The sequence below is a fragment of the Leptodactylus fuscus genome, chromosome 4 (assembly GCF_031893055.1).
Source record: "Leptodactylus fuscus isolate aLepFus1 chromosome 4, aLepFus1.hap2, whole genome shotgun sequence".
NCBI classification, from domain to species: Eukaryota; Metazoa; Chordata; class Amphibia; order Anura; family Leptodactylidae; genus Leptodactylus; species Leptodactylus fuscus.
Genome location: NC_134268.1, coordinates 199,919,236 through 200,063,414, shown reverse-complemented (window position 1 = coordinate 200,063,414; position 144,179 = coordinate 199,919,236). Strand labels below are relative to the sequence as shown.

Sequence of the window (144,179 nt, the reverse complement as noted above, 5' to 3'; positions counted from 1 at the left end):
AGGGCTCCTAGGAACCTATCTATAAAACATAGTGTAGAACACTGCCAGGGCTCCTAGGAACCTATCTATAAAACATAGTGTAGAACACTGTCAGGGCTCCTAGGAACCTATCTATAAAACATAGTGTAGAACACTGTCAGGGCTCCTAGGAACCTATCTATAAAACATAGTGTAGAACACTGTCAGGGCTCCTAGGAACCTATCTATAAAACATAGTGTAGAACACTGTCAGGGCTCCTAGGAACCTATCTATAAAACATAGTGTAGAACACTGTCAGGGCTCCTAGGAACCTATCTATAAAACATAGTGTAGAACACTGTCAGGACTCCTAGGAACCTATCTATAAAACATAGTGTAGAACACTGTCAGGGCTCCTAGGAACCTATCTATAAAACATAGTGTGTGACACTGTCAGGGCTCCTAGGAACCTATCTATAAAACATAGTGTAGAACACTGTCAGGGCTCCTAGGAACCTATCTATAAAACATAGTGTATAACACTGTCAGAGCTCCTAGGAACCTGTCTATAAAACATAGTGTAGGACACTGTCAAGGCTCCTAGGAACCTATCTATAAAACATAGTGTAGAACACTGTCAGGGCTCCTAGGAACCTATCTATAAAACATAGTGTATAACACTGTCAGGGCTCCTAGGAACCTGTCTATAAAACATAGTGTAGGACACTGTCAAGGCTCCTAGGAACCTATCTATAAAACATAGTGTAGAACACTGTCAGGGCTCCTAGGAACCTATCTATAAAACATAGTGTAGAACACTGTCAGGGCTCCTTGGAATCCTATTAATATTATAAATGTGAAAGTTTGTGAGTTTGGATGTTTGTGGGTTTGTGTGTTCGGATGTTTGTTAGTCAATCACGCAAAACCCGCTCGACCGATTTGGCTGAAATTTTCCACAAACATAGTTAATACACCCCATTGCGCAATAGGCTACTTTTCGTCACAATAGCGCACATACGTTTTTCCCAGGACCCCCACAAACCCCAAACTCACATCACCATCTCTGCAATCTCACACACTTTGGACCATAGCAAGCCACAAAATTCATATTGCCCTCTGCAGCCTCGCCCCTAACCACACACAATCTCATATACATATACTTTACCACTTTGCCCCTCACCTTAACGATACTCCAGGAGGCTCTCTTTAACGCTCCGGAGCAGCCATGTTTGCCGACCCCCACCGCTCTGACAATCCGCGACACCGCCCACCCATGTCAATACCCCTAGGCGGTCTAATAAATGCAAAAAAAAAATTTTAAAAAAAGTAAAAAAAATATTAAAACCAAAAAAAAAAGGATTAAAAATTCAAATCACCCCCCTTTCCCTAGAACACATATAAAAGTAGTTAAAACCTGTGAAACACATACATGTTAGGTATCCCTGCATCCAAAATCGCCCGCTCTACAAAGCTATACAAATATTTTTCCTGTTCGGTAAACACCGTAGCGGGAAAAATGGTCAAAAGTGCCAAACCGCCGTTTTTTCACTGTTTTGATTCTGATAAAAATTTGAATAAAAAGTGATCAAAGCAATAAAATTTCCTGAAGATGGTAGAAATACAAAGTGCACCCGGTTCCGCAAAAAAAGACACCCTATGCATCCCCGTAAACGCACGTATAAAAAAGTTACGGCTGTCGGAATATGGCGACTTTTCAAAAAAAAATTTTTTAACAGTTTTGGATTTGTTTTTAAGGAGTCAAAATGTAACTAAAACCATATAAATTTGGTATCCCCGGAATCGTAACGAAACACAGAGTACAGGGGACATGTCATTTAGGTTGCACAGTGAACGCCGTAAAACCAAAGCCCGTAAGAAAGTCGCAGAAATGCATTTTTTCTTGAAATCCACCCCATTTTGAATTTTTTCCCTGCTTCCCAGTACATTATATAGAATAATTAATGGTGGCATCATGAAGAAAAATTTGTCCCGCAAAAATTAAGACCTCATATGGCTCTGGGAGCGGAGAAATAAAAAAGTTATGGGGTTTAGAAGGAGGGGAGTCAAAAACGAAAATCAAAAAATGCCATCGGCAGGAAAGGGTTAACTTCAAATACTTCTGTCCCAAAGTCACTATGTAAAGTTTCTCACAACACCGTATATATAGCAGCTCTAATACAAAGTAACTTCAACACAAAAGTCTCACGTATTCTCTGAATTACAGAAACAACAAGATACAAACTTACATTTCATATCCCATACCTTATACACAGTACGAAAACCTTACCCACGCCTGTATATACCCACTGCTACAATTACCGCAGACGAAGTCGCGGGTACCAGCTAGTTTATCTATAAAACATACTGTGGTATAGTCTTAGGGCTCCTAGGGAGCTTATCTATCGAATTTCTAGCTCTCTAAGGCAAACACAGCCTAAGTTATGTAAAGGTAAACTTGACATTATTATACTCCAGAGTCTCAGACCCCAGAGTATAACAGGGGGAGGCCCAAGGGTAATGTAAAAAAAAACAAAAAAACACTCATACTCACCCTCTGTCTCCTTTTATGGGCCTCCTCAGTGACGTTTGGCGCTCTCCTGTGATATAATGCACCCCAGGCCACTGCTGAGTGCATGTGACCCTGCATTTATCCTAATACAACTCTGTGACCTTTTGACAGGTAGAGAGTGAAAAACAAAAATACAAAAATGAAAAATAGTTATGGCATGAAGAGCTTAATAAATGCCATTCCACAGATTCTAGGTAAATTGGAATTTCTTCTCTTTCCCCCACCGTTCCCGAGCAATCAAGGCAGTTATTCTTAGCGACTGATATGATTTGCCTCTCTACTGTCAGGTGGGCGGTCTTGCGCCAGAGTAGACAAAGGGGTGTGATTCTCAGCTCTGACACTGTCCACCTTGACATGCCAAATACTTGACAGTATCAGGGCCCCTTCACACGGCGTAAGCGCGCCGCTCATTTAGACCCATACACGCGAGCGCTTCAAAACACATCCCATTTATTTCAATGGGAGCGCGCGTGAAGCCGGTTTTACGCACGCTCCCATTGAAGTGAATGGGATGTGTTTTGAAGCGCTCGCGTGTACGGGTCTAAATGTGCAGCGCGCTTACGCCGTGTGAAGGGGCCATCAGGCACCAAGTCTAACTGAACTGATTGCTCAGGAATGGTGGGGGGTAGAGGAAAAATTCCAACAGTGTCTAGAATCAGGGGACCAGCACCTCCTAACCATTGCAGAAAGCTGGAGAAGATGCAAGTGATGATAGGTCCTCTTTAAGCAATGGCAGCTTAAACATATTACGTAAAATTCTTCTGGCAAGCTTTGCCTTCTCCCCGTGTATTTTTTAGCATGTGGTCGCCAACTGTTAAATGCAGGAATCTGTACAAGCAATATAGACTGTTTTCCATTTCTGCAAATGTGATGAAGAAGCTATAAAATATCTTAACATTGGCACGAAGACATTTCCATGAAGCCAACACCAGAAAAATTATAATAAAGACAAGAAATGAAATTGAGAAGTCATTTCATTATGTCGCGCTTCCAAAAATATCAAAAATACTGCATTTTAATTGAAGCGCATTACTTGTGTTGGCCTGTAGTTGGCGCTATTCATTTCCGCATTTAATGAAACGGTTCTGCCATATTTAATCCTAAAAAAAAATTCCTCTGCAATTCCAATTTTTTTTCCTTATTATAAAGCATGCATTTGTCTAATATAAGCACATTGATAATTTATGCAAAGATCCAGACGGATTCGTACTCGGAATACCCTTCATTTGTGTCCCAAGGACGTGTCATGGTAATTCTCTCAACACGCTCTATTTAATTAACATGACTTGTAAAAAGGTGATAATTCCCCTTTAGGGTTACTGCAAATAACCATCGCAACGTTTAATCCAAGATTACCTGCGTTTGTCCTTTCCTGGAAGGAAGCGAGGCCTGCGATCAACATAATCAGACCTGGCCTGGCGATTAATGAGAAAGGACCAGACGGCCCAGCAAACGCCGCCGCAGAAAAATGTCGCAAACGCACTTTTATAGGAGAGTGGATTATTTGTCTGAAAGTCATTTTCTAAGAGACAGAGACGAGACGAGAAATCGTTGCTTGTTTGCAAATTAGATTTACACTTAATACAATTATAGCTTAATGGAATGAAGTCGCAAAATGGCATTCGTGCCAGCGCTCCTTCGCCTCAGGAGTCGCCTGCAGGGGGAAGATGTGCATTTGTCAGCCATTAGGGTGTCTGGAAGCCATCTTTAAATTGTAACATCTAGGAAATAAAATAGAGGTATATAGAGAAGGTATATAGAGAAGGTCTTATAGGTGTGAGATACACAAGGACTTAAAGGAAAGCTCCACTTTTATCATCATATCTACTGTACATATATAATTGTGGGCTGATAAGAGAACATCGATATCTTCAGATTAGTTACAGCGCCAAATCCCCTACATAGACTGAAGAGCTAACATTCTAGCTGCCTGCGGTCACCACTAGGGGGAGAGTAGACCATGCCTGTATACTGGGTTATTAGCAGCTTCAGTGTATATATACAGTATATAGGGGGAGCCCTGTACTGGGAAACAAAGAAATATATATAGAAATACTTGGACATGTGAGGTCAGATACTCCGCCATGCCCGATTGCGGTTGGTCCGTTGTTTACAGACGTGAACTGTTTTGGGTTTTCTTTTACTTATTTAACTTTCTATACTTGACAGAAACGCCACAGGAAAAATTGCAGCGTTTTATAGTAATGGTAAAGTGGATGTGAATCCCATGCCAACCACGGCGTGGACACACTGCAATGTCTAAAACCAGTGTGGTTTTGGAAATCGCAGCATGGAAACACCAGCGGTTTCCCCATAGGTGTAATTGTAACCCTATAGTCGGCAGAGGAAAACTCTGTGAACTTTCTGTCTAAGGGCTCATTCACACGGGGCAAGAGGGGGGTCTATGTAGACCGCTAGCTTTCTCTTTTCCATGAGTGGTATGTTCCTGCTTACGGAAAAAAAGAAGCGAGCTGCCTTTTCTTCAGGCGGATTCCACGGCTGATTCAGCCCCCGCGTCCGCCTCGCAGCAGCACCCTCCAGCAGGCGCATTTTGGTCCTATTCTGACACGGCTTCCTGTGTCACAATCAGGACCAAAATCCGCCATTCTGTGCCTCGTGTGAACTAAAGCACTGCAGGAAGAGCCCCGTTGGTTGCTGCTGCAATTTTTCCCGCAGCATTTTATTGCTGTGGGACATCCCATGGGGCCTTAATCTTAAGGTCTCTGTGCGTTTTTCTATGCTTTACACCTCTATACGCCTTTCCATATTTTGCCTCTGTACATCTTCTTATACTTTGCGTCTCTGTAAGTCTTCCTATTCTTTACATCTTTGTTCTTCTTCCTATTCTTTACTAGAGATTAGAGTTGAGCGAGTACTGTTCGGATCAGCCGATCCGAACAGCACGCACGCATTGAAATCAATGCACACAGCCGGCACGCGGGGGGTTAAGCGGCCGGCTGCTGTCAAACCGGAAGCACCAGGTGCTTCCATTCATTTCAATGCGTGCGTGCTGTTCGGATTGGCTGATCCGAACAGTACTCGCTCATCTCTACTAGAGATGAGCGAACAGTAAAATGTTCGAGGTTCGATATTCGTTTGGAGTAGCCCCTCAATATTCGACTACTCGAATCGAATATCGAACCCTATTATACTCTATGGGGGGAAAATGCTCTTTTCAGGGGTAGGCAACATTCGATCAAATTATACTTACCAAGTCCACGAGTGAGGGTCGGGCTGGATCCTCTGACAAGTCTTCTCCGTGCAGCGTCCCCGCGCCATCTTCCGGGTCTGAATTCACTCTGCCAGGCATCGGGCCTGGGCAGAGCCGACTGCGCATGCCAGCACTACAAGCGGACATGCGCAGTCGGCTCTGCCCAGGCCCGATGCCTGGCAGAGTGAATGAAGAACCGGAAGACGCCGCGGGGAAGCTGCACGGAGAAGACTTCTAAAGGTAGGAGAAGAACCAGCGTTGATTGGCCGATTGTATAGCATTCGGCCAATCAATGCTGGTTCTGCATCAAACTTTTACATTCGAACAGCGAGTGGTACTCGATCGAGTACGAGTATTTCGAATACCATAGTATTCTATTGAATACCTACTCAAGTACTACTCGCTTATCTCTATTCTTTACGTCTTTGTCCGTCAGAAAACTATGGGAAGAATATGCAAATCTGCCTTCCATGATGTAATTAGGAAGACAGTTGCTGCCTCATTGTTGCAAACCAATAGAGGGCGCTCACTGGAATGTGCAAGCCTGTCTTAAGACAGGATTCCAGTGAAATAACCCAATAATGGCTGCTCCCTTTAGCCTCATGCCCGACCTTCCAAGAGGCCTTTGTTTAGCAATGACGCTGGGATTAATACCAGGTATAGTGAGCGCCCTCTATTGGTTTGCAACAATGAGGCAGCAACTGTCTTCCTAATTACATCATGGAAGGCAGATTTGCATATTCTTCCCATAGTTCCTTGCAAAGTGGAGTGCTAAAGGCTTAACAAGTCTCCGTCAGAAAACTGGCATAGAGGAAATGATAAATTCCCGTCCCCCATCCTTTTTTTTTCTCATGCACCCATAGACTTTCATTGCTGGGATTCTCAAGCCTCATAGTGAAAAAAAAAATACAGCAGTCTGAATAAACACATTGAAATGAATGGGTACATAAGGACTGTGCGAAAAACATGGACGCCAGAATATGTGTATATCTCCTTGTATGGAAGTTACACAAGTGGAGCCGGCTACTTTGTCTATCTCCATATCTCATATATAAGTGAAGGTAGACACGTGCGCTTGAACGATCCTAAGGCAGACTAGTTAAATAAATGTTAAAATTTTAGTTGAAAATAGTGGAATTTTAGGGAAAGTTTCTCAAACTGTCTAAGACGGCTAATAGCGACCAATCATAACGCAGCTTACATTCCTATTACTACGGGCAACAAGGACAGTTTCCTTCTAGATAACTCATCATTTTGCCTCCTTGTATACTTCTATGTAAATCTCGTCCTCCTTCAGTCTGATTCGGAGCAGACATGTCAGTCCCGTCGTTCCTTCTATCACTTGTATAATCACAATTAATCTTCATTCTCCAGCCTGGACAATGGAGTCCGTCATTTACATATAAATAGATCGAAGAGTCAACTTAGGAAATTTCTTCCAGGACAGACATGTGCGGCCTCGATAGGATCAGTAATAAGCCTCACTTAGAGATATCGGCAGCGTCTGATCGCCATTCATTACCGTTAGGTAAAGGTTGAGCATCAAGGGCAGATCCAGAGTTTCGAGGAACAATGAAGGATTTTTCAACAAAGTGGGAAAACCTTCATGTTATTTCCAGGTTTACACCTCTGCTTGGCGGCTAATAAAGCAAATATGGCAGTAATAAGATGCTGTACAACCTCTGAGTATACAGCATTAGATTTCTACAAGGTCTTTGGTGCACCTTGCCTCTTATTTTATAGCAATCGAAACCAGGAGTAGGGCCTGTCTCATGTTTGATGGCGCCCTAGGCTGATCCTTCTTTTGGCGCCCCCATGCCAATCTATGGTGAACTGTCATACAATGTACAGAAAAACCATAGCAAAAAAGGACGTATCTTGGCCAAACACTATAAAGGTCCTATTAGATGGCCCCATAATCAGGGCTATGACCTGGAACAAGCATTCGGAGATACATGATGCCATAACCCACTGACGTCAGGAGGTAATGGGGCAGACTGTTCAAGGGCTTGTCCCCGCACTTTAGGGAACAGTAAGGAGAGGATCTTGTTCAGTAGTCAGGAGAGGAACATTTTATTTATTTATTTATTTATTTATTCATTTATTTTACATTCTGCCCCCATAATGTCATAATAGACCTTGGGGGGGCATTTTAACTTTTTTTTTAATTTTACTAATTTCCATTTTACATGGGGCTGATACATTACAGAGAGAATACAGCCTCTTGAGCTACACTACAGATCTGGGTCCAGTAGCCCAAACAATTCCCGACCCAGGATGAATCATACACTGTCTACCAATAAGTATTTGCAATACATGCAAATGAAGATATCTGCAGTCGTGATGTACGTCACACCTTCCGTCATTATATAGGAAACAGCATTGGCATTAGTCACATGTAAGATGCCACGAAGTGCAGAGGAGTCTGATTTCGAGAAAGGGGTAATTGTGGGATACCACAGAAATGGTCGATCCTTAAGGGACATAGCAAGTGAACTGAATTACCCAAAATTGACAGTGGCCTATGTGATTGCGAAGTGGAAGGTGAACAGTGATTTTTGGAATGTCCCCGAGTCATCAGACCCCGAAACTGGGAGATAGAGAGCGACGAGTGCTGGCCAGAGAAACCGCACCCAACCGATGGCTCACATACACCAGGAGTGTCACCAGGTATCCGAGAGTATTGTGTCCATCAATATCACCCGTAAGGAGGCATTTGCTGGGGTCTACCAACTATTGGATAGGAAGAAATGTTGTTTTTCTATTCTAACGCAGGGGGCCAAATACTTATTGGTAGACAGTGTAAAACTGGTAGCCCAGAAGGGAAGCTGCATCATGGTGCCCCTATAGCTCATTGAATGCTGTATATACATCCATTGGGATGTCCCAACCTTCACATTGAGGGGTCCAGCTATTGTAGCAGCCCGCTTTCTGCTTCTGCATCTGTATAATGTTGCACAACTGCATAACTTTGCGAGGACGTGCAGGTATGTATTTGCAGGGTAAGAGTGGACCGCAGGAACATATCCCAGCCAACAGACGGTCTGGAAGCTGTTGAGATCCTTGGTGGACACAACAAGCCCCAGGTGGTAGGACATCCTCAGCAGATGTAGCTGAAATGCCCTGTGTACCCCCTAAGGCCATCCTGCTCAAGACAGTGAGAAGATGGAACTATTAATATGGAACTATTAAGAAAACAACATTTGAGGTGGATATCCATCTTATTTAAGACCTGATTGAAGGCATGCCAGTAGTAGACAGCTTTGTCCAACTTGGCACAGTTACTAAGAAATGATCCAGGCGTCAAGAACCACAACATAGACTGGCACCTGGCTAGCAGACCTTCAAATAACAATACCGCCATCATACAACATATTGCTGCAAGTCCAACAAACACAAGACATAACTTGGGGATGTCTCACCCTATGCTTTTGATGCATAAGAGAAATAGGTTTAGTGGAGAATTCCAATGTTATGAAATGATCCGCCATCGCCATTCGTCCAGTAATACGACCACAGGTAGCGGCGGTGACTTGTCGTGCGTTTGTTTTGCTTTATAGGTGCTTCATAGTCTGAATGAACTTCCAGCTCCATCCTGTTACCTGATTGCTATCCTGTTCGCTTAGACAGGTCTATGATCATTCCTGGCTATAGAAGGAAATGGTCAGAGACTTACATCAGGACAAACATCCTTCCTGAGCCCAAGCACCATTGTTAGGAGAGGTGAATGTCACTGTAAGTAAAGGTTCGACTATTATTCCTTGTCTAGCACGCGCTGCAGAATGCCTTATCTGCACAACCATTTCCTGACCTGCATTTTCATCCCACCCTGGATCTATTAAGCAATTTCCTGTTGTTTTTTTTCTCTTTCTGTTTCTAATTTTACATGTTTTATATGTGGCCGCTGCTGGTAATTTATGGATTATTACCATTTTCATCAGGGATTAGATTCCATTCCATTCAGACAGGTGGCATGTCCTAGGATAAATTCACATTTCAAGGTTTATGTGATGGATTTAAAGGGGCGGTCCATGATTCACCTTTTTTTGATGGCCTATCCTTAGCCAGCCCCTGCACTGATCAGCTGAATGAGGCCACTTCAGACACCTGAACTATACACCAGGCGTCCCCAACCTTTTTTTGTACCGAGGACCACTTTCATGCAGGCCAGTTTTGCCTTGGCTCAGTGGGGTTTCCGGGCACAGGGCAGGGTTGAGGCGATTGGGTGGCCCATAAAAAAAACACAATAAAGTGTATATTTAATTATTACATTTATATTTTTCCCTATAATTTATTATGAGAGATCTCGGCATATCAGTGCATAACATGGGTGGTATGGGTTCCCCCAGTGCTCTGAGCACACCAAAATGTGCCCTTCATTTTCTGCGGTTCTTCTTCGCTTTTCAGCGCGCATGTGCAGTCGGCCATTGTTCTTTCATTTCTTGCATAAGCATACTGCACAGAAGATGCAAGGGGAGTAAAGAAGAAGCAATGCTGGAAACAGCATTGTGGTGATGATAATGCTGTGCTCAGAGTACAAGGGGTATTTTCCCTGTGCTCCCTGAGCATCATTTGCATATGCAAATAAACTGCTTTTTTGGACAAACAGCAGCGAGGAGAAGGGAAGTAAAGGTAGGAGTAGAATAGCCTTTATAAAGGCTATTTCAATGTGGCTTCAGTTAAAAACATATTTCACTGATGATAGATTCCCCTTAAACTTCTCCACAACTTTATCTTTAACCTCTCTGGTGAGTTCCTTGGTCTTCATGATATTGTTTGTTCACTAGTGTTCTCTAACAAACCACTGAGGCCTTCACAGAACAGATGGATAGAGCTCAGCTTTTCTCCTCTATCATATAACCTATATATCACAGAGCTCAGCTTCTCTCCTCTATCAAATAACCCTATATATCACAGAGCTCAGCTTCTCTCCTCTATCGTATAACCCTATATATCACAGAGCTCAGCTTCTCTCCTCTATCCTATAACCCTATATATCACAGAGCTCAGCTTCTCTCCTCTATCATATAACCCTATATATCACAGAGCTCAGCTTCTCTCCTCTATAATATAACCCTATATATCACAGAGCTCAGCTTTTCTCCTCTATCATATAACCTATATATCACAGAGCTCAGTTTCTCTCCTCTATCATATAACCCTATATATCACAGAGCTCAGCTTCTTTCCCTCTATGATATAACCCTATATATCAAAAAGCTCAGCTTCTCTCCTCTATCATATAACCCTATATATCACAGAGCTCAGCTTCTCTCCTCTATTAAATAACCCTATATATCAAAAACCTCAGCTTCTCTCCCTCTATCATATAACCCTATATATCACAGAGCTCAGCTTCTTTCCTCTATCATATAACCCTATATATCACAGAGCTCAGCTTCTCTCCCTCTATCATATAACCTATATATCACAGAGCTCAGCTTCTCTCCTCTATCATATAACCCTATATATCATAGAGCTCAGCTTCTCTCCTCTATCATATAACCTTATATATCACAGAGTTCAGCTTCTCTCCTCTATCATATAACCTTATATATCACAGAGTTCAGCTTCTCTCCTCTATCATATAACCTTATATATCACAGAGTTCAGCTTCTCTCCTCTATCATATAACCTTATATATCACAGAGCTCAGCTTCTCTCATCTATCATATAACCCTATATATCACAGAGCTCAGCTTCTCTCCTCTATCATATAATCCTATATATCACAGAGCTCAGCTTCTCTCCTCTATCATATAACCCTATATATCACAGAGCTCAGCTTCTCTCCTCTATCGTATAACCTATATATCACAGAGCTCAGCTTCTCTCCTCTATCATATAACCCTATATATCACAGAGCTCAGTTTCTCTCCTCTATCCTATACCCCTATATATCACAGAGCTCAGCTTCTCTCCTCTATCATATAACCCTATATATCACAGAGCTCAGCTTCTCTCCCTCTCTGATATAACCCTATATATCAAAAAGCTCAGCTTCTCTCCCTCTATCATATAACCCTATATATCACAGAGCTCAGCTTCTTTCCTCTATCATATAACCCTATATATCACAGAGCTCAGCTTCTCTCCCTCTATCATATAACCCTATATATCACAGAGCTCAGCTTCTTTCCTCTATCATATAACCCTATATATCACAAAGCTCAGCTTCTCTCCTCTATCATATAACCCTATATATCACAGAGCTCAGCTTCTCCTCTATCATATAACCCTATATATCATAGAGCTCAGCTTCTCTCCTCTATCATATAACCCTATATATCACACAGCTCAGCTTCTCTCTTCTATCATATAACCCTATATATCATAGAGCTCAGCTTATCTCCTCTATCGTATAACCTATATATCACAGAGCTCAGCTTCTCTCCTCTATTATATAACCCTATATATCACAGAGCTCAGTTTCTCTCCTCTATCCTATACCCCTATATATCACAGAGCTCAGCTTCTCTCCTCTATCCTATAATCCTATATATCACAGAGCTCAGCTTCTCTCCTCTATCATATAACCCTATATATCACAGAGCTCAGCTTCTCTCCTCTATTATATAACCCTATATATCACAGAGCTCAGCTTCTCTCCTCTATCATATAACCCTATATATCACAGAGCTCAGCTTCTCTCCTCTATCCTATACCCCTATGTATCACAGAGCTCAGCTTCTCTCCTCTATCATATAACCCTATATATCACAGAGCTCAGCTTCTCACCTCTATCATATAACCCTATATATCACAGAGCTCAGCTTCTCTCCTCTATCATATAACCCTATATATCACAGAGCTCAGCTTCTCTCCTCTATCATATAACCCTATATATCACAGAGCTCAGTTTCTCTCCTCTATCCTATACCCCTATATATCACAGAGCTCAGCTTCTCTCCTCTATCATATAATCCTATATATCACAGAGCTCAGCTTCTCTCCTCTATCATATAACCCTATATATCACAGAGCTCAGCTTCTCTCCTCTATCATATACCCCTATATATCACAGAGCTCAGCTTCTCTCCTCTATCATATAATCCTATATATCACAGAGCTCAGCTTCTCTCCTCTATCATATAACCCTATATATCACAGAGCTCAGTTTCTCTCCTCTATCCTATACCCCTATATATCACACAGCTCAGCTTCTCTCTTCTATCCTATAACCCTATATATCATAGAGCTCAGCTTCTCTCCTCTATTGTATAACCTATATATCACAGAGCTCAGCTTCTCTCCTCTATCATATAACCCTATATATCACAGCTCAGCTTCTCCTCTATCATATAACCCTATATATCACAGAGCTCAGCTTCTCTCTTCTATCATATAACCCTATATATCACAGAGCTCAGCTTCTCTCCTCTATCATATAACATATATATCACAGAGCTTAGCTTCTCTCCTCTATCATATAACCCTATATATCACACGGCTCAGCTTCTCTCCTCTATCATATAACCCTATATATCACAGAGCTCAGCTTCTCTCCCCCCCCCCCATTATATACTGCACAAATCATCCGACAGGTTCCCTTTAAATGCTGCAGTTTTCTAGTATTTAATGAAGTTTTTTTTTTTTTATATAACATTAATCTTTTTTTGTAGATTTAGGACCTGTCTTAGTATGTTATTCTTGTCTTTGTGTGTAATCTGTATCTGTATTACTATAGAGAATTATGATGAAGAAACAATATCATTGACCCATAAATACATATCCAGCCAGGTATATATTTGTATATTGGAGTAATATTGGTATTGTATTATATATAGTACAGTGATATAAAGTAATGTTCATGTGTTTTATTTGTGATTAAAAGAAATAAACTTTACCAAGATACGAGATTGAAAGTTGCGATTAAAACTGAAAAATAGATAGTCTGACACCAATTCAGGATGGAAAACCACAACTGAAAATATAAACTACTGACATGAATCTGTATTTCTGACAACACAGCATATGTAGGTATTACATGTACCCATTGTTCAGTTCTACGTCAGCTCTTTGTAACCTTTTATTGATGTATATCTAATTATAGTTGACATATAAAAGCAGTGGTGTAACTAAAGTCTTGTGGGCCCGGTGCAGTCATTTATCTGGGCCCCCTACCTCATCCCTACAGTGAATTCTTGATAGTGATGGTTACGGGTGCTAAGGAGTTTAATTCACCTTAGTGTGGTTCGGGTAATCTGGGGGTCTCCTTGGCTTATGGGCCAGATGGAAGCTGCAATCTAAATACTGATGCCAGTGCTTATGGGTCCCCTAAGGCTCCTGGGCCCCAGTGTGACTGCACCCTCTGCACCACCTGAAGTTACGCTCATGTATAGATGCACATTTCTGGGTTTTCTTTTTGTTTTAGTACATTTGATCAATGATATATTGAGCTTTTGAAAATATATTAGTAAGCCATGGGCAAGGGCGTAGTTATAGTGGATGCAGTGGTAGCAGTCGCTACCGGTCCCTGGAATCTGAGGGTGCCCCCGAAGGTACCTCTGACACATAATATAGACCACTATTCTAAAGGGCACAAGGTAGGTAGGGGCCCCATCACAGACTTTGCATTGGGGCCCAGAATCCTTAAGTTACTTCTCTGACCGTAGAACAGATTTATTTTGCCCTATACGCTAATATCTGGCATACAAGGCGTAAAAAATTACAAAAATTATGACTTTTTTTTTTTAAAAAAAAAATTTCCGTGCCGTTTTTTTCCCGATAGATTTATTATCGTTTATGCCAGAAATCTACAACAGTTCGTAGACTACCCTGAAAAATATTTTTGGAGTGTAAAGTTTTTGAGCGTGCTTCTTGGTGGCGAAATGTACCTGTAAAGAGTAAATGATCCCTCCCCTCCCCCCCCCCCCATCCATCCTCATTTATGTCTTAGTCTTGCATAGGCCGCTACATCTGGACTGTATAGTTCACATTACACCTTGATATGGATATATGACGTACACGTCCGCCACATTTATTCTTCCACTGACATTAATGAGTTAATTCCTCAATCAGCCTCGATCCTTCCATAATATCTCATCCACCCTGCAGATAGGATCTGATAACAGTCCTATATAGAAACGTGGTCAGGAGAAGCAATTCTGGAGCACTGTGCCTTTAAAGTGACTTCTCATTGTGTATTGCTGCAGTGATGGCCCAATGGGCATGTAAATGGGAAGGATACACAGTCAGTAGTAGTTAGATACTGCCACCTAGTGGGAAGGTTCATGAAGCGACAACACAGCCATTGAAGTGTCACTAAACATTTGGGGCACTCGTGATTCTCTGGCGGTATTTGTATCATTAATACATTTTGTAACATACTTATTAAATTTTGTCTCCTTTCTGTGAAATCCTGCATTTCTTTATTCTCTCCCTAGATTCTCTATTGAGCTAGGTGTACAGGCTCAGTATACAGAGTTGTATCCAGGCTCAGTATACAGAGTTGTATCCAGGCTCAGTATACAGAGTTGTATCCAGGCTTTGCTTCACATGGGGCAAAGGTCCAGATCACTGCCCTTACTCTGTATGTAAACATCTTGTGGGCGCCCTCCCCGACACCCAGCACCCAGGGGAGACATGCCACAGTTGTCAACTCCTTCAGTTATATCTCTGACATTATACAACATAGAAGAGTGATCCTGGTGTTGTATGAAATAACAGATTTTTATCTTGCATATGACACTAAGAAGGGTGAGGTTCTACCTGTACTATTCCAGAGATATCACTGGGATGGAGAAACGTATATTTAGCTGCAGCTGCTCCCAGTCCTGTCTGTATTACCAACAAGTGATTTCTCTGGAAATAACAGAAGTAGAACTTTAGTGCCCTATTAAGGATGAGGATCTCCTTTCATACAACACCAGAAACAATCCCAGAGTATAATAATCGGGGACCGAGGGGGGAGATACCAACATGAAAAACACTGTTACTTACCTATCCCTGGCCCCACTGCACTCCTCGGTGGTGTCAGCCATCTTCAATGACGTCAGGGATGTCACATGACACGGGACGCAGGCCCTGGTCATGTGACAAGGGACGTCACACAAGTAGACACAAAGCATGTCTGGAGCACAGAGAGGCAAGTAAAAGTGTTTATTATTTACAAATCCCACCCCATGTATGGGACCCTGATGGGACTTGGCAGTACTGTAAGCGACTGTCTGCTTCACCCCAAGTGTGAGAAGGAGCGATATCGCAGGTCCTTCCTTCCAACCGCGACCAGGCTGTATAATCTACATCAGACCAAACGAAGAGCACTCCGCACAGAGAACTAATGATTATGACGATGACCATGAGGTCTTCCTCTTTCTCTTCTGTTTTTCCTTAGCTGCCATGGACTCCTAGTATATCTTCTCTTCTCAGCATATGTGTGTCTACGTCTGTAATATATTACTCTGTATTATCCTGTATCTGTATTACTATGCTGCTGTAACACGCTGAAAACTTAATCTGCTTAAAAAAAGTGGTTACCTGCTGAAACCCGTGTACTCCTTGGACTATAATGGGGTCTGCGAGGTTTCTGCCTGAAATGGGCAGAAAAATTAAAGTGGAATGGGGAATGGAATCCCTCAGCGGAAACCCAGCGCAGGTGTGAACCTAGCCTTAGCCTCAGCCATCATTAAAGGTGCTCTATCAGCAAAATTTTGCTGTATGAGCCCCACATATGCGTGAATAGCCTTTAAAAAGACTAATCAGGCACCGCTAATCTTATTTTAAACCCGCGCTCCAGTTTTAAAATAAAACTATAAAAACATATAGGTAAATCATACCTGAACGTGCACCTTGGGCGGTGATGCACGATCCGACTTCATCTTCTGTCACGCCTACCTCTTCTTTCGGTAACGCCCTCCGGTCCGGGCTCTTCCCCGGCTTCATCTTCATCTTCTTCTGGAGGTTCATATCCGATTAGTTGAAATCCGACACGTGGCACTGCCATTGAGAAAAATGGCGCTGGAGTGTGCGCAGTAGCTCCGGAGGGAGTTCTACTGCGCACGTACCGGATTTCAACCAATCGGATTTGAACCGTTGGAAGAGGATGAAGATGAAACTGGGGAAGTGCCAGGACCGGAGGGCGTCGCTGAAAGAAGAGGTAGGTGTGCCAGAAGATGACGTCGGATCGCACATCACCGCCCAGGGTGCACGTTCAAGTATGATTTACATATGTTTTTATAGTTTTATTTTAAAACGGGACGGGGGTCTAAAATAAGATTAGCGGTGTCTGAATAGACTTTTTAAAGGCTATTCACGCACATGTGGGGTCATACAGCAAAATTTTGCTGATAGAGCCCCTTTAATACATTCTTGGAAAACTTCTTTAAACCTGAAACTTTGGCGTTTTCCACCCTGTCTGCCTCGCATAGAACAAATGCAACAATATAGCAGGAAATCATGGTGAGACTCTGATGCTACATTCATAGCTTCCCGAAATGTGTTACTCCTCCGTGACCCGTATTCCCAGCCATCTATATATCTATATCTATGAACTTTAACATGAGCAATAAACATTCATTTAATGAACGATATAAATGGTGCCCTTAATTGGATTTCTGGAAGCCCTCGGAGGAAATGCAGAGATGGAGGGAAAAAAAAATCCAGGTCATTTGTAGTTTCATCAAATGAAAGAAACAGAAACTCTCGATTCATCCCCCCTTCCCAATCCCCGCAGCCCCCCCCCCTCCTCCCCGCTCAGCAGCTTGTTGTCAGCCGTAATTATTGTTTACTGATAATCAGCATTTTTCTATGCCAGCGATGGTGGCAGAATGACGAAGTGGAAGAGGCGAGAACCCTGCAGCTCTCAGCTGTCTGCTACAATAATTACACAATGTCATAACACCACCGGGACTCCGCCGCATCCCCATATCCAGGGTCATTCCTCTCATTGGTTCCGAGACGTGCACAATTCCAGACTCCAACCAATCTCCCGCATCGATTCTTTAGAGGGAAAGGTGCCAAGAGGCGGCACAGAAGGATCACCTTGCTCTGCTTTCAGAAAATATTATACTGATGGATTAATTGGGGTTAAAACAAGGCTCAACCTCTGAAGAAAGGGAAAAAAATAGAAGTCCTTAATCTTATATATAAACAGGAGAGATAGCGGCGCGTGAGCGGAGAATAATAATTGGCTCAAGCCGGGTTACTATGGAGATTAATCAACAGACGGGCACTGGGCACCGTGGGCAAGCTACTTTACATTCACACTCCAATGGGAAAGTCTCCGAATTACAGAATCAGTCGGCGTTATTTATTTATTTGCCGGTATAACCTAATTCTTACCTTCAGCTGCCAAAAAGAAAGCGAGGGAGGAATCAATAGCGCACTTATAGAAATCCGGAGCCCGGGGAAGGTTTATGTTTGATGTGTCAGCGTCTTCCTTCTAGAGGATCTGCCACCTCTCTGACATGTACGTGTGTTGTACGCCCCATGAAATAACCTAGATTTTTTTCTTGTTTCTATATAAATTTCATGGAGGAATAACAGAGGAACAGCACAATGCAGAGATATAAGAGGCCGATCACACGGTGGAAAAGAGGAATTTCTCGTGATTTTCCGGTCGCCGGCTACCTACAGGGCATCCGTCGTGGCTTTCCACAGCTGGGTAGGCCCAGATGAATGGGTCTGATCACTTGGGGAGTCTCAAGCTAAGGATTTTGTGGCTAAATCGGCCACGGCATCCGCAGCAAGATCAAGCAGGACACCTATTTTTTCAGGATCGCTGCCTCCCATTGTTTTCAATTTATGTTGAAACTGCCACTGATTTGGGGGTGGAATCCTGTCCGAAACAGCCCCTAAGGGCGGTTTAATACTACCCAGATCTAGTGGCGTAACTAGGAATGGCGGTGCCCCGTGGCGAACTTTTGACATGGGCCCCCCTGACCAACATCGAAGACCTCGACCGACCCCCTCCTACGCATTTCTGTGCGTTCTATTATGCCCCATAGTGGCCCCCGTGCATAGTATTATGCCCCATAGTAGCCCCTGCACACAGTGTTATCCCCCATAGTGGCCCCCGTGCACACTATTATGCCCCGTAGTGGCCCCTGCACACAGTATTATCCCCCATAGTGGCCCCTGCACGCAGTATTATGTCCCTTAGTGGCCCCTTAACACAGTATTATCTCCCATAGTGGCCCCTGCACACAGTATTATGTCCCTTAGTGGCCCCTTTAGGGTGCATTCACACTGAGTAAACGCTAGCTTATTCTGAACGTAAAACACGTTCAGAATAAGCAGCGTCTAAAGCAGCTCCATTCATTTCTATGGGAGCGGGGATACGAGCGCTCCCCATAGAAATGAATGGGCTGCTTCTTTCACTCCGTGCAGTCCCATTGAAGTGAATGGGGAGTGCCGGCGTATACGGCAAGCTCTGCTCATGCCGGAGCGTACACGCCGGCACTCCCCATTCACTTCAATGGGACTGCACGGAGCTGCTTTAGACGCCGCTTATTCTGAACGTGTTTTACGTTCAGAATAAGCTAGCGTTTACTCAGTGTGAATTCACCCTAACACAGTATTATCTCCCATAGTGGTCCCCGCGCACAGTATTATGCTCCATAGTGGCCCCTGCACACAGTATTATGTCCCTTAGTGGACACCTTCTCCGCTGCTGTCCTTGTTCAATGACGTCGGACGTCAGGAAGGAGGCCTGGCAGGATCGTGGAGAGGTAAGTAACAGTGTTTTTTATGTTTCTTACCTCTCCCGGTCCGCCAATCATTATACTTGGGGGTCCGAAAAGACCCCCTGAGTATAATGATAGCAGCAGTAGCGGCTGTCACCGGGTCCCTAATGTCCCGGGCTTTGTGGCAGCTGCCTCCGCTGCTATGGCGGTAGTTACACCACTGTCCAGATCGTATCTGTCAGGTTACATTACTTGTCTTGTGCAGATCCTGAGTTAGGCCCCGTTCCCATGGAGTAACGCGGCGCTCACTCTGACACGTAAACACGTCTAAGAGTGAGCGCTTCAAAACAGAATCCCATTGACTTCAATGAATTCAGTCTTACGCGCGCTACACATTGAAATCAATGGGAGGCTTTTTAACCCATTGATTTCTATGTGTTACGTTCGTAAGACGGAACCCATTGAAATCAATGGGATTCTGTTTCGAAGCGCTCACTCTGACACGTATGTGAGTGAGTGAGCGCCGCGTTTATCCGTAGGAACGGGGCCTTAGGCTGCAGCATAAAAGCGCTTATATACATACATATATATATATATATATATATATATATATACACACATTTTGATAGTGTCTCCACTATAAGTCCGACAGCTGGAATACCTGGGAACGGTAAACAGATCAATGGTTGGCGGATTATACATTCATGATTGCAGAACATTAGGTCAAGTTCACACAGTGAAGTAAACTGCAGCTGAGAATCATGGTAAATGAACGGACACCACATGCTATTTGATATGATAGCACTATCGTACTGTAAGAAATCCTGTATTTATGTTCTGGGTGTAGCACATCATGGCCGTACACATCACATATTGACAGCCGGCCTGATACTAATCACAGATGCTCCGGACACGAGGCCGGCGGTTTCAATGCCACACGTGTGATTAATTATACTTGTCTGCAGATGGGCTGCTGTAAGCTATCCCGACAGGCTCCATCCAGGTCATAACTAACTAACATATATATATATATATATATATATATATATATATTTCTGCAAGCAATAAGCTATCACAGTCAACATGTCTATCACCTAAGCCAAACCAAAGTGGAAGCCATACTGTTCTACTGTACTGTTTTTGGGGTCCGTTAAGGTCATCTGTCATAGGATGAGAGCAATGGACATTACTGGAGAGACAGGTGCAGACTGAGCCGTTACTATCTATGTCCATTCCCGGGTGAGTTAGGGTTGTATATAGCAGAGGTTAGCCTCTATATCAACAATGCAACACCCGAAAATGCCGAGGGTCTGGATGTGTTTGCTGTGACGGGTGGAGCTCTCCAGACAGCAGGCCTAAAGCCATGTTCACATCTGCGTTGGTATTCCATCCAAGGGAGTCCGCATGAGGACCCCCACCCCGAATGGAATACTAAATGCATTGGCAAGCTGTGTGCAGTGAAAGCACATGGACCCCATAGACTATAATGGGGTCCATGTGCTTGCCGCCAGTTCACTACTACTACTTTCCTGTCCGCATGATTCGTGTGGGCAGCACACAGACCCCGTTATAGTCTATGGGGTCCGTGTGCTTTCACTGCACACCGCTTGCAGTTGCGTTCGGTATTCCGTTCAGGGGGTACCCATGCGAACTCTCCCAGACGGAATACCAACGCAGATGTGAACGAGGGGTAAGGCTAAGTTCACATCCACCAGAAAATTCCTGAAAGCTGCAGACACCTGGCAGACCCCATTATACCCCATTATAGTCAGAGGTAACTTCTATTTCAGCGGTCCAGCAGTCCCGATCAACATGGAGTCCACTGCAGATGTGAACTAAGCCTTAGACTCCCGGAACTGAGGCAGCGCCACCTACTGGATCCACGACACACCATAGCTCAGCAATACAGAACCATACTGTGTATGAGCCCTTAGGCTAGATTTATTTCTTGCCTATTCATATGACCATATATTCTACCCGCTATATAGAAGTTTAGAATAAAAGTTCTATTGTCTTCTATAGAAGTTTTTCCTTACGACGTTCAGTTTTTCGGTAAGGACAGGGACAGACACGTACCCGCTGTGTATGAGAAGAGGTGCAGCAGGCTCGCGCCGTATTTTTTAATCCCTCTTTCTGACATTATTACCATCATAAACAATACAGGAATGCTGAGCCATATTTTGTGCACTTTATGGGCACTGTCTCTGCTGAGCGCCAGGCGTAGATTTATGTGTCACATTGTCATTCCCAGACATTGCTAAAGAAAGACTTACAGTACGTCCTTTGTCAAAGCCGGCAAGGCCAGGCCGCATGAGCCGCATCCATGTCCCTCCTCTGTATTCTGGGAAAAAGAAGACAAGGCCACAGTAATGGACATGATGATGAAGTAGGAACTGTGGTTCATTGTTATGGCTGACCTAGGAGCCGCCTGGTGTATGCTGGTCATTGTGACCCCCCTATGATTGAGCATTACATCACTGCCCCTACAGGCACTATGGAGGCGCTGCATCAGCACAACACAATGGCGGCTTTACATGCAGAAGATAAAGGGCAGCACTACTTGACCTTTGTCATTTTACTACACAAGATCAACTCTGCTAAGCAATGGAAGTGGGTCAAGTAGTAGAGAAGATGCAACGGCAGAGTCTGGAGCAGGTCAGCACCGGGAGTATAGACCATAGATGTTGTATATGGGTGTTCAGAACCCGAGCTTTCCTCTAACTAAATACATTACGTTCCATATTATAAGATTGTTAGTGCAAAAATGTCAGAAAAACACAAAAATAAACCGGATCCATCTTTAGCAAGAGAACTGAAATCTGCTCTTCAGGCACCAGATTCCTGCTGAGTTATGTTGGGCAATGGAGGAGCCTAAAAAAAAATCCCAAAACAGTCAAATATAAATATATATATATATATATATATATATATAAAAAGGGTCAAATATTGACACCCGCAGATTAGGGGGAGAATACCACTGCACTGTACAGAGGGGTCTCTACCTAGACACACTGGTAACACATGTAACGGTTATATCATCACTGTCTAGTTGGTGGAGCGGTGACTGCTGGACACAACACTAAACAGTTATTGCTTTAGCCTTTGGAGCTGCGGAGTCTGTGGGGTGGGGTACAGACAGTCGGGACAGTATTACATGCCAAAATGTGGAGCTGGAACTGGATTGCTTTGTTGCTGTAGGGGAGGTATTAGGCTGTGCTATGGGGCAATATAGGTGCCGCACTGTGTATTAGGTGCTGCTATGGGGCAATATAGGTGATGCGCTGTGTACTAGGTGCTGCTATGGGGCAATATAGGTGCTGCACTGTGTGTATTAGGTGCTGCTATGGGGCAATATAGGTGATGCGCTGTGTACTAGGTGCTGCTATGGGGCAATATAGGTGCTGCACTGTGTGTACTAGGTGCTACTATGGGGCAATATAGGTGCTGCACTGTGTGTAGTAGGTGCTACTATGGGGCAATATAGGTGCTGCACTGTGTGTATTAGGTTCTGCTATGGGGTAATATAGGTGCTGCACGGTGTGTATTAGGTTCTGCTATGGGACAATACAGGAGTTGCACTGTAGTATTGGTTTATTGGTGAAGGGTCAAACATCAGAATTGCTGGTAAAGCCACAGTGGAAAGTTTGACAAGTCTTGGTGTAGATCACACAACACAGCTCTGCCCTCACATCAGCTCAGAGAGGGAAAATCGCCATAGCTGGGCAGTGAGTAGCGCCCCCTGATGGTGCACTTCTATAGACTTGTACTATAAAGATGGCGTTCCTCACTGCTCAGTAATGCTGCGGAGCTGTGAGGTGAGTCCTGGGATATGTGTAGCCAGAACTAAGGACACGGATATCTCTGGCCACAGGGATAATAACGACAAAGCAGGTGGTGTGCTGAAATTCACTGCATGGTCAACTTTGCAATGTTATATAACACGACCGATATTAGAGGACATGAAAGCTCTTCTTTGGTTAAGGCCCCACGTTGCGGAAACGCAAAATTTATTGTGCAGATTCTGCTGCAGCTTTTTCAGCCAATGCCAAGAATAACTCCAAAAATAATGGGAAATCTATAGGAAGTTCTTCTACTTCTCACTTCTGCTCCATCCACTTCTGGCTTTGGCTCAAAATAACGCAGCAAAATCTGCAACAAAATAAAGCTGATTTTCTGCAACGTGGGGCCTTAAGGGATCTGAAGCCTTATGACCATCAGCCGCCCCCTCTTATGGTGTCATTTCAATTTCGTCCTTGTATCTTCCTTTCTAAGAGACGTCCATGGAAGCATAAAAATACACCGAAAATAACAAAAAATAATAAAATTTCACGCTGCATTTCCAGTAACAAAATCTTCCAATTTCACTTTTATTTTACAAATTGGTTTACATTGTAGAATGTAATAGAAATACTTTACTTCACAGGTCAGTGATTTGTTCTTTCATGTCCATACCAATTCATAAACGGGCACCTTTATGGTCTTTTCTTACCGACAGGCACAATGAAATATAGAACTTTCTTCCGCGGTATCCGTTTTTCTCTAAAATAGACTGTACATATTAAATAACCCGCCGGCGTCAGCCTTTTACATATTTCCAGTACCTAGGCATAAAAGGTCTACCAGCAAATAAAATAGTTCCCATCTAAAAGTGCATATAGTTAGTCCAAGGAGGCAGAAGATTTACCGAGGAGGAGGAGGAGGAAAGAAGAAGCTGCCTGTATTGCATTAGAAAGTGTGAAGGAGAAGCAGAAGATAAGACTATACAGCGTTCATTATATACAGTGAGCCAAAGCCTCGTCAGCTCGCTGGCGTCTATATACATCAGTGTACTGTTATAATACCCCAGGATGATCATGGCCACAGGAGGTTACAGAGCATGCCCACTATAATCTAACTCTATACAGCTGCAGATTGTGAATTGACCTCTCGTGTTTATGGGGTTGTCCAGGATTAATCTTTCAGGAACAGCGCCACGCCTGTCCATGGGTTGTGTTTGCTATTACAGCTCTACTCTATTATAGTAAATGGGGTTAAGCTGCAATACCAAACATAACCTGTGGACAAGGGTGGCGCTGTTTTTGAAAGAGAATCTAGGGGTTGACCACTGACTTTTTTATGCCTTCTGGGGTTTTTAAGTGTTGTATCTAGGGGTACCGGGCTGGTTTGACATTGGGTCACCAGATTAGACCAGCACCTGGCCCAGGGTCGCTCTGACTACTCCCATTTTTACTATGTTAAGAGCCCTGGCTGACTACAGTAATGTCAGCCCCCTCATAGCACTAGTAAGTAGGAGGAGATAGCGCGACCCGGGGACCGGTTCCAATCACATGACCCGGTTTCAGAACCGGCCCGAAACTCCTAGGTACAACAAGTAAAAACCCCTGGTCAGCCCATTCCAGCCTGGACAACCTCATTAAAATCGACACAGCCATTTTCTAGTTATATCTGGTTCTGGGAGAGCTGGGTGATGATCAGTATGACTAACACTGCAGATCCCGCAACGGTAGTCGCCACGTTTCCTATATGCCTGCCACGGCAGACTGTGCAGAAAAATCCGTTGCAGAAATCTTCCACGGACCCGGACGCTAGTGTGAACTGTGCGTAATTGTAACCATTACCCATTTAATGCAGTAATACAGGGCTCTCTCTCCATAACAGACCTATAAACCGTTCAGGATACTGGGAAAGCAGAGTGGCGAACCCAAACTAGAGCCTGTGACTACAGGGGTGGTCCTCCCAGTCCAGATATAACTATGTAAAGTCTGACCAGAGGCCAACTCCAGCACTATATCTCTGCCTGTACACATTGTAGGGGCAGGCGCTCTTGAATACTCAGTAATGTCATGTAATAGAATACGCGACTATTACACACAATCAAAAGTCAGTTCAAGAAAATACAAGAATCCCGGATAGGATCTGAGTGGTATAAATAGGACAATATTAGTACTGTGCAGTTCTTCAAGGCCATAATGACCGAAGCCAAAATGTTAGCGGTAATATCAAGCTTGAGAGATCAGACGTTGCGATGGTTACTGACCGGCATACGGCATGCCTGCACATAACAAGTCATTGTCGGCATCGAGAGACACGTACGAGATGCAATTTCACTACAATTGTCAGCTTCACACACTTCAGCGCAAGCAATAGTGATCAAAGGTCGTCTACGGTGTGATATTAGTAGTTTTATTTTCCAGTCAATCCAGTGTCTGTGTTAGACTTGCAGTTCTGTTAAGAAAAAAAAAAAGCAACCGAATGCAAAAAAAAAAAAAAAAAAAATTTCCAAAAACCCAAAAAAAACATGATATAAAGAGTCATGAACAGATGATGCCGCGTCAGTCACGACGTCCGGACCTGCAGAGGTTCTCTCCGTCTTTGTACAAGTGCAAAAGGTCAGCACGGAACAGTTTGGTCCAAAAAAAAAAACCAAAAAAAAAATAAAAATATCAGTAATGTAAATAATAATAATAATAATAATATTATAAAGGGGTCCTTCAGGATGAGATGGTCAAAGGGGCGGCTCCGAGCGAGAAACGTGACATCAGCGGCCGAATATGGAGTTATATTCCAGCAGGATGAGCTCTACGATTTGATTCTGATAGACCGTGTGAATGGCGATATTACCAGTCTCTTGCTCCGGTTTTAGTAACGTTGGACCAAATACTATTGCTACGCTCTGAACGGTCATTCGGTTCTTCTCTCCGGTTTCCACAACGCTGGGAAAATAAGAGAGAATGTAAGACTTAGATCTAGGGCCAGCCAGCACCCTAATATATACTGACTCCTCAGCGCCGTCTACAGGTCGGGCTTTGGATTGGATGACGGGCCTAGTCAAAGGTCAAGACTTTTTAATGGCTCGGACGTTGACTTACTGAGGAGCTGCCTGTAGGTGGTGCTAGAGAGACTGGTGTCTTCCTACAGGAGGAGAACAATGGGAACAAGTGGCAATAACTAGATGATGGATGTCCAATGGATAATGGAGTCTGTTGTAAGAATGGGGGTCTATGGATATGTTTGATGTATGCTATGTCTGGGGAACTTTGCCCTATAGCATGCCCAGGCTGCATTTAAAGAGGACCTTTCATGTATCTCATGAATTCAGCGCACTGTCGGCTTTCCCGTTATGTGCCCCAGTGCAAGAGATATCGGTGCCGTTACTGATATCTCCATTGTCATAAGGGTGTTCCTGACAATCTTGCTGGGCTGTGAAGAACGCCCCTCTTGATAGTACTGTCCATAGCCCTATACTGTCCATAGGGGTTGTATCCTTACCATCCAGCGATAACGCTGAATGGTGAGGAACACCCCACCCCCTCTCTCCCAGTGTTAGTCTATGGACAAGTACTGTCAGGAGGATAGAGGGGGCATCATTGCTGGGCGGTAAGGGATGCCCTCTATGACAGTATAGGGCTATGGACAGTACTATCAAGAGGGGCGTTCCTCACAGCCCAGCAAGATTGTCAGGAACGCCATTCTGACAGTGAAGAGGTATCAGCAACGGCACCGATATCTCTTGCACTGGGGTACATAACGGGAAAGCCGACAGTGCGCTGAATTCAGCGCGCTGTCTGCTTTCTAGCAGTATATAAAACCGCATGTGTCCTCTTTAAAAGCTGCAAATACTGGAGCAGATCCTATACTTGTCCGCATTTGGGGCTGGGCCCATTCAACAGAATGGATGGGTCACCAATGATACTTTTTTTACTGACCCGCAGACTGCACATGTTGCCTAATAACGTCTCCCATACACCACCACTGAGACGACTTCTCTACCCATATCCATAGAGCGCTGCCACTAGTATTATAACTGCTTGTAAACTAGTTTATTAGCTGCCGAATTGCTGTTTTTACCCGTCAGATCCGCGGACTCCACTATCACGTATCCTACAAGCCTGTGACAGCCTCTCTGAATTTTAAGCACCAATTATAAGCTTTTTCTTTCTCAGCAGCGATGCTTGGATTTCAGATTCCCGCGCGAGAAAACAACTGAGCTCAGCTAAAATGCCACTTACGAGAGGAATAGAAGAAAAAAAATCAAAGAATTCAATGACAAATCTATCGTGTGCTCAATACTTTCAACTCACTGTTTGAGATGCTTGAAGAGCGCCTGCATTGTGTCCTGGTTCGGCTTTGGCAACACTTTAATTAAATCTCTGACTGCCTGAACACGGAGCTTGGGCTCTTGTTCTGAAAAGGAAGGGGGGAAAAAAGCGTTATGTGCACGAGTGCCAAGATCTACATAGCAATGTTATCCTCTATTCTGCATTGCCCTCTAGTGGCCGTAATCGGGAACTACCAGTGAAATCTCATGGGATACTACAGCTCAGAGTTAGACAATAGGATAGTAGACCCTCAGGAAAACCCTATAGCTATAAGCTAAATTAGATTGATATATAGGTTTGCCACGTGCATGCTAAATCGCAATCGCACATGAAATCAGTCCAAAGGAAATCAAACAACATAAAGCGTGAACTTCAATTCTGTGCTGTTTTTCTGCAAAGATTTGGTGGTGTGTTGTCATGTACTATTGGTACAGAGACAGGCGGCAACCAAGAGACCCAGAGACTTATAGTTGGGTCAGTGATTTTGATGCGACAAACTGCATCATATATGCACTGCTATCCTTCCTATCAATAATAATGGAATCTGACGGAGGTGTGAACAGAGCCTTAAAGGGATTCTATCACATTTTTTCTTGATAACACGTACGAATAGCTGTTCTTCTCCTACCTTTAGAGGTCTCCTCTGCGCCGCCATTCAGTAGAAATCCCGTTTTTTTGTCGGTATGCAAATGAGTTCTCTCATGGCACTGGGGGCCGTCCCTAGCGTCCAAACAGCACTGGGAGAGTCCCCAATGCTGCGAGAGAACTCTCCAGCGTCACCTCCATCTTCTTCAGGAACGGCCTCTTCACACGTCTTCTTCTGGAGCTGGTTTCAAACTTCTAAGCCTCGGGCAGAGCCAACTGCGCATGCCCACGGGCCACAAGAAAATGGACGCTTACTTACTGTGTAAGAGGCCATTTTCTTGTGGCTGTGGGCATGCGCAGTCTGCTCTGCCCGAGGCCTAGAAGTTTGAACCCAACTCCGGAAGAAGACGCACAGAAAGGATGTTCCAGAAGAAGATGGAGGCGGCGCTGGAGAGTTCTCTCACAGCATTGGGGACGCCCCCAGTGCTGTTTGGGCACTAGGGCCTGCCCCCAGTGCTGCAAGAGAACTCATTTGGATACCAACGAAAATCAGGATTTCTACCGAACGGCAGCGCGGAGAAGACATCTAAAGGTAGGAGAAGAATAGCCTTTCTTAAGGCTATTCCTTCATGTTATCAAGAAAAAAAATGTGATTTTAATGGTAGAATCCCTTTAAGGTCAGGTTCATACATGGATGTGTGCTGTGGAATTGCAGTCCGCAGTACAAGAGATGTGTATAGGGGCTTTAAAAACCCTATTCGCATGTAACATAGAAAATCCATGGGAAACTAGAAGTACGCTGCAGACATTACAGTCCTCAGCATGCTGATGTGGGAAAGCTGCAGAGTTGACCTTTCACAATGCAAAGGGTGAAATCTGCTGGATTATATTATACACACACGTACAACGTATATGTGTGTGCAGCAAAAATTAGGCAGCACTCAAATTTATTTAGCCCTTTTCACTGCCATGCTGTTGGAGTTTCATACCCTGCAGTGAAAGGATTAAACTGAATGGGTCACGGTATTTCTGACAAGTATCGGCTTTGCACTTACTGATCGCATTCACAAAATCGTTGAAATGGTTATAGGTGAAGAGCGGCTCGGGCAGTTCTCTGAAGAACATCTTCAGTGCTCCAGTTATAACATGAATGTCTTCCCACTTACTGTCATTCAGGTCCAGCTTCTCATCTGCAACAAAGAGGCAAAAAATGGGGGGTATAACAAAGGTCTCAATGCCGAATATGTATTTCTATTTTGCATAACATAGTATTGTAGTTGTATAGGGCATTTATCTGTATTGTGCTCCCTATATAACATGTACAATGCACTGCCTACTATCTATCTATCTATCTATCTATCTATCTATCTGCACTGATATGTGAACACTATAAGAAGTAGCCAAGTGTCTGATCTTCATATATCTCAGGACACCCTATATACATAGAGATGTGCTCTACATTGCAGCAAAGGTGAAACAGGATCACTGTTTAGCTTTAGGTTTTACGCTCCTGTAACAGCCCAATATCAGCCATAAAGACTAAAGGAGATTCCAAATCACAGCAGACGAGAAGACGTCTTGCAACAAAAAGAAGTAAAAAAGAAAAGAAAACTTGTAGGTCTTGTTGGGCAAGGTAACAGGGCAAAAATTGACTATGCTCATGTCAGGGGTACCAAGCAAGTATTCAGGGCCGTTTAACCATAGAGCCAAAAGTGCACTTGCACCGGTCCTTATGGTTGCAGGACACCCTTTAGACACCTCTACTTTGCTGTCCCGCTGTCTTAGAAAGTGGATCTGATGCTGCCCCAACTCCAACTCATCTGTGTCCTCCAGATGTCCATGAGTTGAAGATAACGGTAAAGCAGGGAGTTATCCGGTGACCTCTAAAGGTGGACCTAGGGGGTTCCGGCCACGTCACAATTCATGGGTCATGTGATCAGAAGCAGCGTTGGACCACATCAGATGATCCAAAGCAGCATTTCATCCAAAGGTCGCGCCGTCCCCTCCTTCCCCATCTCACAGGTAAATAATTACTTGTGCTATGGGGGCTGACTAAATACAATATCATGTCTCCCCCTCCCCCCCCCCCACCCTAGGTTGCCCCCAACTGAATATATCAAACAAAGAAGAAAAAAAGCCAGACCCCATTGTAATTAATTGGATAGGAAGAGGTGGAACCTCCTGACGGTAGAACGCTGCAACAGATCATGTGATATGACTGGAGTCTATCCCCAGCGATTCCCGGACTAGGGAAGTACCGTATATACTCAAGTATAAGCCGAGACCCCTAATTTCATCACAAAAAACTGGGAAAACTTATTAACTCGAGTATAAGCCGAGGGGTGGATCCACCATTGCAGATAAATAGTCTGGTCATGTGCATTGCAGCTTAGTAACTCCATGTGCCTCATAGTAATAGCACTTAACCCCATCATGTCTCTCACATTAACCCCCTGTGTGCCTCACATAAGAGTTACTGATATGTGGGACATATGGAGGTAATAATTAGGTATCTTCATAATTAAGGTCCTTCATTAGTCCCCTCATGTGTCTCACATATTAGTAACCCTTATATGGGGCACACAGGGGTTAATAGGAGGGACATGATGGGGGTAACTGTTATTAATGTGAGGCACATGGAGTTACTGAAACTAAATTAATAACCCCAAATGCCTGACATTACTAGGCAGAGAAACTAAAGGAAGGTCCCTGTGTGTGTCACGTTACTGCAGCTTCCTCTCCTCCATACAACAGACATCTTCCATAAGACACAATGAATCCTGGCCACTCATCTGCAGGGTAGATGCTAAATCCTAGTGTGCTAAAGGACCTCTGATGACGTCATGACCATGTGATCGGACTCTGGTGTGGGCGGAGCTACTAGGATTTAGACTCAACCTTATCTGCAGATGTTACATACCAGTGGCTACAGGACCTTTGATGACATCACAGTCACGTGACCTCAATACAAGCCAATCACAGAGCAGTAGCACTAAAGGACCTCCCCCTTCCAGTTTTCTGTGCTCCGTGGACCCTGACTCGTGTATAAGCCGAGGGGGGCTTTATCAGCAAGAAAAATGTGCGGAAAAAGTCGGCTTATACTCGAGTATATACAGTAAATTAAAAATAATCCCTTTACGGTCACAATATAGTAACTGCTCTAGATGAAGCACTTAGCCAGAGGAGGGACTACAAGTCTCAGCATCTTACTGACTGATAAAGGGAGGCGCGTCGTTGTGGTTTCAGACTGCTATAGTAATGGTGCCATTGTATCTGACTTGTTATAGACAAATACATCTAAATAAATGACAAGCGTGATGGATATGGAAAGGTTTGTCTGAAAATCGGAACTTACCATGTGTCACTGCAAATCGGAGCTTCTGTATCACAGCGAGGTTTCCACTGACTCTGTACAAGCCGTCAATGTCCAGGCCTAAAAGAAGAAGCCGCCAGAAAGGAATAAATGAAGTGACAGTCTGTGATCATGTGTGATATACTGAGAAGGAGATGACAACTAGAAACTGTATCCAGAGAGATCTACGTGTCTGTCTGGGACTGTCACAACTTTCTTTGCAGTAGTTTTTCTAAATCAGATACAGAATAGAGAAGAATAATCGCAAGATCGGGACTCTACATGGCAGTAAGGAATGGAATGACAGCAAGCAGAGATCGTGAGACCTGTGAGGAACTGAGACAGAAAGTATCTAGGAAAATCGCATAACAAGAGAGGCTTTTCCTCACTTCAGGCCATCGATATTAGATTGGTAGGAGGTCATCAGAGGTGATCCATCTATCCATCTACTCCTCAACATGTTCAATATCTTTGTATGTTATATCTCAAGGCTTAAAAATCTGGATTGTGTCCAGGTGATAAAGGTACATTACCAAAGAAAGTCCTGAAATCTGACCATTAAGTGTCCAATCTCAGGTATCCCTGCCCATCTGCCAAACAAAGAGGGCATGGTGTTCTGGTGAGCAGTGCACACCCACAGCTAGCAGACACAGTGCCATACATTTAGTTGTGGCTATGCCTGGTACTGCAGCAGATCAGCCCAATATAATGATAAAGTACATACCATGCTCTTCAATATGGTCGATGCACATCTTTACAAATTTTGGCACTGTAGTGTTTTCTCTCTGGCACAAACTGGCCAGGCTGGAGCCGAATACAGGATCTGCAAACAGAAGCAGGGACAAATATCAGCATTCTGCAGGTATGTTGTTAGATTTGCAGCACTGGAAAGACACAACTGGTTAAATCCTTATCCAAAGCTAGTTCTAAACTCACAAACTCCAGAAAAAAAAATAAAATTATAATGTATTCTGTTTTTCTTTAGAAATCATAGCCTGTACATTGTAGCCCCCAATTTCAACTATAGTGCTTGTATAGCTTTGTGTTGTTGCAGTGAGTGACTATGCTAGACGCTCATGCTTCTGTGGAGTCTAATGTGGTCACCCACTAGGCGTCAGGAGCCTTGGTGGGTTATACTGGAGAACGGCATCATCTCCTCTTCTACACCCGACATGGGTTCAGGGGTAGACGCCTGCTGGTGTCCCAGCTCTAAGGGTACAAGAGAGTCTCCCCATGTTTTGTGCATCTACATAAAATTAGCAGTGTCCCGTTTGGTCCCACGCACAAGGAACAATCCAGACATCAGTTAGATTTACCAGTTTGAACCTGGCCCGGAAGACTATAGACTCTGCACTCTATACAGTATGAGACAGTGGAGAGGCAGGGACTCCCAACATCCCTATGATGCAAGGAGTCCTGTTTCTGGTTCGGATTGTCTTGTGTGCGTGGGACCCATAAATGTCTGATAAATGCAGTTCTATCTATCTAACTTGACAATAGGGAAGCCCTGATCCTTGTGTCATGGCTGCAGTCAGAGGAGAATTTTCCCAGCATGCATGGCTCTTCATTCACTACTATGGAGGCTTTGCAGTGAAGCTTCACCATCCTTGGAAATCTCATAGAACTGAATGGAGAGACTAATACATGAACGAGCACCTCTCCTCCCTACTCCTCCTCTAGGATAAGATAGCTGGAGCTAGGTTCTGTCTGGTTTCTATGGATAGGTCATCAATATTACATCTGCAGAGGTCAGACCCACAAAGATCACTGGTACAAGTGTAGCAGTGATTGTAGGTACCGCAGCACTGCCCTATTGAAGTCTATACAGTACCTAGATTCACTGATACAATTTGTACTGCCTTGGTACTGGTGATCCTAAGAATAGGCCATCAATCATAGACCCCAGATAACCCATTTAAGCCATAACAGTCCTAGATGGGAATACCCCTTTATAAGACAAATCCTTGACCCCTAGTTTGCTCATGGTTGGCACTCACTTACAGAATATTCTAAGACACCGATGTATTCTAATCTTAGCTAAGAACAGTCTTCATGAACGGATTACCTTTAATGTAGCCCTTCTCCCGCACAGCTTGCATTGTTGGACGTCTTGTAAGAAACTTCTTTAACTTTGTTTTCGTCTTCTTCTGCTCCGAATTATCAATGGATGTTTGTTTGATGGCTAAAAATATATCCATGAAATATTAATATGGTTAATAATGTATTGCAATGACGGAGACTGATGTGTTAAACAAGCATCGCTCCTGCCCACATGGGGACACTTACATCGATTCTTCTTTGAATCGTGATCCTTCTCCTTCTCGTGTTTGTCCTTCCCAACTTTCTCTACGGGGGAGTCGGGCACACTATCCTCATTGGGCTCTTCAGACTCTATAATCTACAAGAGCAAAATACATAAATGAATTTATTAAGACATCAAATACTATGCAAATGTGATCTTATATAGAAAATAAACTGTGAATGAATTAGGTTATTAGTATTCAGCCAATATGCATAGATTGTAAGCTCTTGTGAGCAGGGCCCTCAGTCCCATTGTGTGAAATGACTTTCTTTGTAATGTATCTTTCTGTCTGTATTTGAACCCTACAAATTGTACAGCGCTGCGGAATATGTTGGCGCTATATAAATAAAATGTATTATTATTATTAATATGCAGAGTTTCTTTCCAGTGTTTAAACAAGACCTTTCACGTCCTTTGACATCGATGGTATTATATACAGATAGAAAGCAGACAGGGTGCTGAATTTAGCGCACCGTCAGCTTTCCTGGTATACGTTCCGCTAGTTTCGGCACCGATATCTCTCCATTGTCAGAATGGCGGGCATCACAGACTAGTGTCATTACTCTCCTGACAGTAATAACCATGTACTGTCAGAGGGGACATTACTGACTGCCCAGTGATGACACTAAGCTGTAAGGCCTGCACTTCTAACGGTGAAGGGATATTGGTGCCGAAACTACTGGCACCAATATCACTGGCTCCCTGGTGCATACTGGCAGGGCTAACAGTCGGACAGTGGATGTCCGATATCTGATGATGTCACTATTAGAGATGCGCGAACACTGTTCGGATCAGCCAATCCGAACAGCACGCACCCATAGAAATGAATGGAAGCACCTGTGACGCTGACTTTGCCGGCGGCCGGCTAGCGTCACAGGTGCTTCCATTCATTTCTATGGGTGCGTGCTGTTCAGATCGGCTGATCCGAACAGTGTTCACTCATCTCTAGTCACAATCATTCATCACATGGTTTGTTGCAGCTCAGTTCTATTTAAGGGAATGAGGCTGAGCTGCAATACCAAGTACAGCCACAACACATTGTAAGGTGCTGTGCATGATATTTAGTGAAGTGCTCACCTGACCTTCTGGGGTCCTGGATGTTGGTCCCCCAACAAACTGATACTGATGACCCATCAGATTATATTAGCACATTGTGTTTCTTATCTTGTACCAAGCTGAAGTTAAATCTGTATTAGGCTCTAGAATAGTAGTCAGACAAGCAGGAACCGAAGGAGGACAGTTTTGGTTTTCCTTAGATCAGCGCCTGGTGTGAAGACTATACATAGTTCAGACTGCAAATCACTACGAAACGCAGCTATGAATCTGCAGAATTGTGAATGCCGCTCTGGACTATAACACACCCTGGTGGTCACATGTGAACAAACTATATCGACACGTTGATCAAGGACTTTTTGGCTTGGGGGCCTCCTGAATAGCAAGAGAAGCATCGGACATGTCGGGTGAACGGACATGGCTGATAACAGAGAATACATCTACGTTATGTTCTGTGATTTAATCATGGATTGCTTTCAGTGAATCGAACAATTTCTAGTTATATCTGAAAACACCAAATACTGCTCACAGCCATTCCCTTAAAGACAAATATTAAGAAAATTCCCCTTAAGTAGAGATAGTGACCTATGACTATAACGGGGAACATACCGGGATGCCGATAGTGTTACACAGGGCCGTGTACCATTCTTTGATCATATTGTCATTCTCTGTCTGTATTAGTAGATCTGTTCCTGAGGGAGTCTTTAGCTGTTGGAAATAGGAAAAAATATTTTAGGCAAGTAAAGTACAAGAAATACTGCTGAGAGACAAGCATTGAGACTATATGGTAGTAATCCAAGGAGCTCGGGATGTCAGCATAGGCTCTGCCTTCTACTAACCAGTATAAGCTCAGTGACTGAGTACCATGATTTATCTCCCCTGTTATATCCATGCACTTTTTAGGATGTCTCTCTTCAATACTTACCAAGCACAGTGTTGTACTTTATATAGCGCTGTGCACGATTTGGTAGATTAACTCAATTCACTTTTGTGGGACTGAGCTACGAACAGGCCAAGTTACCAGTAAATGTACTTTGCATGGTGCCGCTGCTGCACTGAACAGTGGCGCTGTGGTGGTCTTGGGAGTCAAACCCTGCTGATCTAACATTGTTGGCCTTTTCTAAGGTTAGTCCCAGCAAAGTCCTTATGGTTCTATTGCAGCATGCAAGCTGCCCTAGTAATATAAGGACGTGCTGCACCTAGGAGATACTATTATGGTGGAACTGTTACTTATGCAGTTGTCTATAACATATTTAAAGGAGTTTTCCAGGCTCCTCTGCCATCCTCTGTGCTATACCTGGTATGCCCACACTTGTAAAGGAATATATCAAGGCTCTGCTAGTGTCCAGAATGGTATATGTATACATGGTGGGAATACCCTGACAAAGCCTGCATATTGCTGGCACAGATAAGCTCCCAGTAGTGATCTTGAGCAATATTTTTCCAGTCCATACTCCTACAAGTGCTCCTTACAGCTGGCAGACATTACAGTGTTGTGCAGACGTTCAGGCTACACTTACATGACAGCAGAAACACAGAAACATCCAGATGTGAACAATTTACCTTATTATTATTATTATAGGCAGAAAGAATGTGAATAGTTTTGCCTATTTTGGTTAAAACTACCTCTCCCTTGAGCAGGCCATTTGCTGAAGAACATGACGGGACCTTACCTCTATTACGTTCTTTTTGCTGGATTTATCTTTCGCGGCCCATTCTACCGAGGCTCCTTTAAGATCGACTGTGAACTCTGGTTTGGATTGGTTCCCGCCAAATTTCTAAATGTAAGAAATAAACATCACATTAGGTCAATAATGGGCAAGGCTCGGGTTTACATGGCATATGTGGCTATAGGCAGTGCATAGGGAACAGCAGTCCGATGGGAGAGTAAAGCACCTAGACATCCCTCTTGTGTATGGGATGGGGGATGACACATACCATGTACTGCTACCTGTTAGGACATTGGGTGCAACATATGTCACATTCACGCTCATGCCAGTTGTCACCACTAAGAAGGGTAACTAAGTTTCATATGAAATTATATTGCTCTACAAATGAAGACAAGGGTGACCATCAACTGGGGGAATGATAGACAGGTATGATGGAAAAGACACAAAACAGAATGAAAAATAAAAAAAAAATATGGAGCAATTACATCTAAGGGATAACCGTAAAGGAGCACATACATACAATGAAGGGAGGGTCTGTCGATGGATTCCAGTGGAACCAGTAAAATTTCTCATCCAGTGATACATTTTGTAATACAAGTGCGGTACGTGCTGGAGACGCATGCTGTTTGCATATATAAAAGAGAGAACCTAAGGCCCCGTTCACATGGGGCAAGAGGGGGCAGATTTTGGCGCGGAATCCACATCATAATCAGCCCCCTCACAATGGTGGTCTATGTAGATGGCTAGCGTTCTTTTTTCCGCTAGCAGAAAAAAGAAGCGAGCTGCCCTTTCTTCAGGCGGATTCCGCGGCTGAGTCATCCCTGGCGTCCGCCTTGCGACAGCACCCTCCTGACTAGGCCCATTCATTCGGGCCTAATCTGGAGTGGAAAGCCGCGACGGGATGCCGTGCACTGCAACAGCATCCCTTCGCAGCAGCCACGACGGAATATGCACATGCGTAATCATGTGTGAACTAGCCCTAATGGGTTGGAAATATCGTGGACTTTACCTGCAGATGTGCAACAGTTTACAGTCAATGCACAGAAATTCATGTAAATGGTCATTGCAGGTTTTCAAGACTTTTAAAGTGAGATGTGAAAGGTTCTGTAAATTAGCAGCAATGTCTGTACGTCAGGATCCATTCACATCACGTCTTTTACATCCGAAATACGGACATAAATGGATGCAAAGAGATGGCCATCCATGTGCATAGAGATCAATCTATGGCTGGGTTCACATCTGCTCTGGAGTTTCCATTAGAGACTCGGTCGCAGAGAACATCAAAAATTGGCAGAGTTACTAGTCCTGCAGGGAGGACATTTTTCTCTGCTGTGTTCAGTTTTGATTCTGTGGACCCCGTTGCAGTCAGTGGGGTCTTCTGGTGTCCGTGTGTAACCGCTGTTGGTCCGGCTTTCCTTTTTTTGGTGTGCTTTTTTTTTTTTTACACTGATCTGTGTGATGGTGGACATCTGTTTGGATCCACTTTTTTTTTAATCCATTAAATGGATCTATAAATGTAATGTGAATGGAGCCTTAGAACTGCTTTAAAATTGTTGCCCCTGGTGTTTTTGCGCCGCCTGTGCAGTTTCATGAAGCTGGCTTAGATTTCAGCACCAGCACATGGCCCTGCGGAGAAGCTGCTGTATTAAGAGGCGGCTCCTCCATCGCGCCAGGGCTATGAAGACTGGCAATCAATACGCCAGCTTTTACATATATACCCCATTGTGTCCATTTACTGTATGCGCTGGATTCCAACCCTTCTGTTCATAAGATATCTGTCGGGGGTTCAATTTTTGCCCAGTGCATGTGATAAATGGACGCAATAAAGGCAAGGTGAACGCAGCTTCACACATGTGGATTTTGCACAGCGCGGACTCAGCCTCACTTTTTAACTAGATTACCAGTGACATGGTGTCCATAGGGGGAACATATCCTTGAATGGCCAACATGCAGAGCAGCGAGCACATGCAGTAATGGAAGATACAGGACCGAAATTTACATAGTTGACAAAATGCTGACGATGGAGAGTGTTTTTCCAGGCAGAGAGGAGTGACAGGAGGAGCACAGAGACTGAACAACGGGTGCAGAAGGACTAGTAGAGGAAAGGGAAGAAAGGCAAAGTCTCGGAATAACAAGAGGCACATATTAGCACAAGACATACACAACATTACAACAGATAACATGACAGATAACATATGTCTGATGCCCTGCATGTCAGTTTTCTGGCGTACAAGGAATAAAAAGTTACACTTTATTGCGCAAATTGTGGTTATTTGCAAAAAAAAAAAAACACCTTGCAACTTTTTCATTTCGGTGCCGCCTTTGTCCCTTTCTGGAAAAGGAGGGGTAGCGAGAGTGCGCCTTATAAATGAGGTACATCCTCCGCCAGCTCAGGGGATATGAAGACTGACGTTATAAATGCCAGTCTTTATAAATCAGTATGAGGATATAGGGGGAATACATTGTCTGGTCTGGGTCTTGTCTGCTCATTTTATTTTTTTTCTTTGGCGTGTCCTGCCCAATGCTCTGCAAACTGATGGGCACCATAACAGATCCCATGATAGACAATAGGATCTGCCAGGCTGTGTTGGTGCCCATTATTATACCGATCAGTCTATCTCATTCCTTCCAATATTCGGTTCCTGGGATGGAACAGAAAATGGAGGGTTTTGGTTTTTTTTTGCATATTTGCAACAAATACAACATTGGATTTGATTCTTTTGTCGGTCAAACTTTTTTTTTGTTAACCACACAATAATATGGCCTAAAATAGAAATGACATTTTATTCTGCCGTTTATTTCAACCTAGCACGTGCAATAGTTGTCATTGCCACAAGAGCATTAGCGGCGGGGGGCTAAGTACCTGGCGGCGGTCCCCTTCCATTAGTCAAATAATTTCCGTTCATAGAGGGAGATTGATCAAAAATACACTGGTGTAAACGCTGTATTTTATAGCATTTTAGGCACCCAGCGGGGCTCAGGACACAGTAAATATAAAGTCCCTGAATGGCTAAGGAAGTAGTTGAATATATTGTTTTACATGTAATTATTTTGCGATTCAATTGGACAGTCAGAAAAAAACTATACATCAATTGGCTCCTAAATTTTTAGATTTAAAGGGGTCAAACCAGATTTTTAAAACCAAAGTCTAAAGGATAAGGATAACAATTTTCAACTAGTAGGGTCCTATATCTGGGACTCTAGCAGACCAGATATTTCCCCATGATGTATAGTTTTTTAGGCGCCGCCCCCTGAGAGGCTGGCTGCCTTGATGCAGTGCTCCAAGCTGGGAGCAAACTTTTCTTTCCTTTTTCACTCTTTTTCTCTGTATCTTCAAGAATCCGGTAACCAAGCAATCTAGCACTATGAATTAGTAACTATAAATCGAATGGAAGACCCTGTGGAGTATTTTGTTCCTTTTGTTTTCCATTGTAAAGCATGGACAATGACAAGACCTGGTTCAGCTGGTTTCCACATGTGCCTGTTACCATCCCCCCAGCTAGGACAGCATGGCTCTCCATGCGGCATGGAGGAAAATCTACATGGAAGTGTGGACTTCTTCTTCAAGGAGATGATTTCTGGCGTCAATTGCTGATGTGTGAAGATGCTACAGCTGACTGGTATTTCTTTCTTCTACTGTGGACACGCAGGACTCTGCTACAGCCTGGGAACCTACCATCACCCACCTACCCCAGGAGTTATGGAAGCTTGGCAAGAGAGCAGCACCATGTATACCTGGATGGTCTCTGACTTCCTGTGGTAAGGAGGAAGAAGGAGGAGGGCTTGTGATGAAGGACATTTGGGGCATTTTTTTTTGTGGTTAAAAGGACAATAGTGCTGATGCAAGATACCAAACTATCAGCTGTGAGCAGATCTCACTACCTACCAAGAACTACCACATGTTATCATAATAGCTGACTATGTCCCCCACCTCTGCAAAATTTCTGCTTGTTATATCTACATGCTGTGACCCCCCTCCTCGTGTCCTACAACCAAGTTGGTTGTATTATTATTATTATTATTATTATTATTATTAACATCAATCCGCACAGAGAACAAAATGATCCTGCAGTGTGTCTGTGTTTCTTTCGTTTTAGTTGCTATGATTCCTAGGATTTCTCTATCTGCCATGAGCTTGTATGTGTTTCTCTCCTGTTATATACTACTGTACCATCTATGAAACTGTATCACTGAAATTTCCCCATTGTGGGACTATTAAAGGAATATCTTATCTTATCTTATCTTATGATGGCACAAGCTACAGTACTTGGATCTGGTTTCATTCGGGGTGTCCGCTTGGCGACTCCCCGGACACAATACCGAACGCATTAAAAAGCAGTTCGCTAAGAAACCACACAGACCCCATAGACTACAATGAGGTTTGTGTTTTTTTGGCGTGGTGTCCACAAGAATCATGCGGAAAGAAAAGTGTTGCAAGAAGGTTTAGGTACCCCAAACACTTAAAGGGGTATTCTCATGCCAACCATTTGAGGGCTGAGATGAGAATACTTGTCTGTCTGACTACCTGAGGAGGTCGGGAGTTACATAAATGGCTGAATGAGGCTGATCTATGGCATTTCTGTAAGTCTCATAGATGTGAATACCATAGGAGGTAGCGAAATGGTGCAGAATAGTTGAATTTGAGTGTTTCTGAAACTCCTGGCCTTGTGGTTAGGACTTCTAGCCCTGCATTCCCATCTCAGATCCCATCATTGAGTGCTCGTGAGGGAAAGTTATTGGACCCCCAGCCATCACACGAAGAGGGATCTCCAAGCTTCCCCAACTCATGTGAATGGAGCAGCGGTGTAGTGTGCAAGCGCAGTGACCACTGCATTCACTTTTATGGGACCTCAAGACTGGCTGTCTCCAAAAAAGTGGTGGTTACACATGTGTACCCCAGCTTCATTGAAAAGCAGGACATAGGCACTTGCAGACCCCCATTCCCATTAGCCCTTGCAGTTCCAGTGGTTACACTTTTTCTATCCTGGAGGGGAAGGGTTAAAGGGGTTGTCCCATGAAAAGCATCCCATCTATACTGATAGTTTATGTGGATTTAAGACTTTTCCTAAATACATTGCTTTATCAAAACTGCTTTGTTTGGCTGCTATCTTAATTTATTCACTTCATTGTTGACACTGTGTTTCTATGGCCACTAGGCTTATCTGCTCAGTTCCCAAGTGAGGTAGCTGCCTGCTCTCAGGGGGGAAAGGGAGGGGCTGACAAGCAATGGAGCTCCTCAGATAGGGGAGGGGGGAGGTGAGAGCTCTGGGATTACTGTGTAGTCTATCTTCAGCTTTTCCACTTATCAGCCGGTTTAATTGAATTTGGCTGATAAGGGCTGATATAAGGAGTCCGTTACCTCTGTATGTAATGCAAGCTGACTCAAATCCAGCTGTGCTACATCAGCTTCTACATCAGCTTCATTCTGTGGTAATGCATTTACAACCAATCCCTCATTACAGACTGCAAACACAGCAGATAGCAGAGCAAATGAAACCCCGCCCACCAATGTGCTGAGAAATCCAGGAAGTGAAGAGAGAACAAAGACTTCAGGCTGCAGAACAAGAGTTATGGGAATACCCCTTTAAGTGTTAAGAGTGAAACAACCCCTTTAAGGTAGTGGCTGGACATGTGCTTGGCCAATAGCTGTTCTTACTGACTTCTCCATAAATCTGTCTGCTCAGCTTGTCAAGGGGAAGAGGGAGGCGAGCCATTGCCAGACACCCCTGGCAGAAGCTTATCTCCCGCATGATGGATTTCAGCAAATCAATTAGTTTATAGGGGCTGAGCATTGTGACCCTTAGACACACAAGGTGTTGGCAATGCTGATGAAGCTGGCAGGTTTGGCTCACATTTACCTAATGTGTATGGACACCTTGAGGAGTCAAAGGTGTCCAAGTGTTTTTTTTTTTCCTTTTTTAGCCTGGAGCCCTGCTTGGCGATGAGCAAGATCTCCTGTCAAATCCATAATCCTCGCACTATGCTAGCCTGACATTTTGCAGCAAATATAAGCTGGCACACTGTTTTATTATAGATCATTGTATCCCAAGACACCGCAAGGTTAAGAGAAATAATCCAGTAAGATGTCCCTCGTGCACCGACTAAACATGTTCTGAAATGAAGAGCAGCCGAACAATTTATAAAAAGGGAAATTACATTAAGTTAGGATTTGGCAGACACTTCTGTATCTCTTTCATTCTAAGCAGGATGCCAGGGGGCTGAAAATGATAAAACTATCTAGTTATAGTGTTTACTACAATCCGCAGCAGACGATTACTACATGTGGACCCGCTTACCCAGCTCGCTCCGGTGCCTTGGAATAGGATAGATGAACCTTGCAGCACGGCCCAAGACGATGTCCAGTTCTTTCTGAAATACCAATATGGCTTATTTAATGTCATCCTTAGTTATCTACAGAAACAGATTAAAGTACCATGTACATTACAGAGTGTGCATCCGATGTGGGCAGAGTTTGCAGCAGAAAGCACTCGAAGCGATATCCAAGTGTATTCCATAATGTATTCAAGTCTATGGGGGGCTTTGGATCCGTTCTGATGACATGGAGTAGGACAGGACCTGCTCTATAATCATCCCAGGAATATGAATCTGAAGCCCCCATAGACTTGAATGTATCATGGAAAGCACTTGGATGTCACTCCGAGGGTCATTCTGCTGCAAACCCGACCCTACACCAAATGCACACTCAATGGTTTGCATGGGAACTAAGGGCATGGTCACAAACCTGAATGTGTGCCTGCAAATCAACCCCAAAATCTGGCCGGTATCTGCTACCTCGCACTTTTTTCAAGGGTAGGCAGTATTAGACATGTAGGAATTTGGCATTGAATTTGACTTCAACAAAAACCACCAGGGCATTTCTGCTTCAGGAATTTGAAGTGGATTCTGCTAGACAAAAACAGACGAGGTGGTTTTGGTCCCTCACCACCCAAAAGTGAAGGCGTCCTGTTCTTCTTCATATGACCACTACAGCCAATGGTCACGTGCAATTCATGCTGAGGCGAGTGGCTGGCTGCAGTAGTTACATGAAATAGGACGAGAAGTCATCCCTTCCAAATACCAGAGGAGTCGGCCATTTATAATATTTCATTATTTTTCTCAATATGCTGAACAACCCATTTAACCTAGGAATCTTTCTCTGATCAGTTTGTAGTATACTTCAGAGCTGCATTCACAATTCTGCTGACAGTTGTTACAGTCAGGCAACAAGGTTGGTGTCAGACACACCCAGCTTTGCTGAACTTCTATAAGGCAGTAGAACCGCTTTTATGGTGTATAGTACCTACTCTACTACACTCACCGGCCACTTTATTAGGTACACCATGCTAGTAACGGGTTGGACCCCCTTTTGCCTTCAGAACTGCCTCAATTCTTCGTGGCATAGATTCAACAAGGTGCTGGAAGCATTCCTCAGAGATTTTGGTCCATATTGACATGATGGCATCACACAGTTGCCGCAGATTTGTCGGCTGCACATCCATGATGAGAATCTCCCGTTCCACCACATCCCAAAGATGCTCTATTGGATTGAGATCTGGTGACTGTGGAGGCCATTGGAGTACAGTGAACTCATTGTCATGTTCAAGAAACCAGTCTGAGATGATTCCAGCTTTATGACATGGCATTGCATTATCCTGCTGAAAGTAGCCATCAGATGTTGGGTACATTGTGGTCATAAAGGGATGGACATGGTCAGCAACAATACTCAGGTAGGCTTTGGCGTTGCAACGATGCTCAATTGGTACCAAGGGGCCCAAAGAGTGCCAAGAAAATATTCCCCACACCATGACACCACCACCACCAGCCTGAACCGTTGATACAAGGCAGGATGGATCCATGCTTTCATGTTGTTGACGCCAAATTCTGACCCTACCATCCGAATGTCGCAGCAGAAATCGAGACTCATCAGACCAGGCAACGTTTTTCCAATCTTCAATTGTCCAATTTCGATGAGCTTGTGCAAATTGTAGCCTCAGTTTCCTGTTCTTAGCTGAAAGTAGTGGCACCCGGTGTGGTCTTCTGCTGCTGTAGCCCATCTGCCTCAAAGTTCGACGTACTGTGCGTTCAGAGATGCTCTTCTGGCTACCTTGGTTGTAACGGGTGGCTATTTGAGTCACTGTTGCCTTTCTATCAGCTCGAACCAGTCTGGCCATTCTCCTCTGACCTCTGGCATCAACAACGCATTTCCGCACACAGAACTGCCGCTCACTGGATGTTTTTTCTTTTTCGGACCATTCTCTGTAAACCCTAGAGATGGTTGTGCGTGAAAATCCCAGTAGATCAGCAGTTTCTGAAATACTCAGACCAGCCCTTCTGGCACCAACAACCATGCCACGTTCAAAGGCACTCAAATCACCTTTCTTCCCCATACTGATGCTCGGTTTGAACTGCAGGAGATTGTCTTGACCATGTCTACATGCCTAAATGCACTGAGTTGCCGCCATGTGATTGGCTGATTAGAAATTAAGTGTTAACGAGCAGTTGGACAGGTGTACCTAATAAAGTGGCCGGTGAGTGTATATTGGCTACAGAAACCTGCAGAAATAGGATTGCAGCTCTGGATTATAAGGGTACCTGCATAAGGGAGGATTTTTCCATTGCAACACCAAAGCAAAATTTGCAACCTGCATTAACAGCATTTGCAGGTGTCGTAATAGACTGTAAGGTAAGTCATGTAGTTACAATTTTTTAAACCAAATTTTTATTGTCTCAAAGCCTCTGAAATAACAAATGAAACCTCTTGGCAATAGGACTAGCTAAGAAAAAAAAATAAAAATGACAATCTGGTCTTATGAACGCCTATGGATCCGTATAACGTGTGGGAAAGTTAAACAGAGATGGGAGTCCGTGTAAAAGTGACCTAAACCGTCCATAATGATGAATAGCTACATAAAAAAGGTTAAACTTCCCACAGAACGCCTCCATAGAGTCAATGTAACTAGAAGTTAATAAGTCATTGATCATACCAACCTAACTTTTTTCCCATTTTCTGTGATTTTGGTTACATTTAGTACACCATACTTTTCTTGATCCTGCAGAGGGGAGGAAAAAAAAAGTTTACTTCAACCTCATAGATAAATATTTGGTTTTAAAGTAGAACACAATGCAAAGTAAAGAAGAATTTTCCGGATTATCCAGGACAGGGGTTTACCAACCTCCAGTTCTGCCAGGTATTACTGCAAAAGGAGGGGTGGCCACGCAAGTTTGGATCTCTCTAGTCTCAACTAAGGGAATACAGGGAATGGAGATCTCCACGGCAAAGAATATACCCTTAATGGCTGCCTATCAGTATATTTTTGGAATGTGAGGGGAAACCAGAGTACACAGAAGAAAGGCACCAAACACAGGGAGAACAAACTCCATGTAGATGTTATCCTTGGTCGGATTCGAACCCAGGACTCTAGAGCTGCAAGACAGCAGTGCCTGTCCATTCATGTAAACCCGTTCTCACAAAATCTTGCTCCAGGGAAACTTATTGCAAAACAAACTGGGACTTGTATATATTGAGACTGGTGCACTAGCCCCTAGATTGCTTATTACACTTTCACTATAGGGAACTGCACCTTTCCTTCTTTGCACAAGTTGGACTACATGCATGGGAATGTGTACACGTATGGGTCCATAACAAAATGGCAAGGATGGCACATGGATGACATCCGCGCACCATCCATCATCTCCACGGATCTAATGAGCCAGGATGCAAAACGAACAGCAATAAGACCCATCCAGAGTTGTTTTTTTTTCTATGTAGATTGTGAGCCCCATATAGAGATCACAATGTATATATATTTTTTCCTATCAGTACGTCTTTGTAGAATGCGAGGAAATCCACGCAAATATGGGGAGAACATACAAACTCCTTGCAGATGTTGTTCCTGGCAGGAATCGAACCCAGGACTCCAGCGCTGCAAGGCTGCCACAGTGTTGCCCCGGACCTTGCTGAGTTTTCTTCCTGAGCTCACTGTCCGCTATACAAACCTGTGATAATACACGGACGTGTTGAAGACATAGCATGTTTGTACAACTACTAACCGTTGTCTGGTGCTTTGGAGAAGTCGGCGACGTCTCAACATCGGGGAAATTTTGCTTGGCTGATGTAATAGAATCCTATAAAACGAAGCCAAAGTTTATATTTTTCTGATCTCGACAAATTCCCAATGCTTATATTACATTGAAAAAATCAAATAAAAAATAGCAAACCGAACACTACATCAAAAAGCAAACCTGGACACAAGTTACACCACGCACAGACAGGCTTCAGTTACTTCCCTGGCACCTGAGAAAGTTTTGGAGATAAAGAAATTGTCCGCGGGTTGAATATATTTGTGACCCAATAGATATCATGGAGTGAAGAAACGTGCGAGGATCGTTGTATGGAGAGCCCATCGCACTACAATACAAGACCAGCTTGTCTGTAGCAGATTTAATGGTAGCAAGCTAAAACTAGAGGTCTGTGAACCACCTGAAAATTTTGGAAAATGAAAGATGAACTCAGGCAGAATTTGAGGCAGAATTCAGATACAGTGAGCCTTGCACCACAGGTTCTGGGGCTGAACCAGCCATGGAATCTGCAGGAAGATCGAGCAGAATGCAGCGACCTGAAAAAAAAATGGCCGCCTCCTACTATAAACCGGGGGAGCGGATTCTGGACAGAATTCGGTGCAGATTTTGAAGAGCTCTGAATTCCTCCATAGACTAACCTAAGTTAAGGCCTACACAGATTTTTGCAATTACTTCTTTTTGCATGCCAATGCACCTAAAAAGAAAAAAAAACAACTTTGCAAAAATCTAATTTCTTTGGTTTCTACAGCTCCTATGTAGAATCATGTGTCTACATGGTAACAGACAACAAACCCCAGTGTAGTCAGATCCTACTAGAAATAGTTTTTTTCTATTGTGCCTAATTTTTTGTTAATCTACCGAACAAAATAAAAAATATAAGAGGCAAATGGATCAGAATCAGAAGACAAAAGATGGGTCCTGATGAAGTCCCATGGATCCTCATAGGAGCTGTAGTTGGTCAATTTGGCAAATTGTTGATTAAAAATTGCCAATTCGAGTTCAAATTTGTGAAGGAGGTCGTCGAATTCTCGTATAATTTGTATACCATTGGGAGACCAACTGTTTTTGGGTAAATCTACAAAGTAGCATTTAAGAAATTGACCTGTTGTGCAGATATTAATCCTACAAGTGACACATCCATGGGATGGCACACAAAAAATAGGATTATATTTCTGGCTACGGAGCCCCAGAGAATGGGGAGGGAGTGTTTTACCTCTGTTGCCCCTGCTCCCTACTTTAATGGAAGAGTCGTTGATGGTCGAGTGCAATACCCTTCCCATCCAGCTGGGGCACACCTACATTCAGCTTGGCTGTATTCACAACAGAGGTAAAACTCTCAGGATGGGTGGGGGTCCTCACCAATTAGCTATTGATCCTCTATCCTATGTATAAATCTTTTATTGCTTTTTATTTAGGAGTCGGAAAGTAGGAAGTAACACGTAAGCCTCTATTCCTAGAAGCTCCCCGACACTTGGTCAAATATTGCAACGTCTGGCTCCAATCCTCCACAATCCTCTGTTAGACTGGGCACGGCCAGATATCTTTGGATCACAAAAACGGGTTGCAGCTGAACCAAAAATGACCAAAGCGATCAGCCCAAAGGCTCAAACGCCGCGTTTCATTCAATTTGACTTAGCAAATTGAATAGCAGAATCTACTTACTTGGCCCACGGGTCGAGAAGCAGAAGGGGCTTTGGCCGGTTTGAGGAGACTACAATACACTGTATCTGCACATGCACTTATATTACAACAAAATATTGCATATGATCGATGTAAAAAAAAAAAGGAATCAAATCCAATGAAGGGGTAAAATACATGGAGACAGAATGGATCCGAATTACTGTTAGTAATGTTACCTGATCATACCAAATAAAGGAAACGTTAAGGAAGCAGCCCAATTGTGGCCGGAATTACAAGAATTAATAACATGCGTATGCAGATACACAGGTAAGATTTTCACTCTGTTATTTGAGATTTTGGGTTTTATCTAGCTAAATATAAAATCATAAGAAAACTGCAAATGAAACAGAAAGAAAAGTATAGACCCCAACCATCCTGAGGGCTAAGGGGTAACCAACACCAGATCCAATCCCTTTGGAGAAGGGGGATCTGTACCATAGCCTATCAAACCTGAACTAGCGGCTACAACGGCCCCCTACTTTGCCGTTTAAAGGGAATGTATCATCAGAGAATTCCAGATTACTTAACTTATTTTTTTATATTATTTTTAGGTGTTCTCTGGATTTACTGTGTAGACTGGGACAGAGTCAGCTGAGAGTACAGGTCATGGATACATAGAAAGGTTTGTTTTTGGGTTTTTTTGGCTGACATGGACCTGTGGTTGGTTGTGTGTCCAAAGTCGCCATTCACTGCTGCCGCCATACAGCACATATTCTATGCTGCCCTCACTATACAGACAGTGCAGGATAGAAGTTGTCCGTTTCATGGAATAGTTTTTAAAAATTATTTTTAATCTAATTTTAAATTAAATTTCTAAAAAATAATAAAATAATTTGCTCTTTCCCATTATTTTAATGCAAGTAAAAAAAATAAATACTTGATACATTCCCTTTAAGGGGTAGTAAAAATGAAGCCCCCCCTTCCTGTTTCTTTTAATTAAGCTCTATCACCCTATAGAATATTATGCAGTCAGTTTGGGAGTTGCTAGATGCCTTAGGGATGCTTAAGAAGAGGGAAATCTGTCCGCCATTGCATATCTATAGGTTCCTTAAAATTTGGGGGTTTCGGCAACTTTACTTCTCTATCGGTAATGCGGGCAGTTTGACATCTTCAGAGCTAAAACGGATTCTGGGGATTACTATATAAATACACTTCTATGTTGGGTTTATTCATCTACGTCCCTGAATTCTAAAAAATGATATTGGGGGCCCATATAGAAACCTAGCGTAAAGATAAAAGCCACTTTTCTTTCCGTCATTACACAGCAGGCAGGCAAGCATATTCACAGATCTGAAGAATTTTTGGAATGTGGACATGTGTTGGCAAGCAAGCACACACCAGAGACAGAATACTAACTTTCATAGAATAAGATGAGGTCAAAAAACCAGGGCTAGGTATGTAATACTCAGAGGAATTACACTTTTGCTTGATATGCAACTGTAAAAAACAAAAGGGACCTGTTAATGTCATTGCTGTCTTGTGTCGGAGCTATAGGATTACAGATTGCTCTTACAGAACTACTGCAAGTCAGCACCGCTCCGCAAGATGGAGTGAACTTCATAGTCAGCAAGTGATTTATGCCACTGCCATAACAGGATATACAGAATACAGAGCGTATAACCACAACTAGGGATGACTGTCTGCTAAATGCTGCACTGCCGGTATGTCACAGCGATCTAGTAAGCGAGGACAAAAAGAAGATATCACGTTACCTTATCATTGGCCTCCAGCAGATAGGTGCTGTGCCGCCACTTGGTTAACACAATTGGTTCTTGGAACTTTCTATCAAGACTCCGGCTCTTAGTGATCTCTCTCTGGTGAGGTGGCAATAAGGAATTATACTAAAAGATACAAAGAAATGACAACACTATGGAACTTCTGAGATACATGGTCAAAATGTGGTGGAACTACTGGTGTGTATGGAGGTGACCGTCTCAACCACAAGTAGCTTCAGAAGTTCCCACCTCAATTAAGTGTCAGAAAATCTGATTAATACGGCAACCTAAGATGGGGCAGGATGTGATGCACTAAGCCGTATACTTAACTAAAACTACAAAACCTACAAACCTCCAATATCATTCACTGTACTGTAATGCCTTCTACTTTTAGAAAAATCTGATTAATACGGCAACCTAAGATGGGGCAGGATGTGACGTACTAAGCCGTACACTTAACTAAATCCACTACAAAACCTACAAACCACCAATATCATTCACTGTACAGTAAATCTATGCCTTCTACTTTAAGAAAAATCTGATTAATATGGCAACCTAAGATGGGTAAGATGTGATGTACTGAGCCACTAAAACTACAAAACCTCCAATGTGATTTACTATGCAGAACCTCTGTTCCTTTAAAATGTTCTCCATCTATTTTAAGGAAAATCTGATTATTACGGCAACCTAAGAAGGGGCAGTATGTAATGTATCAAGCCACTTAACTAAAATTACAAACCGTCCAATGTCATTCGTTGTACAGTAAAATCTATGCCTTCGATTTTTAGAAAAATAGGATTTATTTGGCAACCTAAGATGGGGGTATGGCGAGTTGTACTGAGCTGTTTACTTGCCTTTAAAACAGGTTCTCCATCTATTTTAAGGAAAATCTGATTAATATTGCTACCTTACTTGTGACTATTGTTGTCCACAAAATCTGATTAATATGGCAGGCTAAGATGGGGTAGGATGTAACGTACCAAGTCATTTACTTAACTAAAACTAGAAAACCTGCAATGTGATTGACTATGAAGCATCTCTATGCTTTCAAAGAGGTTCTTCATCTATTTTTTTTTTAGAAAAATCTGATTTCTAGGGCAGGGTAGGGTATGATGTACCAAGGAATTTACTTAAATAAAACTACAAAAACCTCCAATCCTCCTATGTGATTTACTCTGCATCACCCCTGTGCCTTTAAAAGAGCTTCTCCTTATATTTTAAGGAAAATCTGATTAATATTGCTACCTTACTTGTGACCATAGCAACAAAGTGAACCAGCCACACAAAATATATGAATAAAAATTAACTTTTATTAAGTGCTCCTAAAAAGGTGTAGCAACATATATACATACAAAATATATAAACAAACATAAAACAAAATCATATAGGGGTAGACAATGCTACAAATACCAACTTGTCAGCCATGGAATGTACACTGGATGGCAACACTAATATCATGGTTCAAAGGGCTCAACCATAGCTAAAACTGAAAGTGTCCAATAATAAAGTGTTGTAAATGAAAACAACAAATAATCAGTGTAATAACCCACAGATAGCTATGAGACTGCCCACAGATCCAAGATCCAAGATTAGCTTGGGACCCTTTACTGTTGGTATGTATGGAGGCTAATCTTGGATCATCTTATGTGGGCAGTCTCATAGCTATCTGTGGGTTATTACACTGATTATTTGTTGTTTTCATTTACAACACTTTATTATTGGACACTTTCAGTTTTAGCTATGGTTGAGCCCTTTGTACCATGATATTAGTGTTGCCATCCAGTGTACATTCCATGGCTGACAAGTTGGTATTTGTAGCATTATCTACCCCTATATGATTTTGTTTTATGTTTGTTTATATATTTTGTATGTATATATGTTGCTACACCTTTTTAGGAGCACTTAATAAAAGTTAATTTTTATTCATATATTTTGTGTGGCTGGTTCACTTTGTTGCTATGGTCATTTACCCACACATAATTTGTTATATTTGCCTCTATTGTTTACTACCTTACTTGTGACTATTATTGTCCGCAAAATCTAATTAATACGGCAAGCTAAGATGGGGTAGGATGTGCCATATTGAGCTATTTACCTACACAACAACAACACCTCCTTTGCCTTTAAAGAGATTCCCTTATTCTGAGAAAAATCTGATTAATACGGCAACCTAAGAAGGGGCAGGATGTGATGTACCTAACAAAACCTACAAACCCCCAATTTGATTCACTGTACAGTACCTCTGTGCCTTTAGGTTTCCCTCTCTAGTTTTTAGAAAAGTCTGATTAATACAGCAGCCTACAATAGGGTAGAATGCGGCATACTGATCCATTTATCCAACCAAACAAAACCCACAAACTTCCTATACAATGCCCTTTACAGAACCTCTGTGCCCTTAAAGAGATTCTCAATTTTTTTTCTAGAAAAATCTGATTAATAATGCTACCTTTGTTGTGACTGTTGTTGTCCCCTTTACCACAATGCAGCCATTCTCTATCAACTACATGCTAAGCTCCCATCACAACCTATATGTCTATACGCAGCTTTTAGGCATGCAACAGATTGAGATAGTCTAGTAGCAATTCGGGATTGATTGTTTTCATTGATTTTGCATTATGCATGGATTCTTTAAGCAAAATTCCTTTATTGCAGACATAAAAACGTACCTTTGGCAGCTCCCACTCTGAGCGTGATCCGTCAGCGCTATAGTAATATGGTCTACCTTGGTCGTCCACATGTTTTATCCACTGTAATGAGATTGTAACATCAAAAATAGCACAAATGACAAAACACCAGTAACTATATATACTATAGACAACCACTTTCTAATTTCGGATCTCAATCCTATAACTAGGGTATAGCAAAAAGGACAAATTCTTAGATCAGAGAAGTATTGACAATTCGTCCCTAACCTGGGCATAGGGACAAGACCATTAATGCACCAGACCCAAACACATCAACCCACAGATGGATTCAGGTAACCTTAGCCCATCAGTATTTCCCCCTTGTGACTTGTTGTGAAGACATCACTAATTTGGCAATATGCAAATGAGCTCTGCAGAGCATTGTTGCTTACCTCTTTGGAGCAATGGCAACTGCTTCGTTGCTCCAAAGGGCTCATTCACCTTTGGATTTAAAGGGCCAGAGATTCACAAGAAGAAAACACAGTTTGATTGAGGTGACCCTAACCTATATATCTGCTGGGCTAGTTTGATATGTTCAGTACTGGTGACGGATTCCCTTCAATTGACAGATATTAACTTAAAGGGATTGCCCGGAGGAAAATGAAGCAGTACCTACCTCACTGAACTCAGCACTCCTATTCAGACACCTACCAGGTCCCTGCTGGTCTTTGTTTCGAGACGCCATCTTGACACACAAGAAATGGCTGTCAATGCCTTCTCAGCCCATCACTGGTTGAGACCGGTCACCAATACAGCCAGTGATTGGCTGATCAGTCTATTCCACCCACTTCCTGTGTGTCCATCCAAGAACAGGAAGCAGAAACCAGTGGGGATCCAATAAGCTTAGAAGCTGGACCAGTGAGGAATTGTTGATGATTTTTGTTTTGTTTTGTTTGTTTGTTTTTTTAACCCATTCTGCATGTATTAGAAGATTCACAACCGGACAACCCCTTTAAGGCCACGTAATTGCCATATACAGGAAACAGAAGAGAGTTGAAAATATAGAAAATGATCACAGATGTACCTTCTCATTGGTTTGGTCATTGATAAAGAAAGTATGACCATGCTGATCCAGTTCTTCTGACCACCCCTTGGGAGGAGAACCGTATAGACTATCTGACTGATTGTTGTCACAAGCGTTGTGAAAGTTTTCTTCAGTTGAGAGTTGCTAGAAAGAGTTGGAAAAATTTAGAGCTCAAGCACAAAAGATGATCCGTGAAAGTGGAAAATGTCACCCAGAAAAAAAAGCAAAGACACCAACTTACTTAATTAATGAAATTAATTCATGAATTAATTGCTGCTTAAAGGGATTGTATCACCGTAACAATATCTGTACCATTTAGGAGACTGATCAAGATACAGCAGTCCACTATCTCCATCGATAGAGAGGAGACCGGGGACACAGGACCTCCATTATTGTGATCGCTAGGGGTCCCAGCAGTGTAGCCCCCAGCAATAAGACACATATTATGTAGATAAGTGATAGCTTGTTACGGTGGGACATCCCTTTAATGTTCCAATGTAAGAAATTCATGCATTATATTAGTCTGGCCTTAAAGGAGTTACCAGCTTTTTAAATATGATGACCTATCCATAACATAGGCGAGGGTCCGACTGCCGGGACCCTTCAGGTCAGTCATTACCCACATGCTGGCACTTACTCACTTAATGTAGGGAGTAATGTAGCCTTAGTCCCATAGACTTGAATGGGACAATTGCTGCAGTGCTCACTATGGAGAATGAGAACCATAGCTTGCGCCAGTACAGGGAAACAGCTGATCTGCAGGGATTCCATCCGAATCTGAAAATGGTGTCCAATCCCATGGGCCCCTTACAAAAAGATCCTCTCTAAATATTCCTGTTACACACTTGTACTTGGTGCCCCCTGGTGTTTTTTGGATTCCCTTTTAAAAACATCAACCCAATCTGTCCACTGGTGCAGAGAAGAAGCCTCTTGAAGAGCGTTCATTTTTATTGAGTGTCCTGCACAACAGCAGGAATCACTAGACCGTCTGTGTACAAGAGGAAGCGGGTGGTGGGATTGAGCAACTGAGCATGTGTGACCACCAACACTGAATACACAAGGTGGACACCCTGCTGTAGACTCCAAAGAACACCAGGGGGCGCAATAGCAGGTATAGAACAGCAATAATTGAATGAAGGGATGGAGAAACCTTTAGAATATATAATGCCATGAATCGGCACAGAAAGGCACCGTGCAGAGGGCAAATAAACAGGCAGCTTCCTGAATGTAAGATTTCCAGATAGTAAGTCCAGACTCTGCGAAAAGCATTGTAATGTTTAATCGGTCACATATTTGACCACGCCAGATTAAACAAATATATTCTCTCAAGTGGAAAGGTTACTCCCTACTATACAATAATTTATAGCACAATATTGTATATCACAAGGCCAAAACCATCCAGGGTTAATAATGTAACTATTCTTCGTCAATGGGGCAGATTGATTAATACTCTGGCCTATCTGCAGATTTTCTAATGGAGCCATGAATGGACATGTGAACAGTGCCTTACAAAGAAGGGTCTGCTTTCTTTTCTCCAAAAACGGTGCGATGACCGGGGCTCAACTGCAATACCAGACCCAGCCTATACAGTGCAGCCACCTCTTGACCAAAAATCAGCACCGTCTTACTAATACTAGATAAATCCTATAAATTGAGTCAAATTTTTTTACCTTAAAAATTCTATGAATTGACATGCGGGTTTGTCCCAAGGCAGTAACCTACTAATGACCATGCACTTTTTTTTCTGGGACTGGCTCAACCAGAATTTTTTTTTTTCCTTCATTTGCAAAGTAATTTTGCAAATTTTGCTCTACACACAGCACTGAACAAAGAGAGGAATTTAGTATATAGACCCCCCACGCAAGTGTTACAAAAGTCAAACCTTTTTTTTTTTTTTTTAAGGCCTTAATATCAGTCAGGCTTAAGACTACAAAGGGTTTCAATCTAAATGGAATTTAAGGCCTTGTTCACACTGTAGAATCTGGAAAATTCCAACTCAAAACCAGCAGCAGATTCTGCCCCAATTCTGCCTCTTAGGGTAAGTTCACACAGGGTTTATTGGTCAGGCCGTATCCGCCTCAAAATCCTGACCAAAAAGACAGCTCCCATTGAAATCAATGGGAGGTGGTCAGTTCTTTTTTCCGGGAGCAAGAAGCGACCTGCTCAGTCTTTCAGGCAGATTCACCTCGCGACATCCGCCTGAAGACACTCCCTCCTCCCGACTAGGCCCATTCATTTGCGCCTAATCCGGAGCAGAGTGTGTGACTGGATGCCGATGCACTGCACCGGCATCCAATCGCAGCTACCTGTATTTTGGACATGAACCTGAGGCAGCCTCCGCCTCAGGTTCCAGTCTAAAAAAAACCTGAGTGAACTTACCCTTATTGTTTAGATCATGTCTCAGTGTCCGTCTAATTAAGGCGTTCATTTGGGTCTAATTGGTGACGGTAAATCGCAACGCATCGGCAGTTGAAGACAAATCCAAGGCGGATGTTAGCCTCAAATTCCTCTTCATTGTCTAACATCTGAAGGGTGTCTAACATCACCAAAATCTCTTGTAAAACACCTATATGGTGTTATAGGGACAGGTACTGACTTAGTGGATGTACCGTTCTTGTGTCAATGTGCAATCTGGCTTCGGAGAAATTCACCTTTCATATGCAAAGAAGCTGTCCGATGCACTCAAGGTGGGGCCAAATCGGCCGGTGCACCCATTTGCTTTTGTGGCCGCCTCCAAAATAGAATGATTGACGTATCCTATGCCTATTGACCACAAAAGATGGTGCTCAAGCCCTGACCAGAACTCATAAATCATCGATTCTCTGCACCAGTTGGGCTTCTCTTAAACCTGGTCTTGATAAATCCGCCCCCATCGTTACAAATAGGGTCAAATTCCAGAAATGTATTTTACCCAAAAACAAGTAAATTTCCATAGTTTAGTAAGTTGAGACAGAGCTCCTCTAAATACAGCACCATCCCACAGACCATGAGCTCCGACATACCCAAACATACGCAACATATCTGTCGGCACCACCTACCTCATGATCTGCCTGAGATATGGACTCCCCCCTACTCGGCTCCTTAGTGCAGCGCGGTGGCTTCCAGGTCCGCTCCTGTGTCGTCTTATTATAATAATAGAAACGTCCAGTGTTATCTTTGTGCGTTTCCCACTCCCCTGTAATTTGGACTGGGGCTGCATTGGGTTGAGGGGGGATATTGGATTGAGAAATCTTCAGTTCTTGTAGATTGGCGTACACAGGAGAATCAGGTCTTGCAGTGGCAGGAGAGACAGAGAACTGAACAGAACAGACACCGGAGAGAGAAAGGTACCAATTACTAGAGAAGGAGAAACCCATCACCCAAAATTAACAAGTCCCCGATCCATTAAATTTTCCGCACGGCCGCCATTTTGCTTGAATGCAAATATTAGCTCACATTCGTGTAGATCTCCTACGACTGAGGTTTAGGCCTGAGCTAAAAGGACAATCGTCAATGGCCGCCGTTCTTACAGGAAGCTGAGATTTATGGCGCTGTCTGACTGTTTATGATAGGAAACCAACACTGAGGTCACCAGGAAATGTAAAGAAATTCAATGGTGATCAGCAAGTTCCTTCCACGTCACCATAAAAGGGCTACAGTGTTGTGAAGGAGCAAGTCTAAAAGCGATGTAAGGCTTACAAATAAGGGCCCATCAACAAACAGCGCCACACTTGTCCATGGGCCATGTCTGGTATTGCAGCTCATCCCCAGTCATATTAGGATTGTGCTGTAATACAGGACACCGTCCTAGACAAATGCGCTACTGCCTTGGAGGAGGGTTTCACTAATTCTTTATTCTAAACCTAGAACCCTTAAATCTGGAGGTCCTGGTTGAGAAGGAGCCTTCACCCCCTCTGCAGAAGGGTAAAAGGATTTATCCAGGATTAAAAAACATGGCTGCTTTCTTTCAGAAAGAGCTCCACTCCATCTTCTCTGGAAGGGATGTCACATCCGTTGGTCACATGGCCATGCCGACACTCAGTCCCATCCGCTTGAATGGGACAGAGCTGTAGCATGGTAATGTGACTAACAGACATGACGTCGCCGCCTGAGAACATGAGAAAGTGGATCTCTTTCTGAAGGAACGCAGACATGTTTTTCAATCCCGGACAAGCCCCCTTAAGCCCCTCCCCTTTGATAAGCCTCACCCCTCTAACGAACCCAGTCCGCAGGATATTAACCCCTGTGTTCCCTACAGGATTTAGATAAGGCCATTTGTGTCAGGAGCCGCTACAGACAAGGCCAACTATATTTCTAGCTTACTTTTATCAATCATTTCTAAGGTTAGGTTCACGTCTGCGTCAGAGACTATGTAAAAGATTGACGCAGAGAGAAAAGTTCTGTTTATTTTATACTAAATCTTTTATGGGGTCCGCGGGTGACTGCTTTTTTAGCGGACTGGCTCTCAGTCTTTCAGATCCACTTGCGGACCCGAACCTAGCACAAGTGTCGTGTTTCTTTAACTTTAGCTCCTGTTGACCTTTAAGATTCACATTAGGTTTATGGTTTTTATTGTTTCGCACAGAACTGCAACTAAATAATCCAAAATAACATGCTACCTCTCAAGACGTCTGCACTCAAGCAAAATGGCAGCACCCTTTGGCGCAATGTATTGTTTCCATTTTTCCAGTACTTAACAAGGTCTTGTACATAGATTGCCATATAGTCACATATGGATGGGAAATAAATGGAAGCAATATCCTGATGCCAGAGAATCACCTTGTCCATGGATAGTGTAGAGGTCACTTAGGAAAAGCACTGCATGGAAAAAGTGGAGGTGTAATGGCCGGCGGCCCGTCATATAATACAATTATTAACATCCTCTTCCTCCATGCCCATATAGTCATACAGAGTATACAGCAAGAATCTATACCACATAGTATATAATGGAATCAGGGCGAGATATAGTGTATACGATAATAGTATATATAAATGTATGTATATATCACACATATTAGTATACACTATATCTCGCACGTATACTGTGCATAGAAAGAGGATACATTATTTAAAGGAACATTAACCCTTATTTCCGTATTTTACTGGTACACATAATCTCTATAGTTCCCAATGATCAGCCTTGTCATGCTTTCGGTGGAATTACTAGCAGGAGGTCCACGAAATCTTTCTCGCACACCCCTAGACGCTCCCGATCCATTTCCATAATATTAGCAGCTATATAGGGTTACTGTTCCTTTAAAATAGATTATACCGAATTGTCAAGTCAGATAATTGATTGGCAACAAATTATTTTAGGAGTAAATGTAGATAATTGGAAGGACGTCTTTTTACAGGACAGTACCCATAGGGATTCAGGAAGACGGGATAGAAGCCGCTTACACTGGAGAGCCTCCTATGGCTACGGCCCTACCTATGGGGCCTTTCTTAGATCCTGACCCCCGCACTAGGCCAAACTTCTATCGTGACAGGTCAGGAGGTTTTTTGTTTTTTTTTTGAAACAACAGCAATACATATAAAATATTCTCTAGCCAAAAATATTTGCCAACCAATAAATGCGAACACTAGATGGCTCCACTGAGCGCTGACACCACCAACGTGACATTTACCCCGGGATAGTCCAGATCATAATGTACTATGCAAACAGTGTATGGGAAGGGTGAAATACAGAGTGTGCTAAAGGCAGGATTACTTCTGTATCCATTGTCTGCCCATTCACAATAAATGGCTGCAAGTAGCTCTTCTCTCTTCGCACGATTCATACGGACACCGTGCGGACCCCATTATAGTCTATGAGGTCCAGGTTCTCAGATAACTGCTTTTTAATGCATTCGCTTTTCCATTCGGGGGGTCCCCAAGCAGACCCAAGAGGTTCCTCTAGTAGAAAAACAAACATTTGCTCCTGATTCCCATTGAAATGAATGGAGGCATTTTTTTTTTTTTTTGGCAGATTCCACCTGAAAAATCTTCCTGCTGCAACGGCTGTGTGGTCTCCAAAGTGTGTAAGGACACGTGTCACCAATAAATATATATAAATGGGAAAAGGTGGGGGGGGGGGGGCTCTATAAGTAGTAAGTAATATAGTATAGTAGTATAAGTAATCCAGCTGTGCATTTATCCATAAATTTGCAGGAAGAATAGCAGAAGGATGGCACAACATCAGACGAAATATTCTGAACAATTGCTATTTTACGAGGAACGCGGGGATTTACCAGAACAGGCATGTCCGGAGAGATGACAGGTAGTCAGACAGAAATGCGGAAAGATGATTACATTCCTTTCTGCAAACACGATGCAACGTCACCGAAAAACCCGAGTGTGTGTCAGCAGCACAGGCCGGTAACACTGCGGCGGCTCCGGCGGACCCGATACGTCCCTGCAGACACATGTAGCAGACGTTCACCACATGGCAGATTACAGATAGTGGGCAGTATTTCTTGGAAAGCCGCTTTCCACCCCACAATGGAGAACAGATGTTCACAGCTCTGCTTTCCAGTATTACATTCTTAGACCAGGACTCTGCAAACAGAGATAAAGAGCCTTATAGGAATCCAAAGTGTACTGAACAAGACGGCTCCATAAATATACCTCCGGATGGGCCAATTGGGGGCCTCTTCTGGCCATACATGATACAATAGATAAATAATCAATTTAATATAACAGATAGACACACGGATATGGATGGGCCAAGATTGTTAACCGCTTCTGGGACAAAACACTGCGACCAATTCACGATGAGCCTGTTGGATATATTGTTGATGGATCAGCACAAGTATGCATCTATCCTTGCGGACCATGTTCACCCCTACATGTGAATTGTTTTTCCTCAGGATGATGGCATCTACCAGCAGGACAATACGACGTGTCATAAAGCTCGCAGTGTACGTGCGTGGTGCGAGGAGCACCAGGATGAGTTTACCGTACTCCCTTGGCCTGCAAATTCCCCGGACTTGAACCCAATCGAGAATCTGTAGGACCACCTCGATCGGGTTGTTCGCGCCATGGATGCTCAACCACGTAACCTAGCACAGCTGGCCACGGCACTGGAGTCGTCATGGCTCAACAACATCATCATCATCATTGCAACATCCCCTCTCTTCCTGCACGTCTCGCAGCGGTCCGCTCTGCCAAAGGGGGTTATTCTGGATTCTGACAGGTGGTCATATTAATGTGACTGGACTGTGTAGATAGGTTAGCATCACCTGTATTAAACAGTGTTTCCCCCCTTGTAAATTCCCCTTGGCATCTGTTACTGTGATATTTCTGTTCTCATCAATATGCAAATAAACGGTTTGGAGCATTGAGGGTGTTGACGACTCCTTCATTGATCCAAAAGCTCGTTTGCGTATTGGAAAAAGTGCCAATTCACAAGGGGAAAAAACACTGTGATATCCAGGTAAGCCTAACCTATCTATCTGCAGGGCTGGGTTGTGGCGGCAGAATCAGACACTGCACATTGTACGGAGACTTTCGTTTGCCGTATACATTGGAAAGAAGACTCATAGGGCCCATTTTTATAGAAGAAATAGTTGCTAATTTTGAGGCCCCATCCAGATTCTGCCTGCAGAGATCACAGTAGGATCGAGGGTCTCGCCGTATCCTGCCAGGGAATCCACGGTGATTCAACCACTTGAGACTCTCTGCCGAATGGGCCCATCAATGGCGGAACGCTGATGTTCTGGGAACGAAAAATGAAGAGGAACCCAAGGATGTCCAGCTCAAGTTCCTCAATCTCCCATAGCATGAACAGGCCCATTGGGTTCCACCCTACATAATATGGTATCGGTGAAGGCAACCCAAGGCTGTAGAACTGGGACAGAAGAGGTGGTAAAAAATAAAATTCATTATCTTAAATGATAAATCGAAAATGATTAATATTGTATAATTAGATATTTCCTCTCATAGGAATCAGTCACTGGCTCTTTACTGCTTGGTGTCAATGGTTTGGCCTACTGGCTCTATCATTATAGTGCAGCCTTACAGGGTGCCGACAGCGCCTCATACCTCAGCTTCCGGGATACCTGACCTTCCAAGTTAACCCTTAACACTCATGGACTTTGCTTACGGTCCAGTCACACTGCCATCACGAAAGTTTACAGAAACTTGCAGCTCTGGTAGTCAACTTTGCCCTGAGCCGCAGCCCATGAGGAATGTTTTCAGAATATTAAGTAAGTGGACCGTGCCGGCGGGCCCATCCACACATAAATCCGCTCGCTCATTATTACAGCTGAGATGGCAGGAAGCTACTTGTGGCTTTGTACTGAAAAAGCAGCGGACGTAAGCTGGAGCCGTGCCATTTATTATAACAAACATGTCCCCTCCCACAGGGTTCAGGCATAATTCGGGATCAGCATTTAGAGGATCAGGGGCGAGAGCGAGCAGATTGTGCTGAACATTCTCCCTGTGACCCGCCTGCATACTCGGAAGTTCTCTGCCCTACATCGTGGTGGAGGAACTTTTGCCCCAAATAGTTGGCATGTGTCCTTCAGGGCGCATAGCGTGTTTTTTTTTAACAGTCAGCTTTAACATGATGGGACTGGACGCTTCTGTCATCCATGAATGCTTTTCTCATTGCTCAGCACAATGTCTGATCGCTCCCAATGGAGACGGAGCCAGAACGGTTCTGTCTGACTATTAGGACCAGTCATTACACATTACAGATACAATCTGGTATGGACAGGGCTGCACATGGCCTTAGTACTGATCCATGGTGTTGTGTGACCGGACCGTACCGGACCTCAGATTTTATACAGGGGGCTTCCCTATATAAATGACATTCTGTACCGCATAGATATTTGTCCTTAGGAGGCTCCAAACAAGTGCGGCCACAAATCCACTCACCAGATATCACTGGTTGCAAATAAAGCTGCAGCTATATATAAAATATCTCAATCCTAACCAGTGATATTTCTGGAAGTAGTACAGGGAAAACAAACTTAGAAACATGCTTCTGGTGTCATATGACACTACATAGTATAATGCATGAGATAACTGATGCAAGTTGCACCCCCTTATTTTCCCTGCTGTCGGAAAGTTTTAGTTACGCCATGTTCACATTAGCACTGGGTGTCTCATCTGAAGGACCAGAACAATGGACCGACTGCAAAAACGAACGAAGGCCAATGAAGCCCACAATGACACACAAAGTGACGCAGATGTGAACCCAACCTTACGGTTTCTTCTTGGCTGAACATATCCAGATATATGTATTAGTAGATAACTAGCTTTTCAAGATAACATATGGTATAATAAAATTGTATCAGAGAATGATATCCTTGGGGCATCCACCAAGGGATTGTGCTGTTAAAGGGGTTATGCCACAAAAAGACTTTATCCTCTAGCTATAGAATAAGGGATCGTTCACACGGGGGGCGGGCGCGGATTTTGTCACCCCCGCGTCACTCTCAGGTCATAAAGGTCCGGGTGTCAGAACCTTAACCATCACAAACTGATGACCCATCCTGTGGATAAGTCATCAGTATGTACAACAAATGGGGTCTTGGATAACCCCTTTAACACTTTAAGGCTGAGGCCCCACGTTGCGGAAATGCAGCTTTTTCGTTGCAGATTCTGTTGCGGTTTTTTTGAGCCAAAGCAAGTAGTGGATGGAGCAGAAGGGAGAAGTACAATAACTTCCTATATATTTCTCATTCCTCTTGTAGCCATTCTTAACTTTGGCTCACAAAACTGCAGCAAAATCTGCAACAAAAAAAGCTGCATTTCTCCAACATGGGGCCTTAGGCTAAGGCCCCACGTTGCGGAAACGTGGCTTCTTTTGTTGCAGATCTTTCTGCGTTTTTTTGAGCCAAAACTAGGAGTGACCACAAAAGCAATGGGGAATATATAGGAAGCGCTTACACTTCTCCCTTCTGACTTTGGCTCGAAAAAACGCAACAAATTCTGCAAAAAAAAAAAAAAAAAGCTGTGTTTCCGCAACGTGGGGCCTCAGCCTAAAGCAGTCTTCCAGGACTGTGACATGAATTGCCTAAATCCTTAGGATAGGTCATCAATATCAGATGACCCCAAACCCCCAGCAGTTGGACAACTCCAGAGCCTCTTCACTGTTTATCAATCACATCGCCATCCACTGTATAGTGGCTATGCTTGGTATTGCAGCTCGGTCCCATTCATTTGAAGAGGACTGAGTTACAGCATGGTCATGACACCAATGGAAAGGAGGTCACTGGCCTGAAAAGTGTGAGTGGAGTTCGCCTAAAGGGCTTTCACTATGATGGGATGAGTCAACAGCAGCCCTGGAAACTCCTTACATTAACATGAGACAAGATAGACAAAATAGGATCAAGGATAACGAAAAAATAAAGGGAGGAAGTGCCAGGGTATTTTTTGAGCACTTTCTGTTTAGGAAATAAAGTACAAAAAAAAAAAAGTTTTTGCATTTTGCTTTTTCCTCTCTTTGATCTCAGAATACCAGCAATAGTTAGTAGCTCGTGTCCGCCACTTCCGTCAACATATCCTGGCACTGAATAGACTCCACCTGCACAAACCCTAAGACTCTCATAAAGTAACCCCTGACAGTGCGCCTGCTAGGAGATCCAAGGAAATTATTCAGAGATGACATTTTATAGGGCACAATCTGTAATCTGGGATATTCACAACACATTTATAGGACGCAGCCGCCCACTAACACCATTACAACACTACTGGTGTTATAGGATCCATGCTGCAGTAATCCACCTCTAATCCAGGTTTGGTTTCAAGGTGCGGGTTTAAAAGTTCAAGAAACAAAAGGTGGAATGGATTTTTTTTTTTTTACTGTCAGCAGAGAAAGAAGCGGCAGCACAATGTAAACTGGAGCCAAGCAATATTTACAGGACTTATCTTCTAGCCTTTGCCATACAGGAGTCTGGAAGCTGGCCAAGCTACAGTCTGCAAAAAAGAAAAAAAAATCTGTCCTGCAGAAACCTGGAAAAAGTTGTGTGTCTGTGCACATGGGAACAGGTGATCTATAAAAAGAAAAAATAATAAAAAAAAAAATTGAAAACAAGTAAAACAAAGTCTGGGTCTGCGGTGATCGGGGCGATTTTAAAAGTTTTTAGGGAAGAATTTTTGGTGATTTCAGCTTTTGTGGCTGCAGAATACGGAGAAACCTGCTCTGAGATTCTTCTGGAATAACTTTCACTTAAAAGCTCGTCCTGTCCTTCCACCCAAGGCACTGACATGACGTCATTACCATTACCCATTGCGTTTTCAAAGATCTGAGCTACCGGTGATGTCAATGGAACAGTGAAAAAAAAAACGGATGTAAAAAAATACAAAAAAAAAAAAAAATCTCAAAAAAGCCCTCAGAATGTAAAAGACAGTCAAGTACATGAAGCCTAAGGGTAAGTTCACACGTGAGTTTTTTGGACCAGAAATGACGCAGAGGCAGACACAGATTCCAGTCCAAAAAACAGCAGTGCAGTGCACTGGCATCCAGTCGCAGCTTTCCTCTCCGGCCTAGTCAGGCGGGAGGTGTCGTGAGGTGGACGTTTGTAGCTGAATCCGCCTGAAGAAAGGGCAGGTCGCTTCTTTTTTCCATGAGAGGGAACAAACCGCTCACGGAAAAAGGAAATGACCGGCTCCCGTTGATTTCATGGATTCCGTGTCAAAATCCGGCGCCAAAAAAACCTGTTTGAACCCGGCCTAAGGGTTTGTTCATTGCTGCTGACTTTGGGCCGGATGGCGCCCTAGATCAGCGGCAGATTTCACCCTGAAAAAATAAGCGTCATGGTCGACCCTGTCGTAGATTTACCGCTTTAGATTCCCTCTGATCAGTAGCAGAAATCAGAGATTGACCGTCGATGGGGGAACCAGGGGGGTGGAAAATGAAGAGGAAATCGAGGCAGGTGACCACCTCAAATTCCTCTTCATTTTCACTGTGTAAACATACCTTAAAGGGTAGGTCAACTTCCTTAAGACACAAAAATTTGCACTAATTTGAATAACCTGAAAATTAAGTTAAAAGACTATTTTTGTTAATACAAGGCAGGGCCTCCTACCATCATAGATGACTGCGATGTGGGAACCTCCGGTCTCCAAACCAAATTCAGAATGGGAACTAATACAATCCGGAGTGCAGCCAGTGCTCATCTGGTGCGCTGTTTTTTCCTTATGCTGCTCCAGACATGTAAGGACGGTCTTATTTTAACTCAGCAGGGAGGAAGTAAAGGGCTGCGGTAAGTCAAGTGTCCCTGCACAGATTAGAAGAAGAACTTTGGAGCAATGAGGACGTTGTCATTGCACCAAACACCGATATCCTCATGGCACCAAAGATACATTTTGCTTTTCGGGATCCAGAGTGGTTCTGGTTTTTACACCACATACACACAGATTCACTAGAATCTTACTCCACATACACAGATTTCCTGTGGATTCACCACACTTACTAGAGAACCTCATGGAAAGGAAGAACACTTAGCGAGTTCGGGACATCCTCCTTTTGTTTAATAGCCCCAGGGGGATGACAAGGGCACACAGGTTTTTTCGCTCCCTTCCCTCAAATAGACAATAGCTGTGAAGCGTACTGAGGAAACTTTGGATAAGTCTACTGGAATATCCCTTTAATAACTGCAAACTATTGCAAAAATTTGCACCAAAAACACACAATTCCACCTATTATTCTAACAAAGTGACGAGCAAGTAGGGTCAGCCAAAAATCCTTATACATTCTATTAAAAGAAAGCACAAATTTACCAACAGTTCCGCAAAACATGTTTAGCACTAAAATTACACTTTCTATAACCATCAGGGGGACGGCCTTGCATCAGGACGGCGCTTTCTGACTCCTGCCGAAAAAAGACATTGCTTTACAGGACTTGCTGACTCGATGTAAAGTAGCAGGAACTTACTATTTCCAGACAGACGGGAAAATGACTTTTCATCATCCAGTTCTCCAAAATCTGTATTTTACTCAATTTGCACAAAATTAGGATGACAAAAAAAGGGGGGGGGGTTATTGTGCCTCAAGTTATAGGCAGCTCTGTATAACGGGATGTAAGTATTTAATGGGCACATTATCACGCACCAGATATTAACACAAGGTCTCCCTACCGGGGATATACGGTGTGTTGGGGTTCCACGTTATCGTGCTGAGGGGTTTCGAGTCAACACCCATTACAGGAGGGACGACAAGGTAATACCAGTATACAGAGTAGTCGCTAAGTCAGGGGATCTCTATGTAAGTGACTATATGGACCCCCCCCCCAAAAAAAAAAAACGTATACAATGCAATACAAGGAGCCAGTGGGTGATATATGACATTACGTCTATAAGCTGCTACCACTAAAGGATCACATTGGACAATAGAAGGGAGAGTGGACATTTTTGGTCTGAAGACGATATTGCTAGTATTACATGGAGGCTGTGAAATTTTTGGCAGAACTCACTAGTAATGAAAATCTTGGCAACTTATTGAGCAAAAAGAGAGCGCAGTGACAACCTGGGAGCCTTGTATAGCCAGAGCTTCACCTCTAATGTGGCTACGTCACAATGGGACACCCCAGCTTTGCTTCGGAAGGAGCCTGGGGTGGCATCATTGGGTGCCCAAAATGTTTCTGCAAGATGTCAACATGTACTATGGCCTAGTTGTCACTGGGACTACGACAACGAGGGCCTCTTGAGAATAGGTCTCAGGCCTTTAGTGAGGTATATGTCCATTAGATATAATTACATAGTACACAGTAGAGGTTGGATGAAGACATCAGTCCATCAAGTCCAACCTATAACCCTACAATCCCTACAGTGCTGATCCAGGGGAAGGCAAAAAACCCCATGAGGCTCTGCCAATTGCCCAATTCCTTCCCGACTCCAATCTGGCAGTCAGTATAAAAACCCCGGATGGTGGGATACAACAGTAGACATCTCCAACGTAGGGCGTAGTCCACATAACCACGACGATTATGGTGGTGTTTGCCATGATCCTTCATTAAATCAGCACCAAGTCGACCACAGGGGGCAAAACATAAATAAAAACCCATTATACAGCCCAGAATTACTGGTGAGATGTTTGGATAGATCACGACACCCTAAAAAAACATGCAAGGAACCTACTGAGACTAGCTGCAAAACTCATAGCAACCTCCACTCCGTGAACTCAACTCAGCCTGGATTACTTGCTGTGTTACGAAACCTTACTTTCCTCTGCCAAAGCCTGGCTCTACAATTGTTCTCTCTCCTCCTGGCAGAGCGATTATCACGCCTTCACTAAACACGCCGCTAAGAGCTGCAAACTGTGTGACTGCTGCAGAGAAAAATAGCCTGCAAGAGAAAGAAAGGAGAAGCTGCCTAACAAGGGCATCGGAAGCGAAAACAAACTGGTACCCCAAAACTATAACCCAGAGTAACAGGGGGACGGCCTTGCACCCAGGCTCTTAACATACGGCGCAACCAATACGGGTTTGGCTCGGGGGCAGCCGAGCACCAGTAACGTCATAGCTATTAAATGGGTTCTGGAAAGATAAAGTAGATTGTGGGCACCAACTGCAAAATAACAGCAGCATTCGGAGTCCTTGTGGTCCTGTAATAAGGAGCCATAGGTGCTGCAAGCATCTTATGACTTCTCCTGATAGGGTTGGATCCTATTGATCACTAGAAGGGGTTGTCATCAATTTATAAGCCTGAAAAAACAGTTTAAAGGTTACGAGACTGACATATGGCTGAATACAGTGCTCACCTTTCTCCTCCAATGCAGCGCCATTGAAATGGGCGAAATAGAACCCCATTCTTGTGGTCAGTGTGGCCCCAATTGTTTGGACCGATATCTTTCCACTGTCAGAAAGGCAGGCCAGTAAGGACAGTATAAGTCTATGGAAGAGTACAGTCAGGAAAGCTATTAGGCCCACCCTTCTGACAGTATAAGTCTATGGAAGAGTATAGTCACGGGAATTGTAATAATCGCCCTTCTGACAGTGGAGAGATATCGGTGCCAAAACTGAATTCATTGCACAGTTGACTCTCTAGCAGTATATAATACCGCAAATCTATGAGGATGTGAAAGGTCCCCTTTAAGCTATATACACATCTGCGTGCCGAGCCTCCAGCGCAGAATCCATCTTGGATGGTTAAGTCCTACAAGTACAACTTTTTCGTCAGAAATAAAACGGATACCTGATGGACCCCATTATAGTCAATGGAGTCCTTTGCAATCCATGATTATTTGTCAGATCAATAATCTATCTGTATTGTTTAATCTGCTCCTAGAATAAACCAGAACAACGGTGTGAACGCAGCCCTAAAAAAAAAAAAAGGTCTCTGGGTGTACATAGGAAGGAAGCACAAAACTCAATACACAGATAACAAGTACAAAAATACTTATTGCAAAGTTTCCCAACCATGGAAAGATTTGGCGCTGCTCAAACATTTGCACGTCGATAACAAGAAAGGGCAAAAACCGGTGTATTCCGAGAACGGAGGGGGCTTAACCACTCACAATTAATCAAAATAAGACAGTCATCCGCCTTATAATCCCCCGGCTTCACAATTGAAGCAATAGTCAACTACTTAAGAGGATAAAAGACTAATAACAACCTTTGCAAATAGGTCAGCGCTTTGTGTGCTGGCAAATTACATAAACACATCGGGAGAGGAAGGGCTGCCGGCCGGCCGGGTATTAGGAGTGGCTGTGTGCGGGGAAGTTGGCATGATGAAACCGGGGCTGGGGTCCTCTATGGTTACTGCCTGGCACTGGCGAAACTATAAAGAGGACACAATGAGCCCATACACATCTGCCTTGTGTGTATGCAAAGTCCGTGTCACGGTAATTCAAGCACATGCCTGCAAGTGCCAGCTGTCAGGACAGATACTGACCACAAAAGGGAAGCGCACAAGAACCCATAAGTCCCGGAGAGACCCCGGCACCACATAATGGATTAGACTGACGACCATTTGCATAACTCCGCTTTTCCACTTTAACAGATCTTTTCCTGGAGTCCTATAGAGATAAGCCGTAGGCCCCTGGTGGAGTGCGGATTAGCTGTACCCATCATCTGTGGCCCGACATCATGTCTGCAGGCAGAACCATGGCTCCTAGGCGAAAACGCTCTATAAAAAGATTAACCCGAAGACACATTCTTATGTAATCCACAATAATAGGACCCCCCCCATAGCTTGCAGGCAGTGTTAGGAACAGAGAAACTCTAAACATGGTATCATTAATGGGCCTAGAAAACAATTGCACTGTGTTTTTCCCAGAAACAGCGCCACTCTCATTTATGGGCCATTTACGGTATTGCACGGAGCTAGGGCAGAGTTTAGCCAAGGCGCAGGGACTCCCAGAGGATGAGCAGAAAAATACAACTTTCTCCGTGAAGTCCCATAGACAAAGGGGAATATGGGCTGAACCAAATCAGGGGACTCCTTGCATCATAGTGATCTGTTATTCATACGAGTCCCTTCTCACCTGCAGACAGTAGAGCTGCAGGGACTCCCGGCATTACTGATCCCCTTGATGCAAAGAGTCTTGTCCGACGGGGATCAGGCTGGAAATCTAGTAGATCCTGCAGAAAAGTGATACTTACAGACAAAGGTAACTTGATCCCCGATGCAAAGTTTGCAAAGCAGCCCTCACTTATAATCTGCTATATAGGATAATGGTGTCTTATGGAGATGAGCGAATAGCATTCGAAACTATAGTTTAGAATACCTCACTCCATAGGAATGAATGGAAGCGCCGACACGTTGCAATGATACCTTTGGGCCTCCTTTGGGCTCCAGGGCCCGGTAGCGATTACTACCTCTGAATCCTCACAATTACACCCGTTACAAACGTAAACTTAACTCTTGCATTGTAAATGACTGGCCGGAAAGATTGCCCCCTTGTATACCGCTGAGGGTAGGGGGTCAGATCCTTCACGCTAGCCTTTAGTCCCAGATCCATGATTGAGTGACATCTAAGATTTCTATACAATGGCGGCGACATAAAAGCTAGGAGCGCAGCGTTCACCTCCTCCACTCTGCTCAGTTTCCACATGGTGCCCTTGTACAGCCGCACTGCAGGGAGCGATCACAGGACTCGGCGTCTCTCCTCCATCTGTTGTACGACGTGCGGAGGTGAAGATCTCATAATGAGCTCGGTAGCGGCGGCAGAAGACGGAGCAGGGAGGCTTTAGTCAGAGCAGAGGTGTTGTATTTACACACCTCACTAATATTTATAGACATGAGTCAGTGGATGCCGGGGATCAAAGGTCAGCACAAACAGGTTTAATACTTCAGGAACATATAAAAATGGATCCAGGGTTGCAAGTGCAGGAAACTGAACGACAGTGTATGGAAGGAGATTACCTTGAATACCCCTCTTTAAGGACCTACAGATCATATGGTATGGGGGGCAGAAATGACAAGGGTCATAGGACATCATGAACTCACCCCATCACCCCTTATCAGTAAAGAAAGCCTCTAACAGCGAGTTTAAAGTGTCTTCTTGTCTCCGAACCCAGGAGGTGGGGAAGTGGATCCATCCCAGGCCATGAAAAAACCTAATATTAACCCCTCCATTTGAGCATCAACCCAAGGACTGGACCTAACGCTTCATCCTTCCGACACCTAGGGCATAGCTATAGGGGGTGCAGAGGTAAGCCGTTTCTACCAGGTCCTGGAATCCAAGAGGGCCCCATAAAATGTACCACTATTCCAAATGATACAAGATAGGTAGGGGGCCCATTACCGATTCTGCATTGGAGCGCAGAAGCTTCAAGTTATACCCCTGCCCGACACCATGTGCTGGGAAGGATCTCAGGAGGTCCCCATATACCTAATGGATGGTCAGTCAGCCCTGTCTACCTTACTTATATGTATATGGGACCCCAGTGGCTTATTATGGGGTCCATCAGGTTCTGCAGAGGTGTTTATTGGCTGCTGTATGTGAGAAAGCCTCGTAATAGATCATCCTAAGCAGATGTGGACAGAGCCTTGCAGACCTATCTTATGGGCCTCTTATGGGCGAGATGTTAAAAACATATAGGGTCACGGTTCTTTACATTCCTCATACGACTGATGAACCTGACATCATGGGCACAAGCAAAACTTCATGAGCATCATAGGCTTTTTCTATCAGCTGATCAGCAGGGGTCCCAAGTGATCACAGAAAGCCCCGGTAAAAGTAAATTTCCTACAGAAAAAACCCCATTCTACAGGAGGCGATGATAATACAAATCTCCACGACATGCTTGGTGCTGTAACACACCAGCCAAATCTGCAGACAAAATCTGCAGCATTTCCTTCCTGTGTGCACCTTCTCGAAAAAGCAGAAGACTACAGAGTCCGGATAAACTTGACATGGGGTATCCTAAAACCCGTGCCCATGTTACCTGGCATTAGGATGTCTCTATGCAGCAGCTTTGCAGCCCTGTCCTAGTTTTCTCAATTAAAACCCGAGCACACGAGGCCTGGTATGTGCAGAGAGTTTCCCGGGGACTTCATGTTCTGGTGCGAAAACCAGAAAGCCTGAAGAAGGAGCTTATTAAAGTGCTCATTTTTCACAGCTGATTCCCTAAGAACAATGAGTATTATTGAATGATAACAAGTATGGGGAGAAGGCTGGAACGCGTCGTACACTGCTTGACTCATAGCAGGGCCGCACAGGCTATATTGGGGTTGACATCTTAACCCTCACGTCTTAGTCAAATGTCATCTGCGGACAGCGACATCACTTCTAGACAGAATCGCATATGGTTAGGCAACGCTTTACTCTACAGATTCCACTGAATATTGTAAAGCCGGATATTTAAAGGGGAAATACAGGAAAGCTTCTAGGCCTCGGGCAGAGCTGACTGTGCATGCCCACAGGCCACAAGAAAATGGCTGCTTACTTACTGCGTAAGCGACCATTTTTCTTCTGCCCGAGGCCTAGAAGCTTGACCGCCTGCGCCGGAAGAAGACACGTGAAGAGACCTTTCCTGAAGAAGATGGAGGGGTCGCTGGAGAGTTCTCTCGCAGCACTGGTAAAACCCCCAATGCTGTTTAAGCGCTGGGGCCCGCCCCCAGTGCTGCGAGAGAACTAATTTGCATACCGACAAAAAACCGGGATTTCTACGGAACGGCGGTGCAGAGAAGACATCTAAAAGGTAGGAGACGAATAGCCTTTCTTAAAGGGATTCTACTATTAAAACTTCTTTTTTTTGTGGATAAGACGTCGGATTAGCCTTTAGAAAGGCTATTTGTCTCTTACCTTTAGATGTGATCTCTGCCGCGCCATTCCTTAGAAATACCGGTTTTTACCGGTATGTAAATTAGTTCTCTTGCAGCGATAGGGGCAGGCCCCAGTACTAAAAATGTGATGGGGGCATCCCCACTGCTGCTCGAGAACACGATCCTGCGACGGCTGGATCCTCCCCTTCTCTGTCGTCTTCTTCTTACGTCACCTCCGACGCCTGCGCAGTTGGCTCTGCCAGTGAGACACTAGTAGAGCCGACTGCGCATGCCGGCCGGCGGCCATTTTTGGGAGGCCGCTCTTGCTCTTGTAGTTCAATGTAGGAGCGGCCTCCCAAAAATGGCCACCGTCTTCCTCCTGGAGGTGTCACAGGAGGAAGATGACAGAGAAGGGGAGGATCCAGCCGAAGATAGAGGCGTCGCAGGATCGTGTTCTCGAGCTACAGTGGGGACGCCCCATCACATTTTCAGCGCATTTTATCTAAAGGTAAGAGACGAATAGCCTTTCTAAAGGCTATTCCGACGTCTTATCCACACACAAAAAAGAGGTTTTAATGGTAGAATCCCTTTAAGCATCATGATCAGTAGGACATAGCTTGTTTTTCACCTAAGCGTGGGACCAGTTTACAATGTGACGCCATTTTTTAGTCCCCGACATGGTGCGAAGCGTTCAGAAGCTTTCTTGTGAACTGGAGGCTTTTTATTGTCACTCCTACAAATGTGGGAAGAAACATTTTGATGTTGAACCATCAGACTGAATGGTAATAACGTCCCTTTAAATAGCGAGGGTGTGCCGCCATACACCTTCAAGAGCAAATAACAAGGTGGATTCTGCAAAGATCAACAAAAATAATTATAAACCTCTCGCTGATAAAACTGGGCTCTGCCTGCAACCAAGTCCACATGTGAACACGGTCTGAATGACCTATGAATGGTGAAGACTAGAGACTGCAGAGCGCTACCGAGTACTCACAGCGTGCACAGTCGTATTAGGTCTCATGCACAGGGGCAAATATGACCCAGAAACTCCAGACCATATATTGTCCACAATTCTCAGGTTGAAAGCAGTGTAGAGACTGGGACTCCCAGCACTAGTGACCTATAATGGTAGCGAGGATGATGGAGGAGAGCATGCTGTCCAATACTGTATATAGTATAGGACAGTGGGGCGGTGAGGAGGCAAGGATTCCCACCATCAAAGATCACTATAGTGCAAGGAGTCCAGGTCTCCTGACTGGGTTCAAGGACTGGCCTGGACTGGATCTTTCTGCTTATATTCACCCATGTGCCTTATATATCTGACCCTGAACATATCTGGCTCTGGAGGACCCAGTACGTCTGTACGTTATATGGACAGCCCCTAGATTTTAATTGAAACAGTGTAATGCCTTCTTTCCCCTGTGGGGGCACTGCAGGGAAAGTGAAAACTTGTTGCAAGGTTCCATCATGGATAATAGCCAACAGATGGGGTCTCAGCAATGGGACAACCATTAAAAGGGACATATCTGTGACTTATATATTATTCAAAACCTATGTGATTGGTGGGGGAGTCTGACACCTGGGACCCCCACAGATCAGCTATTTGAGGAGGTTGCAGCATTCAGCCAAGCACCCCGATCTCTTAGCTGAATACCAGACATGGTGATATACTTGGTATCAAGCATGGGCTCCATGCACGTCAACAGAGCCATGTGACTGGTGAATGTGATGTCATCAGCATAAACCTCTTATCTGATCTGTGTGGGTCCCACACCCCCACCAATCTCATATAAACCCAGAATATCCCCTTTAAAACGCATCCCTTTAAAAGACAATGCCTCTAGCCAGCCGCCAATGTCCGCCCAAGCTCCTGCGGTATTACTGAGGCGGCCATGTTTTATATCCCCCATCGCTCTTACTTATTTTCTGGCTCAAACAATTAAAACACTTCTCAGACGGAGTAAAAGCTGAAAAGGACATAAAAGATTTACACGTTTTAAATGGTTTTAACTTTCGGAAAATAAAAAGCCGCTTCATTTCCATTTACATCATGAATCATTTACTTCGACTTCTGCAATTCTGCCGAGATAAAGTGCAGCCGCGCGACCGAGAGGAACAAATGAGGAAAGTGTAAGCCGGCCAGAGGCGTTAGACTTGACTTGGCAGAGAACAGCGATTTTGATGGGATCAGCCAGCAACCTAATGTCTATGGGCGGCCAGATGCTCCTCCCTGACAAGTCCTAGGGGATTTACTGTCTGCGTGGTGCACCGGTCTCGTACACTAGTCAGCATGCACCATATTGCGGCACAGGCTTATACACGACCGCTCATCTCTCCTCTCCAGCAAATCTTGCATTCCCCTTGATATAACAATTCAGCATTGCAACGCTCCTCCTGTTCGGTTATGTTCACGCCCGGTTTCGAGTCTGTGACCGGAAATAAGGTCTGTCCAATGACTGGCAGCAATGGATCTAAAGGGATCGTCCTATCTAGGGATTGTCGATGTATTCACAAGCTTCCAGGAGGAACAACAGAGGGAAAGCACAGTGCATTGCCCTACAAGGCTTCATATGCCACGGTGGGGCTCTATTTTGTCTCCAGTCCCAATTATTCTCTATAGCGGGTGCACGACAAGTAGAAATCATACAAATAGGTTTTATTCTACGTAATAAAGAAACAGCATGCCAAAAACGCCTAAAGAGCTCCTAGCGACAAATGGCACAGCAATATCACAACCATGTGAGTCAGCGAGGAGGGCGACTCGTCTGTAGCTAGGATACAAAGGAAGTGCAACCAAAACTAAGCGGCAGGAATAAACGTACACAAATACAAGTCACAGAACGAAAAACTGCAACCGGGATAATTTACAGCACTTAAAATGAATCATTTGTCCCCGATCTCGGTGAGAAAATCATTCACAGGAAGGGAACAGAGTGTACGCCGCTAATGTATCCGTGGGGTGCACAGAGGACTGTCACAGGGTGCATGTATGGTATAGAGGAAGAGGAGGAGGAGCAGATCGGTTTATTATTCTTTATATAGCATTATTTCATTTATTATTATTGTTCTTTTTTATCTCTATATTATTTCTTTATAATATCTATTTTATTATTGTTCATTATTTATATATTTTTATATATATTTCTATTATAATATATATATATATATATATATATATATATATATATATATATATATATATATATACACAAACATATGTGTGTGTGTATATGTAGATTTGTTGGAAAGGATGTGTCAGAACTTTTATTTTATACGTTTAAAGATCTTCTCTTACCGTGCTTAAGAGTCCAGTGGGTGGAGCTAATCAGCCCACTGAAAGGACCGCCCACTGGACTCCCAAGCAAACAGAAAGCAAAGTTCTAAATGAACACATAAGGAACACGTTCACACTTGCATTGTTTATAAGAACAGATCGTGGCTGTTCAAACAATGGAAAGTGAAGAGGAACTGGATTTAGTCTTCCTCCTCGGCTCCATCCTGTGACGAAAATCCAAAGCAGAGCAGGTTTACTCACAGATCAGGCCATTATCGGACCAGGGTGTTTAGGGCTTAGCAGTAAAATTCATGCAGGGTACCTGCAATACCCAGGGCATGCATGCATGCATATATATATATATATATATATATATTAAACTGGGTAGTTTGTAAAATATTCTACCTAGTTGGTTATACGGGCTCATAGGTTGAGATGATGTACGCTGCCTATCTGTACGTAGTGCAGTGAGTGTACTGTGACATACACGATTTTTGCAGAGGTTGGAGAGCTAGGGGCCCACTAATCCCACTGGGTCAAAGGCCAACAGGGGGATTCACCGGCTTCCCTGTAGGCCAGTCCGAGCCTGGACAATGCAGCTGATCAGGAATAGTCTTATGCTGCGGGTTCTGCTGCTGAATGCGCCTTGGAATCTCTTTCCAGATTCAGCGCCCTGTAAAAATTAGCATCTTTTGCAGATTTCAGCCATAAATTCCTACATAAGAATATAGACTTAAAAGGTATTACATGTTCATTGGATGACCAAGAGATCCTGCGGGACCCCACTGATTATAATAGGGTCTATCAGGTATCTGTTGTTTACTCCCTGGAATCACCAGATGAAAGTCTTGCTACATAGACTCTACCCTGGAGACCCCAAGCAGATGTGAATGTAGCCTTACAAGTTATCCCAAATCTTTCCCCACACACTATAACAGTCTGCTCAACTCCTCCTGATCTATAACATGCTGCCGGGAGAGCGGACGCCACGTCCAATGTGACAGGGTCACCTGATGGGTGATGCATGGTGAAAGCAGTTTAGAGATACTTTTGATGCACAATTGAAAAATAGAAAGTTTAACGCATCGGGTGTCAAGGAGGCGGCTCCTCTATGTGAAAGGGTTTCCCCATTTCAGCCACTTATTCCGTATCCACAAGGAAAGGGATAAGTAGCAGATCGCTAGGACCGCCAACAATCACAAGAATACAGGTGACTCGATCCGTATTCTGAATACAGCAGTGCTCAGACTGGCGTGTCCGGCTCCATTCATATCAATGCCAAAAGACAACACTCTGTAAAGATACAGCACAATAAAAACCCCATAATGTGAAGATGAACACGGCAAACGACAATCTCTGGAAAAATCGCGATAATGGCGCCTTCCACAAGCAAAAGCGGGTAAGTTACCTGTAGTTGTTCGGTCGAACTGCTGCTCAGTTCATCTCCGGATTCTGAGTCCGCGAGAAGTTTTTCAGAATTTTCCCCCGCAGAATCCGAGTGATCATTGGAGAAGCTAGTCTTTTCAATTTCCATAAATTCCGGGACAGGAAAATGCATGGCCGAGGGGCTCCGGCTAGTGGCCTTTGGTGAATGCAAATCTGTACATAGCTTACCGTTGTTATGTACCAGATCTAGAGTAAGTCCTCTCGTCTGTCCGGGGCTACTGCTGGGGCCAAAGTTCTGGTTGGCGTCTCGAATCGTTGAGGTTTTCCCAAAACTTGAAAGCTCTGGAGATTTGTTAACGTTCTCCATCGACCTCTGCAGCCCTTGCATGACTTTCAGAGGACTATTGGGCAGGACGCCCTGTTTGATGGGCGGCATCAATGCCTTTCTGCCAACTTCCCTTACATACTGAGCGGGAACATACAAGGGTTTGGAGTTTTCATCCTTCTTCACCTGCCACCAGTCTTCGTTGGACTTTTTAATCAAAATATACCTCTCGCCTTGTTTTATAACAATCTTCTTGTTCTTATACTCATATTCATAGTCGTAGTCTACCTCGACGAACACCGGGCCGGGGCCAGGCCTGCCGCTTTTGTCAGCCATATTCTATTATGTTGATCACCTTTGTAGGAGAACTGCGTGCATTATGGTGGCTTGAGATGATAATCCTACAGATAAAAGACAAAAAAAAGGGGTAAAAGAAATGTGCAGAATAGATCAGAAAATAAAAAATGTCAGGATTTTTACTATAAATTACTATAGTGAGAAAATGAATGCCCATAGTACTACTACAGTGACCACCTACACAGTACTACTACAGCAACTACCAGTCAGTACTACTACAGCGACTACCAGTCAGTACTGCTACAGCGACTACCAGTCAGTACTGCTACAGCGACTACCAGTCAGTACTACTACAGCGACTACCAGTCAGTACTACTACAGCGACTACCAGTCAGTACTACTACAGCGACTACCAGTCAGTACTACTACAGCGACTACCAGTCAGTACTGCTACAGCGACTACCAGTCAGTACTGCTACAGCGACTACCAGTCAGTACTACTACAGCGACTACCAGTCAGTACTACTACAGCGACTACCAGTCAGTACTACTACAGCGACTACCAGTCAGTACTACGACAGCGACTACCAGTCAGTACTACTACAGCGACTACCAGTCAGTACTGCTACAGCGACTACCAGTCAGTACTGCTACAGCGACTACCAGTCAGTACTGCTACAGCGACTACCAGTCAGTACTGCTACAGCGACTACCAGTCAGTACTACTACAGCGACTACCAGTCAGTACTGCTACAGCGACTACCAGTCAGTACTGCTACAGCGACTACCAGTCAGTACTGCTACAGCGACTACCAGTCAGTACTACTACAGCGACTACCAGTCAGTACTACTACAGCGACTACCAGTCAGTACTGCTACAGCGACAACCAGTCAGTACTGCTACAGCGACTACCAGTCAGTACTACTACAGCGACTACCAGTCAGTACTACTACAGCGACTACCAGTCAGTACTATTACAGCGACTACCAGTCAGTACTACGACAGCGACTACCAGTCAGTACTACTACAGCAACTAGCAGTCAACACTACAACAGCGACCACCAGTCAGTACTGCTACAGCGACTACCAGTCAGTACTAATACAGCGACTACCAGTCAGTACTACTACAGCGACTACCAGTCAGTACTACGACAGCGACTACCAGTCAGTACTACGACAGCGACTACCAGTCAGTACTACGACAGCGACTACCAGTCAGTACTACGACAGCGACTACCAGTCAGTACTAATACAGCGACTACCAGTCAGTACTGCTACAGCGACTACCAGTCAGTACTGCTACAGCGACTACCAGTCAGTACTACTACAGCGACTACCAGTCAGTACTACTACCGCGACTACCAGTCAGTACTACTACCGCGACTACCAGTCAGTACTACTACCGCGACTACCAATCAGTACTACGACAGCGACTACCAGTCAGTACTACGACAGCGACTACCAGTCAACACTACTACAGCGACTACCAGTCAACACTACTACAGCGACTACCAGTCAGTACTAATACAGCAACTACCAGTCAACACTACTACAGCGACTACCAGTCAGTACTACGACAGCGACTACCAGTCAATACTAATACAGCGACTACCAGTCAGTACTACTACAGCGACTACCAGTCAGTACTACTACAGCGACTACCAGTCAGTACTACTACAGTGACTACCAGTCAGTACTACTACAGCAACTACCAGTCAGTACTACTACAGCGACTACCAGTCAGTACTACTACAGCGACTACCAGTCAGTACTACTACAGCGACTACCTACACAGTACTACTAGAGTGACCACCAGTCAGTACTACTACAGCGACAACCAGTCAGTACCACTACAGCGACTACCTACACAGTACTACGACAGCGAAGGAAACTCATGCAAACACGGGGAGAACATACAATCTCCTTGCAGATGTTGACCTTAGCTATAGGTGGCCAAAATAAAGTGGTGACCACATAGTAAACAAGAGTTGAATAAGACTGCTTAGCCCCTTAAAGGGGGTTTCTCATTAACAATTATCCCTATATACAGAATGGATGATAAAGGTCTTCATGAGAATGCTAACCCCGGCCCCCAAATCCCCTGTGTGAATGAAGTGGGAAGAGTGACCACCGCTCCATTCACTTCTATGGAACTGACAAAGATGGCCAAGTACCGCAATCCGCCAGGAACTGAGCGGTGGAGTCCCCATCACTTTCAGCTATAGTTTGATCATCTTACTGTCATACTATTCAGGCCAGTAAATTTGGCGCACACACACCGACCGAGTTTCACGGTTCAGACTCAGCTACGTGAATAGCAGGATGGCGTCCATCACAGCAATAGAGAATTTAAGCCCAACCCCTTTATCTATATCCCACCCCTTCACAAGCCTGCAAGCCTAAAACGGAAGAAACAGGAACAACTTGACTCTCTTTCCTAGAAGATTTTTACAAAACTGCTTCAGGGCCATGCAAAAAAAAAAAAAAAAAAAATCCTACAGACTGCAGAGGCAAGATTGTATCTCTGACTTTTATCATTCATTTCTAAGTTTTAATCCGTTCCTTTAAATAGGGCAAACCAGAAAGCCGAGGGCTCTACGGAAACCCAAGTGGGAACCAGTGACACGGTTACATAATGATCAGTATCAGGAGAGAAGTAGAAATGTGCAGTAAGTAGTGGCAGATATGAAGAAATGATAGGCGTGATGGCTACGTCAGAGAATATAAAGGGTACGCACAATAAAGCTGACGGAGCCCAAAGTGAAATGTACAACCATGGGCGTAAGTGATAAACAAAGGAAATGAAAGGCCCATTCTCTAACAGTCTAAAAAAAACACAAAACTAAGCAAACTGGAAATAGATCCCACACAATAGCAGGATCAAAATACACAAAAAGATATGGGGTAGTAAGCACAAGAAAGTAGGTAATCCTTAAAGGGATTGCGAAAAACCCTATCCAATAGTAAACACCCCTTTACTTAGGCCAATGGAGGACGAGTGGAGATCGGCATTTCACTTTTACAAGGGTAGATGCAAACTGCATGGGGGAATGATCACTTTTGCAATCCTTCAACCCCATACAGGTCCATTTTGTTGGCAGTACACGCATTTACCGGGAAGATGTGCAGCCAACCAGCAAAAGTTTCTATACCCGTATTAGGAACAATATCTTTGTACCGTGTTAGCCAGTGGACTGAAGACATCCGCCTGAAGACACTCCCTCTTCCCGAATAGGCCCATACACTTGGGCCTAATCCAGAGCAGAGTGCGCGACTGGATGCCGGTGCACTGCACTGGCAGCCAGTCGCAGCTATCCGTATTTTGGAGCGGAACCAGGTTCCGGTCCAAAAAACCCCGTGTGAACTAACCCTTATCCCTTCAAAGACAGAAGGATCGGGCATGTTGAGATCAGCTCCCCAATCCTTATATCACCCAATGTCTGGCGCAGGGTGACAATCTAGAGGGTCACATACACATCAGATGGTTGGCCGGACCCACCAAGTTCCAAGATGGATGGGCTGCTAAAAAATCAAAAGGATTAGACAAAAAAAATTAAAATCTGATGCCAATGGCTAGACTGTAGATCAGACTGCACAGGGTCATGTCAGCTTATCTAGTATACAATTCAAGGGGAAAGTACACATAAAGGGAATATTGCACCCTGTACCAAGAGTAGCTCTGGCAGATTCAGTCTGTCCGTATCCAATAGGATCAACCATTTAACTCACTTTTTACTGGAGGGTTAAATTCACACAGGGCAGATCTCTTGCAGAAAGTTCTGTGGTTGTCCCACATACCCTTGCGGCCTACTACGTGTGGTTAGAGTCCAAGAAAATCTGGACTTTTATTGCCTCCATTTGCCAGACTGCAGTGACCCAGAGACAGGGACTCAGTTTGCGCCTTTAGGAGTCCACGCTTCTCTGCGGCTTTACTATATACAGGACAGGGGGGCTGCAGGGACCCCTAACATCACAGATCACTAGGACGCAGAGTCCCAAGTCTTAGGACCACATTCAGTTTAGTAAATGTGGGCGATATATGATTGACAATATCCAGTCTGTATTTGTCTATATGGATGGGGTCTCAAAGGGTATTCCTATCTCACAGGGGATGGGCATTCATTGCTGTAAGTTCGGACCACCAGAACCAGCATGATGCAGACGTGCTTTAATGGTGCAAGGTTTCAGGTCTTTATTTATCCTAGAAGAGCCCTGGAAGAAACTGAATGCAAAAAAGAAAAAAAAAAAAAAACCTGGAAAAACTGGCCAATATTTAACTTGGTGCAGAAAAGACCCCGGAATCATTAACCAATATTTGCAGATCACCCACAGGAGTAATGGCTGGGACCTTCTGGTGACCACAAGTGCGGATGTTACACACGCCGGAGCTTCGTCCTGCAACCGGGTACAAAGTGTGAACAGTGGCCATACAAAGTCCTCGGTGCAGGATTTCTCCCTCCGTCAATTGTTGTCGGTTTCTGCAACGGATTCGGTGACACAGATGTGAGCTTAGCCTTAGTGATACCACCGCAGGGTTTTTTAGGATGCCCGCCCTGCCCCATTACCTAAACTGTTATATTAATAAATCCTTTATCACGCGTCATATATAGAGAAAGCAAACCTTGGCAGCAAAACCGAACCTGACGTCAAATCATAAAAAAACAAAAATATAAAAATGTTCCTTTGGCAATATTTTATTTATTTTATTGGGGAGGAACTGGAACATCTGCTTTCATTCACAGCAATGGAGGAGGAGGCGGCGGTATCCTCATCTGTCACGTTAAACAGCGGCTCCTCGGTAAGACTTCCTTCACACTATTGGGATCAGGATTTTGCATCTGTATTTGTAAACCAAAACCAAGAACAGGTAAAAAGCACGGAAGAGCAAATCTTTCCGTCGCAGGTTTTCGGTGTATGTGTTTAGTACTGATGCAAAATACTGAGTAGAATATCGCTGTGTGAATGAAGCCTAAGGGAACAAAGGAGAACTGGGCCTGGAAACAATTGAGAGCAGTAACACATCTGCTGCTGTTTTTCGGGCCTCTACATGGTGGTGACCGGGGCGGAGTCCTCACACAACAAAGTCTTACATCCTATAAAGACTGAGATCAATAGACAGGACAATAAGACTCAGGCCAGGAACAGAAATTATATCCAAATGTGGTTATAACAGCAACTTACTAGTAAAACGTGACCTTCGTAGACATGGGCTGCTTCCTCTAGTCGCTGCTCTGTAGTAGCAATGACACAAGCAGGTAGCAGGAAAAGGAAGCAATATTGTGGTTACAACCTTCGAAGGATGCTCCAATTCTGAGCGCCGCCGTGTACATCGCAGGGTTAGCAGACAGGCTTAAAGGGGGTGGTAGGCTAAAAATCTTAATGACATACGGTAAGGATAGGTCATCAATCAGTGGGGTACGACATCCGGCACCCCCTTCCATCTGCGGTCCTCATTAAAAGGGACTGAGTTACCAAAAAACGTGAAGTCGAAAGAAAGCCGCCATGTTTCCTAATCCTTGATAACCCCTTTAAAAGGCACCTAGCAACCACACCGATCAGCTTATAGAAAGGACTGCAGCCTCTTAACTGTATACCATGCATAGAGCTGTATACAGCATAGCAGCGGTGCCTGCTGTGTGTAGGACCTCAGTTCTGAACACTTGCATGGGACTGAGCTGCAGAACAACCCTTGATCAACAGACATGACGTCAGGTACTAAGACAAGGCCTCTTCAATCAGCTGATCGGTGGGGGTGCCAGGAGTCCTTACCATTCTGATATGGATGACCTATTCTAAAAGTAGGCTATCAATATAAAAACTCCAGAATAACACTTTACCTGTAAAAGGGGGTGAACAAAGGGGGTGTCCATTTCTGACTATCTTCATACTAGAGGGGTTTTCCCATCCAAATAAGTTATCCACTATCCATTGGATCGGGGATAACCTGCAGACCAGTGGGGTCTAACGGCTCAAACGCCCCCTGATCTAGAGGATGGGGAACTTCAGCCTCTCATTCTTAAGGAGCGGTGGTTGGGCAGTCTGGAGTGTCAGAGACAACTGAGATCTGTATTATGGCGCAAATGTCCGTCCGTCCTCCTGATCAGTTGGGGGTCTGAGCAATCAGGTCCCCGGCGATCTGCAAGTCAACTTGTTTGCATGAGAAAAGCTCTTCGGAGTGGTTGCTTACATCCCTAGAGAACAAAGCTATAATTCAACCTTCAATCCCCCAAATTTCAGACTTCGGGAAAGAGCCTGAAGAACCCTACACTCCTGGGATGGATGGCCAAAATTTGTCTAATGTGTACCCCAATGCACCATACTGTGTCCCATTATTCCATACATTGGCTCATCATAATCGCAGCTCTTTTACATCCTTTACTTTTGGGTTTCAGATTTTGTTCCCCTATGTGCCCTCGTATCAGTCAGCGCCCACTTCATGCCATAGACTATGACCAGGCTGCCCACGAAGCCTCTGCACAAGAGATCATACCGCACATAACAGTTTCCTTTATGACAAAGACATGAGCAAGCACGACTACTGACAACCCGCCGCGTCCAAACGGGCGAATTAAAATTCCTGCCGGCAGGAAGAGGGTTAAGCGGTTTGACAATGAAAAGCAATGCACTCCCAAGCAAGTGAAGCAAACCCTAATGACTACACCTCCCTCTCACCACATGTTGCCGCTTACAGCTCCATGTGCCTGTGTATCTACAGCTCTCCGCATAACATTCCATATTACAAAGCACCTCGGGTCAGGAATTCACTTGATTCATTTTTTTTTTTTTTGCAAAACGTATCCCCGCTGCACAGGCGGCACCAGGCCGATGGCAAAGCCAAGCGTGAAGCACCTCCGGCAATGGAGGAGTTAACGGCATTAATGCCTTGTAAGCCCCTTTGACAAAATCAACCTTGGACTGGAATCACAGAGCGGCAAACATCCCTTTAGTGAGAAACGTAGAAAATCCCTTCATCCTATTTATGATGTATTATATGTATAATGCCGATTGTCCCATACAGCCACTTGGAAGGCTTAGAGTCACGGCGCTGGGCTCACGATGGCCGCCTGCAGCACTATACATTCAGCTCCTTTAGATGGCAGGCATAGGAAGGGTTCTGCTGACTAAAACTGACAGCTGACATTGGCGATGTAACGTGTGCGGTGGGGTGTCAGGGACCCATGTTGGATTCTCATGTCTGAGGAAATCATTGGCGGGTCAGTAGAACGTGAACATCAATGGGGACTCATTGCCGGCCAAAATATTGTACAACATGAAGGCTTAGCAGCTCATGAAATATCCCATCAGGATAGGCCGAGGTCCGACACCTGGGCCCTCGCAGATCAGATGTAAAGCAGCAGCCATACTCGGTGAGCGTCGCTGCTGCTTCACAGGCCCTACAATGTCACATTGTCCATTCAAGTTGGGCTGGGCTGCCATGTACAATGTATGGCGCTGTGCAAGGTATCCTGTACCAGATTCCAGCTGATCGGCAGGGGTCCCAGGTGTCGGACCACGGCCGATTATCTTAAGGACAGATCATGAACTGATAAGCCCAGAAAGGAGCAGCCGACCATGTAATGTGTGTGAGGGTCTCCTGACTAAAAAAGCAAAAAGCTCAGCTTTACCCTGACAAGTATTAGACAGGGACTTATTCTCCTGTCCACGTTGCATGCGCAGCCAAGTGTGCATATGTGTATAAGGTGAGTCGGGAGGAATAGCAGTCAGTCAAAAGAGATGTCGGCCAACGGCTATCTAAGGTGTATGGGTGTCTTAAGAGATGATTCTACATAGTCAGATCTTCATAGGAACAAAGAATAGACAACCAGCTGAATGCTGGGAGTTGTAGTTTCACAACAGCTGGAGTGCGCAAGGTCGCAAAACATGACCCAAAACCAAAACATTATTTTGCCAATATGGCAAAGGTGAAGACTCCCTTTAGGGGGATTCACACAGTTCTCACATGCTGATTCTGGCGCAGAATTCGCGTGCGGAAAAAAGCCTCCCATTGATTTCAATGGGTTCCGCGCAGAAAAACGGAACCCATTAAAGTCAATGGGAGGCTTCTTTTTCCGTGCCAAAATACTCCGTGTGAGTGGACCCTTAAAGGACAAGAAAAATGTAACCAGCGCCACACTTGTCTTCAGGTTGTGAGTGGTATTGCAGCTCAGCCCTATTCCTTTCAATGCAGATAGCTGGAATATCAGCCGCACGCCATGGACAGGTAGTCACTAGATCTAGCAGGGCTATCCAGTCGTCGTATCTACGATCTCCAGACACGATCCATCATAAAAACTCACCCTGCCTGTAAAATGAGATAGCAATAAAAACATCACAGTATGGCATTGCTACGTACGCATTTCCCCGACAAAGTCTTTTAACGTGGCTCCAAAAATAGAGAGAAAAGCAGTTCTACCAGGAGAGGCTGTTGTACAAGGGCACTGAGGAATGTAATGAGCATTAGTAATATACAAAAACAAACACCACGGGCCGATACCCGCTGACAAATCTACATAGAGTCACAATACAGAGCACTGCAGAGGTCGTATGACTGCACCGCTCAATGTGTCACAGGGAGGATACGGCAAGAATGTGAAGGAGAAAACTAAGCCAGTGCAATCTGAATGGCATCATTAGAAAACCTGTATAGATGTAGCAGAGCTGACTGTGACGTCACAATGTCTTCTCAAAGGTTTTGCATAACAATTTAGCCATCCTATTCTATTGGTGAGGGTATAGAGCAGCTGGCATCTGCGCACTATGGCAGCGGCCCGCTGCTTTCAATGGGTAATATTTTACTTTCATTGCTAAGTCACTGCAGAGGAGTTGTGCGCATTAGGCAAAGGGGCACGATGCTCTGCTACACGGATTAAAGGGGCTGTGCAAGAGTTGAAGAAATTAAAGGGGTTTTCTGGGACTTTTCAGGACATCAATATCTGATTGGAAGACAGTGACATTGCGATCTGGGAAAAATCCTCATGCCAACGATGTCACATTCATCTGTCACATGGTACAGTAGCAGCTCAGTCCCATTCAAGGACATGGGGCCGAGATGCCAAAACAATAACGATGTGCTTAATAATCCGCATCATTCATCTGAACGCTGTAGCCTCTTCAACCAAGGTCCTAGATGTCAGCCCCCCCCCCCCCCCACATATTAGCTACTTATCTTAAGGACAGGTCATGAATATAGTTTAAAAACCTTTAAACTAGTTGAAGTGTTATGTATATTAAAAATAAAACCTTAGTAACCTAAATGACTCGAAATCCACCACTGACATGATGGTGGTCTTTGTGTATTTTCCAGGAGCCATGACTGGCGCCGGAACATAAAGGCACGGACCTCCGGAGCACTAGAGGGGCGGCAGATTGGATATTTTAGACTTCCTAGAAGTTAAGACAACTCCTGAATAGGGTTGTACCACAAATTAAACTTACCCCTGAAGCTAATGTGTGGGGGGTCCAAATGCTGGGACTCCCAGCGATCAGGGAGAACAGAATGGAGGGGCGGTCATGCCTGCTCATTCAATTCTATGGGACTGCTGTAGACGGCCAAGTGCTGTACTTGCCTTCACTTCAGCCGTCGCCCCAATGAGACGGGTTATCTCTGGACTGTTATGACCAGGGTCCGACTATTGGGACCCCCACTGATCACCTATGCTAGGACTCCTAACAAGTGTCCCTCACTGCATTTTGAGGCTGGAGAGGGGACGCTGCCCCCCCCCCCCTCTAAAACGATAACAGCGACCATGAACTTCTTCTAAGTTTGCTCAACCCTGACTTCCATCACTACTATTCATGTGAATGGTATCCGAAACGGGTGAAACAGACATGGCTTCAATCACAGTTTTCTGCCCACTAGGTGGCACTGTACCTATAAATAGTGGCTAGTTGTCCAATGTAAGCGACTACTGTAACTCCAGACACAGGACACACAGGTCACTTTTGCCTGTATACTGTACAGACATATGAGTAATGGGGGTCATCCAATGTGAATCCGCTGTGCAATAGAAACCAGGGTCAAAGGTACAAGGAAAAAGATCAGGCTCAGTTTTTCTGGCAGGAGCGTGTAGTCACTGCCTAGAGATAGCAAAATGAAAAACTTGTCTGAAGAGATCACAAAGTGACGCCAAGGCTAGCGGCGAATTACGAGCGGCCATCGGGGACCCAAGCGTGCAAATAACATCAGAATGGCGAGGATCTGGCTATAGGACCAGTGTGCCGGGCACATAAGGTGACATCATAGGATATTGATCAGGGGTTGTGGGCACCAATGGATGCCCCAAAATACGCCGCTCTATAGGGGGCGACACATCAACTACCATTACGTAAAAATAAGTCTTAGTGGCTAAGCGTAGGAACAGACAGGTATAGGGAACTGCCACCATGCTGTCTATGGAGAGGGCCATTGACCTATATGGTGACAGGCCAGGTGACACAGGGACATTACAGGGTGGAGGGAGTAGACTCATTCCTTCAGGTGAGAGGAGGGGGAGGAGAAGGAGGAAGTGTCCGCTCAGGACAGGACACAGGAAGACAATGACACATACACACATTCAACTTTGTATTTTTTTTCCAGATACGACTTTCCGCTCTTTTTGATCCCCCTCCCTTCCCGTAACTTCTAGCAGCCCCTCTACTAAACAAAGGGGTAAGTGCCGCCCCCCCGCACACTGCCCCGCTGCCCTCCCCGCCTACTACTCCCGGACTTACCGCCTTCTCAGCGACCACCGGAGTGAGTACACGGCTTCCTAGACAACCTTCGGAGGACGGCAGGCAGTGCGGTCGGAGCAGCAGCCGCCACAGTGACCACTTTGAGGAAGTCAACACGCAGTCGCCAGTGTGTTGTGCTGCAGCCCCGCCCCCAGAGTGCTGCGCCAGCGCCCCGCCCACCCGAGTGCTGGGTCACGGCCTTCTCCCGGTGACGTCATCACGGAACTCGTCCTCCACGCCTCCGTCTACCTGAGCCCCGCCCACCTGTGCCCGGAACCTGACTCTCAGTATGGAGAGGACGTCCTGCATGGCGGGTTGCATTGGAGATACGTGTACAAGCTAGTGGAATGGAGAGCTGAAACTGCACCATAATAGCCAGTGAGAGCTCGGCCTTCATTCTTAGTAGGCAGTGTAGAGAATGGAACCAGCATTGTAAATAGTGTCTGGGGTCTGTTTGCACTTAGCACTAGTATGTGCATGTCCTGAATGTGTAACCAGTAGTATTCGCCGCTCTGCTTACTTCCTGTAGATTGTAAGCTCTTATGGGCAGGACCTTCCTTCCTCCTGTATCTGTCTCCTTATAGTCTAAGTATAAAAAGTATAGTCTAAGTATGTAATCTTAAAGGGGTTCTCCAGGAAGTCTATTACTTCTGGGGTTTTGTATGCAGGTTAGTTCACACGTAAATAACGTGTAGCTTATTTTGGCACCGGAAAAAAAAACCTTGCCAAGCTTTTTTTTTTTGTAAAAACAGCTTTATAAAAAAAAGCCAGGCTGTTTTCCCCTCCTGTAAAGTGAATGGTCCAAAAAAACCGTGTTGCGTTTTTTTTCTGCACGTTTTTTTGCAAAAAAAAAAGCGACGCTTATTTTTGCAAAAAAAGCGCGGTTTTCGCCTCCCATTCACTTCTATTGCTTTCTTCAGGCAGAAAACGCCTGAAGAAAGGTCATGTCGCTTCTTTTTCTCTGCTAGCAGGAAAAAAAGCTAGCAGTCTACATAGACTAACATTGTATAGAGGAGGATTATGGCGTGGATTCCGCTGTCAAAATCCTCCTCCATGTCCCCGTGTTCTGACCCTCAGTCATGTGACCAGAATTATCACTAGTTTCCGGTCCCATGGGGGCTGACTTTACTATTATAATAATGCATTTAGCCAGCCCTCATGATACCTGTGAACACAGACAGGGAGGACTGACCCCAGGAGCTGATGGTTATTGGTTATGATCATGTGATCTGGGGTTGGAACCAGTCTGCAATCCCTAGGTTAATTGCCTACAAAAGCCCAGCCCAAGGGTGAACCATGGGTTTCTGCCGCCTGAGGCGGACGTCAGGAGCGAGCGTCTTTAGCAGGCAGGGAGAGGACCTGCTCTCTGCCTGAGCGTGAGGGGCGGCCGCTGGAGCAGCACTGCTCCAGCGGCCTCCCCAATCCACCGCTCAGTGACGGTGACCCTAAGCCAGTCCAGGACAGCTTTTTTTGGACTGGCTTAGGTCAGCAAAAATGCCGCCCTCCCCGGGGCCCTGGCATAGCGGTCACTTCAGGTCGCCTCATGGGAGGTGCGGCACTGGCCCAGCCCCAGAGGAAGGAAATGATAGAGTAAGGGCTCAAAGTATTTTGAGTAAGGGCTCGTTCACATCTGCGCCCAGGGTCACTCCGCTTTCAGGTTTCCATTTCCTGCCTGAAACTGGACAGGAGACGGAAACCTGCAGTCAGTTTTCAAACCCATTTAAATGAATGGTTTTGAAAAGTGTCCAGCCGTGAGCGTTTTGAGCTCTCTGCAGATAAACCGTTTTTTTTTTTAACCGGACACAAAGTCAGACATGCAGGACTTTGTGTCCGTTTAAAATAACCGGTTTCGCCGCGGAGAGCTCACCCGCGCTCACGGCAGGACACGGTCTGACAGGTTTGCGTCTTCTGCATGCATGAAGAAGACGGAAACCTCAGAACGGAGACCGGATGCTGGTGTGAACCCAGCGTAAGCCATGTTCTTTTTGCAAAGCCATGAACCCTTTTATTGGTAGCCATCTTATGTGCCCCTTTTTTGAGATGTGAACGTTAGATATAATATGAGCGAGGGCACTGCGGATTTGGGGCCCAGCAGTTTTGCCCTCACTTCTGGATGTTGTGACCAAATTGATAAGTACAGCTTTAGGCTCTCTTCATACTAAAGTCATAGACTGCGGAGACGCCATTGCTCTGACACATCCATAGTCCAACACATCAAGACTTGCCATTGGACCCCACTGACTTCAATTGGGTCTATCTCAAATTTTACAATTTCGGAGGGCAAGCAATAGGCTCTGACTGTTGGGCTCTTCTTTCATAAAGAATAGCAGAAACACCAGTGTAGTCCTTCAACCAAAGTGTGAACAGGGCCTTACTTTACAGATTGATATGTTGTGTCCATAGTGTACTATAGACATTCACCCATGGAGATAATTGTGTATATGTACATACAATTATCATATGACATGTATTGTATCTCCTATAGAAAGTAATAAAAATGTGTCCTGCCACATCAAAGTTTAGTCAACTGCAACCTAATCTCCATATACTTCATCACATCATTACATCACCTTCACATAAAATCACTAGCTTTGTGCAAGTCCTATGGATACTACTGAAAAAAAGAATTACTTATTGACCTTAAAACACCTTAAAAAATTCCAAATTTAGGAATTTTTTTTCTTGAGCTTTTTCCCATTTCTCTACTGAAATAACCATGTACACTTGGCCGAGTGTGCGTGTGAGCAGTCACAGTGGGTGTTTTTTATTATTATTTTGTTAATTCCCATGTAGGAACGTCTTTTGTGTCACACTACAAATTCATCAGAAGAACTTGGGTCAAGAAAGGTGCATTCTCCGCAAACTCCCCTGATCACACTTTGAGTTCTCAAAACCCCTTAGGGTGCATTCACACTGAGTAAACGCTAGCTTATTCTGAACGTAATACACGTTCAGAATAAGCGGCGTCTAAAGCAGCTCCATTCATTTCTATGGGAGCGGGGATACGAGCGCTCCCCATAGAAATGAATGGGCTGCTTCTTTCACTCCGTGCAGTCCCATTGAAGTGAATGGGGAGTGCCGGCGTGTACGCTCCGGCATGAGCAGAGCTTGCCGTATACGCCGGCACTCCCCATTCACTTCAATGGGACTGCACGGAGTGAAAGAAGCAGCCCATTCATTTCTATGGGGAGCGCTCGTATCCCCGCTCCCATAGAAATGAATGGAGCTGCTTTAGACGCCGCTTATTCTGAACGTGTTTTACGTTCAGAATAAGCTAGCGTTTACTCAGTGTGAATGCACCCTTATAGATGCGGTATAATCCTCTAGACCAGGGGTAGGGAACCTTTGGCTCTCCAGCTGCTGTGAAACTACAACTCCCAGCATGCTCCATTCACTTCCATGGGAGTTCCCAGAACAGCAGAGCCAGTATGCATGCTGGGAGTTGTAGTTTTGCAACAGCTGGAGAGCCGTACGTTCCCTACCCCTGCTGTAGACAGTGCTCAGATCGGTAATAAGTCTGAGAGATGGCGTTATCTATGTGCAGATCTTGGAGGGTTTATGAAGTAATGGTAGACAATCTTCAAACAAGTAAAAGAAAAAGCAAATTACGCAGATAAGTAGGATATTTCATTGGGCCTGACAACTTTGGAAAAGTTTCCTGCATGATACAAAGAGGCAAGAAACAGTTAATCCATAGGTGGTGAACAATGTGACCCATGACCAAAATGGCACATGTAAAAATTTTACTAGTGTGTGACATGTAATCAAGTGGCTAGGACTTCAGAAGGGTGAGCAGAGGAGATTGTGCATTGCATATGCTTCTAATGGTGGTCCTCATAGTTTTAGGGCCCTTTCACACTACGCTATATTCACATCTTTGCTAGGAAAACTGGACCAGAGCCCAAGAGACCCCATTGAATCCAAACGAGTCTGCGGGGTGTCTGTCGAATTTTCTTTTAACTGAAATCAGTGGATGGAAAGCACTGCAGATGTGAACATAGCACACATACAGAAAAGTAAGGCTATCTCTGAAAAAAATGGACACCACACATATCCATTATATTCAGTGGGGCCTTTCATACATCATTTGTTATTCACAGACGTAGAGATAGAAGATTTTTCTATATAATCTATTAGAGCTAATGCAGGGACTCCTAAAGTTACGTAAGAGTCCCTGCACTAGCTATCTGACCTAGATTACTCCCAGTCACATCGAAAGTAAGTCACTGAATTGATTTACTGTCAAAGAGTTAGGTAGGGAGACAGGAGTTGCCGGCTGTTCATATGAATTGCCGGCTCCTGACATGGAAATGAACACAGGGACCGCCCAGCAATTCAAATGAATGAAATTAACTGTATACACCTGAATATAAAAAATCTGTGTGAACAGTATGCAAAATTACATAAAAGATTATAAAGGGAGCAATTGCAGCCGTGTGCAGCTCAATTTGTGTCTATGGAGCAATGTCACACTTGACATTGACATGCAACAGAAGGTCGAGCAAGGTTGGATTTTTGTGCGATTGTTGTGTCGCGCGTCACATGCGTCAACTTAGAATTTAATTGCTTTTTTGTCACGTGACAAAGTCTTCATCTTGCCATAATCTTAAATATGGTTTCTTCATGCGAAACTCCTTGGCACCACTGGCAATGCATTGGGCAAAAATTTTGAGCGTTCCCTGGAATATTTCTTAAAGAACAGCATATAAACTAATCTTAATGTGCTGGAGACATCACCTTTAATTCTTTTTTTATCCCATTTTTTCGCTACTTCTATAAATGTGAATTTCGTGCACGCCCTGGTATATATTGTATGTGCCTTAGGCACCCCTTACAATACACATAGACTCAGCCAGGTTCATCACCTAACCCATGTGCTGCGGCAGGCTTGTCTCGGCCTGTCAATCTCTAGTCAGCAATTTTCAAGGGTCAGCTTCAATCTGAAATGGTGGGCGATTGCCAAATGTGGATGTGCACACTACAGAAGGCTGGCACAGGCACATAGGATCGAGAAAAGCTTCACATATTTGGCTGCCCTCCATAATTCTTCGGGGCAGCCCCGGGGTTGGTCTTGTAGCTATCCTTTTTCACTTTGGACAGTTGTACTTTGCTGTTCTCATTGCAATAACCCACTGAACAGTATAGAGATCGGCCCATAAATGGGCAGGACTGGTGGAGAAGCGCGTTGGGTTTAGGCAGTGGTTCCCTTGACTCGGGCAAGTTATTATTCACACAAGCTAATCTGTTGGAACATGCCGAGCTCCTTACATAACTTTCACTAGGTACACATAGCAAAGCGGAATATGTCAGGTCAGGTTTCCTAGGAAACAAACCAGTGAATCACTTGGTACAGTACAATAATCTTTTCAATTTCCAAGGCTGCACTTGGCTCCATACATGCAGAGTTAGACACGTGTCCTAACACCGGCGTGTAAACTGTCAAATCCATCTACATCTGGTAGATGTTCTCCAGGAAGTGTTGTTGCAAGGGGGACAAGCTCTTTAGAGTGGTGGTCCTGCCTCAGGCACCCCTTTCAATAACCCCCTGGTTATCAGCAATGATCCCTGTCCAAAGATGCTGCTGGACATGCGTGAATCCAGTGAATGGTGACCATAAAATGCATGGACCGACTTTGCAACCAGAGCGACAGCTGCTATTTGTTAACAGACGTTTTCTCCAACTCCTACAAGGACGCCTTTAACAGGGGACTGTCTGTTTGATATCAATAAGGCACAACGAAAAGGGGTGTCTTACCAAGATAACCCCTATATTAACATTTAAGGGGGTTGTTCAGCATTTGGAGCAAGCTCGGGAACAATCAGGGTAGGTGTAAAAGAAAAGATATACCTGTCCCCGGAGCTCAGTTGTCCCGATCCCCTTTCCCTTCTGTGCTAGGATTCGGCAGGCCAGAAGCTGAGAGATTCACATGATCCCCGTAAGGGTCAATGGAGAGGGACCGGTGACATCAGACATATTTCTCCAATTCTTTACCAGGTCATTTGACCCACAGTAGACCATCGAGAGCCCCGTACGACTCTGCGGAGGTGATGTGACGTCCGTTCATCAAACGCTTGTGGTCAACTGGTGCGCCGGTGGTCCATGTGTTTTCCGCACCAATCATGCGGAGAGAAAAGTACTTCAAGCAGCACTTTTCTCTCCTCATGATTCGTGTGGATACCGCACAAAACACACACGGACCCCATTATAGCTTATGGTGTCCATGTGCTTTCCTTTGCTGACCAATTTTTAATGCGTTCGTTATTCCGTTCGGGGGGTCCTCAAGTGGACTCCCCAGATGGAATACTGAATGCAGATGTGAACCAGGCCTGACAGTGGAGAGACATCAGTGCTGAAACTAACGGCACCGATATCTGTGGCACGGGGAGCATACCGGCAAGGCTGACAGTGCACTGAATTCGGCTTTTAGCACCAAAAAATGTGTCTGGTACAGAAAGGGTTAAAACAAGGATTGAAATTTGTTTGCGATACTTTTGTAGTAATATTCTTCATCCATAGTCAACAATCTGATTATATTGCCAATTCGAGGTTGTGTTTCTGTGGTAACGGCAAGTATACATCACCCACATATTGTTATGGTTCCTCAGTTTTCTAATATCAGGCATAGTTAAGTGGGAAGATCTTCCAACCATTGTTAGGGGTTACAATTTCTGCATTAAAAACTTGTCTTTGGGGTCATTGATGAATAAAATAACATAATTATCATACGATCAGCTCAAGATCTGAGGTAAATGCAATACTAAACACTACCCATTCAAATCAATGTGTGGCCAAGTAATACTCTGCTCCTTTTTCTTTCACAATGGCTGTCTGCTCCGAGCTCATAGAGGGCTCCTACTGTCTATACAGTGTATACTCAAGTATAAGCCGAATTTTTCAGCACAGTTTTTGTGCTGAAAAAGCCCCCCTCGGCTTATACTCGAGTCAAGCAAAAAAAAATTAATTTTTTTTTTTTTGGGGGGGGAGAGAGGGGGGGGTCTATGACCAGCCGCAATAGTAATTTATAGAATCTCCCATAAAATAGTGGGGAAAAAAAGAAGCTTTAAAAAAATATAATAAAAAAATAAAGTAAATAAAAGTTGTAAATCCCTCTTTTCCCTAGAATACATATAAAAGTAGAAAATGACTGTGAAACACATACACATTAGATATCCCTGTGTCTGACAGTGTCCGGTCTACTGAATATAGGGTATCTGCAGTGCTCCTGTTCCGTCGGGAAGGGGTTAATAGGAGCACTGCCGATCCCCTATATTCAACCAGACTGAATTCCAAGTGGGGGAAAAAAAAACCAGTCCTCAAGCTCAGGGAAGGGGCAGACAGACAACCAAAACACCCCCTCCCCTTCCCCAGCAGCTACTGCACCCAAATACTCTGACCATTTTCATTTTTGAAATTTTCCAGTAGCTGCTGCATTTCCCCCCCTCGGCTTATACTCGAGTCAATAAGTTTTCCCAGTTTTTTGTGGTAAAATTAGGGGCCTCGGCTTATATTCGGGTCGGCTTATACTCGAGTATATACGGCAGTTAGAGTTTGTCCTATAAGAAACAATTTGTATTGCCAGAAAATGCCTTATTTTTTAATCAAATTTTGTTAAACATATTTCTAAATAATTTTTGGTTTATAAAATGTGTGCCTATTTTTATCTATATTAAAATAAATTCCTAAAAATCCATGACTACTGTTGGGTGAAACGGACCGGATCCGACCCGAATATTCCAAATTGTTTGGTTTTAATTAAATCAAACAAACTGGGATGCGACAAACTAAAATAGTGACATGATTTGTGGTAAATTATTATACTCTGGGGTCTCTTCATATCTCAGAGTATAGTTGGTGGAGATCCAGAGGAGGTGTAAAAAATAAAAAACACATACAAACTCCTTGCAGATGTTGTGCTTGGTAGGATTCAAACCCAGGACTCCAGCGCTGCAGTGCTAACCACTGAGCCATTGTGTTGCCTCTGTAGATTTCTTTGCAGCAGTCACCTCACTTACAGCACACTGATAATCACACCTATCATATATATGTAGAAGCGATAAGACACACCAGAGGATTTCACATCTTATCTACTCCCCTCTCTACACAATGACCTCTGTCCAGGTCTAGAAAACTCTCCCATAAAAGTCAGTAGAGTCTTCCCCAGACCATTGTGTTTATGGCCTATGTTCCATCTATAGGAAGCGAGAAATCTTCGAGTATTTTAGGCTTAGTTAAAATTTTTGAAGATTTTTAGTATTATTTTTTTTTTTTAAATCCTATTAATATTATAAATGTGAAAGTTTGTGAGTTTGTGGGTTTGTGTGTTTGGATGTTTGCATGTTCGGATGTTTGTTCCTCAATCACGGAAAAACCGCTCCACTGATTTGGCTGAAATTTTCCACAAACATAGTTAATACACCCGATTAAACAATAGGCTACTTTTCGTCACAATAGCGCACATACGTTTGTGTCAGGACCCCCACAAAACCCAAACTCACACCACTATCTCTGCAATCTCACACACTTTGGACCATAGCAAGCCACAAAATTCCTATTGCCCTCTACAGCCTCGCCCCTAACCCCACACAATCACATATACATATACTTTACCACTTTGCCCCTCACCTTAACGATACTCCAGGAGGCTCTCTTTAACGCTCCGGAGCAGCCATGTTTGCCAACCCCCACCGCTCTGACAATCCGCGACACCGCCCACCCATGTCAATACCCCTAGGCGGTCTAATAAATGCAAAAAAAAAAGTTTAAAAACAAGTAAAAAAAAAAAAAAAAAAGGATTAAAAATTCAAATCACCCCCTTTATCTAGAACACATATAAAAGTAGTTAAAAACTGTGAAACACATACATGTTAGGTATCCCCATGTCCGAAATCGCCCGCTCTACAAAGCTATACAAATATTTTTCCTGTTCGATAAACGCCGTAGCGGGAAAAATGGTCAAAAGTGCCAAACCACCATTTTTTCACTGTTTTGATTCTGATAAAAATTTGAATAAAAAGTGATCAAAGCAATAACATTTCCCGAAAATGGTAGAACTACAAAGTACACCTGGCCCCGCAAATAAAGACGCCATATACATCCCCGTACACGCACGTATAAAAAAGTTACGGCTGTCGGAATATGGCAACTTTTCAAAAAATAATTTTTTAACACAGTTTTGGATTTTTTTTAAGGGGTCAAAATGTAAATAAAACCATATAAATTTGGTATCCCCGGAATCGTAACGAAACACAGAATACAGGGGACATGTCATTTTGGTTGCACAGTGAACGCCGTAAAAACAAAAGCCCATAAGAAAGTCGCAGAAATTAATTTTTTCTTCAAATCCACCCCATTCGGGATTTTTTCCCTGCTTCCCAGTACATTATATAGAATAAATAATGGTGGCATCATGAAGAAAAATTTGTCCCAGGAAAAATTAAGACCTCATATGGCTCTGGGAGCGGAGAAATAAAAAAGTTATGGGGTTTAGAAGGAGGGGAGTCAAAAACGAAAATCAAAAAATGCCATCGGCGGGAAAGGGTTAACTTCAAATACTTCTGTCCCAAAGTCACTATGTAAAGTTTCTCACAACACCGTATAGCAGCTCTAATACAAATTACCTTCAACACAAAAGTCTCACGTATTCTCTGAATTACAGCAAAAACAAGATACAAACTTACATTTCATATCCCATACCTTATACACAGTACGAAAACCTTACCCGCGCCTGTATATACCCACTGCTACAATCACCGCAGACGAAGTCGCGGGTACCAGCTAGTAGATATTAATTTAAAAAAAAAAAAAAAACATCAAAATTTTTTGAAACATAAAAATGTGATTTAATCATGAGGTCATTTCCTGGCAGCACATTCCCTTTAAGTGCTTTATTGTTCTATTGTAAAGGGGTTGTCCTTTTAATAAAAAATAACAATACATTCTGCGTCCCTAATCCCCAGGGATCAGCTATTATCCCCAGTCTTAGGTATACGTTTCCCCTGCAGCTGCAGTATCTAAGCAAGTGTAGCATTACGTAGCAGGCATTCAGATTCATGGCCGTCCATGGAAACACTAATTCCAACAGAGAAGGAGCCAATTCTCCATGCTTGCTTGTTAGAAGAAACCCCCCTTTAAGACCAAATGCAAACATGTACACCACATAATACAGTTTATATCATATAAAAATAGCACAAAGTAGAATAAACACTCGGATTACGCCGGCTCTTATAACTTTGCTGCAGTAAAAATAACTCCGGTTTGACATGATGGGGGGTAGAAGGCAGGAAAGGACATATCCGTCTAATATTATGATTTCTAGCAGGGCTGATCCAGAGGAATGCACAAGATGTCATATCTTACTATAATGATACTTTGTGTGTTTTGTGGTTAACATTCCGGATATCAGCGAAGTGACTTGTTACTGATGGATCTGACCGACCTCGGTATGTTACAAGTAGAAACAATTGTCTGACTGTATGGTGCAGAGGCGAGTGTCATTACTAGCCAATAACTCACAGGTTAAGATGTTGCTTTCTCTAGTAGAAACATGCAAGGAAACGAGAATCCAGCAAAGAAGCTGGGCAGAAAAAAAATCTTTATCTTTAATATGTCTAACATTTATTGATTTATTGAACCAGAAGGTAGCCATCCATTGCCTATATAGATTCAGGTAATCGCCATTTATCTCTGCAAGGCCATACCCATATCAGATCGTACAGCTGCAAAAGCAGAACAGCCAAACACCCGAGACAAAGCCTTCCCAAATGCTCTATACAAGGCTCAATAAGCACTTAAAGAGCCTCCACAGTACAATAGAGGTGAATGGATGGTGAACCCCAAAAATTTCTGACTTGAATGTACTCAAATTTGGGGGGAAAATTCGTAATGAACCCAGCTCATCCCTATTTGTAATACTGCCTTTCTAATCAGCTTTATGTCTATGTCTTTTTATGTTTCAAATATATATATATATATATATATATATATATATATATATATACTAAACAAATTAAAGGGAATCTATCACCAATACCCCTAAATAGGTCCTGAGGGGTCACGTCATACCTTTGATACCACAGAAAGCAGTGGCCTGAATTTATTAAACAAAGTATGAAAATCTTCTTTCATAAAAACGGCGTGTTTTGTGCCAAAAATTCTGCCACTTTTTTATCCATTTATCGGCTTGCTCTCCAGAAGTGGGTGGTGAGTGATGGGGATGAGGGAGGTCCAAGACGAAGACAAATTCCAGACACTTTTACTATAACTTGTGCAAGAAAACTGATGTAAGTTCCACTTACAATCTAGATAATCTCTTGTCTGTTCCAAAATTTCTGTGCTTGAGACCTCCTGAGATGTGCCTGAATTCTGACGCATTTCATGACATGAGGAATAGATTAAGACTGATGTAGGAATCTAATAAATTTCCCCCAATGTTTCATGCACCATATGCTAATGAGTTGTGAAGTGTCTTCTGGGCATTCCTACGCCAAGGAAGTGTTCCGGCTTCTTGGGTGCAAACTCTTGTCAACCTTTCTCTTCTGCTCTTGATTCAGGGGCCTAAAATCTCTTTAAAGTTGGGTCATATCATTCAAACTGAAAGTCCCCCTGCATTCCCCGTAAGAATCAAGTGCCAGTTCCAGCATTGCATTCACTTCTATGGAAATCTCGTACAACTGAATTCAGCCCTGATGGGGAAAGCACATTTGCACTTCATTCACATAAAGAATGCAGGGGAAACTTTTGGGTCGCATCCTCCTTATCACTGGGGATCCAACCACTGGGACACCTCTCCTGTGGATAGGGAATAAGTATCTGTAATGACAAAACATCTTTAAGATACTGGGTGTCCTTGGTTTTTATCTTATGCCAAGTTCCCATATAATTTCTGTACAATGACCACCAGTTTGTCAGACTAATCTATGTCTGTTGTGATTGGGTAGCCCGTCACTTGTGACTCCTCCCCTCTGCTCCTGTTTGGCCCAGCTAAGAGCAGGGGGTGTGTCTCAGACTACCATAGCAGGTATATAGTAGTCTGAGGAGCCTGTGACCAGTTTATAGAAATGAAGAGGGAAGTGGAAATCCATAAACCGCACCACAAAGACTATAAAGAATAGTACTGGGTATTATAACTATGCATAATACATTTATTGTGCATTTTAGTTATTGCAAACCAGAGAGTCTCTTTACCATCATAGGTTTTCACAGTCATGTTGTGGTGTAAACTCTGAGAAAATCAGATAGTAATACAGATATGTGTTTTGGGTTTGTTATAAGTCATGGTCTCTATGATACAATCCATGGTTAACCGTTCATCTATCTGCGCCTCAATCTGTCTCTTTGTTGACCAAACCCCATATTAAATGTGCACAATGAGCTGTAGATCTTGTATCCTGCTTTAGAGCTGTAACATGAAGCTATTGCACCCGAATGTATAGCAATGTGCAAAAGTCTATACCTGCGTTTGGGTTTACGTTCTTCGAGTCCATTTGGGGACCTGAAATATGGAAACCCAATCTGCTTAAAAAGTGGTTACCAACGAAAACCAGCCGACCCCATAGACTAGAATGAGCTCCGCCAGGTTTACGCCTGAAAAATGCAGAAAGAAAATTCCTGCATGCAGGACCCCGCATTTTTCAAGCAGATCTGGGAACGGAAACCCCGAACGGAATCCAGGCACTGGTGTGAACCTAGCCTTAAAATACTTTCAGAAATAGAAGGGTTAATAGTTTATTCATATCAATAAAGAGAAATGAAAATCCCATCAATATTTGGTGTGACCTTTGCCCTTTGCCTTCCATCAGTTCTTCTCGGTACTTGCAGACAGTTTTTAGCAGAACTCAGCAGGGAGCATGTTTCCGCCATTGGCGTAACTACCGCCATAGCAGCAGAGGCAGCTGCCACAGGGCCCGGGACATTAGGGGCCCGGCGACAGCCGCTACCACTGCTATCATTATACTCGGGGGTCTTTTCGGACCCCCGAGTATAATGATTGGAGGACCAGGACAGGTAAGAAATATAAAAAACACTGTTACTTACCTCTCCACGATCCTGCCAGGCCTCCTTTCTAGTTGTCTGACGTCATTGAAGAAGGACAGCAGCGGAGGCTGACAGCGTAGGAGCTGGGGGACAGGTGAGAAACAGTAGTTTTTTATGTTTTTATTCCCCCGGGTCTCCGATTATTATACTCTACAATAATAATTGTTTATGGGTGTCCACAGTGGGACATAATACTGTGTGCAGGAACCACTATGGGGGATAATACTGTGTGCAGGGGCCACTATGGAGGATAATACTGTGTGCAGGGGCCACTATGGAGGATAATACTGTGTGCAGGGGCCACTATGGAGGATAATACTGTGTGCAAGGGCCACTATGGGGGATAATACTGTGTGCAGGAGCCACTATGGGGTACAATACTGTGTGCAAGGGCCACTATGGGGGATAATACTGTGTGCAGGGGCCACTATGGGGGATAATACTGTGTGCAGGGGCCACTATGGGGCATAATAGAGCGTGCGGGAATGCGCATGAGGGGGGTCGGTTGAGGTCTTCAGCGTCAGTGTTGGTCGGGGGGAGGAGCCCCATGTCAAAATTCGCCAAGGGGCCCCGCCATTCCTAGTTGCGCCACTTTTGTGGATGTAGGCTTGCTTCAATCCGTCTGTCTCTGCATGTCATCCCCAACAGACTGGATGATGATGAGATCAGTATACAATACTCTGTATACAATACTATATATATGCCTGTGTCCACCATCTATACACCACTTTCATTTCCCGGCACAGGTCGGAGGACATTAGTTCGATCACACATGTCTGCAGAGTGACATTGGCCTCTGATCATCCTCGTCTATACATTCTGTTTATCTACTCTGTCCAGTCCTCTTTCCGTCCTTCATGACAACCGTCTGTATTTAGTTACCAGCTGTAGTTCTCATAATGTCACCTCAAGAGCAGCTCCTGAAGAACAAATAAACTCTGGGAACTTGCGGATATCTTGTGAACAAAGGTCTGGCATCTCTTGTGTTCTGACTTTTTTCCCTAACAATATGTGATGCAAACAATGGCTGTGAGTCAGTTCCAACGAATTTCCCCAGGAAATAGAAAAACCTTCTAGTTGTCATCAGGATGAAGCCGTGTACAAAACAAAACAATCCCAGTCACTTCAATAAAAGCCAATGGAACAGAATAAAAGCAAAATTATCAGGACAGATTTTGGTGACAATGTATCACATCTGGGACAAAACTAGCTCTTATAGACAGTTGTTTTTAGGATGGACTCCGCACCCTTGGTGCCTGAAGCTTGGCATGATATCTATCAGATCAGATAATCCATATATTCCACCACCCGTCCCCTCCATGGTACCCAGTGTGGTCTCATCTCCTCCTCCCAGCTATGGTCCTATCATGTCCAATAATGTAGGACATAACATTACATGGCTTATGCTGCAGAGTATGATTGGATTGAGGATAAATCGCTGATCAGTGGGGGTCTCACTGCTGAATCTTTCACCAATCTTGAAAACGGGAGTCTTTTACCCTCCCCCTTCCCTCCCCGTTGTGAGTGCCACGCTACCCTTAAAGGGATCCTATCATTCAGATGGCATTTTTTGTCCCTAACATGTAGGAATATCGTTAAGAAAGGCTATTCTTCTTCTACCTTTAGATGTCTTCTCCGCTCCGCAGTTCTGTAGAAATACCGGTTTTTCGCCGGTATGCAAATGAGTTCTCTCGCAGCAATGGGGGCAGGCCCCAGCGCTCAAACAGCACTGGGAGTGTCTTTAATGCTACAAGAGAACTCTCCAGCGCCGCCTGCATCTTCTTCAAGAACGTCCTCTTCATGCGTCTTTTTCCGGCGCAGTCAGTGAAAATTGTAGGCCTCAGTTAGAGCCAACTGCGCTTGCCCACGGCCACAAGAAAGATAGCCGCTTACACAGTAAGTAAGCGGCCATTTTCTTGTGGCCTGTGGGCATGCGCAGTCGGCTCTGCCCGAGGCCTATGAGTCTCAAGCCAACCCCCGGAAGAAGACGCGTGAAGAGGCCGTTGCTGAAGAAGATGGAGACGGCGCTGGAGAGTTCTCTGGCAGCATTGGGAACGCCCCCAGTGCTGTTTGAGTGCTGGGGTCCGCCCCCAGTGCTGCGAGAGAACTCATTTGCATACAGTAGAAAACCAGGATTTCTACGGAACGGCGGCCCGGAGAAGACATCTGAAGGTAGAAGAAGAATAGCCTTTCTTAACGATATTCCTACATGTTAGGGACAAAAAATGCCATCTGAATGATAGGATCCCTTTAAGTTTTCCAGATTATCAATAATAAATCTTTGGGGTTCCAACACCTGGGATCCCTGCTGATCAGCTGTTTGAAGGGGCCGTGGCACTTGTGGACCCTGCTTTGTGCACTGTTGCACAGTCATGCTGGAACAGAAAAGAATCGCCCCCAAAGTGTTTCCACAAAGCTGGACGCATACAATTGTCCAGAATGTCTTGATAGGACGAGGCGTTAAGCTTTCCCATCATTGGAACTAAAGGCCTAGGCCAACCCCTGATAAAAAAAACAAACAAACCCAAAGTCATGTAACCAGTATTCATTGGTAAGTGGCAGGGCTTACACAACAGGCCATAGCAATCGGATGATGTAACCCTGTAGGATCATTTCAGAGAAAGGAAATATGAGTATATGTTTAAAATGGAAAAAAAAACGCCCTAAATGTGGAACTAAATTATTTTCCTGCTGGTAGTAAAAAAAAATCTGTAGAATTACATGTCAATAAAATATGTGGGAAGGCAGCGAAATCAGTGACTTATGTATTAGATGTATTAGATATACAGCTGTGTGCAAAAGTTTTAGGCGTCAGTTAACAAAAATAGAGATGTAATTCCATCAATATTTGGTGTGACCTTTGCCCTTTACCGTCCATCAATTCTTCTCGGTACTTGCAAACAGTTTTTGGCAGAACTCGGCAGGGAGGTTGTTCCCGCCATCTTGGAGAACTAAGCCCAGATCTTCTGTGGATGTTGCTTGCTCCAATCTGTCTGTCTCTTCATATCATCCCAGACAGACTGGATGATGGTGAGATCAGGGCTATAACATCACTTCAGTCTGTATACAGTGACACACCCATAACACAACTGCATAGTGCAAATGTGAACACAAGGTTATAAATTCACTACAAACATTAAAGGCATCTCGACACAAGCTGACAAAACAAGATATAGATCAGTGAATATCATAAAGTGCCCAAATATTAGTCACTTCCTATGAGCTCATGCACCAATAAACAGACGTTCCGTTACAGAACTTTCAGATTTGCACATTCTCATTAGAATTATCCTTTAATGTTATTGATTTTACACTTTTTGCTATAGATATAGATAAGACATGATGGATATCTATTATAATAAGTAATAAATCTGGTGGTCTATTGAGAGATGTTATTATAGAGGTAAAGATATAAAGAAATGATCAACCTTCGAAAATGTGATCTACGCACAATTGTGCACAAGGGGTAGCTATGATATTGATGGATAGTGTACTCATGTATGTGCACAATTCATATTAGAACTATGGCAGTCAGAGTCTTTGAGTCAGAGATGGAGTCAGTTTTGATCAGAGTTGGAGTCGCAGTTGGAAAAAAAGTTACTAAGCCTAGATTCACATACATTTGAGTGTATTGAAAGATCCATGAAAATGGACAAAAATAGAACGTGATCTGTCTATACTGCTGTAACATTCAAGACTGCATTGAATAGCTTCCCACTTCTCATGATTGTTGGAGTTCCAATGCACGGACTCCACAATCAGTAAGTTAGCCCCTGTCCCTGCTCCGTGTAGATTACCCCTTTAAGCATGCATACCTATATTACTATAGTCCCCCCACCTTAGTGGACCCTGTTCAAATGTTTCCTAAGTAGCCTCCTCCCCCACACGTAATTTATTGACCCCATAAGAAGCCCCCACATAATGCCCCCATCGATGTATACCATATTAAAGGTAAACAGGTACCCTGTTCCCACAGAGCTGTCTGCGGGCTCTGGCTGTAGTAATGCCTGCGACTGGTCACTTGTCGCATCTCCCTGCCACAGATATCATCAGATGAAGCCTGAATAGTGGAGCGCGGAGCAGATATCTCTGTGGCTGACCCCCCCACCCATTGTATGCAATGCTATCTGCATCCTAAGAAGTTGAAATTGCTACCAGCCACCCTGAGCAGCGGGACAGTACTGCAAAGTGTAGGACTGTCCCGCTCAATCTGTATCGGCAGAAAGGTCCCCCGCTATCAAAGTGGCCGTGGTCTTCCCTATCTAGTTGTCTTCTGATATCTGCTCAAGTCTCCCTGGTGCTGACCCGGGTGATACATCCCTTACACTTCTGACTATAACTTGTGCTTGTATGAATTATATGTATGTAAAGGTTATTACCTATCATCATCCCACAAACGAGAGAAAATGCCCCCTGAATATAATAGGGTTAAAGAAATGCTGAACTAACACCCCATAAGCCAAAGCGTAGCGTCCATTGTTACCTATATTATTAGGCCGGCCGCCATATGTCACACACGAAATTATAGCCTTCATAAATAGCGCATGAAAGGTCTGTTCTTGGCAGGTCCCCGCTGTCACACTTCAGGATCAATAATTTGTTTCTTCTGACATTGCAGAGGAAACCATTTGTCACAGAAAAAAACATAATGGCGAACGGAAAAAAGATTTACTTGTCCTCCGCTGATTTATTAATTAGAGTAGCGCTGAAATATGGACGGCAGGAATAGGATAGAGGCGGCAGAGGAAAGGAAGGACCGACACTAGCTGAAATGTAATAAAGGAAAATTTATACAAATGTTACGGTATTGTGCAAAAGATTTAGGCACAGGTGGGAAATGCTTCAAACCGAGAATGCTTTCAGAAATAGAAGGGTTAATAGTTTATTATTATCAATTAAGAAAATGAAGTGAATAAAAAAAAGACAAATGTAAATCCCATCAATATTTGGTGTGACCTTTGCCCATTGCCTCCATCAGTTCTTCCCGGTATTTACAGACAGTTTTTGGCAGAACTCGGGGCAGGGAGGTTGTTCCCGCCATCTTGGAGAACTAAGCCCAGATCTTCTGTGGATGTTGCTTGCTCCAATCCGTCTGTCTCTTCATGTCATCCCAGACAGACTGGATGATGTTGAGGTCTAGGGTCACATCATCACTCCCAGGATTCCTCCACTAAAGGGCAAAGGTCACAACAAAAATTGATGGGATTTATATTTCGCTTTTGTTCAGTCACTTCGTTTTGTCAATTGATAAAAATGAACTATTAACCCTTCTCTTTCCAAGCACATTCTTTTCAAATAAAGTATGCACAGTACTGTATATTATGTACGGTATATGCCATCAAGTTTAACCCCTTCCCGACATCCGGCATACTAGTATGGCGGTGGCCAAGTGTTGTTTTATACAGCACACACCCAGAGTTAATGCAAATTTTTTTTGCAAAGCATTGCATTGCATTAGTGATCAGACCCCCTGGGGTTCAAGACCCCCTAGGGGGTCTAATAAATGCAAAACAAAAAAAAATATTTAAAAGTATTAAAAATTCAAATCACCCCCTTTTCCTAGAACACATATAAATATACTTAAGTACTGTGAAACACCTACATATTAGGTATCCCTGTGTCCGAAAACACACTGCAAATCTATAAAAATATTTTTCCCATACGATAAACGCCGTAGCGGGAAAAAAAATTCAAAAGTGACAAACTGCCGTGTATTTTGACAAAAATTTGAATAAAAAGTGATCAAAGCAATAGCCATTCCCCAAAATGGTTTAACTAAAAAGTACACCTGATCCCACAAAAAAACCCACCCTATTCATTCCCGCACACGGAAATATAAAAAAGTTACGGGTGTCAGAATATGGAGACTTTTAGTTAAAATGTAAATAAAACCATATAAATTTGGTATCCTCGGAATCGTAATGAAACATAAAATACAGGGGATGTGTCATTTTGGCCTATAAACCATATTGCATTTCTTTATAAGGTGTCCATACATATCACTGGAAAGTTTTCTGAACCTACCGATGTTGCATGGACGGGCCAATTATCGTAGTCTAAGTTCACATCTGGCTCGGAGTCTCCATTGCAGATTCCGCCGAAAATCGGAGGAGAGAAAAGTCTTATCAAATACCCAGTTGCCCCCATTAAAGTCTATGGGGTCTGGAGGTGTCCACGGGTAACTGCTGTTTTAGAGGACAGACTCAACGCATCGCAGCATTTTTCACAATCCCCTTCAAAGAGCTGATCAGTGGGGATCCTGAGTTTCAGTTTACTGCTGATCTTTAATTGATGATCTATCCTATGCCCCATAGTAGCCCCTGAACACAATATTACTTACAGAAGTACTCCAATGACTCTGCTATAGTGGGCCTTATCACTGATGGCGACGATAGGGAATACAGAGACTTAAACCGGGATTTTGTTGAATAGTGTCAGCAGAACCAGCTCAGGATTAATGCTGGGAAGACCAAGGAGATGGTGGTGGACTTTAGTAAACGGAGAGGTGCTCTGACCTGGTTTTAATGTCCCAGGCCCTGTGGCAGCCGCTACTAGTTACGTCCCCTGACAAACCAGTAGTCCATGCTTTGTACAGACACTGAACACCAGCAGGAGCTCCATGTTGTAATGCCAGATTATTATGAGATACATTTGCACAATATGTTGTATTGTTTGTATCTAGATCTAAGCTGTAAAATCAGATTGACAAGTCATTTTACGCTTTAACTAAACATATGGCGAAAGCTGTCTGTACACTATCTATAGGTTTGTACAAACTTAGTTTTGTAATGTACAGACATTTCCTTCCTAGGCTGTCAATAGATATGTTCATCCTCCTTGTTCCTGCTCTGTACACTGTACGCAGGAAGGTTATACAGTACTTTGTAATATGGCGCTTTAGCTTGACTTACAGTATGTACTTGTCACAGTTCTCGCCAATTTCACCCACGGTGTGAATGTACAAAATTAGTCTTGTGAATGAGACTTAAGACATTAATTACAAGAGGGGCTGACAGCTTGAGAACTGGAGCGCGTTACCATTCCTTCGCTCTGCCTCCTACTCCTAACTTTACTTTAATGCCTTCAGTGTTGCAAATACTATTCAGAAGTTACAAAGGAAGGTAATTGATATTTGGATGAATTCTGACAGCTATTTTTCTCATTTTATGTCTCAGGTTAAAAAAAAAATGTGTTTTTATTAATCGGGTTAATTATTCAAGTGTTTTGCTTGTTTTCTTTTCCATCATTTGCACCTCACATCACCTCTACTGCTATTATGTGCTATATATGAACTAATGTATATTATAGGGGTTGTCAGGATAGAACACATAGAAGTCATAAAAAATGGCGGCCTTGTATTATACTTATCTATCTATCTATCTATCTATCTATCTATCTATCTATCCCTTTCCATAGACTTGGTACGTATATAAACATTTTATCTGCTATCCTATATCCTACAAGTTTCAATCTGGCCACTAAGCCTAATAATAGACAACTATTTACCAATTCTGTAGTTTGTCTTTTTTTGCAGAAGTAACCTCATTTACATCACAGACAGGGTTACAATACAAGATAAAACCTCTATAGAGAACGTCACATCATTACATCCATTACTGGCAATGGCTTATCTATTCCTCTCCCTACATTGAGCATGTCTAGCCCCTTCCCGCCGATGGCATTTTTTGATTTCCGTTTTTGACTCCCCTCCTTTTAAACCCCATAACTTTTTTATTTCTCCGCTCCCAGAGCCATATGAGGTCTTAATTTTTGCGGGACACATTTTTCTTCATGATGCCGCCATTAATTATTCTATATAATGTAATGGGAAGCTGGAAAAAATCAGAATGGGGTGGATTTGAAGAAAAAATGCATTTCTGCGACTTTCTTACAGGCTTTGGTTTTACGGCGTTCACTGTGCAACCAAAATGACATGTCCCCTGTATTCTGTGTTTCGTTACGATTCCAGGGATACCAAATTTATATGGTTTTATTTACATTTTAACCCCTTAAAAAAATCCAAAACTGTGTTAAAAAAATTTTTTTCTAAAAGTCGCCATATTCTGACAGCCGTAACTTTTTATACGTCCGTGTACGGGGATGCATAGGGCGTCTTTTTTTGCGGGACCGGGTGTACTTTTTAGTTCTACCATTTTCGGGAAATGTTATTGCTTTGATCACTTTCTATTCAAATTTTTATCAGAATCAAAACATTAAATATACAGCGGTTTGGCACTTTTGAATATTTTTCCAGATACGGCGTTTACCGAACAGGAAAAATATTTTTATAGATTTGTAGAGCGGGCGATTTTGGACACAGGGATACCTAACATGTATATGATTCACAGTATTTAACTACTAGAGATGAGCGAGTACTGTTGGGATCAGCCGATCCGAACAGCACGCTCCATAGAAATTAATGGATGCACCTGGTACTTCCGCTTTGACGGCGGCCGGCCGCTTAACCCCCCGCGTGCCGGCTACGTCCATTCATTTCTATGTGAGCGAGCTGTTCGGATCGGCTGATCCGAACAGTACTCGCTCATCTCTATTAACTACTTTTATATGTGTACTAGGGAAAGGGGGTGATTTGAATTTTTAATACTTTTTTTTAAAAAAAAAAAAAATTTTACTTTTTAATTTTTTTTTTTGCATTTATTACACCCCCTAGGGGGTCTTGAACCCCAGGGGGTCTGATCACTAATGCAATGCATTACAATGCTAATGCATTGTAATGCATTGCAAAGTACCGGCACTTCTATTGCAGGCTATGTAGCGTAGCCTGCTATAGAGGCAATGTAATGATAAGCCGGGGAGCCTTCAGAAGGCTCCCAGCTGTCATAGTAACGTGATGTCGGCCCCGGAGCTTACTCCGGGTGTCGGCGACCACCAGGAAAATGGCGGCGCCCACGTGCCGCTGGGAAAGTGGCGCCTCGGTCAGCTTTGACCAAGGTGCCGGAAAAGTTAATGACTCCGATCGGTCCAGGGACCGATCGGAGACATTAGCGCCGGTTGTCATAAGCGCCGGCTCCCAGGCGGCCGCCATAGTTACACACTCGACATGTACCGTACTAGCACGGCGGATGTTGGGAAAGGGCTAGTGAAACATAGACCTCAATGGGTTGGATACAGACTATATTGCTGTCTATAGCCATGATTATGCTATAAAAAAAAAAATATATATATATATATATATATATATATGTATATATATCACTAAATGTTATCAGAGCAGAGAAGAAGCTCAGACAAGATGGCCGCCCCATGATCATGTCCAATCTAGAATACAGTTTCTTATATTCACTTGTTCAACATTTGTTGAAACATTAGTGGCCATTTATAGGCTTCTTCATGTAGTGTTACCACCTGTTGTATTCTATTATATCCTTTTTAGAATATCAGGTAAGACAAAAGGTTTTTGCTTATTGTGCACAGAATTTCCATAAAATTTATTAAAAGACATTGATCATCCAATAATATTACAAGAGAGGCGATGTATAAGTCTGATGTGTGGAACAAAAGAAGTTCTTGCTCTTTGTGCTGGCACTCCTATTATAGTAAGTACGTGAGTGTGTATGGCCGCTTCACAAAGACTATCCTAATAAAGAAGATGAGAAGATACTCCTTGGGGCAGGGAGGAACCATCTTTAACCCCTTCCACTGCAGACATTTTTATTTTTTCCTCCCCTCCTTTCAGAAGCCATAACTTTTTTATTGTTAATTCCACAAAGCTATATGAAGGCTTATTTTCTTACAGTATAAATGATATCTCATATTTGCACTATTTAATATACTGTACTAGGAAGCGGGAAAAAGAATCAGAACGGGGTGGAATTGGAAAAAAATACACCTCAATTATGCTATTTTTCTATGTTTGGTGACCTATATTGTAAGGGTTTTTAAAAGAAACAAAATTTTGTGTGCCTCCCCATATTGTGCTACCCTTAAAGGGGTTGTCCCATCACAAGGATCCTATCTATACTGCTTGTTAATGTGAATGTAAGACTTTTGCTAAATACACTGATTCAGCAAAACTGCTTTGTTTGTCCACTATCTTACTTTATTCAATTCATTGTTGACACATCCCTTGACTTATCTGCTCAAATGTCAAGTGATGTATCTGCTGCTCTCAGGGGGGAGGGAGGAGGGGCTAAGTGCATGGGAGCGAGCCTGGAGGGGAGGGGGGTAGTTTATACTTTGGGTGAAAGGGCCGCCAATACAGACCCGGCATCTGCTGTAATAGAGAGGCGGATACTGGGGAGGGTTAGACGCCGACACAGGTGCCTGCGACATCACTACGCTCCTGCCCTGCATGAAGCCAGCAGCGGCAGGAGTGATGCTGCTATTCCGCTCCTCGGCCTCCCCCCCTCAGCTGCATCGGGAGCGCACACGCAGGGCAAGCGGTATAGATGCGACGTCTTCTCGCCGCTGGCTTTGCATATGTAACCCCGCCCACCAATGATGCAACAAAGCAGGAAGAAAGAAGAATTTACAGCAGCGAAGACTGGTGAGTATGCGACGTGGGAATACCCCTTTAACTGTTTAATGTTCCATGTATGAAACTGTGTAAGGCTGAGGCCCCATGTTGCGGAAACGCAACTTTATTCTGTACAGATTTTGCTGCGGTTTTTTGAGCCAAATCCAAGAATGGCTACAAAAGTAATGGAAGATATGTAGGACATTCTTAGAGTATGTTCCCACGGTGGAATTTGCATTCCGTGTGTGAACATTGCACGCGGCTAGCCGCACCGGCCGTGGCATTCCGCTCCATATTAGTAATTGGGAGGGAGCCTTGAGCCGCAGAATCCGCGGCAAGAAGGGTCATCACGCTTCTTTTTTCCACTGCTAGCTAGCAGAAAAAAGAAACGAGCGTCTCCCATTGAAATCAATGGGAGACGTTTTTGGCAGCAGATTTTGAGATGGATTCCGCGTCAAAATCCGCTGCCAAAACACTCAGTGTGAACGAGCCCTTATACTTCTCCCATCTGCTCAATCCACTCCTGGCTTTGGCTCAAAAGACCACAGCAAAATCTGCAACAAAAAAAACTGCGTTTCTGCAATATAAGGCCTCAGCCTTAGGCATCTTTTTGGGGGGCAAGATGTAATTTATTTTCTTTTTATAGGTCATCAGTATCTGATCAGAGGAGGATCAACACCCAGACCCCGGACTGATCAGCAGAGTCGTATTGTACAAGGTTTATAGTCGGAAGCAGTTCTACTCTTAGTCAAATGAACGGGAGCAGAGGTGTTGTTCCTCATCACCTACAGTACAGTGTACAGAGCTGGAAGCTATATACAGTATACAGAGACATACACTGTAGTGGTGGTGCTTGAGAAATTCATCTCTCTTCCATTTACCTTGTATACGACTTTGGGCAGCAGAATCAGTTGATCTGTGCGGAATCCAGGCATCAGATCCCTGCCGATCAGATTCTGATAGCCAATAACCCATTGGTATTGGACAACCCCTTTAACAACTTTTATATTCGTTATGCAACGTTTTGGAAGCCACTTTTTGGGCTAGGACTTGCCTAAATATGGCAGAATTTTTATCTAAAAATTTGAGACTGTTCTGGCAAAATCGGAACATTTGGCAACTATGCAGGAATGTTCTCTACTATAGAATTCATGAAACATTTCTCTCTATGCTTTACAATGAAACAAAGGAACATTTTAGGCAGAGCTTGTCAAATATTTGATGTCCTTGTCATTCAGGATTGTTACAAAGAATGTGGAAATGCTTGGACTCTATCTACATAATATAATATCCAGATATTGAACAGTGACGGCCTATTACTGTGTAAATATAGCTATGTGCATATGGATACATTGTAATGTTTATCTATGGGGCGGTATCACGTTGCTTCCTAATCTGTGATAAAATCCATTCACTTCCCTCTGAAGACGTTTATGTTGAGCACATTTTTTTGTCTTGGTTATTTTATTGGATATTTTATCTTGGTTGTGCGCTCTTAACAGCAGTCAGGGGAACCCATAGACTGGAGATGTGTTGAGGGCATGCTCTATGACCTGTGCAGAGGTCAATGCACAGAAAGCAGAAGGAGGTAATGTCAATAGTCCGATGTGAATGCTGAATCCTGTATTTTATATATATTTATTTACACATATCGGTGTTGCCTTTTATTGTAATCCTGTGATAATAATGAAATGACTGCTGAGAAGTGATCTTTACAGAACAGGAAGTATCAGTCTATTATAAGGTCCAGTGGACTCAACTTTTTTAAAATAGAGACTTGAGAACTGCAAAAAATGTACAGTGATGTCACAGTACAGGGATAATACACTTAGTGATGTCACAGTACAGAGATAATACACACAGTGATGTCACAGTACAGGGATAATACACTTAGTGATGTCACAGTACAGAGATAATACACACAGTGATGTCACAGTACAGGATAATACACACAGTGATGTCACAGTACAGGGGTAATACACACAGTGATGTCACAGTACAGAGATAATAAACACAGTGATGTCACAGTACAGAGATAATACACACAGTGATGTCACAGTACAGGGATAATACACACAGTGATGTCACAGTACAGGGATAATACACACAGTGATGTCACAGTACAGGGATAATACACACAGTGATGTCACAGTACAGAGATAATACACACAGTGATGTCACAGTACAGAGATAATACACACAATGATGTCACAGTACAGAGATAATACACACAGTGATGTCACAGTACAGGGATAATACACACAGTGATGTCACAGTACAGGGGTAATACACACAGTGATGTCACAGTACAGGGATAATACACACAGTGATGTCACAGTACAGGGATAATACACACAGTGATGTCACAGTACAGGATAATACACACAGTGATATCACAGTACAGGGATAATACACACAGTGATGTCACAGTACAGGGATAATACACACAGTGATATCACAGTACAGGGATAATACACACAGTACTGTCACAGTACAGGGGTAATACACACAGTGATGTCACAGTACAGGGATAATACACACAGTGATGTCACAGTACAGGATATTACACAGTGATGTCACAGTACGGGGTAATACACACAGTGATGTCACAGTACAGGGATATTACACAGTGATGTCACAGTACAGGGATAATACACACAGTGATGTCACAGTACAGGGATATTACACAGTGATGTCACAGTACAGGGATAATACACACAGTGATGTCACAGTACAGGATAATACACACAGTGATATCACAGTACAGGGATAATACACACAGTACTGTCACAGTACAGGGGTAATACACACAGTGATGTCACAGTACAGGGATAATACACACAGTGATGTCACAGTACAGGATATTACACAGTGATGTCACAGTACGGGGTAATACACACAGTGATGTCACAGTACAGGGATATTACACAGTGATGTCACAGTACAGGGATAATACACACAGTGATGTCACAGTACAGGGATATTACACAGTGATGTCACAGTACAGGGATAATACACACAGTGATGTCACAGTACAGAGATAATACACACAGTGATGTCACAGTTCAGGGATAATACACACAGTGATGTCACAGTACAGAGATAATACACACAGTGATGTCACAGTTCAGGGATAATACACACAGTGATGTCACAGTACAGAGATAATACACACAGTGATGTCACAGTACAGAGATAATACACACAGTGATGTCACAGTACAGAGATAATACACACAGTGATGTCACAGTACAGGGATAATACACACAGTGATGTCACAGTACAGAGATAATACACACAGTGATGTCACAGTACAGGGATAATACACACAGTGATGTCACAGTACAGGGATAATACACCCAGTGATGTCACAGTACAGGGATAATACACCCAGTGATGTCACAGTACAGGGATAATACACACAGTGATGTCACAGTACAGGGCACTATTATTGAACACTGCAAGGATGATAACGCAGACACAAAGCTTTGGCATTCTCTTATGTGACACAGAGGCCAATTGCTCCCTCGGGCCCTATAGCTTCTTTGAATAGATACAGCTCCTCTGTTTTTCCTATTCATAGAATACAGCCACAGTATTATACTGTTAGTAGAGCAACTGCGGGGAATCCACATGCCTGGCACCTGCTCTCACGTTATTACTTACATCCATCTATATTGAAATAGGAAAAAAAAGTAAATCTGAAACATTTAGCTTCAACCTGACACTCAGGTCACATCACCTACATATAATTGTAATAAAGTAATTATTCTATGCAAAATCTGACTTTAAAGAGCAGCTGTCACCAAGTCTGACAAGCCCAATGACATGCATCATCTGATCGGCACTGTCACCCTGAGCATTGTGGGGTTTTGTTTATCCAAATCTGCTCAGCCATTCTAAATATATAAGTTCTTTTATCATTGATGCAGATCAGGGTCTACTAGCCAAGTAGGCGGTAACACAGTGGTTTTGCCTCAGTGGTCTCTGTGTGCTGTATGTTATTATAGTTACCGCCCACTTGACTAGTAGATCCTAATGTGTATCAGTGCTTTGGAAAGGCTGAATGGATTTGTATTTACAAAACGCGCAGGGTGACAGCGCCGATCAGATCATGTCAATGTCCCTTATAGTCTGCTTTAGGTCTATTTTAACACTTACACTACAAGTCCCCAAAAACCAGAGCAACATGCAGCTATATAAAACAACAGATACCAATATGGAAACCAGTGGACCTGGTGATGGTGACAATGTTGTGATTTCTAATATAATTAGAAACCGCAACACAGATGTGAACAGAGCCTTACAATCACCTGGATACAAAGTATATGTCCCTATATGCTGGTGCACTTTGTGTTCTGTAATGAATGTATTTGTACATTTACACGTTAAGGTTGGATTTGACTCTATCTATCTCTCTCTCTCTATATATAAAGGGTAAAGCTTTGCATGAATATACCAATGACCCTGCACGCTCACTATCTCATATCTGCAATAATATATCCCTCATGTCAGAAGACCATTTGTGTTCACCATTTATCGAAACAATCCAGAAGGCTGCTTTTGTCTCTGTGTCTATTCATCGGTGTCCTTTATTTGTAACAATTCATTGTAGTCCTTTGTATTTGTTCTAGAAACCCGCAGGCAGAAACTTTAGCTGCAGATACCGGCCCTGTGCACGTCACCCTTCAGCCCGTATAGTATTGTATTGTTCCACGTTCAACCCTAGGTGAAAGGGAAAAGATATGGATTTAGAAGATAAATATACTTCAGTATCCCCGGCCTGGTCATACAAATAGGGATCGGCCTCGTGATGTATTCTCTCTTCGTGTCGCTGCCGATGAATAAGTTCCCAGGGACAGCTTGTATTGCTTCATTGAGAGACAATTTCTCTGACTGTGTGGGAGGGTTAGTGAATCTGCGACACCGGGCGTCGAGTGAAGTTAGCCTTGTCATATGTGTCATCTATAGGTTGTTAAAGGGGTTGTCCGTAAACTTGAGTCGACCAGAATGCGTCATTGACGCTACATTATCCAGCCCTGGTCCCCTTTCACTGTCATGCCGAAACTTGCCACACTGGAAGCCAATAGGACCCCATGACCTCTGAGTCCCAGCACAGCGAGTTCTGGCATAGGAGGGAAAGGGAACTGGGATTGGATAACGAATCGAAAAAAAATGAAATTTTATTAGTAAACGCGGTAACACATGATAAAACCAATATACATATGGTATCGCCGTAATCGCAATGATCCACCAGACAAAGCTGCCCTTTATATTTTTTTTGCACTGTAGGAACAAAATGCTAGAAATAATGATAGAATTTTTTTTTTTGCAGAAAATGTTAAAACCTAAGCAATACATTATATGTGCGCCAAAATGGTGAGATATGAAAGTACAACTCATCACGCAAAGAATAAGCCCTCACTTAGCTAGGCAGACAAAAAGAAAAAAAAAAGTTATGAATTTTGGAAGGCGAAGGAGGGAAATATGAAAAAAGGCGTTGAACGTTAAAAATATGCTGCGTCCTTAAAGGGTTAAAGGTCACTTTCACAAGTTGGTTTAGACAACGACCAGTCTACAGCGATCTAGTAACTACTACAGAACTGTGCAAAACTTTTAGGCACTGCAGTGGCGTAACTAGGAATGGAAGGGCCCCAAGGTGAACATTTGACTTGGCCCCCCCTCTGACCGACTTAACATCTCCCCCCCCCCCCCGGACACGAATAAACTGCATTCCTGCACACTCTATTTTGCCCCATAGTGGCCCCTGAACACAGTATTATGCCCCATAGTGGCCCCTGTATACAGTATTATGTCCCATAGTGGCCCCTGTATACACTATTATGTCCCATAGTGGCCCCTGCACACAGTATTATGCCCCATAGTGGCCCCTGTATACAGTATTATGCCCCATAGTGGCCCCTGCACACAGTATTATCCCCCATAGTGGCCCCTGCACACAGTATTATCCCCCATAGTGGCCCCTGCACACAGTATTATGCCCCATAGTGGCCCCTGCACACACTATTATGCCCCATAGTGGCCCCTGCACACAGTATGATGCCCCATAGTGGCCCCTGTATACAGTATTATGTCCCATAGTAGCCCCTGCACACAATATTATGCCCCATAGTGGCCCCTGCACACAGTATTATGTCCCATAGTAGCCCCTGCACACAATATTATGCCCCATAGTGGCCCCTGCACACAGTATTATGTCCCATAGTAGCCCCTGCACAGAGTATTATCCCCCATAGTGGCCCCTGCACACAGTATTATGTCCCCATAGTGGCCCCTGTATACAGTACTATCCCCTATAGTGGCCCCTGCACACAGTATTATCCTCCATAGTATTATACCCAATTGTGGACACCCATGAACAATTATTATAGTCTGGGGTCTTTTAAGACCCCAGAGTATAATAATCAGAGACCCAGGGGAGGATACAAACATAAAAAACACAGTTACTTACCTCTCCTGGGCTCCAGCAGACTCCATGCTGGTGTTGGCCATCTTCAATGATGGACCAGGCATCAATTGAGTCGTGGCCTCACTTACTGATCCCCTCTCCTGATCAAAGTGGCGTCTGCAGAAGGGGAAGCACAGGGGGCTGTGTGAAGGAGCGAGGATTCGTAAGTAAATAGGGCCTGTTACCTGCTGGTGTAACGGCTTATTAAAAAAAAAAAAACATCAGGTGCCCGCCAGGCCCCCTTATATCCCGGGCCCTGTGGCTGGCCGCTAATACTGCTACTGCGATATTTACGCTCCTGGCACCAATGCTGCAAAGTAAGTATGCTTTCAGCAATAGAGGTTTTGTCAATTCACAAAATGAAGTGAATGAAGAGAAGTCTAAATTCCATCAATATTTGGTGTGACCTTTGCTCTTTGCCTTCCATCAGTTCTTCTCGGTACTTGTAGACAGTTTTTGGCAGAACTCGGCAGGGAGGTTGTTTCCGCCATCTTGGAGAACTAAGCGCAGATCTTCTGTGTATGTTGCTTGCTCCAATCTGTCTGTTTCTTCATGTCATCCTAGACAGACTGGATGATGTGGGGGCCGTATCATCACTTCCAGATCTCCTCCTCCAAAGGTCACACCAAATATTATTGGGATTTACATTTCTCTTTTCTCCATTCACTTACAATTTTGTTAATTGATAAAAACACTATTAACGATAACACTTCTAATGTTAAGGTATTTTTCTCTTGCATTATTTCTCCGCATCTGCCTAAGACTTTTGCAGAGTACTCAAGAAAAGCATCAAGTCGAGTTCACCATGACAACTTCCTCTGACAAAGATTTATATAGTCTTATTGCTCTTACAGTATAGAACAGACTTCTACAGTTGAGTCGATTATTATAGTTACAGCCCTGGGTATAGATCGATCATAGGAGAGAGGTCTCTTTAATGGCGTCTGATATCCTAATAATATTATAAATGTGAAATGTTTATGAGTTTGTGGGTTTGTGACTTTGGATGTTCGGATGTTTGGCGGTCAATCACGCAAAAACCGCTCCACCGATTTGGCTGAAATTTTCCACAAACATAGTCCCTACACTCGATTGCGCAATAGGCTACTTTTTGTCACAATAGCGCACATACGTTTTTCCCAGGACCCCCATAAAATCCAAACTCACATCACTATCTCTGCAATCTCACACACTTTGGACCCCGATTTGGCTGAAATTTTCCACAAACATAGTCCCTACACTCGATTGCGCAATAGGCTACTTTTCCTCACAATAGCGCACATACGTTTTTCCCAGGACCCTTTGGATATTCGGATGTTTGACGGTCAATCACGCAAAAACCGCTCCACCGATTTGGCTGAAATTTTCCACAAACATAGTCCCTACACTCGATTGCGCAATAGGCTACTTTTCGTCACAATAGCGCACATACGTTTTTCCCAGGACCCCCACAAAACCCAAACTCACATCACTATCTCTGCAATCTCACACACTTTGGACCATAGCAAGCCACAAAATTCATATTACCCTCTACAGCAGAGGTCAGCAACCCCTGGCACACGTGCCAAGAGTGGCACTCCTGCCATATTTCACTGGCATGCCAGCAGCACAGGACCTGCAAGAGTTAAATGAAGTCTCTGCTAGAGCTGAGGCATAAGGACACTCCCCTTTGAGAGGGGTGCAGGAAACCCAGGGGGTGGAGCTTAATCGCTCAGGTCTCTGCCTGCTATAGTGATAGCTCCTGCCGAAGCTGCTAGCAAACTGAAAGGAAGAAACACACAGGTCCCTTCATTTACTTCCTATTCTCATTAATGTCAGGCATGGGGTTATTAGTTTAGTGTTAGTAACTCCATGTGCCTCACATTAATAGGAATAACCCCCATCGTGTCCCTCATATTAACCCCTGTGTGCCCCATATAAAGGTTACTACTATGTGAGACATGGAGGGACTAATAAAAGACCTCAGTAATGAAGATACTTAATTATTACCTCCAAGTCTCTCACATATCAGTAACTAGAGATGAGCGAGTACTGTTGGGATCAGCCGATCCGAACAGCACGCTCCATAGAAATGAATGGATGCACCTGGTACTTCCGCTTGGACGTAGCCAGCGCGCTTAACCCCCCGCGTGCCGGCTACGTCCATTCATTTCTATGCGAGCGTGCTGTTCGGATCGGCTGATCCCAACAGTACTCGCTCATCTCTATCAGTAACGCTTACACTGGGGTTAATGTGAGGGACATGATGGGGTTAATTGCTATTAATAAGAGGCACATGGAGTTACTAAACTGTCATGCACAGGGCCAGACTTTATGTTGCTTGCTCAAGAGTATCCTGTGCCCAAAACTTACATGTACTGGCGCAAAATAACAAATCATACAATGTTGTATATCGAAGTATATTAACCTGAAATACCTCTGTCCCAAAGTCACTATGTACAGTTTATACCAGCACCGTATAGCGGCTGAAATACAAATTACATTCAACACAAAAGTCTCATGTGCTCTCAGAATTACAGCAAAAACAAGATACACAGTTACATTTTATATCCCATACCTTATACACAGTACGAAAACCTTACCCGCGCCTGTATATACCCACTTCTACAATCACCGCAGACGAAGTCACGGGTACCAGCTAGTATTTATATACAGTTATTAGGTCACCTCCGCCATACATTCTCAAACTAAATAATCCTAATTCTCCTAATCTCTCTGGGTGTTGTAGTCCACCCTTTCCATTTAACCAGTTTGGCTGCCTTTGATCCCACTGAAGTTCCCATTTTTCACTATGGCTTACATTAGATGATAAAGTTAGAGCACCATTAGACATGTTATATCACTTCTTGGTTGGCTTACTTTACTGTATAACCATACAAGCAGCCAGAAGTAGATACAAGTACATAGAAGACTATTTTTACATTGCAAGCTGTGATATTTGTAGGATCCTTTGTCTTTTCAACAAAGCAACAGTTTGCAGACATGTCTGTGCAGGCTGTGAGGAGAATCAACCCCTCCATTCACTGTGTGAAGAGAGAAAAGGGTCTATCTCCTATACTCACTAAGGCTGGGTTCACACCAGCACTTGGTTTCTGTTCAGGGATCCGTCCCCAAATCCGCTCGATAAATGGGAGAGAAAAATCCCGTAAGAAGGACTTTTCTCTCCACATTTTTCAGGCAAGAACCCGGCGGACCCCAATATAGTCTACCGTAACCGCTTTTTAAGCAGATTGGGTTTCCATTTTTTGGGTCTCCAAGTGAACCTGAAGAACAGAAACCGAAGTCAAGGTGTGAACCTAGAGTAATATAAGCAAGATGGAATGGAATGTATCTTAGGACGGATCTCCTTAGTAACAAAAGAATTAACTGAAGATTAGCTAGAAGGGAAACGCTTAGTGAAGGAACCATATGGGTGCATTCACACTACGGATACGCTGACTGATTCTGAACATTAAAACACGTTCAGAATCAGCGCGTATAAAGCAGATCCCATTCATTTCTATGAGAGCCGGCATACGAGTGCTCCCCATTGAAATGAATGGGCTGCTTTTTTCTCTACGAGCGCTCTCATTGAAGTGAATGGGAAGTGCTGCGTGTACGGCTCGGAATGAGCCGAGCGCCAGGCCCCTTCACACGGTGAGCCGTACACAAGAGCGCTTCCCATTCACTTCAATGGGAGCACTCGTAGAGTAAAAAGCAGCCCATTCAGTCAGCGTATCCGTAGTGTGAATGCACCCTTAGGGTGCATTCACACTGAGTAAACGCTAGCTTATTCTGAACGTAAAACACGTTCAGAATAAGCGGCGTCTAAAGCAGCTCCATTCATTTCTATGGGAGCGGGGATACGAGCGCTCCCCATAGAAATGAATGGGCTGCTTCTTTCACTCCGTGCAGTCCCATTGAAGTGAATGGGGAGTGCCGGCGTGTACGCTCCGGCATGAGCAGAGCTTGCCGTATACGCCGGCACTCCCCATTCACTTCAATGGGACTGCACGGAGTGAAAGAAGCAGCCCATTCATTTCTATGGGGAGCGCTCGTATCCCCGCTCCCATAGAAATGAATGGAGCTGCTTTAGACGCTGCTTATTCTGAACGTGTTTTACGTTCAGAATAAGCTAGCGTTTACTCAGTGTGAATGCACCCTTAGAGAGGTTTTTCAGGCGGAAAGCAGTACGTCGTGTTCAAAATACTCTCAAAACGCTCTGTTCATTATACTTCTGTCTCAAATTGACACAAGCGGTTGATAAATTTGCACCAGTGTTTTTAGAATTCCAAGTATTTGCTAAGATGTTCATAGACAAACTTAAAGGGGCTCTATCAGTAAAATTATGCTGTATGAGCCCCACATATGCCCGAATAACCTTTAAAAAGGTTATTCAGGCACCGCTAATCTAATTTTAACACCCCCCCATTTTAAAATAATACCCTAAAAACAAATATGCAAATTATACTTACCGTGCACGGTGGGCGGTCCTGCACTGTCCGACGTCATCTGCTGTCACGCCTTCCTCTTCTTTCTTCTTCCAGCGACGCCCTATTGTCCTGGCTCTTCCCCACCTTGATCTTCTGTTCTTCTGGCAGGTTTGCTTCAAAGCATGCGCAGTACACTCGTGAACCTCTTCATTCCAGAAGAACAGAAGATCAAGGCGTGGAAGAGCCAGGACAGGAGGGCGTCGCTGGAAGAAGAAAGAAAGGGAAGGCGTGACAGCAAGATGACGTCGGACAGTGCAGGACCGCCCTCTGTGCACGTTAAGTATAATTTGCATATTCATTTTTATGGTATTATTTTAAAAGAGGGGGGGTAAAATAAGATTAGTGGTGCCTGAATAACCTTTGTAAAGTCTATTCAGGCATACGTGGGGCTCATACAGCATAATTTTGCTGATAGAGCCCCTTGAAGTCTTGTCCTGTTCCTCCTGGCACAGATCTCATGTAGACCTTTTTAGAATGGTAGACTCAGGCTAAACTGAGCTGTGGACTGACATATCTGTGAATTTTTTGCATGTATTATTAAAAGGTCAATTTTTAGGTTAACTTCAGCCATTTTTATCTTTATAGACTATTGGTACGATGATAAAATATTAGGGTTTATTCAGACGGAGAAATCTGGAGCTGATTTTGACATTGATTCTGCCTCATAATCAGCACTAAATTCCACCTAAAATCAGTCTTCATTCTTTTCAATGGGAGGCAAAATCTGATCTTTTTCCTCTATCTGATTTTCTTCAAGTAGTGGTAAAAATAAGCATCATACTTGATCTTCAGGCCAGAGATCTACATTATGAACATGCAGTGTTTTGGATGTGGCGGAAATGTCGCAGCAAAAAAACGCTGCGTTTTTACAATATCTGCAAAATGCATTGGATTCTGGCTAACCCAGGGGTGAACCTAGCTTTTTTGCCGCCTGAGGCGGCGTTAGCAGGCAGAGAGCAGGCAGGGAGAGGACCTGCGTGAGGGGCGGCCGCTGGAGCAGCGCTGCATCCACAGGGCCTCCCCAATCCACCGCTCGGTGACGGTGACACTAAGCCAGTCCAGGACAGCTTGTCCTAGACTGTCTTAGGTCAGCAAAAATGCCGCCCCCCTGGGGCCCTGGCATAGCGCTTCAGGTCACCTCATGAGAGGTGTGGTGCTGGGCTAACCCTATCCACATATTGCAGAAAAAAATCTGCAGCAGAAATGCTGCGGTTTCAAAAACACTTGCGTTTTTGGAAATTGCAGCATGTCAATACAGACACACTGGGGTTCCTAGATAGGTATAATAGAAGCAGAAAGTCCATAGAGGAAAACTCTTTGGACTTTCTTTGTTTCCACCGCAATCTTTTCTGCACCGTTTTTCGGCTGTGGCTCCTTAGCCTCAGGGGAATTTGGCCTGAGAACTTCAACTAAAATGAATGGAAGGCAGAAAAATATTACCTTGATGGCCTGAAAATTCCAAGGTGGATTCCACAATGGAAAATTCCACTTCAGAATTCCTGAAGATGAATTTTTCAGCATGGACAAATTCCGCTGTGTAAACCTAGTATTAGGTTGAGGCCCCACGTTGCGGAAACGCAGCTTTTTTTGTTGCAGATTTTTTCGCATTTTTTTAAGCCAGAGGCAGGAATAGGAAATATATAGGAAGTTCTCAGGGCCTCTTCACACGGAGTATACGCTGGCTGATTCTGAACGTGTACACGTTCCGAATCAGCGGCGTTTAAAACAGATGTGCGCTCCCCATAGAAATGAATGGAAAAAAGCAGCCCATTCATTTCTATGGGGAGCGCACGTATGCCGGCTCCCATAGAAAGCAATGGGATCTGTTTTAAACGCCGCTGATTCGGAACGTTTACACGTTCAGAATCAGCCAGCGTAGGCTCCGTGTGAAGGGGCCCTTATACTTCTACCTTCTGCTCAATCTACTCCTGGCCTTGGCTCAAAAAACGCAACAAAATTTGTAACAAAAAAAGCTGTGTTTCTGCAACGTGAGGCTTTAGCCTTACGTTGCAGAAACACAGCTTTTTTTGTTGCAGATTTTGCTGTGTTTTTTTGAGCCAAAACCAGGAGTGGATTGAGCAGAAGGGAGAGGTATAAGAACTTCCTATATATTGCTCATTTCTTTTGAAGTCATTCTTGGCTTTGGCTCAAAAAAACACAGAAAATTCTGCAACAAGAAAAGCTGCGTTTCTGCAATGTGGGGCCTCAGCCTTAAAGGGGTTTTCAGGGATAGAAATATTGATGACCTTTTCTAAGGATAGATCACCAATATCAAATCTTCTGGGGTCCGGCACCCTCATCTATCCGCTCTATGTACCTCTACGTATAAAGCAAGAACAATAGGATGTTCCTGTAAATTATCCTTAGAAGTCACCGAAGCACAAAGCTGTTGTCACACTAATGCCCCATATTTATTAAATACGGAGTTAGTTAGAGCAGCAAAGTCATTTTCTTTTGGCGTCCAACTCTGCAGATAACATGCCAGATTTGATTCAATGTGAGATATTTTCCAGTGAGCACTTGGCACTCATCGACAGCGATTCACATGCCAATTATGTGCAAAAACAGATGTGCGAGAATATGAATTCTATTTCATCTGGGAAATTTTGGACACTGTAAGACAACAACAACTTGAAAAATATTTGGAATTACCATATAATCTTTCATCTAGATGCATTCTTCATTTTTTTTTCTTCTTCAAATTTTGCTGTTTTCAATGTGAATACATATGCAGAATCTCTATGGAAAATCTCATATCAAGGATTGTCCATTTTTGGAGAAACATAATAAATAGTTGTTTTGCATCTTATTAGGGAATATGAATATTATAGTCGGGGTCCTTACGAGGTAGTTGCAATGGGTTAGCACAGTCTGTGTAATTGGTATTTGCAGTCCAGGAAGCTCAATGTAATGTGTACAGTAATTATAATGTGCAGGCTAAAGAGGAAAAACCAGTCCCAGGAAGTCAATTATAGTCAATCTAATTAACAAGTCATGGGTACTGACCAATGCAGACATGGTGGCCATGGACCTGGCTGAGTAAAAAAGTCTATACTGTGGTCAAAGAAAAATGACATCACAGGTGGAAGGTTGCAAGAAGTAGCTTGGAGGTCTGGGATCCATAAATATGATGACGTTCATGTTTGCAGTGGTCAGAAACTTTACAGCCACGTCTAATGTGGGATAGGTCTGTATTCTTATTCTGAAGTTCCCAGCCAGTGTTCTGGCCACCTCCACCAAGTCCAGCTCTTTACATCACTGATTCTGACACAGTTGGAATTTTTTCTCATGCCCCCACCGTTCCTGAGCCATCAGTGTTATTAGTTGTGGTACCAGATATACTATTTAGACTCTGTACGGTCAGGAATGGGAATGACTCCAATCCCTGATATTCTGGATATCCCATCAAATATCATTATATGTCAAGTATTTGACCCCCACGTCAAATTAAAATATATTAATGTATCTATCTGACAGATAGAGTATTCCATATTTTAGGGTCAACAATTTAACTAAAGTACCCTAACTTGCTGGGGGAGACTGGGCAGACGTAGAGGCCCTCCACTACATCTTTGCCACATAAGGCCCGTCTCTTATCTTCCCTTTGTACATTGCTCTACCCTAGTATGCTAATATTAATATGCTAATATGTTAATAGTCTTATTATATCAATAATTGTAAGAAGATTCTACCTGTTCTGTACACATCTGTGTTGGTTATTTCCGTTGTCCTGCTCCATCATAGTTGCAGAACACCAAAAATAATTGACATGCCAGATCCCTATCGCGATGGACACCAAAAGCATCAGACGGACCGTTTTACTATAATGGTGTCTGCATTTAACAGGACGAATGTTGTGTTTTTTTTGTTCGGTATTTATGACTGAACCTGCAACACAGATGTGAACGGAGTCTGGGAATTTTTTTTAGCGCGTTTGCATTTTACAAACAAATATCCTGAACATGGTAAGTGGAAAAAATTATTAAAAAGTTCAAATCTTCTGCTTATAAATTAAAAAAAAAAAAAAGTTGCACAAATTTATAGAGTTCCCTTCTAGAGATGAGCGAGTACTGTTCGGATCAGCCGATCCGAACAGCACGCACGCATTGAAATGAATGGACGTAGCCGGCACGCGAGGGGTTAAGCGGCCGGCCGGCGTCAAAGCGGAAGTACCAGGTGCTTCCATTCATTTCAATGCGTGCGTGCTGTTCGGATCGGCTGATCCGAACAGTACTCGCTCATCTCTAATCCCTTCCCTAAATCTGCTGCTATTCACATGATTGTCGTAGTCTGATAGCTAAAACCTCTGCCAATTTCCTACAGCGGCCACTGCTGGAGACATGTAGTATTACATGTTACCCATTCAAAACATGGCCATGCAGAGTCCTCCACAGAGGGGGCTGCTCTTTGCAGTGCTTTTGAGCTGTTTAGGCCCCTGTTCCTAAACAAGGCCACCCTCTGTTGCAATGTTTACAATCTAGTAGCATTTTCTCTCCAAATGTATTTATGGGATTTGTTACATACAATAAAGGAATCCCATTATTTCACACACACATGCCACATTACAGAAAACCAGATGTGTCTGGTATGTACGGAGTTTCACTTTTCTCTTCTTGGCTGAATTTTTCACATTTTCACATCAAATTTTTCTTCCAGATTTGGACACGATGAACTGTATTGTCTTTACAGAACAAGACAAAAATGTCCAGGGGTTTTTTTTTCCTGCTTGCTTTAAGAAGGGTGATCTTTCTTCTTGGCAATGTATCGTCTTAGCAATTCCATCTGTGCTCAGCATTATCCTTTTTTAGTTATTTAACCAAAACTAAAATTGTTCATGCGCGTTCCTCCAATAACACATGTATATTCATGGGGTGGGGTGTTCTTTTCGTCAATGTTTTTGTGCTGTTGCCTGATATTGATAGATCTATGGCAGGATATGCCACAGGAATATTGCAGTACGTTCCATCACACTGAAAGATGGAGGATTAGGGAATATATTTATGCAAAAAGTTTCGGTAGTGGGATTGAGGCTACAGGGCCAGACGAATCCCAGGGAGCCACAACATGTTCTATTAGCGTCTAAGACATTTAGATGTTATTTACAATGGAGGCTTAACCCCTTAATGACTAGGTCTGAGTAGGTGGGTGTTTTTTTTTGGGGGGGGGGGGGTTATTGCAGATTGTGAGGCCCATATAGGGTTCACAATGTACTTTTTTTTTTCCCTATTAGTATGTCTTTATTGTAGAATGGGAGGAAATCAACGCAAACACGGGGAGAACATACAAACTCCTTGCAGATGTTGTTCCTGGTGGGATTTGAACCCAGGACTCCAGCGCTGTAGGGCTGCAGAGCCACCGTGTTGTCCCACTTAATAGGTGTTTCTGTGCACTACATATTAGACTATGAAGAAATAAGGAGAGATAGAAAAAGACTCTCGGATAACTGCTGCTGTTACACTCTGTGTTCTTTAAGAACTGCTAGGTTGTATATAAGAGGCTTCTGGTGCACAGAATGAGACAAGGAATCAAATAACTAGACGGCAGGAAATTCTACTCCACCCCTCCCTTCTCCATAGAACTCAGTGTGAGGATGAACATGGAGACAAATCTAATGTAACAAACCTGATATTCCATCTGAACAGGGACACAAAGAAGAATATCAATGATAAGACTCGTTTTTAATCGTTACAGCTACACGTTATATACGGTACATTACTATGACTTCCCAATATCCCAGAATATGTGATAATCTTGCATCTACCGCATCCTAATAATGCTGGAATAAAATCATATTACTGTAAGTTATTGTAAGCTATTCACCACATTGCCATGAACGATATACAGTAGTTCTTCACATACGGGATACAGTGTGTGGGCTGCAATAAAGCTGTGAAACCAGCAAAATCAAGACTCGCAAAAAATGTGTTTTTCCACATTTTCCCGCTGAACATTTTTGGTTTTGTGCCCATAGAGTATATGATAAGTGTGTGTAGGTAGAAAACAGGGTGTAAATATAGGAGATATGAGGATATGTGTAGGAATAGAAAGGACGAAGGCAAGAAATCCATCAAATAGATGGCGCATGTGTTTAGTTGTTTTTACTCCTCTTTACTTGTGCTAGATTTTGGGTGACTGTAACTTGTTATTATCATTCCTGTGGCCTCCCGTTTGCGACAAAGTGGGAGTCATATTCGGAGCTCCGATAGTATTTGTGACATTACTTCATCTACTCATTTATTCTGCCAGGGCTGCCAGATCTGTCATTTAGTCATTATGTTGTTTTTCTAGCTGTTTCTTTCCAAGAGACACTTAAGAAGCAAAAGTTTTAGGCAGGCGTGGATAAAATGCTGCAAAGTAAGAATGCTTTCAGAAATAGAAGGGTTAATAGTTTATTTTTGTCTATTCACAGAATGGAGTGAATGAAGAAAAGAGAAATGTAAATCCCATCAATATTTGGTGTGACCTTTGCCCACTGGAGGAGGATCCCTGGAAGTGATGATACGGCCCCCACAGAGAGCCCTGATCTCATCATCATTCAGTCAGTCTGGGATTACATGAAGAGACAGACAGATTGGAGCAAGCCTATATCTGCAGAAGATCTGTGCTTAGTTCTCCACGATGGCGGAAACAACCTCCCTGCCGAAGGCCTTCTACCAATTCTTCTCGGTACTTGCCGACAGGTTTTGAAGGATCTCGGCAGGGAGGTTGTTCCCGCCATCTTGGAGAACTAAGCACATATCTTCTGTGGGTGGAGGCTTGCTCCAATCCTTCTGTCTCTTCATGTCATCCCAGACAGACTGGATGATGTAGAGGTGTTATCTTCTATTGTAATCATGTCTGTGGCGTAAATCAAGTGATTGCTGCAAAAACAACTACAGAGTTGGTAAGTGTCAGTCTATTATTAAGCTTAATGGTCAGGGAGAAAATTGTTGTATATTTTCAAGTACTTTAAAAAATATATATATATAGATAGTGGCATGGAAAATCAAAAATAAATTCAGGAAAAATTCTTAAGGATCAGAGGTTTCTTCAATCATAACACCCCTACTGGTGATTGTGTCTATAGAGCAGCTTTCATTTGAGACATTTGCATCATACCCAAAAAGGCTAACACCTCTGGGATCCATGGCTATGTTGCCGTCTATGGAAGTTACGTAAATTTTCTGGAACTTTTTGAAGTAATGGAACATAATGGAGACATCTCAACAGGTGGGACAGTGGTCAAGGGACCTCCATTCTAGACTCAGCTATGATACCTAGAGATGAGATCTACTCCAGGAAACAATTATTACGACATATGTGTGAATAGGACATGACTATATGAGATGGGAATAAGTTTTTGACAAAGACTTCGACTGATGGAAGATTACAGATCAGGATTATCACATCTTGCATGTTTGGCCTGTCTGTCTTCCAATTTGAACAGATTCTATAAAGTTTCGCAATGTGGTTGTCACCATGAGATCTACACACAGCTGGTCTCACATGTGTACTGAATGATGGGAAAGTAGCAGAATCCAGATCATTTACTCTGGAGCTCCAAGTCATCTGCTCAGAATGTGGTCTCAGCCATTAGCAGATATGGGCAGCCATGGTTGTTTGTCTCACAGCTATAGGAAAGGAATGTTTTCTCTCTGATACATGGAAATCTGTGACGAAAAGGCCTCTGTTTGTGATTTGTTTTTTTTATTAGGTTGCTACTAGACCAGAAAACCCCCGGTACAGCTGGATGAAGCCTTGAAGACTAGTGACAATACAAGGGGGTTTTCTTACTGACAATAACATTTGGGTAGTGACAGGTGAACCACTTTCTAAGGAGCTGGATTTGATCTATTATCTATCTCCTATCTATCTATTTATCTATCTATCTATCTATCTATCTATCCAGTGGCGTAACTAGGAATGGCAGGGCCCCGTGGCAAACTTTTGACATGGCCCCCCCTCCCCCGACCGACACCGAAGACCTCGACCGACCCCTCCTCCGCATTCCTGCGCGCTCTATTATCCCCCATAGTGGCCCCTGCACACAGTATTATCCCCCATAGTGGCCCCTGCACACAGTATTATCCCCCATAGTGGCCCCTGCACACAGTATTATATCCCATAGTGGCCCCTGCACACAGTATGTCCCATAGTGGCCCCTGTATACATTATTATGTCCCTCTGTGGACACCCATAAACAATTATTATACTCTGGGGTCTTTACAGACCCCAGAGTATAATAATCGGAGACCTGGGGGAATAAAAACATAAAAAAAACCACTGTTGCTTACCTATCCCCCGGCTCCTATGCTGTCAGCTGCCGCTCTCGTCCTTCTTTAATGACGTCGGATGTCACATGACCCGGGACGCAGGCCGGGATCATGTGACGTCAGACAACTACAGTAGGCCTGAGGCCTGCACAGATCGTGGAGAGGTAAGTAACATTGTTTGTTACGTTCCCTTACCTCTCCCGGGCCTCCGATCATTATACTCGGGGGTCTGAAAAATGCAAGTATAATGATAGTCTTTGTGGGGCCCGTGGCGTCACTACCGATCCCGGCCCAGCCAGGATCGGTAAGTAAATAGGGCCTGAAGTAACTTCAACCGGTAACGGCCTATTAAAAAAAACCAAAAAAAACGCAGCAGTAGCGACTGTCACCGGGCCCCCTAATGTCCCAGGCCCTGTGGCAGCTGCCTCTGCGGTAGTTACGCCCCTCTATCTATCTATCTATCTATCTATCTATCTATCTATCTATCTACCATCTATCTATATCATATCACATTCTGTAGTTGTCATTTCTGTGTATGTTGGAGGCCTCCCAGGGGCACCCACTCTCCTTGGCTATACACAGCTTACATGGTTAGGTCTGCTCACAGATGGGTTTTCTTTGTGTGGGAGCTGAAGTTAGAATAATGAATTTGTTACACACATCTGCCCTCTTTGAATTTGGTTAAAATCAATGACATTCTCATAGGAGATTCTGGACAATGAAAAAAATGACAACTGCAAAGTTTTACCGAAAACAATAAGATTAAGGTGGAAACAAATCACTTGCATTTTCCATAGAACTGACTATGATCTATTGTGTGCAGCTCACATTCTGGGCTTCTATCAGGAACATATAAAAAGCCAAAAAAAACACGTGTGTGCTGCCACCGCCCTACTAACCTGGTCTGCTTCTCTAGAGCTGCAAAGTTCACTTATAAAATAAAGCGGCGCAAACAATGATGTGCAAAACCAGTTCCCATCATGGCGCACTTCACTTTACATAAGTCTAAAACAAAGATCCCCCATGGAGCCATTAAAGAAATAGTAGGGACACAAGGGGCTGCATGCATGGGGCCACTGGGCCGTGACTATCATGTGTCATTTATCATACTGTTGCCCACTTATGTGCAAAAGGACCATTGGGCTCCTTTATGTCCCAGGCGTGACTGATACCTCTGGTACAGGTGTCTGGCAATGGCTTTCTCCCCTCTACCCATTCATGATACATGCACATGCTGGGACCAGGGTGGGTTCTCCGATGGGCTGGCCCATGAATTCTGAGCCATATTACTTTTCCATTCATAGGCTGTATTGTTGAGGAAAAGGATCTAATTCTGGCAGGAAATCTATAGCTATCACAAGTTGTCCAGAATATGGCCACAATAAAGCCTAAAGGTGTGCAAAGGCTTGTAGACTGACAAAGTTTCCACCTCGAAACACGGTCGTAAAATTGGTTACGATTCTCCTGGACCGGATCCAACTGCAAACCTTTAGCTTTACTCATTATCCAAATCCCATGCCTGAGAAGATCCCATCATTTTCTAGTTCCCTTCATAATACATGATTGCAAATGTTCCCGTCTCTGCTCCAGTGAAGAAGGAAATGGGTTTGTTTTACAATAAAGCGATAAATTACAATTGTCCTTCGAGGTGGTTTTAACCAAGTCACTTCCGGGTGGCTATTAGTAGAAAGTTGCTTCTTTGTTATAGAAGATAGTGAGCGAGATAAATCATTAAGAAAAAGCCCCCAAAAAGTGTTTGCCTGATACGTAGGAGACATTGGTGAAAACTGCAAGCTTGGAAACACGACTGGGTAGGAGTTAAGAATGAACGGCTGTGAGCAGCAACAAATGAGCTCCGTAATGAAGAAAAACAACATCAATGTGCTAAGAAAGAGGTAATTATCTGCTAAGGAAACAATCATTAGCCTGGTCAGTAATGGAACCCAATGGGAAGGAAATTCCCTGTTCACATAAACACCATGTAAGGTAACAGTACTGTCCATAAGAAAGTCAAGCAAAGAAGGATATACCATACACGAAGCAGAAGAAAAAATAGGGATTCTACTAAGCCCTGATTATTCAAGAACACATGTTCCTAGGAGTCCTGATAGTGTCCTACACTATGTTTTATAGATAGGTTCCTAGGAAACCTGACAGTGTTATACACTATGTTTTATAGATAGGTTCCTAGGAGCCCTGACAGTGTTATACACTATATTTTATAGATAGGTTCCTAGGAGCCCTGACAGTGTTCTACACTATGTTTTATAGATAGGTTCCTAGGAGCCCTCACAGTGTTCTACACTATGTTTTATAGATAGGTTCCTAGGAGCCCTGACAGTGTTCTACACTATGTTTTATAGATAGGTTCCTAGGAGCCCTGACAGTGTTCTACACTATGTTTTATAGATAGGTTCCTAGGAGCCCTGACAGTGTTATACACTATATTTTATAGATAGGTTCCTAGGAGCCCTGACAGTGTTCTACACTATGTTTTATAGATAGGTTCCTAGGAGCCCTGACAGTGTTCTACACTATGTTTTATAGATAGGTTCCTAGGAGCCCTGACAGTGTTATACATTTTGTTTTATAGATAGGTTCCTAGGAGCCCTGACAGTGTTCTACACTATGGTTTATAGATAGGTTCCTAGGAGCCCTGACAGTGTTCTACACTATGTTTTATAGATAGGTTCCTAGGAGCCCTGATAGTGTTCTACACTATGTTTTATAGATAGGTTCCTAGGAGCCCTGACAGTGTTCTACACTATGTTTTATAGATAGGTTCCTAGGAGCCCTGACAGTATTCTACACTATGTTTTATAGATAGGTTCCTAGGAGCCCTGACAGTGTTCTACACTATGTTTTATAGATAGGTTCCTAGGAGCCCTGACAGTGTTCTACACTATGTTTTATAGATAGGTTCCTAGGAGCCCTGACAGTGTTATACACTATGTTTTATAGATAGGTCCCTAGGAGCCCTGACAGTATTCTGCACTATGTTTTAAGCCAATTTAATTTGTATTTCATACTGAACTTGTTCAACCAGGAACAAATCTTAGACACAAGCCACCTGAACCCAAAATGAAACAAATCTTGAGCGATTCATCCATATCTATTTATACGAAGCCTTGCATCTTGTCATAAATGAGGTGCTCCCTCCAGCAGTGCAGGGATTATTAAGACTGGTGTAGTAAATGCCAACAGAAGTTTTTGGTGAGATATAGAAAAACTTACTTTTCTCCGCATTAAAAATATAAAGAGGTTTCTGAGGGTCTTTTTTTTTTTTCCAAAAAGCAGCTCCACTCTTGTGCACAGGCTATGAGTGGTATTACAGCTCCACATCATTCAAGTAAATAGAACTGGGCTTTGGTACTAGATGGCCATAGTTTCTACAGAGTTGGAAAATGGTTTATGAGATATCTGGAATCTACAATTTATGTGATTGAGGCATAATGTGCCAGGCTGCCATGAGCTGGGTATCACTTGTATACATAGTTATAGGCAGCAGGATACTGAATAATCCATATGTGCAAAACATTTGCATGTAAAATGTAGCATGAAGTTGCTAAGAAACCTCCTCATGTTCTACAGAGACAACTCACTAGCGCCCCAGGAGTTAAACCAATTATTTTGTTGATTAAACCTCTTATTTTCCTGTCTGGCTAAGATTTCTTGCAATTTTAACACCCACATGTACTCCTACTTTCAGTTTCTAAACCTCAAAGCTGTGTTAAAACCGAGAAAATCTGAAAAATCTAAGCCGTAAAATGGGAGCGCAGTATGAGACGATCCCCATGTGTTATATCCTTCTTTTATGGCTTTACAATACTGTACAGTCCATGGTGCACATGGTGGCTTAGTGGTTAGCACTGCAGCCTTGCAACGCTGGGGTCCTTGGTACAAATCCTGCCAGGGACAACATCTGCAAGGAGTTTTTATGTTCTCCCCGTGTTTGCGTGGGTTTCCTCCCACACACCAAAGACATACTGATAGGGACTGTAGATTGTGATCCCTATATGGGACAGTGACTGACAATATCTGTAAAGCGCTGCGGAATATGTTGGCGCTATACAAGTAAGCATAATAAATAAATAATAATAATGGTGCGACTTCGGGACCGTATTACAAAGATCCTGGGCAGGATTGGCGCCAGTTGATAAGAAACAATGCGATGCTCTTATGTATCTGCTTAAAGAGGGCCTTTCATGTCCTCAGGCACATGCCGTTTTATATACTGCTACAAAGCCAACAGCACGCTGAATTCAGAGCACTGTCGGCTTTCCCGTTATGTGCTCTGGGGTGGGGGAAGACATATTGGTGCAGTTACTGATATCTCTTCACTGTCAGAAGGGTGTTCCTGACAGTCTAGCTGGGCTGTACCCAGCCCGCCCCGACTGTACTCGTCCATAGACTAGTACTGGGGAGCGTTCTTCACAGCTCAGCGTCATCATTGGCGGTAAGGAATGTCCCCTCTGACAGTACAGGACTATGGACAGTACTATCAGGAGGGGCAGCTAGACTATCAGAAACGCCCCTCTGACAGTGAAGAGATATCAGTAACTGCACCGATATCTCTTGCCCCGGGCCACATAACACATATAAAACCGCATGTGCTCGAGGGCATTAAAGGTCCTCTTTAATATACCAAGCCCGATGTAAAGGGAATAGTATAATAAGGGAATAGTATAATAATTATGCATAGTATAATAATTATGCAATACTAAATCGCCACGTGGGTGGTTACATTGTATGACATACAGCACATAGAGACCCCGGCCCCCAGAGAAACCACAGTGTTACCATCCACTTGGGCTTATATAACCTAATTCTCATCACCAATGAAAGGGCTTATATCTTTGGAATAGCTGAACTGATCCTAATAAGCAAAACACCAAAATGCTCACTGGATGTAAATCATTGGACTTTTCAGACCTGGTGACAGGTCCTCTTTATAGTGATAACGATAATATATGACATAGGTAGAATTTACGGTATTTTATTCAACTCAAACGTAACATCTGACCTCTGTGTCTTATGACCAAAAATGCAAAACAACAGCACTGAAACCATCCTAAGTGCGGCCTATTATCGGGATCATAGCCAGATATGCCCGAATATTCACAAATCCAGGTCTTCTGGTTGGCAATAATGACTGTAATACTGTACATGCTACATAGTCATTGAATAGGTAACACTGTAAATAGACTATAATCACTTCTGGAGGAGGGCAAAGGGATAAGTGTTTGGAGGTCGGAGGTGGTCTATGTAATGGTTCTGTTAATATCCACTGAAGCGTAAAATACGGAAAAAAAAAACAGATTTTCCTCTGGATGTGAAGACTTACACATGTATATTTGATGAAATGGCTCAACTTATTCATGCTGAAAATGCGTGCCTTATAATTATGCTCCTGCCGAGGCTTTTTGTTACATAGAAATATAGCATATCTTTGAAGATGGCAGTCAGCGTTATGGTGGGGGTGTAGAATTTCCCCCCCCCCCCCCTTAAAGACCCACTAATGAGGCTTCCCTTTAAATTTGGTCTTTCTATTTGGAGACAAATTTACTATTCGGTAATTTGCTTGAAGAGGAGACAATGGCCTGCGGGCCTTGTGCGCTCTCCTTAATTATTGTGTGATCCTGTGGTGAGCTGACGTTCTGGCTGTGCCCCTGGGCCTTCATTTTCTTTGAATTCTACATAGCCATTACTCTCTCGTGGGCCCAAGAAGTCATAATTAATACTGACGAATCTCCAGAGTAATGAATTAAACATATGTGTTCTGACGGCAAAATCACAACTGTGTATACTCAGATATAGCAAAACCTCCAACAGACTTTCCTCGTTCTCACAAGGTTCCTATGGGTTATGGTAACTTTTTGGATTTTCTAGGATCTGGAATTATGATAAAAATAGCTCCTAGAGTGGCAAAAGGACGGTGCCCCGCACGCTTCCTCTGGTTCCCCCGTTCACACAATAACTACAGCCGTTTCCTGTTATTCTTTTGAAGAGTTGTCATTTAGTTTGAAGACTTTCCTATATACTCTACGTATCCATTCTATATGACTGTCAACAGTGCCCTGTATATCAACCCTGCCTGCAGATAGATAGGTTAGAGTCGCCTGAATCGAATAGTGTTTCTGCCCTGTGAATCGCTGCCTCCATTGTGGAGATATCACTTTTTTTTAATTAATATGCAATTTACCCCTTTGGAGCAATGACATCATCCTCATTGCTCCAAACAGCTCATTAGCATATTGACAAAAACACCAATTTCTCCACAACGGAGGCAGCAATTCACAGGGCAGAAACAGTATTTGATTCAGTTGACCTTAACCTTGCTATCTGTGGGATGGGGGTGATATGCTGGGTTCTGGTGCAGAATAGGGCGGGTTCACACCTGTGCTCGGTCTCCGATTTGTCTGTTTCCATCTTCTACTGACAGGAGATGGAAACCTGGTAGTCAATGACCGCCCGTGAGTGTTTTGTGGGCTCTGCGGTGAAACCGTTTTTTTTTTAACTGGACACAAAGTCCTGCATGTCCGACTGTGTCCGGTTAAAAAAAAAAACGGTTTCGCCGCAGAGACCAGAAGACGCTCACGGGCGGACACTTTGCAAACCCATTCAAATGAATGGGTTTGAAGAGTGACTCCCGGTTTCCGTCTCCTGTCCAGTTTCTCGGGCAGAAGACGGAAACCTGCAAAGCGGAGACTGGGCGCAGGTGTGAATCCGCCCTTACCCTGCATATCCATTCCATATAGTCTCCATAAAGGGAGACTGTCAACGGTGCCCTAGATATCAACCCCGCCTGCAGACAGATAGGTTACAGTTGCCTGAATCTAATAGTGTTTCCGTCTCCTGTCCAGTTTCTTGGGCAGAAGACAGAAACCTGCAAAGTGGAGACCGGGCGCAGGTGTGAACCCGCCCTTATCCAGATATCCTTTTTGCCTAAGGACAGGCCATTAATGTTAGAAACCCCCTTTAGGCTGGGGTCCCACGTTGTGAAAATACTGTGTTTTGGCTGCGACCACTTTTTACATTATCTGCATAGTGGATGGGATTCTGGCTAATCCCATCCACACATTGCAGAAAAATATATGGAAATGCTGTGATTTCCAAAACATTTTTGGAAATTTCTGTATGTCCATTATACCTATGGGAACGCCAACGGTTTCGCCATAGTTATAATGGAAGCAGAAAGTCTGGAAAGCTTTGTGGACTTTCTGTGCAAAGCGCTGCGGGAAAATCGGTGAAGCATTCTGACACTTTTTTTTTCCCCACAGAGCCTTAGACTAAGAAGGAAAACTATGTTTTTTTTTTAATTCTTTTGTATGTCTGTCATCTACAAAGCAAATCTTTCAAGATGTCAGGTCAGCATTATGAGATAGGTAGAAGTCCGACACCTAGAACCCACACTGATCAGCTGACACAGGTCGCCACTGGCATAGCAAAAGAGGTCATCAAAAGTCTGGAAAACTTCTATAAAACAAGATACTCACCTGTAGATGACATTAGAGAGATGGTTTTCTTCCTTCTTGGGAGAGAGAATGTGCAAGCCTATGGAGAAAAATAGCAGCCTCCATATTGGAGGACTCACCATAAGGATGGCGTCAAGTAATATCACGTTTCTTCTATAGTGTCCGTTAACCGTAGCAAACTCTTCCAGGGTTGACCTCATCCTACCAGTCTACACAACCTCCAACTACATTAAGAGCCATCTACACCTTTGTAGCGGCCATTAATGATCATGGACCTTTCTATGATGGTTTCACCCCAGACCGGCCATACCCATTTGGTGGGCCCCGCTATACATACACGCATGACGGCATGTATTCTCAGAAGTAAGAAAGTCACTGCAGGATACATATAGAAAATAGGATCTGGTAAGATAAGAGTAACTATACCTGATCCTTTTTTGCCCCTGACATCATCTTTTGGGGAGAATTGGGGGGGCCTCATACACATAAGACAGCGCACTTGGTTGACGTTTCTCTTTATATATGATGGTCTTCAGATTCCAAGTTCTAATTTAACCAGTGAATACCCTATTCTAGTACAAATGGGTCCACGTCTTGGTAGATGAAGCTGCCTGTTCCTGTGTCGGAAATGATTGTCTGAAATACCATTTACATGATAGATAGCAGAACTTGATAATGAGCAGCTGTAGAGAGAAATTTTCCAACAAGTCCGGACCAGATGGACCAGATTTACGAAAGACGCAACGAAACATGCCTAGCAATATTACATATATGGAGACTGCAAATGATTGTGCGACCCTATACATCATGGGATCTGCCAATCTGTAAAATGAGGGGTTCACTGGGGGTTCATCCATAAATTGTAAGTAGTGTACAATATGGCAGAAATCAGGCTTATATCCACAGGTCAGGAAGTGCCAATTTATATATAGTTCAATGACACAATGAAAATTGCAAGATTTGAGGATTATTTTAAAATATATAATTACATATGAAGCACCAATTTTGTAAAGAATATGTTATAAAACGTGATTTTCTGACAAGACCTTCCCTCTAGTTCCTCCACATTTGTGACTGTTTCAGCCGCTTTTTTTTTTAATGTTTCAAGGAAAGTCATTTAAGTTGCAAAACACAAAATGGAATTTTAAGATTTTGTTCGTCTTTAATGTCTAAAATATCATTTATTTAATGACTGTCATGCAAAATCCGCTGAGAAAAATGTCTCATTTTATAATCTCCGGCGTAGCTTACTGAATAAATTATATGACTGAAGAAAAGTAATGAAGTCTTATGAAAGGATCCGAATTGTAAGATGTCCCTTGTCTATGGTCATATGTAACATATTTAGAGGATGGAATCATCACGATGAAGAACAAAGTGCAGCCAGCTAGGCAGAATAAGAAAACTAAAGGACACACATTATGCCAGGGTGAAATGTGACCCTTACAGGGAGTCTGTCACCAGAAGCCGCATAGTTAGATAGGTCAGGCTCACCTGAAAGTAAGGCCTTTTTTCCCCTTGTTAATTCATGCCTTCATTGCCGAGATACTCATTAATTTCACATTATGCACATGAACCATCTGGAGCACTGATGGCGGCTCCATTGCTCCAAATAGCTACGCCCCACACTCGGCACAAATGCAAGAACATAAAGTCAGATGAGATATCAGCATAGCTCCCTGGCCCTGTCACTCAAAACAGAGAAGGGGGAAATGAGGGCGTATAAGAGCAGCGTGGGGTGTAACAGTTTGAAGAAACTGACCTGCACTGAGCGTGGCTCCGCTGCTCCAAACTGCTACGCCCCAGACTGCTCTAATACACTGGCACAAATACAAGAATACAGGGCCAGACGAGACTTTAACATAGCTCCCTGGACCTGTCACTCAAAGAAGAGAAGGGGAAATGTGGGCGTATAAGAGCAGCGTGGGGTGTAGCACTTTGAAGAAAGTGGCTTGTGCTTCGTGCTCCAGATGGCTCGTGTGCATATTGTAAAAAAAAGTGATATCTTGGCAACAGAGGCATGCATTTTCATGGGTAAACATTACATTCAGCCTGACCTAACTTTGTTCCTGGTCTAATATGCTCCACCCTGGTGACAAACTTCCGTTAAAGGAGTCTGTCAGGTCCAAAATGCCTCCCAAACCAATATTATAGAAGCAGATACAATCCCTTGTGGCCACAAACTGATAAGACAAGCCAGAGAAAATCATTTTTTTCTGGATATACAAATCAGCCTGCAGTGGTGGTGGGGGGGGGGGGGAGAGGGGGGGAGGCATGTACCAAATTTCTCTATAGACAACTGTAAGTGATTGGAATCTCCTCCCAAATTGCAGCCCATTAACATTACTGTAGCTGTGAATGAAATGCCTATGCCACAACTATCTGTAGGCAAATCTCCTGAATCAGACCCCGCCCCTAAAGCACTTGAGGATGATTTGTATATACGTAAAAAGAGGATTTTCTCTACATTGTTTCTGATCCTACTAAAGGCCCTAAGAGTCACATTAAAATACTCTGTATGAGCACTGTATTAGAGATACTTGCCCTTTCACAATTGAACACAATTCTCTGTATGCAAATTAGACATGTGACCCCGGAGCGCAGCATAAAAGCAAGTGTCAAGTATTCTGTCCATCAGTTTCATTGTGATTCCACATTAGAATGGGAAAATCAAGTGATCTGAGTGACTTCCAATGAGGCCTGGTCATCGGTGCGAGACTAGCCGGGACCAGGATTTCAGACACTACCAACCTTGTGGGGTTTTCTCATGCAATGGTGTGAAAGTATATAGACGATGGCGCAATTGATGACCGGGCTGTATAGTCAAGCACAACTGAATACAATGCCGGTGCCCGTACTAACCTGCCTGAATGCACAACTCGTCGTTGGGGGAATAATTTTGAGCTTCAATCAGAATCAGAATCATGCCCCTTTGCCTGCTCCTACCTGACACCGCCCACTTGACAGTAGAAGCCTAATTAGCATATCAGGCAACAAAACTGACTGCACTGATTGCACAAGAACGGTGGGGTCGAAAGGAAAAATTCCAACTGCACCACATTCAGTGGAGCGGTGCCTAAAGTTCTGAAATTGGTGAACGGCTTTTCCTAAAAATGTAAATTCAGGAAAATCACAGCACAATTTCCCCCAATGACAGCCTATACTAAGTGAGTGACAAGACGTGCTAAGTTATTTACCGAAGAGCAATTCAGTTCAGTTTTTATTTGGCCATTTCTTCTTGGAACAGATTAACCTTATAAAAGCGATGCATTGCGGGCCAGACCAAGCGTTAGCTGCCATTATCCGCGGTAGTACCTTCTCCGCAGCGGCAGACTGTGTTTCCTCTGGCATACTGATCTTTAGAGACACAGAATTAAAACAGGTGACCCGTATGAAATCCGAACTGTAACAGATTTCAAGGCTTCCTGGAGGATTTGATATGGGCTACGATTGCCAAGCTGTATGAGTGGAAATTCTCTGGAGCTTCCCTGCACGCTGCAGCTGCCTTGTTGTGGGGGGAAAAAAGCACATTAAAAATGTATAAAAGTCTGCACCGCAGTAACACACAGAGCCCATAACACAACCATGTGTGCAAGATGTGTGTGCCTGATGGTAACGGAGCAATAGTCACAATCTAATAAACCCAGAGTACAAATATTAATGCATTAATAACCTCATCCTATAACCTTGGTGCCTTTGTGATGCGCCCTGCCATGGGTAGACCATACATACTATACTAGGAATTCTGGGAAAGGAATATACAAATACATTCTCTATGATGGAAAAAAGAAAACTCACTCCATCTTTAGCCCAATAGATGCAACATTTCCTCGAAAAAGAATATGCAAATGAGTCTCAAGTGCAATGGAGGCGTGTCTGAACCTCCAAGGCTTCTCTATTTGTTTCAGTGGCCACTCCCATGCGCCTGATCGCAGCCTATTCCTATATTACAGCTATGACACTGCTTGTAGAATTTCTGCACATGTGCGTGACATTTCCTAGAGCCCTTGACCCCATTGATTGATTTGCATATTTATAGTACATTCATTGGACTATATAAAGGTGTGATGGTGCTAACATAATGTCCCCTACAGTGCCCTTTTATCTGATTTATGTTCAGGTCATTAACCACAGCTGTGATATTTCATTTGCAAGCTCAATAACCCTCCCAGTGAGCAGTTCAGCCAGCAAACAAACCGTCACAGCAGCATGTGACCTCCTTGCTCTTTGAAGCCACTCTTGGGAGTTATTTATTGCCTAGTCAGATACATGGAGGGGTGATGCTGCACAGACTGAAGGAGACAGACACTGTGACCCCAAAACAGACCCTAAAGTAGGGAGGGAATCTGCAAATAGGGGAGTGTGAAGGAGGGCGGGGTACACACAGAGTGAGAGCAGGCAGATGAATCATGGGGAATGTAGTTTATCCACAGATTCTCTGCTTGCAAATAACAGCGATACAAGGAGCAGCAAGTCAAATAAAGCCAGGAAAGGGGTGCACAAGGGAACAAGGAGAATTTAGCACTGCTGTGGATGGGTTTGCATTTAATTTTTGCAACCTGGATAACCCCTTTAAAGTGGAACTCCCCAAAAAATATTAATAGAATTAATTCAAGTTTGCCATTTTTGCACCTCTGCTGATTTGGGCACAGCCTAAAGTTGTAATACTTAACATTTTGATGGATGTCTATGCTGGAGCTAATGAATATATGCAACACTAGTACTGTGTGAACAGAAGATTCTGAGCCATAAAGGAATGCAGAACTATGAATGCAGCTCTGGACTATAGTCCCTGGACTATATTGTAGAATATAACTCAATATCATTCAGGACGGAAACCGAGTGCTAGTGTGAACCTAGCCTTAGTAACAAAATTCTATCTAGAAACTGCTAAACGGTGTTCAGGGTTAAACCTATCCGTTATTCTGCCCCCATTGCAGTAATTGTATATACTTTGAGGTACCTTTGCAGAATCTATTTCTCCTCCAGTTCAGATTGTGCTTTACAAGCTGTGAAGCTTCAGATTGCTTAGCAACCCTTTGACTTCAATGTCTATGTTAAAACCATTATAGTAAGTGTGGCTACATCCAGGGGCGTGCACAAGGGCTCCGTTACACAGTTAATCTCACCTCCTCGATTCTGCCAGGCTTCTATTCATTAATGTCCTGCCAGCCAGTCGAGCCTCTGCGTGGCTGTGCGGCCTAGAACAGCTTGCTGCCTTTCATGTCTTACTCCTGGTGCTGGGTGTTCCCACATTGGTAGCCATGTGTCCCCTTCCTCT

At 43.6% G+C, this 144,179-nt stretch overlaps 1 protein-coding gene across 3 annotated transcripts; it reads right to left on the bottom strand.

Annotated features, from left to right (window-relative positions):
- Positions 1-23,700: 23,700 nt before the first annotated feature.
- On the bottom strand, positions 23,701-88,854 carry ARHGAP12 (Rho GTPase activating protein 12). 3 transcript variants are annotated; one of them, XM_075271603.1, is made up of 19 exons: positions 88,721-88,854; positions 77,410-78,113; positions 56,647-56,904; positions 53,609-53,752; positions 52,567-52,647; positions 49,898-50,026; positions 49,542-49,622; positions 46,476-46,550; positions 45,414-45,475; positions 42,722-42,794; positions 36,429-36,533; positions 35,365-35,463; positions 33,687-33,798; positions 33,466-33,582; positions 32,125-32,223; positions 31,404-31,481; positions 29,104-29,238; positions 27,446-27,548; positions 23,701-26,077 (listed from the first exon to the last, which is right to left on the bottom strand). In XM_075271603.1, the coding sequence occupies exons 2-19, from the start codon at positions 78,046-78,048 to the stop codon at positions 25,903-25,905; spliced, it is 2,565 nt and encodes an 854-aa protein (XP_075127704.1). In that variant the 5' UTR covers positions 78,049-78,113; positions 88,721-88,854; the 3' UTR covers positions 23,701-25,902. The 3 variants fall into 3 exon arrangements, with proteins under 3 accessions (XP_075127704.1, XP_075127705.1, XP_075127707.1); XM_075271604.1 differs by lacking the exon at positions 49,542-49,622; XM_075271606.1 differs by lacking the exons at positions 53,609-53,752; positions 56,647-56,904.
- Between the last annotated feature and the right edge of the window lie 55,325 nt (positions 88,855-144,179).

Bases quoted from the DNA above. Each gene is read 5' to 3' on its own strand.
- ARHGAP12 (XM_075271603.1), bottom strand. From the start codon at position 78,048: ATGGCTGACAAAAGCGGCAGGCCTGGCCCCGGCCCGGTGTTCGTCGAG. The intron at 32,224-33,465 runs GTAATCCGTTCA...TTCTGTTTGCAG, and splicing joins GGAGAAGGGCTACATTAAAG to ATCCTGTATTCGGCTCCAGC. The intron at 29,239-31,403 runs GTAAGTTCCGAT...TCTTTGTTGCAG, and splicing joins CCGATTTGCAGTGACACATG to ATGAGAAGCTGGACCTGAAT.